Below are 144179 nucleotides of genomic sequence, written 5' to 3' on the forward strand. Positions count from 1 at the left end.
AGGAGTAGAGAAAAATATGCTGTAGCAAAATGGATGTGCTGTTTAGAAATATTCAAGGCTGGTGTTGAAGAGAAACTGCATGCTTTAAGCCTAACTCGCTAAGAGTTTGTTGAGGAAGAGCTGTTTGCTTTTTCTTGCATTTGTGGTTTTGGGGTTGGTTTCACAGGGGTGTGACTGACCAGTAAGCCCCTAAAATGGAACAAGGCTAAGAGGAGATGGGCAAGGGTGACATGCTTGTGAAGCTCAGGGAACGATGCAGGGCATGATGGACCACAGCTGTTGCAAAGAAGATGACTTTATCTCAACACAAAGGGGACCGGAGGGTGGCCTTTGTTTGAGATAAACGGCTATCAATAGTTGAGTGGACCAACTGATGGTGTAAATGTTTCTCCCCGAGTTCTTTGGAGAGAGTGAGGGTCTCCCTGAGCTGGCCAGACCAGCATGGGGAAAGTACATACGTACAGTATAAGCTCTAGACAACTGCCAAAAGAATTTCAAAGAACGAGAGCAACAGGCTTGAGCTGGCACCAACCCTCCTATTCATTCCCGGCAACTGGGGACACCCTGCATGGTGATGGCGAGGATATCATAGGGACCAGTAAGGGGAATCACACTGGTACTGTGTGACTGAACTGTGTATTGCAACTGCTGTATTTTGCAGTTTTAACTTACTTACCTTCGTGTTGTGTTTTCAGTATACTTTATATCACCCTAAGTCAGAAATGCCCTGTGACATCAACCATCCTCAAGTAAGTAAATTTGGTATTAAGCATGACATACTGCATCCATGAAATACCTCCAGGAACCTGGTCCAAGTGTTGGACTGTGACAAGAGTGACTGGGGGAGGGCATCTAGAAAGTCTGTCCTTTAAACAGCTCCTCCTGGTCCATGTCTTCCCTATCAAACTTAGTCCACAAGGCTGCTAAAGAATCCACGGGAAAATCAGACAGCCCAAGCAGCAGCTGCTGTTCCTCATCCCTCAACCTGGCATGCAGTGGCCCGGCTGCACAGCACCAGACAGAAAGCACTTGCGTGTCACTAGCACCTCTGACTCCCAGCTCTTCCAGCTACACCAGTTGCTGCAGACCTGTTATGCAACAAACAGGGTAAAGTGGTAAATCCCAAACTCCCTGTGCCCTGACAGGACAGAGGGAGCAGACAGTAGATTACCCTTGGCAGCAGCTATTATTAACGCAGGAAAATCCAAAGTGATTGCTGCCGAGACCAGGGAAATAAACACTGCCATTGCTGAAGCAGACAAATTCTCACCATTGTGAGCTTGCTTTTACCCCCATCAGTGCTTTGATGCCTCAATGCCATCCTCTGAAGATGGCAGGGCAGTTCCTTGGTTTTCTACTCAGTGGAAGGGCTCAGCCTCCTCATTACCCTGCTTCAAACACAGCTCCTCCGTAGACCCAATTTTGTTTCTTCCCAAGTTTGAGTTCTGCCATTACCAGACTCATCTTTAACTGTTCCTCCCAAAGTGTCATGCTCCTAGGACTGAATCTCTACTCAGTACTCACAACAGATGACAACTGTCCTGGCATCATGCTTCTAGGTGCTTTTTGTCCATCTCTCCCACACCAACATCATCTCTATTTTTAAGTGAACTACTATTTAATGTTGGTTTGTTGGGGTTCCTTCCTTTCCTCCCACTGATCAGACCTTTACCAGCCTATGGTCTTCTTTCACTAAAGTGGAAGCTTCATTGAAAAGGTTCCTAGGTGTTTACTTTTCCCACAACAGCTTCCAAGGTCCAGAGCCTTTGCTAGCGCCCAGAAAACCTCTGAAAACAGCATTCAATCCATAAGTAACAGAAATATAACCAAACCACTAACAAGCACAGAATTCCTGGCTTATAGTATGTCAACTTATTTTTTCTTTTGCTAGAAGACAATAAATCCATACCTTATTGCTGCTATTTTTACCTTTTTGCAAAGCTATCCTGCTAATTCAATTATATTATACAAAACTCAGTATCCTTCATTCAAATAGTAGCTACTGTACGAATCTAGACAGAGGAACCTCCATTGCTAAAAGCAGACAGCAGCTTATTGAGTCCTGTTAACTAGCTGTAAAACATTGTAGAGACAACAGAACACAGAATATGGATATTCAAACACTAGCTACCCCAAACAGGGAGAGCAAAAACTTTATTCAATTCATTAAGTGCTAGTTTGTCTCAAAGATAACGCTGCCATTAATTATGATACAGTATCTAAAGCTGCTCTGAAGATGCAGCTATCTGCAACATTTGTTGCATCACATCTTCAAAAAGGCATTTGTTTGCAGATAAATAAAACCCAGCTGAAGATTTAATGTATTTCAAATTAAATTCAAAGTAATAGAGCCAAAGTTTTAACAGTTGTTACTTCTTCCAAAAACTGAAGGTTTTCCCCCTCCAAGCACAAACTCTTCAATACTTGCCCAGCATATGTTACTGAAACAGAAAAACTCTAGTTCCATGCTTGTTATTCAGTGACTGAAATGTACTTCTTCTGCAAAGATAATCACGTTTCACATTCAATTGTTGATCCAGTGACAATGAGTCAGTGTTATATTACTTTCAACACTGAATATATACGTGTGTATACATCTGTTTTATGGGCTCAATTGCTTAATTTTCCTATTTATCAACTGAAGTTTTTTACCAGGGCTTTTTACTTTTGAGTCTTTTTAGTTATTCTTTAGTATTCTTATATTAAGCACAGACTTTCCTCTCCTCTTTTCCTTGAAGGCACTTTCATAGTAATATACTCTTGCCAATCCTATACCATGGTAATACATATGATTCAAGTGGACCACACAGTATCAACATTATCATATGTAAATGACAGTTGTGGAGAGAGGTGAATTCCTTTCTTTGCAAACTTACTGTGATTTACATTAATGTCAAACTCGAAGTTGACATGCAGTAGTTTTTCCTAGGCCACTCACTACAGTAATATTAACAGCAAAGTACCCTGTGGTAGTGCATTAAAGAGTAACATGACTAAGAGCTGCAACACAACTGAATCTCTTCCTAAGATGCATGCCATGTTTTACTAATATTTGTGTATATATTTGCACCTGCTACCACTTGCTTTACACGAAGGAGTAAAGCTAAACCAGGAATGACTGTTAGCAGCAGACATGTGCTTAACAGATACAGCTATTTTGGTACCTTAAATGAGACAAATGACTGAGATTTAATAAGTTCTCTTTTCACAGCTAGGCAAAGGAATTGCATCACTGTCACCACTTACAATTAATAATTTCTTCTCTATACTTAGATAGTATTATCTAGAGAAACTCTTAAGCCATATTCAAGTCTGACAGACTGAAAAAGAAAATTGTCACACCTAGCTGCTCTAAGACACTTTTGGTTTAATGAGCAGTAACCAGCTACACTAAATCTTATTCTCACAAAGTTTTGCATTGGGTGGTTTGTGGTTTTGAGGGGTTTTTTTGTTGTTTGTTTGGTTTGGTTTTTTTAATTAAACAGTCTTAAAACCAGGCCACTTTTTTTAAACAATCTGCTGACCAAATGCTGATTATACAGATACACTTTGACAAGTCCTTTAAAGCATTCCCCAAAGAACATACTTGTCATTCTGTTTTGAAAAACAGATCAAAGTTAGAGGAGTAAACAGTAACTTTGCAGCAGCAGGAACCAGACTGAAAAATAAAACAATCCTTTAAGCCTTCCCAGAGAACAGTCAGAACTGAACCAACTCAGCTGCATTACACCAGATTCAGCCCAGTAGCACAACAAGGTTTCAAATTTTTTAGTAGAAAAAGGAAGGGTTGCTTTTAAGTATTTCACTGCTTTCCTTAGCAAAAACAGGTGTTAGTAAAAGAAGAGCCTACACCTTCAAATCATGACAGAAAACAGAGGTGAACCTTGCAAAGAAGCTCTCTGCACCTATATATACATTTACCCCTGCAAGCAAAAACATAAATAAAAATTCAGACACATTCTTCCCTGTCCAATGGGATAAGGGGAAAATGATGGGATAAGGGGAACAGGAAGGGAAGAACAATACCCCCATAGACAAAATCACTTCTCTTCCACAGTCATGAAATTGCCATTCTTGGCAGAAACACCCAAACACCTATTAAAAGAGCAGCAGCAGTTAAACTGCAGTGATTTCAAGTAGTAGCTTGTTCCTACAAGGTGAAAGAGTCATCTACACGATTTCATCCAGTTCAATTACTCAAAAAGCAGCAGCATGGGTTCCTTTAACAGCAGCACTTCGTTTGCTTTTGCACATTCTTTCTACTACAGGTTGTCAGAGCATCTCTATGCCACTAAAATGAGATCCTTGTGGAATCCGAAATCTCATGTTATAGCAAATCATCATCCAAGTAATTTAACAATGTAAGAAAAGGCCTTTGGGCAGCACTGCTTTGCAGACCATCTGGTTGGAGCACATAGAAAAGAGTCAGTAGTTTTTCTAGAATTATTATATCCTACTTGTATAAAGCCTTACCACTGAGATAAGAGTTAATTTAAGTTTCTGAATACTCTTAGACCTTACTCCAAAGCAAAACAGTTTTTTTCTTCAAGTCTCATCCACTATTTGCTCTTAAAGGAGACTGCTTAGAAGTGATACAGAACAAAGTGAGGCAGACAGGAAGGAAAAAAAAAAAAGTTTACATTAATCTGCTTTCCCAGTAAATTGAAAGAATGAGTTCAAGTTGAGCAGGCATCTGAAGACTCCTTTCAGGCTGACAGCTGCTTCCAAAATGTCCAGTGTGGTTGTGCTCTCATTTCTTTCCCTCATCACTTCTAGCACCATTTCATTGTTTCTCTCAGATCCCCAAGAATGGCTTTGAGTGTCCCCTTTGACAGGGAACAAGTTAGGGTATCTGACTCAAGTAAGGAAGTATGTTAAAGCTGCAAGAAAAGGACATCCCACCTCATCCCCAATGTTACACAAACTTCTTGGTAAGGCATGAAACATTTTAGTTTGTAGCTATTCCTGCTAAAATTAAAAGCTTCCTTCACAGTTTAGTTCTGTCTTTAGGTCAAAATTCTTACTTTACTTCACTTTCAACATCTTCAAAGTAGATGCAGGTTATATCTTGTTACTGAAGCAAGACTTATGGTTAGCTATCAATTAAAAGCATCTGTGCTGCCTTAATTTTAAAGATCACTTTTGTTTAGAGAGATGCTCGCTGTTTTGGGTGAGTAAGGTCAGCTGTTTAGGGTTTGGGGTTTTTTTTCCTGACACATCCAAATAGCAAAAGCTTCAATCTGTTACTCTGACTTGTGAAAATAATACCTCAAACCCAAACCAATAAGCACTTTCTTTTATTTGCCAAACTCTGAAGAACTGCAGCTTGTGACTGTGTGAAATACACACTTCATTCAAAGAAACAGGGAAAGCGGCTTTCAAATGTACAGTGAAATAGAGTCCCAACTGCAGACCATATTGTACAGTTTACATTTCACCATGGTGTCATGGAGAACTTGATATAATCTCTATATACACATTTTTAAACACTGTACTCGTGAACTTCATTTGAAGCATTGTAGTGAAGTACTGCAAGCCTTCACACAGTTTTCACAAATGGAGGCAGACACTGGAACCTGTGACAAGGATCTCAGTCCACTGGTATCTCCAGAACCCAACTCCATTAGCAGAGGGCTGCAATCATTCCACATCAAACACCCAAACAGCTTTTCAAGTAGAAACCGACTTTCTTTATCCACACCAGCATAAAACTGGTCTCTTCACAGTTGCACCAAAGCTACTTTGAGATACCACCATTCATGATGGTTCTTCAAGCTAACGCTGGAAAATCCTCAGGATCATCAGGATTTGGAGCAACAAGCTGCACCTATCGAGTAAGAAAGGAAGCTTTATAAAAATGAATGCATTTCAAAAGCACCTGACAGCTATGTTTATGTATTTTACTCTGAAAAGTGTTCATTCTATTCAAGTTAAATGCTTTGTATCCATCACTATCACAGAAATGCTAAGCATTTATCTCAGAAGTTATGACTAGTATAATTTCTTCAGTGTCAGTGTATTTATAATGCTGACCTACTGCCTAGGGAGGACCAGAAGATCACAAGTTCTGCAGTACTGAAGTAAAGAAAAAAAGTAAAGCAATCTCACCCAAAATACTGTTTTTAGAAGCAGCATTATTATCGTTTTTCATTCTAAGGCTACTGCACTTATTGGATTGTAGTTTTAAACTCTATGCTCTGTTATTATAAAGAGCCTTTTTCATTCAGATGAAACATGCATCAAATCACTTCTGTATCACTCTACATTCCCAGCCTTAAAGTATTTTACTCATACTAGACAGAGGTAAACTGAGACCTTCAGTTAGTATATAGAATAAAGATGTCATTTTTCAGTGAGCTAATGCTTTTTAATGGTTATATTGAATAGTTGTATCATTCTGTAGGATTCTGTCTTCATATGTGGGATCCCAGATTTACTGATCTCACTCTCAGTAATCAAAGTACTATTACTGTACTACACTGAAATGTTTTGTAAGGGATACAAGCTTTTAGTCATTTAAATTACTGCCCAATTTATATAAAAACTCATTGCAGGAACAAATCTTCATTGCACCCTTTCCTCTAGTTACCATTACAGCAACTAGTAATCAGACCTTTTGAAATTTGTGTGTTAAGAGTTGTGAGCCTGAACCAGTATTTATTTTAAGGAACATCAACTCAAAATAACCAGGCCAACATACTATGAGGGAGAACTTAGAAATAAGACTATCACTACAGAAATCAGTAATTGTACGCAAAAGGGGGTGGGACACACACACCCCCCAACAACCAAAAAAAACCCAAACCCAAGCAAACAACAACAAAAACCATAAAAACCATTTACCACTACTTCTGGTCGAGGTCCTGCCCCCTCAGCTTGTCTGCCACGACCACGACCACCTCGTGCTCCTCTTGATCCACGGCCAGGGCGAGGAAGACTCCCAAAATTAATATCCAGCTGAGATGTTATGTCATTTACTGGTCTTCGAAAGACATGAAAATCATCTTCAAAGTCTTCTTTTTGCAACTAAAAAGAAGATCTGGTTAAAGCCTATAGCTTCCATGTACAGCCTTCTCCCCTCCCTGATACATATACACATGTACACTTGCATTACAGACTAAGCAGCAGATAAATCAAGATGACATCCAGAATAGAAGACAAGCCTTAACCTGCACAAGGTTTTAACAGAGGCGAGGCAATTGCCATTTCCCAGATGCCTGGGATAGTTCTTTGCTGGCTCAGAGAGTCCTGGCAACAAAATCTTCTGTACCAGCTCCGTAACACTGAAGACGTTTTTCAGAAATATCATCTACGAGGTTTTCTAAGTGACTTGAGAATCAGGCTTAAGCTACTTACTCCTACAATTCAAGTAATGGTTAAAAGGCCATAGTAAAGCACAGTATTTAGCTACTAACCAATCTATTATCTATTTGTCTGCAGCTATGGGATTACTGTTGTTTTAACTCTGTGTATTCCTAGTAGCTAGTGGATGTAAGACTATTTCCCATCACAATTTTAATGTGCACTGTAGTAATGATAACATATATGTAAACTCATCCCATACAGTGATGAATCACTTACTTTATTCAATGTCTAACACAGGGATTTGACTTGTCCATGTTATGCAGTTCCTGTACCTCCTATTCTATGTTCATTTTGACAAAGTCCCTTGATACTGCCAGCCAAGAAACTTTACAGGCAAAAAGAACAGAAACTTGCATGCACTCTTCACACACTTGCATACTCTCTTCAGAGCTTGTGAAAGATGTTCTCCTCACCCCTACCACCATCTCCCTCAGAAAAGGAAGAGGGGATAAAAGCAACTGTGACCACCAGAAGTCATACTAAAAAGGACGCAGGCCACTTCATTATTAGTGTCTGTCCCTGGAAGTGTTCAATGACCTAAAGTGATTAAGGCTTAAAAAGCTGCAAGTTTTGATGTTAATATTACAACTACACAAAGGATAATATGTGTATTCATACGTGCATGCAGACTTTAAGGATCAAAATTCCATCATGCTAGACTACGATTATATGCACATACTTCTGTGACCCCCACAATGTGAAATGTAAGTAAGCAAGAATCTGTGAAAGAAGCTTCACCTCTCTCCCCGCTGTATCAATAAACTAGAAGTTTTCCCTGAAGTGTCAATCCCAGTAATATCGTGGAATAAAAGTTAGGGAAAAGGGCGGGGCGGGGGGGAAGCACATTACTACAGAACAAGGTCTCCAGAGTTAATTCTAAGAAGCAGGACCCTAAAACTAAAAAAAAAAAAAAAAAAAAAAAATTTTTTTTTTTTTTCATATATTCCAAGTGCACAATGAAAGCTGGGATCCAGCACAGATGAGAAATAGGACACTTAGCATCCAGACTAACAGATGCCAAAACCCGAGTTTAATATATACATGCAAGTGTATACTGGCAAGTCAGCTAAACAGGATTCAAACCTAGGATAAGAAGTGTTTAGTAAACCAAGTTTCTCTAGCAGCATTACCAGAGATCTACATAGGCAGCAGCAGCTAGGACACGGTTTTATATTGCTAAGACTGAGCCATAAGGTAGAACAACTTGATATATTATGTATTTGCATACAAAATAGGGGTGATGATCTGAGAGAAGAAAATGAACAGATGGTAAGTTTAAAGCAAGTTTTGGGGCACGTATGTCATTACAGTAACAAAGCTTAGATACTGATTTCTAGTCTGTTCAGATTATACTAAAACTAGTAGAAAAAGAATAGAGACAGTTTCCTAACCCTGGCATAAAGCAGAGTTTACAGAATTCCTGAGGCAATGCTTACATCATCGCTATATTTTGACTTGTGAATCACCACTGCTTTGGAAGGAACAGTGGATTCTGGCTTCCGGATGTTGAATTCAGGCTTTGGTCGATTCTGTTGCTGAAGATTTTTCCACTCATCTAACGTCATTTCTTGAACTACTTCTTCCATTGGCTCTCCTTCAGCAACTCTAAAGGTTTATAGTTGTAAAGTAAAAACCATTAGCTTGCAACATGCCAGGATGAACAAGAACACTAATCTCTAAAGTAAGGATACTAAACAAAACATTTGGTATGTTTCTCACCAAATTACTACCCTCAATTTCACTTACTCCACAGTAACTTGATGTGCAAGTTTCACATTAATGTAAGTTGGAAAATATACTTATGGCCTGTTTGAAATTAGTTGTATGAACAAATGCTCTCTCCAGCCTCCTCTAATAAGTTCTGGTATTTATCCAGTCTCATTGTAAGTTCAAGCACTTCAGATTCTAGACAAAACCAGTCTGTCTTTTGATCTGGCATATATTCTCAACCCTACTGTTTAATAGTGGATCTACTCCTAGCAAATACAGCCATAGTAAAAAAAGCATACCAAGCAGTTTTAAAACACCCCAATCGCATGGTTTTATTGACTCATACTGCAGGATGACAATGTGAGATGGATTCATGTTTCAGTGCAGCTTTCAGTCATCAAAAAGACATGACGATCACACCATGAGATCTTCTAGGCAATTAACATTTCCTTTGTTAATTTCACAAGATGCTTCTTTGATTTCTTTTGTCAGATGTAGTAGCACGCAAGGAGACAATATTTATCACCTGGCAAAACCAGATTAAACCTAGTCCAGTTTTAATTTGTCACAAAGTGCAATAATTATGGTATGTTCAAGGAAAACATATGGAGTACATTGGAGTCTGCCTTGCATATTTTTGAACTGTAAAGACAGAAGTCCAAGGTTTTATGTCTGTATTCATAAGAGAAGATACACAAGACAAAACTGAAGATTTTTCTCCACTCATCACTGCTTGACTACTCCTCTGACTACTACTTTTCTGAGGCTGACCAAGACTGACTTGCCCAGGATCAGCTGCTATTAGGGTACACTACAGGTGTACCTTTTCCTGATATTTGCAGAAAGCTATTCCCTACTAAGCAGCATCACATGCAGGGAGCAAAACTCACTTCACCATAATTGTTTGCTCCAGAAACAAGTCAAATATCATGAACTACAGGAAAACCTGCACTGATTACTCCCAGACACTTGAGAAACCATTTCTCCCTTCTCTCACACAAAACTGTTATTGCAATAGCAGTCGAAGTTGGTCAAGTACTTCCTTAACATCCATTTTTCCAGAAAACCCTTTAATTAGGTCCCTTCTGGTGGGAGAACTATGGATTTGGTTTTCCTCACTCAACCGCAGTTGCAAGTCTTCTTCTACCAAAAGCTGATGATTTTTCCGATGTAAATATACAGTTGATTAGTTGCAAGTTGGAAATTTATTTTATCATGGAAAGCGGCAGAGTCAAATAATACTCAGTGAACTGTTCATTTTGGTTTTGAAGTTGTACAAGCACCCCGTGAGAACACACATATATGTTGGGAGTGTTCTGTACATTTAGAACTAGCCTATACAGGAACAGGCCTGCTCCCTCTTCCTACTTGATCTTGCAGAGAACCATTCTATTTCTTGCCAGTCAAAATTATACAATAATTTCCTGAAGCACCCAGCATATGACAGGTAGAAGCAGAACTGAACAGTAAGACAGCCCTTGATTTTGGTTCTAGGAGGAACACAGTTTTAAATGCACTTCACAGAAAAATAAAAATATGCAAGTCCTGTACTACATGCCTACCCTCTGACATGTCTTCATGCCCTGTTATTTTGAAAATTCCAGCTATATCAACCAAAATTTAGAGGTTAAAAGACTGGTAAGCAGCTTGTAATTCCATACTGATTAAGACGATCTGAAACTATATTAGAAGGACTGTTAAGAAAAAAAATTAACCAGTTTATTGAGTTAAATAAAAAGGATACTGGTGAAAGATGCAGCTGCTTCTGGAAAAACACCAACAGATACTGTTCCATGTGTAAGAACCAACTGCACCCCAAACATTTCAATTTGTTGTCCTCAAGAGTAAGTAGCCAGATAATTTTTGATCAATTATCTGAAGCTTCAGTTTTGGGAATAGGTGCTGGAAAAAGAAGGCTAGCTGCAAGCACCCAGAGGAAGGAAAAAAGAGGAAGTAAACTAATAAAAAGTGGCTCTATTAAATTGGTTTCATTTCTTCCTAAGCCACTACGTCAGGACAGAATCAGTAAATCGCATATCTGAACTTTAGGAAGTCTTTTGTCCTCCTCTCCCATTAAGTTTTCACCACATTAGGGAGACACTGTTTCAGTCCTTGGCAAGAGCTGTAGAAAGATACAGAACTGGTTGCAACAAGTACTTGGAAAGTAGCTACCAATTTTTGAATTTGCAAAAGAAAAACAAGTATGAGTGGACCTTTAAGGCCAGCTCTGTGCAGTTATCCAGTGTAATACATAATACATTTACTGCATTTTCTATGGCACAAAACTTGCAAAAGAAAAGGGCAATAGCGCAAGTGTTCAAGAATACTTAAGAGCTGACCAGTGGTATGAGATGCTAAAGAACCAAGTGACTGATTTGAAAACAAACAACCAAAACAACCACTCCCAGAAAGTCCAAAGGACAAGCAGAAATACATACTCTCAGGCAAAAGTATCAGCTACCCAAACACAGAAAGAACCACTAGCAAGGCAGAAGCTCTGATGGATGGATCCCAACCCCCCAAACCATGCAAGAGTATTGCAGGTAACCCAGTCAAGCTTAACTTTAAATCAACAGCATTTGTCCCTTCTGCAACAGCATACTACTACAAGGAGAGACAGCAACAGTTTTGTTTGGAACAGATGTCATTGCTGGTAGGGTGGAACAAGGTCTCAACTGAGTAATGTCTTCTACATGGGAACAGGAAGAAAGTCCAGAACAGAACTTCAAGACAGATACGAGGTCTAAAATACGTGACCTACATGGGAAGCCTTTAAAGAGATGCTGAGGAAGAAACATACGTAATGCTAAAAAAGAAAGAAAATTTTGCATATCCACGATCTTAAGGCAAGACACTCAGGATCAAAAAAAAAAACCCAAACCACAGCAGGTTCTATTTTCAAAGTATTGGAAAGACTATCAAGCAACACTGAAATCTCTATCAGTACAGGACATTAAAATCAACTAGACAGGTAGGAGAAGTGGCACAGTTATGGTTGGTCATGCCTTGGGTCAGCAAGGCCCCTTTCAGGTCTAAATTTCTATGATCATAAGACAACACAAGGACATTTCACTACACAGCAAATTGACCTCTCAGAAAAGCAAATCACAAGTATTGCTTTGAAAAGTACACATCTATCAAAAACAATTGCTTGCCTGTTCTACAGGAAATACTGGTAGATTTACACTGCAAATGTCTGTTTTTTTCAATGGCAAAGTACAGTTTGATTTTTACTCTGAAGGATGGTTTCAACTGGTAGGTTATTAGCAGTCCAAATTTGTTTTAGGATGCCTAGACTCTCAAGCGGAACACCTCCTATTAGTGAAGCACAGCAACAGGAACCTGCATATTACATTTTGGACAGAGACTCAATCGTAGCAGGTTATTTTGGGCACCAAGCCTGCATGGAAGAGCACTCTGTACATTACTTTCTACCTTCTAACCACACCCATTTTTAGTAACTGCTTGGTGAGCATTTTCATTAATCAAGATAATAAGCTCCTTGGCACACCACCAATCACACTTACAAAATAATGCCAGACACCTAAGCACAGCCTCTGGACATGAACAAACTGAATTGACAATGCAAGTACATACCAAAACACCAAATGGGAGCCTTCAGTAACAGTTTGTACTGCTTCAGTGTTTTCAATGCATGAGTATAACCTTCCCGCTATGCCTTGTTTACTGTGCATACCTTTCTTGCAGGAACTGCTCTACGTGAACATATTAATATGCAGGAGAAATGCAAATAGAAAAGAACGGCATTCAGCTCAGTTATTCAGGTGATTATTTTTGTATCATTAAAAATTATGATAGTGGGTCTTTTTCAGATCAGTTTTTGTATTATTCAGCTGCACAAAGCAAATTTTTATTTAGCTTTTATCAAGAAATCAATGACATGAATCTTTCCTATTAAACATAATTTACAGGAGCGTTACCACCAGTTATAGCAAAATTCAGAAAGTTAAACAAGGTAAGACCAAGCGACAACTGTACAAGTTAACTATAAAAGAAAAACACTGAACCAAATACTTATGAAGATCCGGCCTGGTCTATGGAAAGCTCTCTGTCGCTATTTAAAAAAAAAAAACAATACAAAAAAACCAACCAAACACCACAAGCCCAAACAAGAGAGGTAAATAGCTCAGCAAACATGAAGACAAATTTTGAAAGCTTCCTATTAAATGACCAGAAGAATACATAGCTCCACCAAAAAGGAATAAAGTCCTGTGTAAGGAAAAGGAAGAAAACCCCACAGAATAAATACTAACTCTGCAAATACCTTTGATAGGAACTGATGAGACTATGTGTCATACTGAATAAAAAGAAAAATCTATTCATTTGAATTACCAGTCAACACGAGTGTGTTACATTGTTCAGACTGCGAAGACAAGTTCAACAGAAAGCAGCTGTGAGGAAAGCTTATACTGCTGTAGTACTTGTGTATTTTATACTTACTACTTGCAGCAAAAAAAACCCCACTATTAGCATGCAGTTTGGGATGCTATAAAGAGAGACAGATATTGTTGATACACTCAAGGAAATCTGCAGACATGGAAAGAAATAACTTGTATCAAGACGTATCAAAGAAACTCTTGTCCTGCAATACTTCGCAAATGGAAGCTCAAGAACAGCAACGTGGACACAGTCCTGAAGGCAAGACCCCGTAGGTTACAGAAGCCTATAGAAGCCTTTCCAGAGTTGCATTGAAATTAGCCAGTACCACACCGGAAAGCTATACAGTATCTCCACGCAGACAGATTATTGCCAACTTCCAGGAATGCTTTTTTTTTTTTTCTTTTAAACAGAAACAGTAACAATAGGAAAGAGAACGAGAAGAAACAAACCCAAGTTTTCCAACTCTTCCTCAATACAAACACACAACTGCAATAAGGCAGTAGAAAAGAAATGGATTCCTTGGAGTTGCTGCAATTAAGGGTCAAAATGAGAACAACCCTAGCAGTAGCTTAAGCAAACACACCCCCCGACACCCTAAATATTGAGGCTGTAGTGAAAGCAGAAGGTAGCCTAGCTACAATCTTTTGGTGGTGTGTTACCTGCCAGAAGACAGCAATTCTGGAGAGCAGGGGCAACCTAAGCATAAAAGACCTTAAAATACATCCCGAAGCCTGAAAACCATACCCCACCAGCTTTTGCTTTTAAATATTAAAAGAACAACAAAAATAATTCCACCTTGCTAGGGTGTATGCCATACAGCCATCCCTAATTACCTAGGCACTATTCGCACAATGTCTCCTCTTCTGTTTTAAAACCCAGAGTCACCAAGCTGATACTACGCCCACAGGTAAGTGCAGTGAGGTATATGTAATTCATATTTTGTATACAGATATTATTGTCTTCCGGACAATATTTACTGCACTGAAAAGAGTATACGATGCAGAATTTTGTACTTGTAGGTTATTTGCTTTTTTGAATCTTACAGATTTCAGTGGACTATTCCTAAATTAAGCTTTTTTTAAAAACCACGAAGAGGAGTAAAATTTCCAGAAAGGCTCACAGTCTGACCAAATACCTAGTGATCTCTGAGAAAGGGAAAAGAATTAAAGACAACTGGCATATTCTGCCAGATGCCTTTTCTACTAGATATACTTCTCATGCCTTACCCTCTACAAGCAACTGATGTCGGGACACATTTAAAAAGAGCTTGAATTGGAGTAGAAACAAATACAAGTCTGAAACAAGTAAAGGTACTAGTGGTTGACAAAAAAAGCTGAATAACTGTTCTCTGTCAAAAACTGAATTTTTGACAGTTTATCTATACTACCCATTTGATTTAAGTTAGTCTAGAAACAGTTTTCTGGAAATCCAATCATAGTCATTCAATTTCAGAGACAGACTTCCCTATATATAGACACCTCTAGATATATACTAAAAGCTAGTTTAAAATTAAAAGAATCAAAGCTATATCAACTCAACTTCTTACAGGGTTATACAACCCAAACATATAAAACAGGTTTTGTAGTCTAGTCAGTTTTATAATTAAGAAATGAACCAATGCCACCAATAACTGGAGCTGCATCATTAGGTAAAAAAGACTTCAGAGCAACAGAAGAGAAGGCTGACATATTGCACTGACCCTCTTTCATTCATTAGAAGATTTCACCATATGCTATTTGATTATTCTTTAAAGTCTCTTACTTGCACAAGATTGTCCAGTTACTTTTTCTTAAGTAAGTGTTTATGCTGTGAAGTAAATTCTCACTGGAGACTGATCGGAATGAAAGCCAAAACACAAGGGGCAGATTTCTCTCTCAATTTCTCCACTTCTAAGGCTCACTGCAAGACCAATTCCAGCAAGTTTTTCAAGTTCTACAGAGGTCCTTCATGAAGAGATGACAACTGCATGGAATTAGTGATTGATGAATACTGACTTAGAGAATTTTATCTTAGTGTATTTTAATTGATCGCATAGGCACCTTGAATACCTTTTTCTCAGAGAACTTAAAAAAGCAGGGCAGCTTTTATAAATTAGACGAGTTAAAAAGGTAACAGACAATATGTAGTTTCTCCTTCAATTACCACCAAATCTTAGGAATGTAAGCATCACTGGGTAATTAAATGCAATCTGCAGCTGTATAAACCAAGCTTTAGTCAGAATTAGGGATGGATTTTCTTGACTCACAAATACAGACAAAGCTTTTCTATTTTTAAATATGTGCACTAGCAAAACTTCACAGTTCACATTTCAAGTGTACCTCCCAATACAAGTATACCAGTAACAGTCAATTGTTTTCTTTGCATTTGTAAAGAAAATATTTTAGTCAGACTATACTTGTTCCGAGGCTCTCCTTCAGATGCCCCTGGCTGCTCAGTTCTTTCTGCAGTCTCTTCCATAGGAGCAGTCTGTTCCATCCCACTAAAACAGTAAACAAAAAAACCACAAAGTCTTCATGGGTCACACTGGAAAAAAACCTTGCAGATCAATACATCACTTTTTTTCCAGAATTCCTTGGAACAGGAAAAAAATAGAGGGGAAAAACTCTACGATCTTAAGCAGAAACTAGATCTATTAAGTGACTAGTTGAGCAACTAACAAAATGAGAAGTGTTAGGAAAATCTGACTTCCAGATACTTTTAATCAAAAAAAGTGAAAAGCATTCAATTGTGAATACTAAATACCAGTAATTGATTACAGTATATCACTGATATTTGGGGTTGCCTTTTTGTTTCTTTTCAACTACTAAAATGGTAAAATTCATAGTCCAAGTTCATATTTTCTGTAACACAGACATTAGTTCACTGTTAAATGAGAGCAGTAGCATACTTACTTTCATTCCACTGGTAAGCATACATATTTAAAGTTACACCTTCTAGCTTCCATGCATCACTGAGACAATTAAGGCACAGACATGCTTTTAGAGTTTAGACAACTCCAATTCAATGTCACTTCCACCACACGCACCACATCACAAGAAAGCATTGGTATCTCGTGTTTATATCCTCAGATGCTACTGAACTAAAAAAAAATTAACTAGGGAGAATAAATATAAGGGATCTTAGGTTTCTTGTATTTTATGAAGTTCACACAACCTTCCCTGACATCCTACAGAAGCTAGTTTTGTGCCTTTGGTCAGCTAGTTTTGTGCTATCAGCTTAGAACTATGTTAACCTAGCTGATCCTTTGTTTTGAAAAAACAGAGTACCTGACTGTCATGGTTTAACCCCAGCCAGCAATTCAGGACCACACAGACACTCGCGCACTCCTCCCCCCACCCAGTGGGATGGGGAGGAAAATAGAAAAAAAAGTAAAACTCATGGGTTGAGATAAGAACGATTTAATAACTAAAGTAAAAGAACATATAATACTAACAACAATAATTAAAAATACAATAATAACAATAATAATAGTAATGAAAAGGAATATAAAAAAAAAAAAAAAGACAAGTGATGCACAATGTAATTGCTCACCACCTGCTGACCAATGCCTGAGCAGCGATCTGCCCCTCATGGACAACTCCCCCCAGTTTATATACTGGGCATGACATTCTATGGGATGGAATATCCCTTTGGCTAGTTCGGGTCAGCTGACCTGGCCATGTTCCCTCCCAACTTCTTGTGCACGTACCTGCTTGCTGGCAGAGCATGGCAAACTGAAAAATCCTTAAGTTAGGACAAGTGCTACATAGCAACAACTAAAACATCAGTGTGTTGTCAACATTACCCTCACACTAAATCCAAACACACTGTACCAGCTACTAAGAAGAAAATTAACTCTCTCCCAGCCAAAACCAGGACACTAACCAATCTTTTACTTTTAGTATGAAATGTTATAGAAGAGACAGTAGTTAGTACAACCTTTCAGAAGAATTTGGAATATCAAGTCCCAAAATTATTACCCATAAGGCTTTTAGCCAGATTGCCTGAATCCATGATCCAAGTTTTAAAAATAATTCACTTCTGTGAATTAATGTGTACATGGCCAAAGTTTGCTGTAAGTTCAAAGCGCTGCCTTTTCTCTGTCCTCTATCAGCCTGCAGTTAAAAGAGTTCTAGATGTATACGAGAACAAAAGCTACTGGAAAGTGTAGCATATTGCTAGGTGCAAAGAATGCACAAAAGCCAACAGTTCCAGTGAGCTTTTTGCAAATCTGAACAGAAAACAGTCAGAGAAATACAGAATTGAATTGAAAATTCCCAATTTTTTTTTTAATCTGACTATTCATAAGCCATCACATGCTGTTACTAATCCTCCTGTGCGCTTTAAAATGTATTTCAGTGGTAGAGTCTGCTAAATATTACCTCCAGAGCCACACTCAATTGTATCACAGCTTTGCAATTTAGAAATGATCCATTAAACTTGAGAAAGAGACTGGACTTTAAGCCCACTAACAGAGTTTCAATCTTTTAATCGGCATTTTGTAGCAATGCCATTAAATACCAGAGTCCCACTTACATGACTATTGAGAAAAGTCATAACTTATTTCAGTTAAAAAACAACTTGGCCCCAGTTAAAAGAGTTTGGCAGTCCTAATTGAAGAAACATCACCATGCCTTTGCTACAACTTAATCTCACCAGCATGAAGGAGACAAGTTCAGAAAACTGTAAAACTATGTTTGTCACAACAATTAATAGAAAGCAAGGCTTATAAGGCTTGAAATGGACATGAAACTGATGAACAGAAAATGGTGATCTAAGATGGGCCATGGAAAATGATGATTTATGGAGGGCACAAGTATGTGTTGTACCTGGTATCATCTTTAACTGTTCCCCAGTTGCGAGCTCCACCTCCACCCTTTTTATCATCTGCTTTCATTCTTCTAGAAGGAGAAACAGAGTTTTCTGAGATTAAGAGGTTTTTTTCATTAGGACCTCAAACTACAATCAGTATTGACTTTTTGCCAGCCAACTTGGATATAGAAGAAGGGAACAGAATACTTTAGAGATACCACTGCAGTGCTGACTATTGTTTACTTGTACACCAAGTAAGAAGCGGCACACAGAACACTTACGTTTTATCATTCCCACGTCTTTCAAATTCCTGTTTTCCTCTTTGATCAGAGCCATCAAAACTTCTATTTATTCCACCACCTCTTCCTCTACCTCGCATTCCACCTCTTCCTCCACCACGACCTCTTATTGGCCTTCCGCGGTCTAATCTTTCAGTTGGTCTAAAAAGAAGATTTCTAGTCAGATTTTTGTTCCTACAGAACAGTTAACAAGGAGAAAAGAAATTTGTAAGGTTGCGTTTGTGCAGCTGTGAGAGACATCAGTATGTGAGAGCTACTGTACAATTTTTAGACTTCATCTTTACACAGCATGCAGTACAGTTGTATTAGTTTTGTCATTAAAAATGGCCATAAACTAAACTCAGGGGGAATTATTACAGATAACAGGAATAGAAAGGTATAGAAAGTTCAGCTGTTTACTGACAACACTGAAAACATTAGGGAAGCTAAATAGGACATTATAAAACTGCCAAATCTTCAGCAACTTTATCAGGCAATAGCTGCACTGTCTAAACCCAGATTTAGATGCAACTACTAAAAATTTCAGGGAACTTGTTAAATACCGACTATTGCGATCTAAAGTAAGAACGGCCACTCTCAAGCATTAAAGGTTTAGGTGGAATTTTCTAGTACTTATAAAGAAAGCAAAATTGATATGTAGTAAATTATACGACAAAGGTTTATTTTCAATTCGAGCAGTAAAATTCATTCAACTTGGAACCTGCACATGTTCTGCAAAGCTTGCTACGCAAGCTCAGAAATGAACATCTATGTTGCAGACTAGGAGTTACATTTTCAGATCTTTACATTTTTCAGTTTTGCCTTACGTTTCTAACATTTAACAAAACTGCACCAAATCAATGTGCAAGGAAGCTGAAATTACAGCTCTGACGGGCATGAACTAAGTTGTCTGGCAACAAATCTACACACTAATAATGCAACCATGCCTTCAAGTCACATCTGGCTACTAGATCTGTTTTAAGAAGGTTAGGTCTTTCCCTTCCCACCCATGTGCAGACCCTCCATGAGGCACCTTACTTTTCCCTGTATGATACATACCTTTCCACTGTGAATTCCACTTGTCTTTCTGTTTCATAGGTACGGTACTCCCTGAAAGATGGTCTCCCTTCAGTTTTGTCTTGTTTCACCTCTAGTCGTCTGTTATTGAACCCTTGCTGTTCTCCTGCCTTGGGTGCTCGCTTCTGGCCTACACAAACACACACGCATAGATTACTAACACGTTAATAACAGCTGAATTGCAGTTACCAAACTACTGACTGAGTGGATTACACCTTACAGTCTTCTGCTTTACCCTCTCCCATCCCAAGTCCACCAAAATATTAAAAGCACTTAAAGTTAATGTTGCCAGACACTGTTTTAAAGACTTCTATTTACTTTCCCTTCTGTATTGATGAACATGCCACAGGCAAAAATACTATGGGTGTTGACACAGCTCAGCCATTTCCAGAAAAGACAGGATAAAGAAAAATCTTACTTTGCTCACATTAAGTCACTGAAGTGGAGAACAAACTGTTTGTCTCATGTTCTCTCAAAGATTTTTCTAGTGTACTACAGGACAAGGAAGAGAAGCTTCAATGGAAAATGTGAATTGCAAGACGGCTGCAAGAGCAATGAAGGTGGAGGAAAGCGAAGGACCATTAGAGATAGGCATTAGTTGTTGATCATGAGACAACACACTTCCTGCCACATGAGCTGAATTTAGAAGTCTGAGCCTGCACCTCTACTTAAAGCTCACAGCCATGGTATCCAACAACCAGAAGAGGGTCACCTCCTTCTATTACTGTTCTATGGAGGAGAGGACAATTCACCAACATTACAAGTCATTGAGTTTAAGTGGCAGAAACCCAAGCAGTAACTACAACGGCTCCAACGCTACTAAATGATTCTCAAATGTCAACATATTCCAAGATAAAATGCATTTAAGCTTTTTGGGGCTTTATTCAGCCATTGCGGGAGTTAAGGAGGAGCAGGTTGGGCAGGGTCAATGCAGAGAAATTGTGCATTATAAGAGAGAATAAATTGAGGTTATAAACTCAACCCATATACATCAGCATAAGACTGAAGTTCATTATGTGCTTCCTTCCTCATTTTCCCAAATTCTGTGCTCTATTTAAGACAAAGTTCCCTAGAAGCAAGCAAGCCTTCTGTCTGCTAGGCCCCTATACTTACACTATTGGCTAAAAAAGATGTTGGTTTAAGTCAATCAAGTGAGGAACTACAGAAACACTGGTCTCAGACCAACAAAACTGAGCTATCCTTTTCACAAGAAGCACCTGTGCAATGCTGAGCAAGTTACTGAACTCAGGTTAGTGGACAAGTGACAGTCCTGGCTAGTGTGCCTCTGTTCCTAGCACATAAAGAGAAATAAAGCCCATTCTATGTCAAAATATTAAGATACAAATTAATTCATAGCTCCATAGAAATGCCTGTATAAGATCTCCGAGCAAAGCTTAGGTGGCAAACATGAAGTCTGTAACATCATTTTTGAAAAGAAAACTTCAAAGAACTATCCACTTGGTGGTAGGAGAGTTGTAAATAAAGCTTTTTGTTATGCAGTAAGGACAGTCATATCTGTACAAAGATAGTTCTATCTGTGCTGCAGAAGCAACCCTAGCTTTGGTTTTCTTTAAACTACAAACCACTTGATATAATATATTCCAGTAATTCTCTCTTCTCAAGGTTTGGAGTATCTCAATCCTTAGAGCAGCAAGCATATTTGCATCCCCAAAATTATGACGTTATCTCTGGATAAAGGACAACTTTTGAAATCAGTTTCTGAGTAAGCTTTTCAAAACAGGATGCTTTAATAAAAAGCAAAATTATAAATAATACAGAATTGTACCTCCTGTTGTGAAACATGTCTGCTCTATGCACATCTCAACTACACCACCAACTACACAAGTGTTAATTCCAAATTGGAATCTTGCTGTGGAAAAAGTGACTACTCATTTCTGACCTCATTTTTACTCATTTTGTTTGAATCTGAATGCACAACTGCAATACAACAGTGCATTTTTATCTATTTTTGAGCCTCTCGCTGGCTATGAGAAACATCAGTTATTCTAAACAGATTAACTTTGCAAGAATGCAGTAGTCAGAGACCACCTTCTCTATGTACTTAGTATTAACCTCAATTTCACCTTTTAAGTACCACTTTAAAGTACTTTAAAACAAGTCTTCTTGCCAGATATGCCAGTGTATTACATGTCACTAGCACTGACCATGCTAGACAAAGCAGTCAGCTCTACTCTGACTTCAGTGCAAGGCTATTTCACTTTGATTCTAACAGGTGGCTATAATTACTGCAGATGGATTTTAAATACTAGAAAGATTATTTGTGGCACTTATTACCTGTATAAAAACATTTTTAACTGGTTTGACAGACATGCAGCCGTGGATTAAAATGGTATGCAGCAACTACACCTCTCTAATAAGCCGAGTCACCCTTAGGGCAGAAGCTTGTGACCTGCTTGTGAATCAGTTCAAATACCAGCAAAACTTTCAGCTCTGCATATAAAGGCAAACTAAACTGGAGCGTGGCAGCAGTGATAGCATAAGCTATCCAATCTTAATCCTCTGCCATATGTCTGTCCCAATGCAGACTCATTTTTATATAAGGAGCTGAAGGGCCACCTACCCTTCGGGAAAAAAAAAACCAAACAAACCAACAAACCAAAGCAAAACATGAGCAATCTTGTGTAGCGCTGGCATAATAGCTTTCACTTAAAAAGAACTGGACTATGCTTTGAATGCTTGTTAACTACACCTCCAAGTACACCCCAATTTTGTCTGCTTGTTTGCATATATAGACTGGTATGCAGGTTTTCTTCAAAACCACAAAAAAAAGCTCTGGAATTGTGTGGACCATCTACTTGAGGTCTTACGAACATCATGCCGAAAACTGAAGACTGCTCTTTCCTAGTTACCAAGTTTAGCCTCTTTTTAAGGTGTTTTTTCTGTCTTATAGTTACATCTGTCATCTGTATTCAGCTGAAGATGTTGCCCTCTGTTCCCCACCTCACCACCACTTCCCTGGAAGGTTATTGCAGCAGCGCAGTCTGTTGGCTGAGTTGCCTGTCACACTACTTTCTAAACTGAGGAATCAGTAAAGAAATCTGATGCTTAAACTGTTTCAACGGACCCAGCCTTTTTTTTTTTTTTCCCCAGAAACAGCAGCTGAGCTATTATTAGAAAGACATCTGTAAATACTAAAATTACCAGGTATTAGAACTAGACATTACTAAAGAAAAAAGCCCAGTTTTACGAGCCATTGTTAAAACCCTAAATCATACAGAGCTAATGTACTTAAGTAGTTTTCACTTTCCCCATAACAATACTTTACTATCAGTATTAGTTTCGTTTATACTGCAGCATTTAGATAGGCAGGCTTTCTAGAAAAGTGTTTTTCATAAGCATGTATCACAGAACTCACAACTGGGAAAGCAGAAATTGTATTTTTAAGATTGCCTGGTTTCCCAGACACTGGATATCTATGTATTAACAGATGGATTTAAAACAATGCTGCAAAATCTAGCTGCCTTTGCAGTGTTGTTCTCTAGTTTTCACCAAGTTTCCCTATCCATATCATCTGTCCTCAAACAAGTGGGACTTTTGCTTGGGAAGAGATAGTTTCCTACATTTTGTGGGCTCTTAACTGGCCCCCACTGAGACAGTGTGCTCTCAACTTTTTTTTTTTAATTTTTAGTTTTTGTGCAGCAAACCCTGGCTTTAGACAAACACCACAAGGAGCCCAGCTTGCAACTGCTATCAGTGACTACCAGGTAGACCAGAAATCTTGCTCTGTTTCCCCCATTCCCTTTTGTAAGGAGCATGGCAGGTGAGGGTGGCAGCTGGCATGCAATTCATGGGCTGAGGGAGGTTACTGCTGCAAAGAGCACCAAAACCTCGTATTCTGACCTAAAATCTTTTACCAACGACAGATTGTTGGATGAGCCCAATTTGAGCTCTCCACAGATGGCAACTGGACTGCACGCCCAGTAACTCTCCCCTTGAGCAGGGATGCCTCTAAATATAAAACCCAAGAAAAAGACAAGTGATACACAATGCAATTGCTTACCACCCGCTGATCAGTGCCTGAGCAGCAATCCACCCCTCCCGGCCAACTCCCCCCAGTTTATATACTGGGCATGACATTCTATGGAATGGAATATCCCTTTGGCTAGTTTGAGTCAGCTGTCCTGGCCGTGTTCCCTCCCAGCTTCTTGTGCACCTACCTGGCAGAGCATGGGAAACTGAAAAATCCTTAAGATAAGCACTACATAGCAACAACTAAAACATCAGTATGTTGTCAACATTATTCTCACACTAAATCTAAAACACACTGCACCAGCTACTAAGAAGAAAATTAACTCTCTCCAGCCAGAACCAGGACACCCAGTGAGACAATTCCATCAATACTTCCACTTCCACAAATCTGCATTTTGCCTAGGATGAAGAAGTGCCAAATGAAGAATTATTTCTATTTTGCCTAAGTAGCACACATGGGAACACAGCAAAGGCAAACTGACTGTAGTTTTGATTCAGTTAGGATGAACATTAGAGTAACCATAGTAGCCAGATGAAAGACTTGTATATCTTATCGCAGGTATTTGAAGAAAGAAAAAACCAAAATACTTTCCACCTGGCAATCTACCCTTAGAATCAAAGACTATAAGCATCGATTTATGGAGGATAGATCCACAGATGGGCTGCCATGTCTTTACCCAGACTGCTGTCCAATTAGATATATGCTTTGATACATCAACGCCACCCTACAGCAAGAAGGGCCACAGGTCAATTATAGTGTCTGTAGAAAAAGTGTTCTTTCTCCTTGTTTCACAAAGTCTGTCTGAAATTATCTCCCTTTATTTCTGTAAAAAAAGAAACAATAAATATTCTTTGCCTTCTTCAAGTCTCACCTGCAGTTCTATATACACTCCATTTGTATCCGCAGATACCTCCTCTCAAAACAAAACCCTTAATTTAAATTTCTCCCAATACATAAATCATTCTGTAAGTTTCATCATGCATGTCATTCTAGTGTGCTTTTTCTAGTCTTATCATCTTTGAGGTGACCAAAAGAGCAGACACACTTCAAGACATGGGAAGGAGAGATTCCTTCAAAGGCATAACAATTCCTTTTCTATTTTCTTTGCTACTGCTACCTCAGTAATTCCCAACACTGCTTCTCTCCTAGATAGCAACTGGAAATAGACCTGCTGTTCTACTCTTAACATTCCCAATGACTCCAAGCTCCCTCTCCTAAACTACAATACTTTGAATTAGAAAAATCTTTCACATTGCAGTATAGCTTGCAACGCTGCCCCCCACCTGGATCCATGTTCTCCCGTACGTATTACGTTAGACTTACTAATAGAGAATTTCCTCTGTCATTTTATAGCTCATTTACAGTATGTAATTTGTGTCATTGCCCTGCAACTCTTCTTCTACTGGGCTAAATAACCTTGTACCAGCAAATTTCAGTTATTTATCCCTCTCACGGCTCTTTTAGCAGACTTCCCACCCACCTACAAACACACAAAATAAGAAATTTAAACTGTGCTTCAAATTTTTCATTCCAGGCAAGTTTCAACTGCCTTGTAGATGTTAAAACAAAGCTAACAGTAGCACAATCACTGGTCCTAAATTCAAATCTCTCCACTTACTCCAAGAGACCCTTCTTTCCTCTGCTTTCAGCTTAACAGCTCATTTTTAAATGAAAAAAACTGAGCCTCAAGAAACAAGTTAATGGGAGTTCAGAGGAAATGAAGGCAGTACAAAAAACAAAGAGGAATACTGCTCTGGTTGGTCTGGAATGAGGGCAAGTGGAGAAATTGTGCTATAATTCAAGGATCTCTGTCATTAACTATGGCTGCATGCAAACACATTACTTCATTACCATCTCAGTAACACAGTAATACCTATAGATGGACAACTTATCTTCCTTTACAATAAAGCTGCATAACTGGAAATAGTAAAAGACAGTTCACACTCTCAGGGACTTATTTTGCTGCATTTCAGAGTGTAGCAAATTTAAGACTACACAAACAATCTTCCTTCCTCCCCTTTGCATGTGTGTGTCCATGTGATTTTAATTCCAAACTTCAAGCAATTAATTTTGTGAACTAAAGCATGGCTAATTACATGATTTGCAGAATAATACCACAGTATCCCAAAATACAAAAAAAGGCTTCAGCTATTGCATGCAACACACCAAAGACAGACATATGGAGTTAAGACTCTACTCTGTGGTATTTTGTTTTCATGTGTGCCAGTACTCAATTACAGAATTGCCTACTGCAGCTTTCCTCTGGACAATCCTTATAACTATGTAGCTGAAAGAATGATATCGGAATAAATTATTTTAAAATAAGAAAACTGCAGCAAGTATAAGATAAAATTCCCCAGAGACATTCTGTACCACATTAACTTAAAAACTGTAGCTTAAAAACTCATACATGTAGTATTCAGGAACTACATCTAAATGTTACACGAGTCATCAAATGTACATGAAAGAAGAAAACCTTTTAGAGATTTTAGTAACAAAGGTTTAGAGATTTCAACAGAACAGACCTTATTACTGCATGATCAACAAATTTAATTTGCCTGGACCAGCAAAGAATGCAAGCTCTGCAACTGGGCCTTTTGAATAAAGAGCTGGCCAATGCAGTTTGGCCACTGTGCTAAGAATGAACTGAGTTAACATTAAGTGGTGCAATTATAAGAGCTGTAATACCTACAAACAGCCTCTACCCAAATCCTAAGCATACAGTCTAAAAATCACAAAACAACGCAGTCAGTAAAAGAGAAAAAATACATCATTAAGGTCAAAAGTGTAGGTTTTGGCAGGCTATAAAATAGGAGTCCATTTTCTCCTTAAAGAAAGATTAAAAAATAGTCTCCTTAAAGTTGTGTCAATTCACAATAGTTTCGATCTGAAAGGTCATAGTACAGGATTATCCGGCAAAGTCCTCTTAGGAGGTTTGTTTCAAATTGAAAACATCTCCAGAAATTAAGTAAAAACTACTCTGGAAAAGACAGTGAAGAACTAAAAAAATGTTGACTTACAGAACTTTGTGAGTAAATCTTCCACTCTAACATCAAAACATAACACCAAAAGAAGTCTCTCAGACTACTGTAAAGCTTTTTATATATTGCAAGATCGAAGACTAGGCTTGCTTCAAGTCTTTCGATTTAATATGCTCAAGAAATAATACAATAATAAAACAAAAATCGTGAAACTTTTAACAAGACTTTTTGTAACCCAAACAAGCAAAATGCCACAGTAATTAGATAAAACAGTCTGGAGGGGGTCCAAAGGAGGGCCATGAAGATGGCCAAAGGGCTGCAGAGCCTGCCCTATGACTAAAGACTCAAGGAGGTAGGTCTCTTCTCCAGGGAGAAGAGAAGGCTCGGTGGGGGCCACATCACAGTAGTCCAGTACTTGAAGAGCAGCTACAAAGAGGATGGAGGGTCTCTCTTCACACAGAGCCACAGGGAAAAGACAAGGGGCAACAGGTACAAGCTGCACGAGGAGAGGTTTCATCTCAGTATCAGAAAGAAACTGGTAACAATCATTCACTGGAACAACCTCCCCAGGGACATTGTGGAGTCCCTGTCACTGGAGGTTTTCAAGATGTGATGGGACAGGGTGCTAGATGATCTCTTCTAGGCTGCCTTTCCCAGGAAAGGCTGGACCAGACAATCCATCAAGGTTCCTTCCAAGCTGGGCTGTTATGCGATGATTCTATGAACACTAGTACAATACAGACTGAACTTTGTCTTTCCAACCATAATGCCAGACTGATTCAGCTCTTCAGATGGGTCTAGATGCTTCTTTATGGTGTCTAATTCCTAATCAATGAAATTAAATTAAAGGGAGTTATGCCCAAATCGGGGGGGGGAATCACAAAGAAAAAGACTGGAAACAAGATCTTTTAAGTTTTATTTAAAAAAAAAAAAAGTTTAGACATTGGTTTCACAACATAGTAATTTTAACCAATATTATTTACTTCCCCAGAGGTACACTCTTCTAGCAATGCATCCATCGTTAGAAGCTTTATGCCAAATTGAGCTGGTATGAGGACCTTCCCACATGGTTACTCATCCTCAACCTCAACCTGACAGTCCTCTTAATCTTCTACTGTTGTATTGGCTTTGTGTGGCAAGGTTTTGGTAGCGGGGGGTGGGGGTTACAGGGGTGGCTTCTGTGAGAAGCTGCTGGAAGCCTCCCCTGTGTCTGACAGAGCCAATACCAACCACCTCTAAGACAGACTTGCCACCGGCCAGGGCTGAGCCCATCAGTGATAGTGGTAGTGCCTCTGTAATAACGTATTTAAGACGGAAAAAAAAGTTGCTGGGACAGACAGAAACGGCAGCCAGAGAGAAGAGTGAGAACATGTAAGAGAAACAACCCTGCAGCCACCAAGGTCAGTGAAGAAGGAGGGGGAGGAGGTGCTCCAGGTGCCAGAGCAGAGATTCTCCTGCAGCCTGTGGTGAAGACCATGGTGAGGCAGGCTGTCCCCCTGCAGCCCATGGAGGTCCACAGTGGAGCAGATATCCACCTGCAGCCCGTGGAGGACCCCACACCAGAGCAGGTGGGTGCCTGAAGGAGGCTGTGACCCTGTGGGAAGCCCGCGCTGGAGCAGGCTCCTGGCAGGACCTGTGGAGAGAGGAGCCCACGCTGGAGCAGGTTTTCTGGCAGGACTTGTGACCCCGTGCGGGACCCACGCTGGAGCAGTCTGTGCCTGAAGGACTGCATGCCGTGGAAGGGACCCGTGCTGGAGCAGTTCGTGAAGAACTGCAGCCCGTGGGAAGGACCCACGTTGCAGAAGTTCGTGGAAGACTGTCTCCTGTGGGAGGGACCCCATGCTGGAGCAGGGGAAGAGTGTGATGAGTCCTGCCCCTGAGGAGGATGAAGCAGCAGAAATAACGTGTGATGAACTGACCGTAAACCCCATTCCCCGTCCCCCTGCGCCGCTGGTGGGGGTAGGCAGAGAATCTGGCAGTGAAGTTGTGCCCGGGAAGAAGGGAGGAGTGGAGGGAAGGTGTTTTGAGATTTGGTTTTATTTCTCATTACTCTGCTCTGGTTGACTGTTAATAAATTGAGTTAATTTTCCCCAAGTTGAGTCTGTTTTGCCCGTGACGGTAATTGGTGAGTGATCTCTCCTGTCCTTATCTCGACCCACAAGCCCTTTGTTATACTTTTCTCTCCCCTGTCCAGCTGAGGAGGGGGGAGTGAGAGAAAGGCTTTGGTGGGCACCTGGCATTCAGCCAGGGTCAACCCACCACAACTGTTAAGCTGATAGTCCCCTTAATCTTTTACTGTATCTGGAAGTTTTCTGGTTGAATCCTGTATAGCAAATCAACTTTCTATGGCACAAATAAAAAGCTGCCCCCCCTTTTCCAGAAAAACCCTAGATTTTTTCCTCAACCCGCCACTTGCTTTATATTTGCCAGCTACACCATCACTGTATTTGCCCTAAGTCAGAGAGTGATCTCTGTCCTTCAGAGCAGCCTTGCTAAGACAGCACATCCAAAGGATGAACACGCAGACTGGACCAAGTTGCAACTCTCTGCCCTGGTTTAGCATCCTGAGCACTAGACATTTACAGTCCTTACATCACAAGCCCAAGACATAAACATACAGCACACACAAAATCCAGGATAGCCACTTTCTTCAAAGAAGAAGGTGCAGCATTTTTCAGAGCAAATAACTTTTCTTAAAATAGATGTTAATTCACTTTCACAAAGGCTACTATAAGCCAGCAGTCTTTTCTCCATTTTAGACTAGCAGGAAATTAAAACAAGGTGCACATGCCTGATGTCTCCATATGAGAAACTGCGTTTCTTAATATCACGGTAGCAGAAAACAGTCCAAAACGCTCCACAGGGTCACTGTGTATTATCACAGAGTTACACTCAGAACCTGCATGCTTAAGATACTTATAGACAAGTAGGAGGTAAAGGATGCTCTTCACATACTTCCACGCTCCTGGTAGGTTACTCATAACCACCAGCTCTTGTTCGAGAACTTTTTCATCAAAACTTGAGACTTTGCTGTTCACTGAACAGGCTCCTTCGGCTTCTGTTGATAACCACAACAAAGTATCCTTTAAATAAAATAAGCCTTTTACTAGTGTGAGTGTTGGTCTTACAGGCAGAGATTTCTGACAAACTCACATAACAACCACAGAGGAATCTCAAAAGATAAGTTTCATACAACTGTCCAAAGGGTCAGCGACAACTTGCTAAGATCATCCTCTACAAAGACGCTCATTAACTACGGCATATTTGGCATTGAAAGATTCTCTGCTCCACGGGGTCAAATAATTGCTGTTACAGCAGTGTAAGACTGTAAGTCTAAGCAACAGAATCGGTAGCACTGGCAATGACTTCATGGAGCAATAACCCCGATTCAAAGGCCACATCTTTTTCCTATGGCATTAAAACACGCAGTTCAGTCACCGTGAATTTAACAGCAGCTTTTACTACAGGAGAAAATTAGTATCCTCAGCATAGTTAATGTGGCAAGGTTCACTGCCCGCTGCAGGAGAATGGGAATTTACAACAACAACTCAAGAGCCTAGATCCAAAGATTCTCAATATTCGGAAACCATCAGTCAGCTCTCAGATACTTGAGATACTGAATCCAGCAACCTGAATACCTCAATACCAGGTAAGTAATAACAATCAGACTCGCAAAACTGCTTCCAAATGCAAGGAGCTATAGCCCAGCAAAGCCTTCAGCTTGGAAGAGGACTGTGCCAGACATTCTGATACAAAAGCCAACTGGCTCCCTATTCCCCCAAGCAACACCTAGCACCAAAACCTAGCAGCTGACAACCTAGACCATTCCTGAACATCGAGCTAGAGGTCACCCAGAAAATACGCGTTTTATTCAAAGGTTTGGGCATCAACACAAGCTTAAGGCAAACTAAGCGCAGGTCCCCGGGCATGTTATAACCCTGAAGAAGCTGAGTGCCAGAAGACTCACAAGGACCAAGAAAGCAAGCCTGGAAGCGTCAAACACCAAAGGAAAACGGCCAGGGTGACAAGCAATGGAATGCAGCAACAGGGACGCTAAACCAGCATGAAAACTAAAGATGCTGCAGTGGAAGAGTTAATGCTCTCCCAGTTGCCTCCTGCGACTATTTCCGAAGTTTTCATTTACGCGTCCGAAGGCCCGTTTCCCCGCTGAAGCCTCCCGCGCAGGCTGGCAGAGCTCCGCAAGACCGCGTCGGCAGCGTGCCCAACGCCGGCCACCCGCAGCAACGCTCCGCTTGTCACCGGTTTCTCCCCGGGGACTTTCGCGTAGGCATTCACAACGACATAAAAGGACAATAAACTGGGGTTTTCTCAGCCCCGCTTTGACCCTGCTCCCGACAAGCGCCTGCACGCCGCACCACGGCTGCCAGGAGGCACAGGGCAAGCCCGGAGCCGGCGCCGATCCGAGCCGCGCCGCGGGCCCCGGGCTGCCCGCACCGGCCCCGCACGCCTCAGGAGAGCCGGCTGGCCGGGCCGCCCGCCGCCAGCCGCCCCCGCCCGCCTCGCCTCGCCCCGCTGAGGAGGCGCCGCCGGCGTACCGGGCTGCGGCGGCCCCCCGGCGACCGAGGGGTTCCCGAGCTGCTTGCGCTCCTTCTGGGACTCTCTCTTGCCGCCGCCGCCGCCCGCCCTGCCGCCGGGACCGGCTCTCCTGGCGGCCGCCGCCTCGTCGCGCTTCCTGCGCTGCTGCTGGCGGCGCTCGGCCTCGCGCAGGATGTCGAAGGGGTCCGACTCGTCGTCCAGCAGCTGGTAGAAGCGGTTGGCGACGGCGCAGCCGAAGTTCTCCTGCATGACGGCAGCCACCCCGCTGTCCACCGGCCCCTTCATCGCCGCCGCGGACGACCGCCGCCGCGCCCCCGCCGCTGCGGCCCCGGGGCTGCCGCTGCCGCTGCGCATAGCCGGACCGACGCGCGCGGCGGGAGAGAGAGCGCGACAAGGAACGGCCGCCGCTCCGGCTCCGGCTGGACGCTAGGCAAACCGCCGCACCATTACTATTGCCGTTTCCGTTGCCGTTGCCCCGCCCCCCGCCGAGCCGCGGCAGCCAATCGGGCTTCGGAGCTCCCGGCCGCCCCGCAGCCACCACCTATCAACGCCGCCGGACCCACCCACCGCCGACGAGCGCTACCAATGCCAAATAACGGCAAGGGCCAGCAACCAATCCCGGCTTTAGGCTCCGTTCCGGCCCTGGTTTGCGGCTACGGCCAATCAGGCCGCAGGGCCAGCACGGCCAATTACGGACCATTGACCAATGCGGTGTGCCGCTCAGGCCTCCGGCCTGATTAATTATTCATGGCATGCATTATTCAAGAGCCGCTCCCGCCCACCGCCGGCTCGTGGCCGGTGGCGCGGGTCCCGGCAGGCACCGCCGGGCCAGCGCCGGGTCACCTGCGGCGCGGCGCGGCGCGCTGTGCTGTCCCGACGCCCCGTCTATCTGTACGCGCGTCTGGGTGGCCTGTGTAGTAAGAGTTTATAACCTGATGCCGTCACGCGACTGCGTCTTCTGCTACAACCCCCGTCCGCTAACGAGTGACTTTAACGAGCGACGGAGCGCACCGGACTGGGAGCTCCAAGGCAGCTCCGCTTTAGGCGGCCCGCACGCTTGCGTAAACTAGCCAGGTACTCCTGCAAAGTTGCTGAATTGCCCCTTTCCGCTCCAAACAGCGGCGGCGGCCGCTCCGTCGGCGGAGCCCCGCGCGCACGTGCAGTAAGGCTCCCACGGGTTACAAAGGCAGCGCTGCGGCCGGACGTACGGGTTCCCCAGCTCCACTTGGAGAGCCGCTTTGTTCAGCAAAACCAGTGAATGGAGCTCCCCGGCCGCCGCTAAGCCCCCGTGACGGGACACCGTACGTGCAGGCACCCCCGTGACTGTAGGGGCCGCGTCGGTCACGGCCAGCGACGCCTGGAGCGCGCTGCAAGCCCTCTTCGCTGCCTCTGAAGGTTATAGATAACGACCCGCGGCGCAAACACACCGGGAGACCCGGCAGGGTTCGTTCCCTGGGGACGGCGCAGACTAAACATCCCCACCCCTTCTTGCAGCCACAGTAACCCCAAACACACGCTGTAAAAATCTCAGCCCTTCAGACACGATCACCCCAAGAATGCCGACTGCGGCTGTGATTTTAGCCGGACCATTCATGGCAAGCTAACCCTTCGCCTGTTACAGTAACCTCACTGCACATCCCACCTCATCTTGAAACTAATCTTCTCCTCGGTACAGGACCTTAAACCAAAATCGGGCTCCCCGTGGTACTTCAAAAGGTGGGAGTTCGGACAGCACTGGCAGCCTCACAACCTCCTCCTCTCCCCACCGGGGAGCGCAGATAGGCCCGGGCACACCGTCGTAAGAGCCCTGACTATAATCACTGCTTCTCCCCCAGCTTTCACGCCAAACTCACCTATGCAGGGCACGCTTGCTACAGAATAAAACTGATTTCATGAGACAGTGCCCCTTCTAGCTTTATCCTCATCCAAGACATCATAAACAGTTTTGCATCAATGGAAATAATGACAGCAACTAAGTTAGGGCTGTTATCTGCTCACAGCCAACTTTGTAAAATCATGGTAGTCAAGTCGGATCTCTTAGGCTCTGACATGCTTCAAATTGAAGCATGAAATTCTAACTCAGTAAAGAGAATATATTATCATTACTTCTGCACAGTTCTTAAATTTTAAAAAATAGCTAGCCATAATTAACAAAATAAAAATATCTGAAGATATTTCCATGAATATGATACAGTAATAAAATACTGTGTAAGAAATGTTTATCTAGATCAACTGTGCTTGCCTCTGAATAGTTGCTTTATTTTGTAGAAAGATGAAACTACATGTATTTTCAGTGAAAAGAAAGAATTGGAAAGCTACTTTGTCCTGTTCTAGTCTGGAGAAACACATTAACACCACTGCATTACGGCTACACATCAACAACCCCTCCCCCCCCCCCCCAGATCTTTTGCAGGCCTTTGTGGAGCCTTTTGGTATCAATTGCAGCATCCACACTAGATTTCCCCACTGTATCCAGAAAGCTTTTTAGAAATTTTTGGAACACATTTATTTAAAACATTCTACAAGCTTGAATCAAAGCCCTTTGAAGTTATGCTGTGTATGAAAGATGGCAGACAAAATAGTGTCGTTACTGACTGTACAGACAATGCACTTGCAGGTTTAATAGGCATTTTGAAAGTCATCTTGTCTTTGGAGAGGGACATACGAGGAATTCAGAAATACTTCAGCAGTAAGATTAAAGATTTGGTGTTTTGTGTAATGTGCCTTTGTTTTCACGAAGTTTCAAAAGAGGAGAAAAAAAAAATCTTAACTTCTCCGAGAGATTCCACAATGACAGCCAAAAATAACACTAGTTATAAACACATCTTGTCTTTGTCTGTATAATTGTTTTCTAAAATGAATGTAAACTTTTACAAAAAGTTCTTAGTCTTCTGATGCTCTGAATTATCAATCAAAACAAAATTTCTGTAATACAGATGTCAAACCCCAAACTGATTAAGGGTCTTACATGGCAGATTAAAGTAATCTGTACTCTCTTCATTTGCAGCTTTTCACTATGTGCAATCAGTGTGTGATTGTCAAGTTACCTACCTACACAAACAACAGGAGATGGACAAAGAAAACCTGAATTTTACAGCTGGCATGAAACCAAATGTTCTGCCTGGATTTTTACACTGAATAAGTAAGAGTGATGGATTCGGTATGATTACATATTTGGACGCAGAGCCTGAATCTCACATTTGCAGTGCTGAGCATGGGTGCCTAACCCTTCTGACAACAGATTATTCATCTTACTTTAGTCAAGATGAGGGCTGCCTGCCAAAGTTGCTCCTCCATTCAGGTTCACTCTGCAGGTAGATTTTTCACATGCGCAGAAGAGTAGCCCTACACAGTCTTCCCAGGCAGGTATAGGTATGGAATACAGCATCTTTACCAAAAGGCCCCTTGTTTCTTTTTTTTCTAAAGGGCAAAGGTGCCTAATTACAGGAGCCAGAGAATTGCGAGTGGAGGCTGATGTTCCTCTGACCTTTTCAGCTAAGCATTTAATCACCAGTGAGGGCCATCCTGTCCTTGACCTTTCCTACAGCCACTCTCTCGTCTCCAGACATGAATCATTCTCTAGTGCCTAAATCTCCCCTGCCTGGAGTAGAAACATCCCAAACCCACCACAGGGCTCAAGGTCCCGAACAGGCAAAGAGGGTATTACTGTGTCACGTAGTGGGTCTAGCCAACGCGTACATTTTCCAGCAATGTAATTCTACTGAACTCAATTGACCCCGTGAAGTTTTAAGATGAGCAGTAAAGAGCTACATCACCAACAATGGACCTGCTTACGGTAACTACTGTTCTTCCATCACCTTCAAAGGAAGAGATGGGAATTGATCTTTGTTATAGGCATGCTTACCTCATTGTGTTTCCTTCCCTCTGGAACGTTCAGTAGCTGGCCTCAAGTGAGCTATTAACTATAAGCAATTTTATTGTCTTGATGTATTGATTTGATATAAAGAAGAAGTTGGAAAATATAATAATAATAAACACTTAGATAAAAGATATTATGACTATTGCTAAGTTATTATATAAATCCAAGATACAATAAAGTTACTTGCAGTGTAGTTAAGTATTTGCTATTACCTACGTAAAGGCCACCACTGCCTCAAATTTTTCTGGTTTGAACTTTGGAATATCACTAGAAATCGTTGAAGCATGCTTCAGAGACAAAAAGTACCTTTTCTCCTCTTCATTTATCACATATTTCTGTTCTGTTTCAGTTTAAGAAATACAGCATTTACCCACCTCAGAGAATTAGTTGTTCTACTTTTTATTTTTGAGTTTATTATCCTCAAACTCCTGAATAACGATGTCCTTCCCGAGTCTAACTAGCTGGATAGAACACGGGTACTTTTTCCTTGTTTTCTGTTGAATTTGTGCTCCCTATCCTTTCACTATTTCTGTATTATGTTTTAATAAAAGCTATGCTTTTTTGTAATAATAAGTAGGATTTGATCTGATTGTAGGTTTTGTAATGTTTGATCATCTTGGTCCTTTACCTCTCAGAGAGAACTTTATTCTTGTTTCTACACTAATACTAAAATATTAATGCTTTTATACATTAAGCTAGTAGCATAGCATCAAAGTACTATCAAGAGCAAACCCACATTGTTAAGATACTATAGCTCAGATGATTACTATAGAACAGTTTTTACATAATGTTCCATGAACTATTAGTTTAATACCTATGACTGTATGTACTGAAAAGCAGTGTGTTTTAAGCCCTTCAGGCCGCACGCATTCTGTGTGCATGTTTTCTCTTCCAGTAGCAGGATCTGGACTGAGAGGTCACTTCTTTCTTTTCATGCATGAAACACTATTGTTCAGAGCAGTTAAAATATCAGAAATGGCATCAGTTCACCTCTTCCTTCTTTTGTGCTGCCTGCATTAACAAAGATCTATTATTTGGCATTAGAAAAATTTACAAGCTCCATGTAAAGAAGTTAATCTGCTGTCAGGCCCTTGAGTGTCATTACAAAATTTAATGTGTTCATTGAGGTGGCATAGGATAAGTATGGAGATACTCAGTTACTTGCAACGCATGGCACCATTCACAATATCTACAATTTTATGTACCAAATCATAACATTAATTCCATCGGTCATGGGAGTTCCTCAGCAGCTACATGTGCTACTTGAAGCACCACTCGTGTCGTTTTGGAAAGTTATGAAGGAAGGATATTCACAGTTTGGGTTTGGGTTGCAATTATTTTAACACAAGTAATTTTTTTCCCTAATAGATTTTAACGTATCTTTCTGTATTACCACTCCTCTACATTGTTCTTTTACCAGAACTTTCTCCCACAGGTGGTTTTTTTTAGGGCTGAAGTTTTTTAAGTGGGACAGATCTAAGCATGTGGAAACCTGCTTGCTCATTTTAGAAACAAGAGTTACAGGCTGTACTGTTTGCTTTCTGGCCTGGCAAGTACAGCATGACCTGGCATAGTTGTGGTAGGACTTTTTGACATGTAACACTGAGAAGCTGGGGTGTCATTACTATGAACAAGAATTTAGCTAAGCAAAAATTAAGGTTCTTTTTAGTTAGTTTAAAAGGATAGTTGTGACAAACTGAACTGTAATTCATGATGAAAGGGCTGCCTGTCTCTGGATGGATACCTAATACTGCAGTCCAGTACTACAGTCTCGATGTTGGAAGAACTGCTAGGAATTTCCCATTATCCTGAGGGCAGTTAGTTAGCAGTCATACACTGCAAATTTGCTCTCCCCAGCACTTTCCTGTTCCTGTATGCAGTGATACAAAGATGTTTTTCTAAATACAGTGGCCTTGCTAATTTCTTTACCCAATTATTTGCTAACAGGTGGTAGATAAAAGTTCTCTATGTTGCAAAAGGTAGGAGAAATTGCTTTTGGACGGCCCTGCAGTTTCTGAAGAAGATTAGGACTTTAGCCCTCTCCGATAACTTAGCTTAGAAGTATCCATGTGGATTACATCAAACTATAAGCATAGATAATAAATAGAAGCACTATTGAGAACTCTTTAGGATAAGATGCATCAAACATGCAAAAGAGTGCACTGCGCAGAATCATCTGAGAAGGGTCAAGCAGCGGACAAGTGAGGAAGACTACTGAAGACCACCAGAGGACTCCTGAAGACCACCAGAGACCTCGAGTATGCCTGCATGAAGGACATTTACATATGATAACGAGTTCCCAGAAAACTAACGAATATGTAAAACTTTTCTCAGAAATCTGATTAATATGTATCTAGACCCTGTATATAAACTATGCAGTTAGCCTGACCAGGTGCACACAATAGGAGGAGAAATCCCTTGTGTTCCCAGCGCTGCAATAAAGGATACCTGCTTAATGGTCTTCTGACTGTTGAGTCCTGATTTCGGCTTTTCACAGCAGCAATTTGGCATCCCAGATGGGACCCGCTCTGCTCAGCTGCAGGACCTGCTGAGAACAGGACTCCCTAGGGTACCCCCGGGATTTTCCAAAGGGATTTCGCACCTCAGTCGGATCACCGCAGGAGCAGACAAGGACCATCTAAGGAGTAAAGGTATTTAAATTTTCTGAGTTTCTCTTCTGGAGACCGGTCGTTAGGGGGTACTCGTAAGCCATAGGAGATGTCCCATGTGGAGCACCGTATACCAGGCTACTAGGGCCTGAGGGTATACATCTGGTATTATTCGGTATTAGTACAGGGTTTATATAACTTGTGTAAGTGTTTGCACTTTGGTTTTGTGCACGCTCACTGTGAGTAGAGCACTCTGTTATTTAGTGCGTTGGTATAGGCACGGGTTAAGCCTTGTACTTCTGCAATAACTTACTTTCTGGTATTGGTACACTTATGAAACCCGCATAAATTTGGTAATTCTGGCAGCACAGACTTATGGGTATTGAACTCGGATATAGACATAAGGGATTGCTCATTGCGAACTGACTTGGATTTTATGTTTTATTTTTGTATGCATGACTAGAGCTAGCTCTTGTGTGTGAGAGGACTGAGTGACTGAGACGTGGCATAGCTGCGAGGGGAGTGTGGAAAACCTGGAGAAGTGTGTATTTCACCGTGGAAATGAATGTGAACCACTTTTTCTTGTAAACTGTTTTATCTGTGATCAACATATATGGGTAGTATTTGGATGGAATATCCAGTGTGAGAATTGTGGAACGTGGTCAGAGTGGGAAGAAAAAGAGTGACAAGTTGTGGTTATTAAAATAATTTGTGGGCAAATAAAGACAGTACAGAATCAATAAGGTAGAATGGGGGGACAGCAAAGCGGTGGTGGTGTAAAGAAAAGCACCCTAGAATGTATCCTAGCACATAGGAAAAATATAGGGGGACAGCCGGGTGGAAGTGTGAATAAGGAAACATTGATCAAATATTGTAACCAGTGGTGGCCCCTGTACAAACTAGAGGATGGTGAAAAATGGCCTTTTAACGGATCTTTGAATTATAACACTGTATTACAGTTAATGTTTTTTTCACAAAGAGAAGAAAAATGGGACGAAGTTATGTATGCAGACATGTTCTTTACTTTGAAGAATCATCTGGAATGGCAGAAGGATTGTGGTATTAATATCCCGCCACAAGATCCCCATGTCCTATCTTTAGAAAAGAAAAAGAAAAGTGAAAGGAAACAGGAGAAAATAAAAAGATGCTGTTCAGCGTATAACATTAAGCAGACGTGCTTAAAGCTAACAAACCCCAGAAAGAAGAGAGGAGGTAAAAGATCAGCCCAAAGAAATGGGATTATCCCCTTTATTACAGAACTTGCCTCCTCTGCATCCACCATTATCATTCGAAACAAATAGCAGCAATGAGGAAGAAGAAGCGGCAAATAATTTTACCCCAGTTACCACACGGACTCGGAACAAGACTCAGAAAGCTCCGCAACTCCTGGCCCCGTTGCGGGAGGCAATGGGGGTGGGAGATCCAGCCAGAGTAAAACTCCCCTTCTCTACTACCAATTTAGATGCTTGGAAAGAAGTAGCTAAGGGATATCGGGATGACCCCTCCTGAGTGGCGAAACAATTTAAATTAATAGTAAGAAATCAGGATCCTGATTGGACAGATGTAGATTTGATTTTGGGAGAAATGACTGAGACCGAAAACCAATTAGTATTAAAAACTGCACAAACTCATGTGCAGGCCCAAATTACTGGGGGAACCTTACAAGGGAGTGTAGATGATTACATTCCCCTGACTGACCCACACTGGGACCCCAATGATGGGCATTGTTATGGGTGGCGACGACAAATTATACGCCAGCCTGTGGACAGTCCAATCAAAATTTATTGAAGCAAGCAGCAAACAGGCAAAACAGCGCTGGGCGGCCGGGGAGTCTCTGCTCTACCAACGGGCACGCACCCAACCCCTTTAGAGTCCCCTTTTTATAGCCCTTGGTTGCCGCGCTGAAGCCCAGAGTCCCAGCCCGCGTGGCCTTGTCTAGTGTCTTCTGCGATTGCGCACCTGGTTGCTAAGGGGGTCGTGGGATGAAGGTTGTAGTCTTCTTCTGTGTTTCTTGTCGTTTAGAGCATGCGTACCTTAAAATATTTCCTTATTAGGCATTGAAAGCCGAGCTATCCCGTTCACTTAGCAGGACCTTATGGTTACAAAGTTTCCAACTGCACCTGTTTGCAGGAGCTAACACTGCCTTGCAAAAGCGAACATACTGTGCAAGGCTTACAAAACCGGTTTAATTAACAAATACATAAGATGAATTAATACATAAGATGAATTTATCACAGGCATGATTATAGATTGTTAAAAAGATATCAAGAATGGATAAAACTGGGATTAGAAAACGCTGTTCCTAAGGCTGTGAATTGGTCAGCACTATATGCTGTCAAATGGGCAGAGAGAGACTCCTACTGAATCTTTGGATCAGTTGAGAAATGCCATGAGAAAATACACTACCTTAGATCCCTCCTCGGATGTGGGACAGCAACAACTTGTCTCTCTATTTTTGGGACAGTCATCTACAGATATAAGGAGAAAGTTACAGAAGTTAAAAGGGCCTGATACAAGGGACTTAGAAAAGTTGCTTGAAGAGGTGTGGAGAGTTTTTAGAAATTCAGAGAATACAGATAAATGAAAATTAACAAAAGTAATGGCAACAGTGACGGTGGCAGCTTTGGAACAGAAAGGAATGGTAAATGGAGGAGGATTTAGAGGACGTGGGAGAGGAAGGCCCTTTGGGAATAGAAGAGGGATAGAATAGGTATTGGGAAAAAAAATCAGTGTGCGTATTGTCAGGAGGAAGGACATTAGAGAAATGAATCCCCAAAACGTAAGGGGGTACAACAGGCTGTGATAGTGGAAGCAGAGGCCGACTGACGAAGACCCGGGGCATCTACCCTAGCGGATCCACTGGTCAAAATTAAGCTAGGGAAATCTGAGAAAGAGGTAGAATTTTTGATAGATACGGGAGCCTCTTTCTCTGTTTTAAATCAAGAATTGATACCTGTAAGTAAAGACTTTGTAAATGTAAAAGGAGCTGCTGGCCAACAGGAAAAAGCATTCTTTTTAAAACCTCTCAAATTCAAGTTAGAGAAGCAAATTGGGATACGTCGATTTTTGTATTTGCCAAATTCTCCCAAAACACTATTAGGTCAGGATTTATTAGAACAGTTAGGAGTGGTGATAACTTTTAAACATGAGACTGTGGAATTAAAGGTAAAGGAAAATCAGTTAATTGAGATTTTATGTCTAGCCCTAATGTACCCTGGAAAGTCTGCCGCAACAACCCCCGAAACTGAAGAAATTATTAATCAGGTATATCCAGGAGTATGGGCCGCAGGGATTCCCGGGAGGGCGAAAAATGCCATTCCTGTAGTCATAGAGCTCAGGAAAGGAACCAGTCGGGTACGACAAAAGCAATATCCCTTGAAGTTAGAGGACTGAAAAGGGATAGAAGGATCAATTAATATTTTTTTACAGTATGAACTATTAGTAGAATGTGAATCAGAGTATAATACCCCCATATTACCGGTGAAAAAGCTGGATGGAACTTATCGGGTAGTACAAGATTTGAGAGGTAAATAAAATTGTTAAGGACCTACATCCTGTGGTAGCTAATCCTTATACTTTACTTGCTAAGCTATGAGATAATCAGGTATGGTTTACAGTATTAGATTTGAAAGATGCATTCTTCTGTTTGCCTTTAGCAAAAGAAAGTCAAAGTTTATTTGCATTTGAATGGGAAAGCCCTACCTCTAGTAGGAAAACGCAGCTTACTTGGACAGTGTTACCCCAAGGTTTTAAGAATAGTCCAACAATCTTTGGAAATCAACTAACACAAGAACTTGAAACATGGGATCTTCCTTCCAGAGATGGAATCCTTTTACAGTATGTAGACGACTTATTAATAGCACCTAAAACGAAACCTGACTGCATACGATAGACTATCAGCTTGTTAAATTTTTTGGGACTAAATGGGTATCGAGTCTCTCAACAGAAAGCTCAGATGATACGACAACAGAAAATCTACCTTTGATACAAACTTTCTGAAAGACAAAGAGAATTAGGAACAGAACAAAAAGAAGCCATCTGCAGGATTCCCCTCCCTCGGACGGTAAAAGAACTCAGGACCTTTTTGGGAATGACAGGTTGGTGCCGGTTGTGGATTTATAATTATGGAATAATAGTTAAACCTTTGTATGAAGTTTTGAAAAACAATCCTACTTGACTGATTTGGTCTAAAGAAGCTCAAAATGCATTTAAGACACTTAAGAAAGAACTAATGAAGGCCCTGGCCTTGGGCCTACCCGATGTGACTAAACCTTTCTGGCTATTTTCTCATGAGAGGCAAGGTATAGCTCTGGGAGTCCTAGCTCAATGGCTAGGACCTTATAAAAGAGCTGTGGCCTATTTTTCCAAACAGCTTGACAAAGTAAGCAAAGGATGGCCAGGATGTCTACGAGCTGTAGTGACTGTGGTCTTGAATATTCAAGAAGCCCGGAAATTTACCTTGGGCCAAAAGATCACGGTACTGGTTTCACATACAGTATCAGCTGTACTGGAACAAAAAGGGAATCACTGGCTTTCCCCATCCCAATTTCTACAACACCAGGCCATTCTTATTGAATCAGATGATGTTAGTATTGAAGTAACTAATGTTACGAACCCAGCTTCTTTCCTCAGTGAGATGACTTCTGAACCGTTGACACATGATTGCTTAGAAACCACAGAGACTGTGTATTCCAGCAAACTGGATCTGAAAGAAGAACCTCTGGGGGATGCACAGGATTCCTGGTTCACGGATGGAAGCAGCTTCATCTGACAAGGTATTCAAAGAGCTGGATATGCGGTGACAATGATAAATGAGGTAATTGAATCTCAGTCACTACCTGCTGGAACATCAGCTCAAAAACCTGAAATCATTACCCTGACTAGAGGCCTGGAATTGGCAAAAGGAAAAAGGATAAATATATGGACAGATTCCAAATATGCCTGTGGAGTTGTCCACACTCATGGAGCAATTTAGAAGAAACGAGGACTACTAACTGCACAAGGGAAGCAGATTAAGTATACCGAAGAAATTCTTCGCCTATTAGAAGCAGTCCAACTGCCAACCAAAGCTGCCGTCATGCACTGTCGAGGACACCTAAAAGGTAACACTGACCAGGAAAAAGGTAATAGATCAGCTGACTATAAAGCTAAACAGGCAGCGGAGAGAATGCAAAAAGTTTTAGCCTTAATTCCAGACAATAGAAGTAAGAGCCTAGATGATCAAGAACATATTGAATATTCTAAGGCTGATAAAGAATTGGTAGAAGAAATAGGAAGACAGATTCCCTCCAGAGGATGGGCCCACTCAAAAGATAGTAGAATTATAATTCTTGCTAAACAGATATGGGGAGTAGTTAAAGAAGAACACAATAAGACACACTAAGGAGCAGACTCCCTGTATAAATTTTAAAATTAGAAGTTAATAAGGAAAAATTTGTATACTACAATCCGACAGGTGACACAGCAGTGTGAGGTATGTTTGAGAAATAACCCCAACACAAGTAACAGGGTGCAATTAGGGAACATTGAGAAAGGAAACATACCAGGAGACCACTGGCAAATTGATTTTTCTGAACTTTCAAGAAAAGGGGGATACAGATACTTATTGGTACTTACAGACACCTTTTCTAGATAGCCAGAAGCATTTCCTTGCAGAACAAACAAAGCAAGAGAAATAACTAAGGTATTATTAAATGAGATAATACCCTGATTTGGAGTACCTATAGTCATCTTGTCAAATAAGAGTACTCATTTTTGTACGCAAGTAGTGCAACAGGTCAGCAAACTATTGGGAATTGATTGGCAGTTACATACACCCTACAGGCCACAAGCCAGTGGGCAGGTGGAAAAAATGAATTATATGGTAAAACAACAGATAGCCAAAATATGTCAAGAAACAAACCTATAGTGGTATCAGACACTACCTATTACACTGCTTAGGATACGTGTGAAACCTAGAACCAGAGAAAATCTGAGCCCTTTTGAAATATTATATGGGAGACCATACTAGGCTAAATATCAAGGGGAGGGTTTAAGTCAATTGGGAAATTCTTATTTACAGAATTATGTTATCTCTTTGAGAAAGCGATTAGAGAAAATTAATAGGAATGTTTCGGGAACCAGAGCTAAGGGGTTGGATCATCTGATTCACCCATTTAGCCCTGGAGATTGGATTTATGTTAAGAATTTTTCAGGTGATCCATTAGGAAAGAAGTGGAGTGGACCCTACCAGGTGTTGCTGACCACTTTTACTACAATCAAGGTTTGAGAACAACCGACTTGGATCCACTATTCAAGAATTAAGAAAGCAATTCCTGAATAGAAAGTAGAACAAAAAGCCCCACTAAAAATGAAGTTAACTAAAGGGGTTTGATCCATGGTTAGTATTTGTTGTGTAAAGAGAAATGTAGGAATTCTACCTTCTTGTGTATCTAAGTCAGGTGACAAAGAGAAGTCTAGGTTCCTGGGATGTAAATTTACATTTAAGATTGATTGGAGGAATTATAAGAATAACTAATCAATCAGATTGTTGGGTATGTACTCAGTTCCCTGAACACACTGACAAAAGTTTACCTTTAGTAGGAATACCCACCCCTTTCAATACTTCTTAGAACAACTTATGGGTGAAGCCAAAGTTTACCAAGGAAAATGAGACAAATCTCCAGATTTGAGATGTGTCAGACCCAAACACCTCCAAAGTCAAGTGTGTAACTACAGATAAAGACCAACAGAATCGGCAACGTTACAGTGGGACACTACCCTCGTTGTAATTGGAATACACAGATACAAAGGATTAGTCAATTAAGTAGATACTAGAATGTTCTGAAAGGGAGTGGTTGGTATTGGATATGTGAAAAGAAGGCCCGGAAGGCCTTACCTCCTAATTAGTCAGAAACATGTACCTTGGGGGTGATAGTTCCTAATATCACTGTAACCAGGAGCTTAAGAAATCAGAATGAGTGGGTGAGAACCTTTTTGAAATGATTTAAGAGAACACAGAATACTATTGCTGACTGTCCTACAGGATTTCACAGTTTTGTTCGGTGGTTCTTACCTTGGTTAGGGATAAGTAAATTAGAGAAAACACTAGCGAACATTTCAGCAGTCACAGAACAAATAGAGAACTACACTGTGGATACCATTCAGGCCTTACAACTTGAGATTACTAGTTTATCTAAAAAGGTTCTCCAAAATAGGATGGCATTGGATATACTTCTAGCAGCACAAGGAGAGGTTTGTACGGTCATAAATGTTAGTTGTTGTGTATATATAAATCAGGAGAGGAAGATTGCCACAGATCTGAATGAGATTTAGAAACAAACCCAACAGAAACATAAAGTAACTATGGATGATACATCTTGGAGATTTAGGGAAATTTGGAATAAATTGACTTCTTGGCTTCCCAATTTAGGACGGTTAAAACAATTATTTGTCAGGTTAATTACTTTAACGGTTCTAGAGATATTTGTTAGTATATTTCTCAAATGTTTTCTTTGGTGTTACCAGAGTTCAGCTGAAACGTATAGTGACTGAAAAAGAAATGAGATTAGACATCAAGTAGAAACAAGAAAATATTTTACTTGAACCCTTGAACGGAACAGACTATAAATTACATGAAAATGAGTTCTAGTGAATTTATATGTATTGAGGACTGTAGCAGATAAGCTACAAGTCCTCAAAAGAAAAGGAGGGATTGATGCAAAGATGTTTTTCTGAATACAACAGCTTTGCTATTTCTTTACCCAATTATTTGCTAACAGGTGGTAGATAAAAGTTCTCTATGTTGCAAAAGGTAGGAGAAATTGCTTTTGGACGGCCCTGCAGTTTCTGAAGAAGATTAGGACTTTAGCCCTCTCCGATAACTTAGCTTAGAAGTATCCATGTGGATTACATCAAACTATAAGCATAGATAATAAATAGAAGCACTATTGAGAACTCTTTAGGATAAGATGCATCAAACATGCAAAAGAGTGCACTGCGCAGAATCATCTGAGAAGGGTCAAGCAGCGGACAAGTGAGGAAGACTACTGAAGACCACCAGAGGACTCCTGAAGACCACCAGAGACCTCGAGTACGCCTGCATGAAGGACATTTACATATGATAACGAGTTCCCAGAAAACTAACGAATATGTAAAACTTTTCTCGGAAATCTGATTAATATGTATCTAGACCCTGTATATAAACTATGCAGTTAGCCTGACCAGGTGCACACAATAGGAGGAGAAATCCCTTGTGTTCCCAGCGCTGCAATAAAGGATACCTGCTTAATGGTCTTCTGACTGTTGAGTCCTGATTTCGGCTTTTCACGGCATCAGCAGTGATGGTTGCTAACTCTTACAAGGCAGCAGTCTATAGCATACTAACTGCAGTGAACAAAGCAGAACGGGGAAAAAACCCCTGTTTTTACAGCTTCATGGCTTCTCTGTGCTCTTCGTATTTGTCTCAAAACGTAGCTATTAACGTTAAGAAGTGTGAGTTACTTATTTTGCAACCTACAACCAGTTGGTAAAATTCACCGTGATGGTACAACAGCGAGGCAAAAGTAGGATGTTAATGTAACGCTACTAGTTAACTCCAGCATAAACGGCCAGCACCTAGTGCCAAGGAATGTGCTCCGGCTTTAGAACAGTGAGATCTAGTGCTTAAAAAATGCAGCAAACCAGCGTAAAATAAATGAAGTACTGCTGGATCCGATAAAGCTAAAGCCTTTTTAGTTTCAAGTAGCCAGATTTCCAAGGGATTTGGTAAACAAGGCGCAGTGGTTACTTGCAGATTTAAAAACTGAACACGTAACCCGTTTCGTGGCTTTATCAGCTAAAGCCAGATCAGTGTATGTCACAGTGTTGCCAAAGCATTCCTCGCTACCACCAAACCTTTCAGAGATCAGCCACACGCTCGCACAGAGGAGCCGAGGTTCTCCGCGGCCGTGGGAGCTTCGTGCCCATGCGGACCTGCGGGCTCCCGGCCCGCGGCAGCCTGTGCCCACAGGCTGCAGAACTAGACCGGGTCTTGGGTTCAAAGGACGTTCAAAGGCTAGAAATCCACATTTTCAGACACCGTTCTAGCGATCGTAGTATAAATACCTGAACGCCTACATTAGGTTGGGGGGGGCGGGGGGGGGGGGGAGAAAAAAAGCCCGGCCCTCAAACAGTAATAGACTAAAATCTGAAGCTTGCACAGACTTTGAATGCCACGTGCCTGAAAATCCTCCCGGAATTCCCCACTCGCGGCCCGGGGCAGCCCCCGCAGCCATTTGGCACATCCCCTACCCGCTCCTTACGCTCCCGGGGCCGGTGCCTGTTGCTCTACAGCAAGGCGGCGGCGGCGGCACCGGTCGGGCCGTCCGGACGGACGGCCCCGCGGGCTTGCAGGATCCCCGCCAGGCCGGGCTGCCGGTGGCTAGCAGCCGGCTGGCCGCGGGGGACCGCTGCTTAAGGACGGGGGGGGGGGGGGGGGGGTGTGTGCGGGGGTTTTCTCTCCGCACGCCAGGGCCCGGCGACCGCCAAAACGGCCGCGCCGCGAGGCGGCCCCTTTAAAACCGCGCACACGACGCGCCAAGGCCGCCGCGCCGATTGGCCCGTACCGCCCGACCGCCGTCGGCGCGCGCCAAGCCCGCCCGGGCGCCCCAGCCTCTCCCCCCGCCGCCTCCCTCTCCCCGCCCCGCCCCGCCGCGGCGGGCCAATCAGCGTCTCCTCCGAGGCAGGGAGCCGCGGCGGGGCGGGGCGGCCCCAGCGGCCCGCGAGCCCACTCAGTTTCGAATTCCGCCCGTGAGCCGAGTGCCTGTCCAATAGGGCGGCAGAAGCGAAGCCGCGTCCTGCTCGGGCCCCGCTCCCGGGGGCGGGGCCGTTAGCTTCCCCGCCTAGCGGTTGGTCGGCGGGAACGGCCGCTCCGTGACGCCCGCGCCGGTTTAGTTGATTGGTTACGCTCAGGCGCGAAATGTAACGCGGGAAAATCTGGGGCTTGGCCTGGGCTGTGGGCGCGGAGGGGTCGCAGCGGCGGCTCCGGCTCGTCCTCGGGCATCGCCGGGACCGGGGCTGCCAGCGGGGCCGGCGCCGCTTCGGAAAGGTGCGGGGAGGCTGCGGCTGCTTCACCCCGGTCGTTGCTATGGCCGGGGTCCGCCGCTGACTTTGCGGATCCGCTTGGGGCTGGCCGCGGAGGTGGGGGGGGGGAAGGCACCGAGACCCCGCCGGGAGCCGCCGTCCCCGGCGATGAGCGGCTGAGGTGGGCCCGGGCGGCGACAGGTGGCGGCGACCGCGGGACCTCCGTGCCGCTCCGCAACCCCCCCCACCCCGGGACGCGGGCTCGGACAGCGGGGCTGAGCCGCCGCGGAGCGTCCCCGCCGCCTCGCTCCCCGCTTCCCGCGCCGGTGCCCGCCAGGGGTCGGCGATGGCGGAGCGGCTGCCGCCGGCTCCCCCGGTGATTTTTTGCCAGGGCTCCCCGAAGCGCGTCCTGGTTTCCGTTATCAAAACCACCCCGATCAAGCCCTCCTCGCGGGGGGGCGGCGAGGAGCCGGTGGCCGCCCCGCCCGTCCCCACCAGCCCCGGCTTCAGCGACTTCATGGTCTACCCCTGGCGCTGGGGCGAGAACGCCCACAACGTGACCCTCAGCCCCGGCGGCACCGCCGCCCCCTCGGCCCTCCCGCCGCCCCGCGGGGGAGCGGGCAGAGCCCCCGCCGGGGACGAAGAGAAGGTGGGGAGCCCGGGCGGCAGCGGCGGCGGCAGGCACCGGCACCTGAAGGTGAGTGCGGGGCTGGCGGGCGGGCGGGACGGGCGGCGGAGTTAAAGGGTGACTCCGCGCAGCGCGCGCCTCCCCCGCCCGCGGGTTTCTTTTCGGGGGGGTGACGTCACGTCCGGCGGCGGCGCGCGCCCCCCGGTGCCATCCGGCGGGAGCGGGAGGGCGGCGGGACCGGCGGCGCGGCGGGACCGGCAGCCGGGAGCCGCCCGCAGGCGGAGGGGCGCCGCGCCGCGCCGGCGGGGCTCCTGCCCCGCCTCCCCCTCCGTTCAAAATTAAATTAAAAAAATAAAAAAGCGTGTCTTCTCTTCCGCCGGTTCGCTGCCCGTTTCCCTGCGCGCGCGTCGGAGCGCCGGCGGCGCCCGGCGTCTCCCCACCCGCACCTGCCGGCCGCGGGCTGGCTGCTGGCAGCGGGTGAGGTGAGGGCGTGGCACGCGGCCCTTCGGTTAACGGCTGAACCGCGAGCGCTGCTGCCGCCAGGGCACCGGCCGCCGGCGGTCACAGCCGTGGCTTTGGAGTCACTTCAGAGGCAAAGTTGGGGTTTCGGGCTGGACTGCAGGGGCGGGAGCGTGCGGGGTGTCAGTTCCGTAATTCTTCCAATGCAGGATGGGATAAGGCGCGGCCGGCCGAGGGCAGACACCGTCCGTGACCTGATCCATGAAGGAGAGCACTCTTCCAGCAGAATACGTTGCAATATCTGCAACAGGGTCTTTCCACGAGAGAAGTCGCTGCAGGCCCACAAACGAACTCATACCGGTGAGTAAAGGGAAGGTGTGAATAGCCGGCGTGAGCAGCTTGGGGAGCCAGCAGCGAAGGAATTAAAAAACAAAACAAAACAAAAAAAACCACCAAGAAAACCCCACCAAACCTGCAATTAAAAAAAAAAAAACACAAAAAAAAGAAAACCCGCAGAAAAACCCAACAAATTCGACCTGTTAATATTTTGCTGTAACTGTCAAATTAATCAGGCTCTTCTTCCAGTGCTCGTTAGTGCAATCAAAGTCTTTGTTACTGTGTTCGTCATGGAGAAGAGTAGCAGCAGTTTGGGCTGTAATAGAGTAGGCAAACAGTGTAAATATTTTATCTGCTGCCGTCACAGGCTTACTTTGCGAGAGGAAGAACTTTTCTAGATCGTGGTGCTCTGTACGTGGTAGCGCTGTTTATTCTGGCTGCCTCTTCTCTGTGATTTGCTTCCTTTTTGCTGGTGTATTTTTCACACAGCAATTGAAGTTTAGCTGTATGAGGAGACAGTAGCTTAAAAGGTGGATGATAACTTGGGCAGTGTAACACCCTACAAGTGTAGCTTAAACGTTGGGAAAAGAGTTCAAATGCTTAACGTCACCATCCAGTTGTCTCTCCCACCACCTAGAATTTGTGTTCTGGGGTGAAGCACTAATTTACTGAGCTGTACGTAGAAGGCAACTCGCAGTTAAGTTTAAATGTGGGATCAACTTACTCAATACCCAGCTGAGCTTGAACTGAACAGGAGATGATGCTGGTTTTTTAAACTAAGCAAATAGTGTTGGTTGGTTTTTTTATTCATGTTCCAACAGGACTCTGTATTTGCAATAAAGTGTGAACTAATGTAGCTCACAATAAGGACACGACCACCAATACTCCCCCCCCCCAAACACCCAAACCGACCAAACGAAACCCCAGAAAAACCTTGGCTCCCACAGTCTCTTGTTCTGATTCAAGTCACTAAGACTAATCTAAATACTAATATTAAACAGCAGTTTCCTCATGCGCTTTGGTCAAAATATGTTTTTATTTCACTTGACTGTATTAGGTGTTGAAGTTGTATGAACTGCTTAAGTGAGCAGAGCTTACCCTGGTGTTATTCCTCTTAGCAAGTCAGCATCACCCCCGTTTCGTCATCCCTCCTGAGTAGCAGTGGCATGGCATACCTTTGCAGAGTTGAATACAGTTAGATCCTCTTGAGGGAGGAGACACCTGCTGTCTCTGTTCTTCTCGTTGTGGTTTGCATGGGGGAAGTCTAACTTGATGACTGGCCTCAGAAAACTTTATTGGCTTAAGTCTGGAATAAGTTTCTCTGGGACCTCCATGTACCTGATACAACTTTTCTCAAATAGTCTTCCCTAATGAGATGTTTCTACAATTTCGTATGTTTCTATACTGTTGACCTCAGTTATTTTACCCTAGTTCAGGCTATGTTAAGGATAAAATTTATCTAGTTACAATGTGAATTTCATTACTTGTCCGTTTACTCATTTCACTTCATATATTTCTTGCTCTGTAGGTGTGTAGCTTCATGGGACAAAGCTTACGTAGAGCTGTGCAAGAGTCTTGAATCAGAAAATATGACAAGGAAAAATACAATTTTGGTCGTGTCATCCCCACCCCACCCCCTGCCCCCAGACGTAATTGTGTTACCCAGTAGTATTGAGGCATTGAGCATGTGCTCCAAAGTAAAGATCTGTTCGGGGTAAAAGTGGATCTCTGCTATTTGGTATGCCAGGGCTTTTTAGGTAGGTGCAAGCGTCCGAGTGGGTAAAAGGAGAGCTTGCTTCCTTAAGTCTCAAGCCAGGGACCACCACTGGATACTATGACTTCTTTTACATTCATCTTTCATAAATCTGTTCTGTTATTATTTTTAAGGTGAAAGGCCTTATTTGTGTGACTACCCAGATTGCGGGAAAGCCTTTGTTCAGAGTGGGCAGCTCAAAACTCACCAGCGTCTCCACACAGGGGAGAAACCTTTCGTCTGCTCCGAGAATGGTGAGCCATCAGAGAACAATTTGCAGCTTTCAGAACTAGGGTCAGTCTAGTACTAGAAATGTATGCACATTCACGCAGCAAAGATCCATAAAAGCTTTGGGTTTTAATTTTGGAGGAGCTTCTAGGGAAGGGAGGAGCCACACAGAATCTGTATAATCATGCAAATATATATCCAAGGATTGCCTATGTTATTATGTGAGTAGGTTATCAGTAATTCTGTGTTGCGATTTAGCCCCAGCCAGCAACTAAGCACCATGCAGCCACTCACTCGCTTCCCCCCCACCCAGTGGGATGCGGCAGGGAATCGGAAGAAAAAAAGTAAAACTCATGGGTTGAGATAAGAACAATTTAACAGAACAGAAAAGAAGAAACTAATAATGATAACACTAATAAAATGACAATAGCAATAATAAAAGGATTGGAATATACAAGTGATGCACAATGCAATTGCTCACCACCTGCGGACCGATACCCAGTTAGTCCCTGAGCAGCGATCCCCCTACCCCTACTCACCCCATGGCATCCCATGGTATGGAATATTCCTTTGGCCAGTTTGGGTCAGCTGCCCTGGCTGTATCCCCTCCCAACTTCTTGTGCCCCTCCAGCCTTCTTGCTGGCTGAGCATCATAAGCTGAAAAATCCTTGACTTAAGACTAGACTTTACTTAACACTGATGTTTTCAGTTGTTGCTATCAACATTCTTCTCACACCAAACTCAAAAACACAGCACTGTACCAGCTACTAGGAAGACAATTAACTCTATCCCAGCTGAAACCAGGACATTCTGTCAGTTGATAGTAGTGTATAAAATGATAGACCTTGTTATGAACCTTGCAACTAGAGCTTGCCGTTTTCAACCAGACCTCGGGTTCTGTGAATAAAGAAGGTTGGATTCAGCAGCATCTTCATCCCACAGATGTTATGCTGACTCGTTGGTTGGCTGCTTTCTGTAATGTGTTCTTCATTGTCACTTTGTGTTTTTTAAGGCTGTTTAAGCAGATTCACGCATGCAAACCGTCATTGCCCCAAACATCCATATGCCCGACTGAAGAGGGAAGAGCTCACAGACAGGCTGACTAAGAAGCAGACAGCTGACAATAAAGCTGTGGCTGAGTGGCTAGCAAAGTAAGTTTCCTCATGGTGTCATCTTTCTCTAAATACTTGTAAGGCTGGTCTGAGAGAGCATTTTATTCTTAGGGCGAAAAAAAACCCCAACAAACCAAAACCAGCTGTTACTCCAGTACAAATAAGCCCAGCCTTGCCTTTCCTTAAAGAAGTGTGAACTCCTGGTCAAGACAAAGTTCCTAATGAGATGTTTTATTATCTTTTTTTTTTTTCTTTGCTTAAATGCTTCACTTTACTTGATCAACACCGGCTCATACCTTGTTAGTTAGTGCTACAGTCTTGCTGAATTTGCATCTGCATGAGTGGCAACAACTGCATAGGCAAAGGGAGAAACCCCTGCTGGGAACACCATGTAGAAGTGAACAGATGTTCACTTGGGCCCTTTACACTTAAAATACTGAATAAAGGAGGTTTCTGACACCTTTAAATTCTACCATATAAGGGCTGAAAGATAAAGCCAAATGCAGTGCTTAGTCGGATGCAAGTGAGTACTTGGGAGGTTTTTGCCATCTTTGAATTGTTGGTGTGTGAGTCAGTTGTGTATATTTTAAAAGCGTTCCCCACATTTGATTTTGTAGATACTGGGAGACTAGAGAACAGCGTGCTCCTGCTTTGAAAACTAAAACAATCCAGAAGACGGATCAGGAACAGCAGGACCCGATGGAATATCTTCAGTCTGATGAAGAGGAGGATGAAGAGAAAAACAGCGCTCATTCAGCTGCCTGCCGCCGCCTCCAGGAACAGCGTGAGCGCATGCATGGTGCGCTGGCTCTCATTGAGCTTGCAAACCTAGCTGTGGCACCCATGTGACAATACATAGGAACAGAGTCTGCCTATACAAAGCGTACTTCCTGGTGGTACTTAACCAGTTAGATCCTGAGCATAAGCTAAGCACCTTATTTGCTTATCATAGGCTGCTATTCTGTAGAATTTATGAAGAATGTTGTTGCCCCATAACATGGGGTGAGAGAATTGCACTTTTTGTAAGGTAAAAGACAGATGTAAAGTTTCTAAGTATTTTGTAAATACGGGACTGCATAATGCAGGGTTGACAAATTTACGTGTTGTGGGGAGCTAGATTTTGCAAGGTTAACTCATTTATTTTGAAGCAGTTTTCACAGGAAGCACTTTCTGAACAAAGTGTTCGCAATTAGCAGAATGGTACACGTGGCCAAAGAAGGCTGGCAAAAAGAAAAGTATTTATCTGGCAGTTTAAGCAAATTTATATTAAGTGATAGGGCTGAAGTTATGGTTAAGCAGTAGTGAAACTTTTTCTAATGTCAGTATCACTGAGTTATCTCAGCTTATCTCAGATATCAGTTATCTAAGCTTAGTTATCTCAACCTGTAGAGGGGAAGAAACTGCTTCATGCAGGAAACTAAGATCTGACTGCTCAAGGTATGAGGCTTGACTTTGCTGTTTTAAGTTTTCTGATTTGATTTCAGCAGAATTTCTTGGTAGCACTTGTTGTTCCTAACATGTGACGTTAGGAACTTTTGCACATTTTTGGGTTTATCTGAAAATGATTAGTCTTGCAAAGTCTAGACAAAGGTAAACAATTGGTAGTATTTTTTTCAGATATTTTTGGACCCTGTAGTGATTTGGCACTTGATTTTCTTATTAAAGGGGATATTTACAGGGTGGTATGGATTTGTAGTAAACTATTCTAGATTTCCTATTAGCAAACACTAAGTTTTGAAGTATTGCTTTTATATGATTATTAGCAAATAGAAGCCTCCGTACTTTCTGTGCATAAAGCCACCTTATTGCTTTACTTCAGGATAACATGCCAATTTTGTCTTCACTAACTGTAGCACAGCTATCAATTAAACACTGCATAAGAGTATTCACTATACAACTAGAAAATAGGCTTCCAAAGATAGCTACAAGCGTGTTAACAGTGTGATTTCATGTATTTCCCAAATAAATGAAGTTACAGAATGCTGCGTAGTACTCAGATGCTGATATAAAATGTTTAGCAGTATATCTTGTCACTTCGTGAATGTTGTATACTTTCAAATAGCATTGTCTCATGGTGATATTTTTCTGTATTTTGCTTTGAAGGCAACCAGAGAGTCCTAATATGCTAATGAAACTTTGTTTTCAGATAGAACTTTTTGGTGTGGGTTTTTTTTTTTTGGGGGGGAGGGGGCAGGGCGTTGGTTGGTTTTTTGTTTGTTTGTTTGTTAAGCTACTGCTATAGGGGATATTAATAATTTGTATTTACTGACCTGCTTGCTTTAACTCCTTCCTCTCGTTGAAGGTTAAGAGATTCAGATAAGAAGGGAAGCCACTTTCCCTCTCGCTTAAACAAGAGGAAGAAATCATTTTATCAATCACTTGTTATAGACTGACCAGATGCATACAGCTATTCCAGAAAAGTAGTGTTATTTTATACCAGCAACTGCAACTGTTGGATTATGTTCTCTGATAATTGATAACCTGTTATGGTTGAAAATCTCATTAACCCAGTTTGTTTAAATTGAGTATCGATGCACTTAACTAAAGAGTAATTGAATAACTAAAAAAAAAAAAAAAAAAAAAAAATCACTTTCATGGAATGTAAATAATTTTGCATGAGTGATACAGTTTAACTTTTGCTTTCGGCTCCTAAACCGAGCTGCTATCAGTCTCATTTGTTTCTGTTTTAAGTCTTTTAGGCTTAAAAGTATGAAACTCTGTAGTCATTCTAGGCTTCCTAGCCTATGTAAAACTGGTAATTTGCCTGTGTTGGTTTGGAGTTTCTCAAATAAGTTGCATGCTTTTCACTGTTCAGTTGGCCTCATGCAAATAAGTGTCATTCCAGAATGAGCCCAGAGCTCACTGTTGTACTTCTGAGTCATCAGTCAGATTCACTCCTGAGTAGTATTTCACAGGGCACAAGACTGTGTAATTGCCAGCCAGTTGCAGGCTGGAGTCATAATCTTACTTCATTAGGATTGATTTTTTTTTTTAAGTTGTTTTTTTCCCAGTCAGCTGTAATGCTTCGGGCAATTTGCAGCATATTTCTTCAAGTATGATGAGTACACTGAATTGTACTTGGCTGTAGACAGAATTCAGACAGCTGAAGCAGTTTTGTGTTGTGACAAGTTTTGGGTAAAATACCAAGTAAAAAAAAAAAAAAAAATTGAGGTGTGGAAGACTGCTTTCTGTTTTATGAAGAAGTGATTACATACAAGAAATGCTGAAGTATTCAGTGCTTCAAACGATTGAAGTTGTAGTTTGGCATGACTTAACAGCAGAAGAGTGGATATGCTGTCATTTTAATAGATGCTTTGAATAAAAACGTGGTCCAGTTTTCAAGTTTAGTTGTGCCGTTTGGTAATTTTTAAGTACTTGGGCTCTTCCTCGTTTCTGTCATCCTGTCGGCCTGACTTGCCACAGAGGGCGAAGGTGTTCATTTTCCCTGCCTGTTGAAATCTGACACGAGTTAACCACCCAAAGCAGATTTTTTAGAGCTCTTCCACAGTCTTGACAGACTTGTGGGAGTTCCTCTGAAGCCAGGCCCAGGCCCGGTGTGCTGCGGCGACCCTCGGCCCGGCGGGGAGGGGGCCAGGGCCCGTGGAAGCCGCCGGCCTTCGGGAGCTTCGAAGCTCTCCCTTTCCCCGGGGGCGAGCGCTCGGAGACGCTGAACTCCTTTCCCACGAGGCCGGTTTAGGAAGCAGCAAGCCGGTGTCGGATGGTGGCAGGGGGCGACCGGTGAATCCGGGGCAGCCGCGCTGCGGGCATAGCCTCCCCGGAGGCGGCAGCACGTCGCGATGCATTTTTGTCCCCAGTACTTTCGGCCGAGCCCCGAAACGCCGCGGTGGCGGTGAGCTGCCGCTGCCGGAGACCCTGGCGGCGGCCCGGGCCGGGCAGGGCCGGTCCGGGGGGGGAGGCGCGGCGCGGCCCCCGCCGCCAAGGCCCCCACGCCCGGGCTCGGCACAGCGGCCCGTCCCGCCAGGGGGCGCCCCGCGGCCGCCGCCCGCCCCGCCGCTCGGGGCCGAGGCGGGCCGGGCCGGGCCGAGCCGGGCGGGGGAGGAGGGAGGGAAGCAGGGAGGGAGGGGGGGAGCGGCCCGGCCGGGCGGCCGCCCGCCCGCCCGCCGTGGGGCCCTGCCCGCCGCCGCTCCTCGCCGCCATGAGCGCCGGGCAGGCCGCGGGGGAGGCGGCGGCCGCCGCCGCTACCCCGGTGCTGCCCAGGGTGCTCTCCGCCCTCTTCTACGGGACGTGCTCCTTCCTCATCGTGCTGGTCAACAAGGCCCTGCTCAGCGCCTACAGGTGAGGGCAGGCGGCGCGGGCCGGGCCGCAGGCCGCGGCGGACCGGGCGGCGGGGCCTGCGCCGGCTCGCCTCGCCTCCGGCCCAGCCCTCCCGGGGGCCGGCCGCGGTGCCGCTCTCCTCTCGGCGAGGGCAGGTTGTACCCCGCTCCCGAAGTGAAGCGGAGCGGAGCGGGGCCGCGCCGCAGCGCCGGCCGGGGAAGCGTTTTCATCCCCGTTAGCCTAACCCAGGGGCGTCGGTGCAGCTCGGGTCCCGGGGCAACCGGCTGGCGCACCGGCACGGGCGCCTTAGGAGCAGAGATGTTAGGGAACGCGCTGAGGCCCGGGTCGGTTTCTGCCATTTGAGACCCCGTTTATGCCCAGTACGTGCCCCTTCTGCAACACCGCCCGACCGCTGAGCCGGTGGCAGGCGTGTTTTTGAAGCGTGCCAGCCTTTTCCTCGAAGGCCTTCCGTTATTCCCAGCGCCGATGCTGGCGTTTTGCAGGTCGCGCCAGCTCGGACCACCCTTCAGGAAAACAAACAGCGTTTCCCCTGACTGTTCCTGTCGAACGATCTCTTTGCCTTCCTGCAGGCATCTTTCTTTTCTGCGGTGGCCAGAAACGAAAGGTGAACTTTAGAAAATCTCTTAACCATAAAAACACTGAAGAACTACATCTGTGATTTGATGGGGTGTCCCATACGGAATTGTTGTCCTGTAGCTGTGGTCCTCTCAATGCTAATATTCTTTACTTAAAAGGTTTGCTCTGGTTTTGCTGTGTTTAAGTCATTATGAACTAAAAACAAAAAAGGAAAAAAGTCAACAAAACAAAAGGAAAAAAGTTAAAAACCAAAACTTGCCGTTATTTTCTAACATTGAGTGCTATTCAAACACATAACAGCTGTATATAACAACTCCCAGAAATGGTACATGAGGCACGTTGAGATTTTGCTTTATAGTGGTTTTCATAATACAATCTGCAGCTCCCTATAAGTCCCTGGCATATGTCTAACACATCTGTGAAAGATAGTCAAGGACAGCATGCCCTTCAATAAGCCCAAGTTTTGTATCAAGAGTTTACAGCATTGCTGGGAATGTTTAGGGCTATCTGCAAATCAAAAATGGCTGGAAAAATCTGTGTAGTACAGATGAGTGAAGACTCCGTATTTATATGGTGTAGCTAAAGTACAAACCACAGTTTAGGTGTCACATGATTACAAATGGAAGTTCTGTTTCTTTGGGGTTTTTTCCCTTTTTCCCCCCAATACCTCTATGTCCAGGATTCTCTTTTGCTGCTGGGCGCTCCTAACTCTTTATCTGTGTTATGATTCCAGTGTCCTTATGGCCTTCCTTCTGCAATTCAGGGCACTTCTTTCTTTTGCTAATACTGTGTTCCTGTCCCAGTGGTGCTTATTTGAGATGTATGTTTCTCAGCACACCATGCAGTAGTATAGTGTATATTCCTGGTGGCTTCTGTGATAAAGAGCCGCAACCTCAAGGAGCCTTGATAATGGAAGATTACAAAGCTTGTTGGGAACGTGGACCCTCCTCAGGCGTTTGTTAGTGCAGATGTGCACAGAGAATTAAATGGGGTTTATTTAGATTCCTTGAATGCAGGTTTGTGTGTGACCATCCCTGACGGTGCAGTCCAGCAAAATGCTGCATGACTCCTGGGATGCAGCAGGAGCTGTCACATTCAGGGAGTTCCTTGACACCTAAGGCTTCTGGGCAAAGAGGCTCCAGACACTGCTGGTTATGGCATAAAGCAGCCATCCATCGTAAATAACTTCTTCACGTATATTTCAGTATGCATACAGAGAATTAGCAGTTACTGCCACACCTTTATTGGTTTTAACTTTATGTAGAATTAGGGAAAAAAATGGAGCTGCTTATGGTCTTCAGGTGTCCTGCTAAAGTTTCTGCTTTCTTAACATTCAAGTACCCATGCTTTCAGCTAAAGCTAACTGAAGGGGTGTGGTAGGAATTTAGCTGTTTTAGCAGACAACAGATGTTTCTACAACATTTACCTAGGTACTTTCTTTTCACAAAAACATATTTTTAGTGTGTTTGGGCTGTGGAGGTAAGCTTCCAAGTTAGGGCAAGTGCAAGAGGTTTAACTTACTATACCATCTCAGGATGTATACTGTATATGTGAGGCCACTCAAAAAATTACACATTGTTAGAGTTCTCCAAGTGTGTTACCTTCACTTACAAATATCCCCAAAACAGTGAGCAAATTAGAATTGATCAACTGTGCCTATGCTATATTAGTTGGATGCAGCTTGCGTTTTGCTACAGAAATAAAATACTAGGACTCCAATAAGTGTAGCAGTTCCTGAGCTCTTCTGAAAGACAGGCCAGTCATCCACATGTCCAGTTGTTGACTTTGGTGCTAAAATTAAACTTTTTTTTTTCTTTTTTTTTTCCCCTTCTTTTTTTTTTCCTTTCTCAGTACTAAATATCTGTTTATGCTTTTCAGCTTCCCATCACCAATGTTTCTTGGAATTGGACAGGTATGTTCACAAGTAAATCATACTAAATTTACTCATTATTTTGTGCGTTAAACTAATGTTTCACAGAGATATATTTTAGGGGGGGAAATCTCTGCTACACTGCACTGCTTGTCTTCTGGATTAGATATGCTGTAAGGAAGAGTGATTTGTTTTAGTGAGATCAAGGAAGTTTCAGCTCAAGTCAAAACTATTGCCTGGGAAGGGTAAAGTAAAGGACTGGAAATGCCATTTATTTCCCCTTGTAGAGATCAGTAATTAAGAGATCTGGCCTTCAAAACTGTCAAGATTTGTTCTACCAAATGCATAGATCCTATGAGAGTTCTGGAGCATTTGTGGATTATATGCAGAGATATTGCCCCTATCTGTAAAAAAACTGTGTATTTCCTTATAAATATCTTCCCCCTTTCCCAGTAGTTTTACAGTAGGACTACCACACAATTTTGGTTCTTTGTTGCCTTATTTGCCTGTGGGCAATTTGGAGTACTGCAGCAGAAATAGGTTTTTGTTATTTTTGTTGTCAGTAGGCATCATAGTAAAAACAAACCTCAAACGTCTGTGTACGTGGTCCGTAAAGAATGTGTGACTCTGCAGAGGCATAGCTGGGAAAGATAGAGCCTTGAAACAAGTATGGTTTAGGCAAATTTAAAAGAGAGAATATACTTTCTGCCAAGGTTGCAAGCTAAGAGTTAGTAAGGAAGAGGTGAAAACAGGGTAATGCAAGTCTGACATCTCTGCTGTTTGGTGCTGAAGAGAGTAAAATGTCCTGTAAAGTCTTTGCTGTGCGAGAGGGGAAAGAGAGTTTCACACATCCAGACTGCTCAAGGAACCACACATCATGTTTCAGCGGAAGCCAAAGACTATGTTAAGGGCAATGATATGGCTTTGTTTCTTTGCAGAACCTAAGACTCAATGGCATTTCCATTTTTTGTTGACTGATCCTTCCAAGACTTCCCTGAACACTTTGTAAAGTGCATATAATATGGTATAATGCTTTAGTCTGCAGAACATGACTCCACCCCATTCTCTAGATAGCCAATTATTGTATTTTTGTATAAAGGAAATTTTAACTTTTTTTTTCCCTCTCTGGGGCCATCTTTAACTCTTATGATGTGGGGTTGCTCAGATATTCTCCTTCATTCTGTCTGTATCTTTATCATTTCTTCCTCATGTTGTCAACAGACTGATCAATGCACAACTCCTGTCTTGCAGTACCAAAAAAGCTGTAGGAATGATTCCGCAGACTAAAGAACACTCTGAGTGAAAATAACATCATTATTTTGGGATCCTGTCCTGTTTATTTTCTCAGCTCCTTCTCAGCATGCATTGTTTCACAGGGTGCCGCTAATTTTCTCAAGCTAGTAAAACATATGTCTATCTTGTAGTTTTAAATAAATAGCTGGCAAAATTGATAAGAATAAAGTTATTCCAGTTTATTAATTGTGTGCTGTGGTGTTCTTTGAAAGAAATATGTTATACCTAGCATTTGTCAAATGCATATAAAGATTTTTCTTTGAAGGGGTTCTTTCATTCATACATTACAGTTTTGCTCTTACATGACTTCTTTTTTCTTTTTTTTTAGATGGCAGCCACTATACTTATCTTGTATGTGTCAAAATTAAATAAGATTGTTCACTTCCCTGATTTTGACAAAAGTATACCTGTTAAGGTAAGGATTGTGTAGGTCCTGATATTAATAAGAAAATGTTAGCTCTTATAGTGGCATTCTTTCTTATGGAGACAAGATATAAAAGAAGAACAGAAAAAATTTTGCACTTGTTTGTGATTGTATCTTTGTTTCATTTAATATTGGATTTGATCATTTTAATTTCACTGCAGTATTCTGGCCTTTTTTTTGTAGAGAAATCTGGTGCCATTTTGTTACGCAGTAAATGGGAAAGGGTGCTGTACCTTCATACAGCTGGAGTAACTCTTTCAGATTCCTGAAGTATTTTTCTGGATGTATACAGCTCCCCGTGGGATCAATGGGACATCTGTATTTAAGAAAGAATTTTGATCACAGCATGAAGGGAGAAAGGGTCCTTGGAAATTTGAGTGGGACCTGTGATAAAACAATAGAAAAAGGATATGCAGTAGACCAAAAACCTGAACAACAGTTGACTCCAAGTGTAAGATTTATGTTCCGTAGGAAGGGCTAAAGTAGTGCCCACTGAAAACACTGTAGGTAGAGACTAGCTGCATCATACAGACCTTAAGTGTGTATGGTCTAAAGAGGCAGGACAGAGAAAATATGAGAGGATCTTTTATTATCTCAGATTGGGAACTAGGATCTGAAATGACTACAGCAATGATCCGTGTAGATTTTTGCATCCGTATGCAATGTTGCTGGAACTTTACTTTGATGCATAAGCCTCTGGATTTATATCTTGTTGCAGGGTATTGGTCAGTGTTTGGTCAGAGATGCAGGGAGTGTTAGCTCCCACCTCTGCTACAGGGCTCAGATATCATAGCTTTTCAGGCCAGCATCTTCATTGCAGAATCTTGTCTTACTATTGGTTATGAGGTTTCCTATGAACGTCTCGCAGGCATTGGTGAATGCTGTTTATTCTTAATGCATGTTGAAATCATTGGCATTTCTGCATGTGAAAATCTTGTAGGAATATCTATAGCATCGATTATAAAGTGGACAATCCTTGTTTTTTCCAAAATATTAAAGAAGAAGGTTTCCCAGTAGGTAGTTTTGAGTTCTGCGTATAAGCAACCTGTTGAGACCTTGAGGAGTTTCTTCCCTCCACCTCCCCCAGTCCCACTACTCTCCCTCTCTGCTGTTGCCTTCACTTTAACATCAGTACAAAGGCATTAAAAAAATACAGCACCCATTTTCTTTGTCTTAATAATATTTATCCTTTGGAAGACTTTCCTGGATATGCTGGGAGCAGTCAACGCTGCAGCATCCAGGACTTGCATATTGCTTGTAGTGCTGGATTTGACTAGGCTGGATTGCTCATTGTTGATTTCTTTACTTTTTAAAGCACCCTTAGACTGAGACTTTATCCTTTTGACAACGTTTGCTTTCATTGACACTAATATTGTCATTGCTTTTCACTCCCAGACTGGTTTATGTCCTCAGTGCTTTCAGCTAGAGTCTTAAGTAGTTATTTCAGTGACGAAGCTTTGGAGTTCTTGACCCTTTTTAAGTAAATGTTTCATTGATCTCTGATGTTGTGCTGGATTTTGTAATTTTGTCTTTACAGTAGACAAATTTCAGAGGAAAGAGAAGGTAATGTCAGCTCTGTTTTCATCCTATGAATGAAATAAAACAAATTTTTCTAAGTAAAAATTTGCAGGAGAGATAGTGCATTGCAAATTTTTTGCAAACTTATGTTGACAGGCTGAACATTTATTGTTACTTATACTCCTGTTTACTTTATAGTCCTATCTACTTTTACTGTTACTTTCACTTAAAAGTTAACTTTATTTAACTATCGTTAACTTCTGTGACACTTTTCTCCTCTATCCTCTTCGCTGTAAAAGAAATGCAGAATTTTTAACATAGATGAAATGCAGCCCACTCCTCCGTGTGCTTTTCCAGCACACAGTGCTTTGAGAGGGCGTAGCCTCCAACAAACAATGTCTCCCGAAACAAGTATAGGCACAAAAGCAGCAGCTATTACATGTGTTAGGATAGAGGATTTGTTTTGTCTTTTTGCCATTTCAGCTCCACTTGACTGATAGTGAATGGGACTAGATGTACACACCACCTTTGTCCCCTTTGATTACTTTGGTTGGTTTTAATCTTTTGCAACTTTTCTGTGGTGGGAGAATTAACAGCTTTGAGCTGCATCTGAATATTGTGTAGGGATCTCTGACTTCTTGTACATTTTCTTAAGGCTCTGAAGTTGTGTTACTGGTTCTCTGTATTGTGTTAGGGCCCGTATGTTTCTGTGTGAGTCAGTCTCATTAAGCTAGAAGCTGGAAAAGGTAAAGTTTAATTTACCACTAAATACTTACCTTTCCTTTCTAGTGTCTCGCATAGCATAATTTGTTGGGTAGATCTAAAATGGGGTATCTTCCAGGAATACTAATATATGTGGAGTACCTAGAGAAGCACAGCATACTTGAAGTTTATTCGTTCTTTTATTCCACCTGTTCTGTTGCTTATTTAGCTACTGTTATTAATATTACTTTTATACCTAAAATTCAAATATTAGGATGGGTATTAATCTGAGGGTTACAGTAATTAAAACTGATTAACATTTACTCTAAGTGGAGTCTGAGTCTCATTAGAGGTAGATTGTGACTCTTCTAATGAAATCAGTGAAGCTGTAGTGGTGAATGGTCACATGAACAAGAGCTGCAGATCAGTTTGCAGCATAGTTACATTTTTTTCCTTAAAAAAACCCTCTTTCTTGCTAAAAGTACATCTGATATTACAGTTATCAAATTCTGTCAAGTAAAGTTTCTTAACAGTGCTTCAAAACATAATAATCTGAGTTGTGCTTTTAATTTTATCACAGTTATTTCCTCTGCCTCTGATTTATGTTGGAAACCACATAAGTGGATTATCAAGTACCAGCAAACTCAGGTACAGTAAATGGAAGTTATAAGTAGACTGTTGATTTTACCCTTTCCTTTGTGGGGGTAAAATATAAACACTAACGAATAGCATTGCATAGGGACTGAAATGCATATTAAGTCTGTCTGTCTGTCTAAACTCCTGGTATTATTACAACATTCTTAACCAAACATTTGATCTGTTTACAAGTTATATGCTTCTTTTAAGCGGAGCTTAGCCAGGCCTGTACTGACAGAAAATCACAATACTCCCCTGTGACAATGAAAGTGCTTTCACTTTCCTGTCACACCAAAGCATCCAGCTTTTCCTGGGTGTCCTAACCAGAGAGTTTGAAAGCTATAAAAAAGATGTTTTTGAAGGAAGGAGAATAAGGGAAAGATTTGTACCATGATGTCGGTGCAGGTTATTTAGGAATCATGAAGAGATGGAAAAACTGCTGTGCAGTGGGGTGGTGGCGGTGGCCTAGCCCTGCTGAGCACCAAAAGCAGGTTTTGGGGAGATTGCTGAAGAGTTCCCAGGCACCTGTATGCCCATAAGCGTAGATCCATGAGAGTTGCTTCCATGCTAGTGCTAAAAAGGTATAAGTTATGTAGAGGACCTGCTGTAATAGATGGAACAACCACATTTTCTGTGGCAGAGGAGTGCAGAAGCATGAGGACTGCACCAGGACTGCAGGATACAGCACTACCATTGTGGTTGTTTCTTGTATGTTATTACAGGCTCCTGAGGATTTGGTAGTAAGCTAAACCAAAATGGAGATTTTTGCAGGTTTTCAGCATTTCATAACTTTAAGACAGATGCTGGGAGAGAAAATGTATGACTTTTAATTTGTTTACATTTCTTTTTATTTATAGAATTAATTTTCTCTGACTAGCAACATTAGTCACGTCATTATGCAAATCTTCATTGTACAAATTCAGAAGTTGTTCCACTGAAGTGACTGTTCAGGCAGACATAAGGACTTTGGCAGTACTGTCCTTAGTAGCACTTCAGCCATTGTGAATATGGAAGTAGTTTCAATTCTGTAAAAGTTTGATTCATGGGTTCATCTTTTCCATTTCCCTAACTGTAACTTTAAAAAGTTTAGTAGGTTATTTTAAACATTAAGTGCACCATGTCCTCCTCCTATGGCTGACATACCTCTTTTACATTTACTATTGGTAACTAATTTTTATAACAGAAAAATAAGAATGGCTGCAGTGTTTCTACAATTAACATTTTGTTACGTTGCGTTTTGTTATATTATGTGAGGTTTACATTATGGAATTTTCCACCTTATATGGGTTGTCTGTAAGGTGTAGATGATCTTATGCATAACTTCAAAATGTCTGTTGTAAAGTGATTAAACTCTGTGTTAGGATTTGTATAATCCATTAATGCAGTTGCTAATAGTTATCTAAACAGAGGATTAATTGGTCCATATGGCCATACTGTCAGATTTCCAAAGTGTCAGATGCAAGTGTTTTCTCAAATCAATAAGGTTTCCAACTGTATTACTTTGTGAAGACCAACAATATGTTGTTCAAAAGTAGCTGTTTGGTAGTTACAGCTGGTCCCACCTTTCATTTTTCTTGTACTTTCTCTGATTTTTTCTTAACAGGTTTATTTTATTTTTTTCAAAGTAGAGCATGTCTACTAAGCATGTTTGCTTTGTATTTTATTTCTGTTATATGTTTTCAGAGACAGGTTTATTGCATGTCCTCTAAGTTTACAACAGAAATCTTTTTTATTTACCCTGCCCATGAATTCTACAGAAAGAATTATTTCACAGGGGCTATGCTAGGTAGAAAATAGCTTCTATATTCCATTTTGCTGATGCAGTGGGACCTTTTAGAAGGTAGCCAATTGCATTGTTTTACAAATTGGCAAATCTTATTATTTTTCAGTGAGTTGATTATCTAATCTGCCCCTAGTGTCAGACTGACATTTTTTAATATATGCTACGTGGCTGGGAATTTGCTTTGATTGCTTACTGTTGGACTAATGGTTTCATCTTCTGGTTAGTAAAATCAGATAAGAATTACAACATAAAAATGCTGTTAATCTGATGCTATGCTTGGATTTTTTTTTTTTTTTTTTTTTTTTTTTGACAGTTTGCCGATGTTTACAGTGCTCAGGAAGTTTACCATTCCACTTACTTTACTGCTGGAAATCATCATACTTGGGTGATCCTTTTTTTTTTTTCATTTAAGATACCTTTATCTTGGATCGTATCAAATGGATTACTTGTGGCATCTCATCAGAATACTGAATGAGTGATTTTTACTGACAAATAGAGAAAAGCAAAGAAAGTGGTTTTATGTAGCTTTTTTTGAAGACATAGATACATATTAGTGAGTACAGGAGGAAAAAAATTCAGCTTGCTCTAATTTACACAGCTCATTCTCTTGACTGTTGCGGAATAATCGGGTAAGCAGAGGACAGCTCAGACACTTTTAGTGGTTATGGTTTGTGTGTCACCTCGGAGGCCCCTAAGCTGCAAACTGCTTCAAACAGACAGATCCTTATGTCTCAGAACAGTGATGATAGTATGGCAGTCTGCTTATGTAGCTTTCTGGTTCAAGTCTAAAAATGTACCCATTTAATGAAGCAAAGTGGTACCTACCAGTGTGCTGTTAGATCAGAAAACTCCTTAATTATGGATACCTCCTTTATTTTTAATGAGAAATCAAGAAGTGTATGCTATTGCAGCTTGGGATTACTAGTTTCAGTTGTACTGACTTGGAAGAACAGGAATATAAATACATCATACTTTGTCACCGTCATAGTTCTATCTATTGGTTAAGGTGAGGTCACAAGGGGAAAAGCAGCTTGCTGAAGCTGAACCCAGGCAACATGAGAGTGATGGTCAGGGGAAGGGCTTTTCAAAAAGCCCCCAAGTAGACTGTCATCTCCTTTTGGCTGAAGCAGCAGTTGATCAATGTGATTGATATTTGGGGATGCTCCAGGATTCTTTTCTAGTTGTAAGTTCTCACATGGAAAGCAGAACTTGCTGTCTTCTCCTGTTGGCCTGAGGACTCCCGCAAGCGAGGAAGGTGCGAGTCGGTGAGGTTGTCATCAGTTCTCAGCTGGACTACAGCAATGTGATGTATAAGTGCAAGCAACATCCTAACCTAAGGGAAGCTTAACAGCAGAACACTGTATTCATACAGACTGCTGCAGTGTATTTCCTCAGGGCTGAAAATGAGAGGACTCCAGAGAGTCCATGCTGGCTTAACTCAGGATTTGAAAAGCAGTCAAAGTTTGGGTTGTTACTGTCTAGAGTCATTATGATAAAAGCCTAATATATCTAGAGACTGCATACGGCTTTGTTGTTGGGACAGTGGTCCACAGCTGTGCTTCTTTGACACACAGATTTCTGCAAGAGCATTGTACGTTTTGTTTTGATGTATCTTTTCTCACAGGCCAGCTCAGAGATGGGGACTGGCCTGAGAGAATGACTAGCAGAATGTCTGTAAGGCACATTGCAGTATGTTGCAAAAATAAGTACTTAAGACATTTATAAATAAAGTAATACAGGTATAAGAAGCAGAATAGTTTTATGGTATGTTTTTCCCTACTCTGTGGCAGTGCTGATGTAGACATAGCGAAGAATATCATAAGCTTCTGTGCTTTCCCCTTCAAGTGAAAGGTTTCAGTATGACTTCAAAGTAAGTATCTATTTGAAAAATAGCTGAGCTAGTGTGCTGTACAGCATCTTCCCCAAGAAAGGTGGGATGAAAAACTCCATGAGATATGTGTAGTGATTTTCCTTTATTGGATTACTGGAAGACACTGAAAGATGTCCATTATGAATACCAATACACAGTAAATTACAGTTTGTTTCAGCGCTGTTACTTTAAACCTTTAATCTTTACTTTTAAAATTATCTAGTAGGAGAATGGTCACAATGCTTTTTCAGTCTCTGTTGTCAGGGTCAAAGTCTGACAGTGTGGCACATGGTCAATCACATTGCTTCTGTGAGGTTATCAAGACCTTGCCCTCCTGTTAAATGTTCTGTGATTACTAATCACTTTGAAACTTTTCAGGCCGACAGCCATTTAATCTCCACTTCAAATAATGAAAATGTGAACTGTCTAATTTTTGCCTACAGGAAACGATACCCACTGAGTATTATAGTCAGCGTATTTGCCATCATTCTTGGGGCTTTCATAGCAGCTGGGTAAGGTTTTCATTTGTTATACAAAGTCATGTTATGAGAGGAGGGACCACAGGAGGACTTTTTCCTTGTTAAGTGCCAAGTAAACCTAAGTTGAGATCAGTTACTCTGGATTAAGTTGATTTGGAAAATCTCTCTACTGACATCATTGGGAGGTGCAGGAATGCAAAGGGAAAAATTAAACTCCAGCTGGAAGTATTTGGGTGCTTCTTTCCCCCCTCTAGGTTTTCTGTGGTTGCAGGATCATAAATGAAGCAAATTAAAACTGTGAGGAATGCTGCTTTTATTTCATAGTAGCAGTGTATTTTAATACTCTTAGAAAAATATATTCTTGTTCTGGATAGAAAGACTGATTTTTTTGTTGTCAAATATTGTTTTCAGTTAGTCAGTATGTATTTTTTAAATCACTTTGAACAAGTTCAAATGTGCGATTAAGTTCACAAAGCACTCATCTGCTAGTCCCCTCTGTTTTCTTTCTGTTTGAATGTTCCTTTACTTAACGGGAACTGTAATGTTATTTTTTGTCTCTTGGATTTGCTATGTACAAAGGTAAATAATTTCCATGTGATGTGACTCAGATAGAGCCATGTCCTACTAAATGAGTTACCCTATATCCATGAGGTAACTAGTCAAAACAGAAAGGATGACAATATGTCTGGTCTGACTGTAAAAAACAAGTAGTTAGACTTTATTCCATAGTTACTTTTTGTGTTAAAAGAAATAGATAATTGGACAGTAATAATTGGACAGGTTGTCAGGATTGAGGCAGATGGAATTTTTCAAAGAATGAAAACTGAACATTTCCTGCCACTTCCGCACTAAATACTGGGAACTCTCTGATGACTCATTTATGATGGTCCTGTGACTGGAGAAGTGTAAAGTACTTTGATTTACAAAGAAGGATTAAAGCAAAACCAATGACTTGCTGGAATTCTCAGGATTTGTGTTTCCTCATTTATGGTATTTCTCTAGGTAAACAAGGTAATGCAATGCTTGTATATTGTTTGCTTATTTACAATATACTATTTCTTTCCCAGGTCTGATCTGTCTTTTAATCTAGAGGGCTACACCTTTGTATTGCTAAATGATATCTTCACAGCAGCCAATGGAGTTTACACAAAGCAGAAAATCGATCCAAAGGTAACTGTGGGTTGATTAGGTTGAATTTAACATTATGACAGTATGGTAACAGTGGGTTACTTATTATATGACTTTATGAACATACAGTTATGAACTAATAGTTTCATTTGTTTTCATATTTTAGTTGATATATACATCCTTAATTCAGAACAGCTGGGGAAAAACTTGTTATTAATATCTCAGGCCAGGCTTAGATAAACAGTGTTTTTGTTTTCTCCCAGTTCTTTTAGGCAGAGTTTGTAGTGGCTTTAAAACATTGCTTTTGACTAATAAAATAAAATCAAGCCAAGCCAAAAGCAAATTGTTTACCTGTAAACTTGATATATATGTATATATCTAAGGAAGGTGACTTTTTGACTAGAAGCACACTTTAAGTGAGGTTTTTATGTTACATAAACTTGTGGGTAAGAACAGAGACCTGTCCAGTTTGAGTCAATAACCACAACAACTGATATCTTTTTTGGCTATCTAAAAGCAAGTCTACACCAAACCCAGGTATGTGAAAGAATTAGGTGATACCTTGATACATTATACTTTATGTAAACATTGAGCAGGCTGCTCTTCAAATACAGTGCCATGACAACACACCAAGCTATAGCAAAGAGCAGTCTTGGAGATTCTGGATGGACGTTTTGTCACTGACTTTTGTGGTTTAGTCTGTACAGTGGAAATATATATGTTTTAATAATCTCAGGAGTCACATCAAATCCAGACTCTGTATTTTTCTTAATGAGCAGCACTTAACAGCCTCACAGTTTTCTACAAAATACAGGATTTAATTTATAAGCAAGAGATAAGCTTGAGAGATTTGCTAAGTAACATGGCCAAATCTGGAGGAAGGGAAGGGTCCTTTTTCATTCCCCTAATCTTCTGCTTTTGTGTCAGGCAAGGTAACCAACAGGATATATATCCCTCAAATTGCTTGAAGTTACATCATTTACCAGTGATTACAGATGCTCCATCTAGGAGTCAGACTTCATTAATTTTCCTGTTATGCTGGCCCCAGGGAGCCACTCTGCCATGTGCGTTCGTGGTTGATTTGCAGTAGATGGAATGGGTAATCCCTTGGCCAGGCAGAGACTTACGTGGAGTCTAACATAAAGCAGTTCTGGGCCAGTGCCTTGGGAAGTTTCTGACTAGCTGGTGTTGTACAGAAACTGTTCAGGGTATAGCAGAGTAGTAATATTCTGCTGAGCATACAAAGTGACTGAAGCGAAAACTCAGCTCAGTACCCAACTATCACAAGCTTGTATTTTAAGTTGGATTGTATTATGTTTTGTCTGTTCATTGACAATAATGTCAGAAGGATTGCCAGAGTAATATTTAGTATTTTGCTCCCAAATGGCTTGTAATTCCAAACACCATGTTTCATTTTTCACAGGAGTTGGGAAAATACGGTGTCCTTTTCTACAATGCTTGTTTCATGGTGGTTCCAACAGTTATTATTAGCTTTTCTACTGGAGACTTTCAGCAGGTAAGGAGCAATATTACATATCTCAGACTGATAATGGTATTTTGTTCATTTTTTTCAGTTGGGGGGTGGGTGCGGTTTTTTGTTTGTTTGTTTTTTAAAGAGGTAATCCTACCTCCATGTTAGTGACTAATATTTGAAATATGTGACTTGGACTTGCCCTTCACAGGTAAGAACTTGTAATTATTCATTCTAAGGAGAAGCTGAATTTGTGTGATAGCCCTTGTATGAGTCTTTGTTTGAGAATTAATGTATGACGGGACTCTCAGCTAGAGCAATTGGTTGGGAATCGAGCTGCACTGTGTGATTGCCACATGCTCTAAAATGAGATTGCAAATACCAGAATCAGACAATTTCCAGTCCTTCTCTCATTCCAATGCACAGAACAGATTCCTGTTTAGTCTCAGTCTAGTTTAGTAACCTACATTTTACATTCTTATAGAACGACAGCATGACTCTCCACAGCTAATCATAATACAGTATAATACTGTAGGCAGTATGTCCTGACATGTAAAGCATCAGACCAGGTTTGTGTTTTTCTGGCTCCCTCATGGACTTGCTGAGTTGCCTTTTTACTACCAGTAAAATGAGTCTAGACATTCATATTCCTTTTTGGAAATCTTTGAGATTTGCCACTGAAAATTGTTACAGAGCTTGGGGGTGTCATAAATCATTCCAGTGTCCATGATTTTATCAAGGTGTTCTTAGAAGGCTGCTTTAAGTGGAAAAATTGTCCTTCCCTGAAAATGATGGAATTAGGTCTGCTCTGAGTGTGAAATCTCTTCTTGTGACATCAGTCCAGCATGACCTTGTGCCAGTTTAGGAAAATGCAGCTAATGCCCTTCTTGGCAGATGTAGTGGGGACCAAGTTTGTATGGCTGTAAGGTTTCAACTACTTTCCCAGCAGACGGGACTGGAGGCATTTTGGGAGAACTGGACAGGGAAGTCTACCTTGTTGCTAGGTTTATTCCGTGGGACAAATAAAGAGTGTGTTGTGCCCACATGTTGAATTGGCACAAACAATTTAATGCTTAATTGCCTGAAAAGAATAAATATCAGAGAAATGCATAGTGCCTATTTTGCATACGCATTGGCTTGATTACTTAATATTAAAAGTCCCATTAAATGTTGTGCATAACTAGTGTCAATGTGATGCACAGAGATTAAATCACAGAAAAAAGGGAGGAAATGGAAAAATACTGACGAAAAGTCAACAAATCATTGTAGATAACACCTGTATTTAGCAGATTTTCAGGCAATAGAAGTTTGCTTGCTTTTACCCTAGCAGAGCTTTTTGCCTTGGTCCATCACAGACAATACACAGCATCTATCTTTTGCCAGTCAAAATATCAGTGCTGTGTCTATGTGACAGGGAGATTGCTTCTGCTCCTCTAGCTACTTCTGGAATGGTAGTTACAACATCTTGTAGAGGCTGTAGTTTGTGAGTGTCCCAGTTCTTCACTTGTCCTTCACCAGCTGGCTGACTAGGAGGACAGGAAAGCACGATACAATGGAAGAGAAAGGAAGCCCCAGAATGTCTCTCAGTAATACTTTGCAGTTTGTTGTTGCACACCAGCACAATTCTAGCAGGCCAGAGCTGCCCGAGATCCCTCTAATCTGTTACGTCAGGTGGTGCAGGCTCAGCTAGCCACAGCTCAGCATGGACCAACAGCCTTTATCCTGTTTCTCAGGGATGTGTTCAGCCTTTGCTGAGTTTTGTGCTGATAAGGGTGACTTTAAACTAACCAGATTAAAATGAGGCATATCCTGGAGTTACTAAGAATGGAAAAGAACCTGTGACATGTTTCTTAGTGACTGTTGTGTTGCACTGTTTGTTTGTTTGCTGCATGTCACTAAGGAGCAGACTTCAAAGTGATGATTTAGCCTTTTCATTGATCTTCATTGATGAGAGACCTTCGTAATGCTTATTGAATATGCTTTTGAGCTCAAAAATGCAGGCTTAGACCTTGAAAGCTGTTCATGAATTAATATATGGTATGAAATAGATTTCAAGGAGATTACTTATTTGCTTTTTCTCTCTGTCTCAAATCAACACTATTTATTATATAATACTAATCACAGTGTTTGTATCTGTATCAATAAATATAAAACCACAAATTCTCTGTATTGTATTTATTTTTATGGCTTGCAGTGTGCAGTTTTTTATCTGCACTGCTATACATGTTACAAGAATGTGTCTAGGTATCATGGGTGCTGTCATCCTGTTGTCTCTGAAGTTAAATGCATCAAAATGTTGCTAGTAGTAATATAAATGTTTCATAATTGCAATGTGAATCAAGTGTATTTTGTGATTTTGCACATTTTCATATTACCTACATTTTGTATGTGTTTACAGTTGATGATATAGCACATAATTCTTGCTTTCTCTTTTTTTTTTTTTTTTAATAGGCAACACATTTCCAGCACTGGACAAATTTTTTATTTGTCTTTCAATTTGTTCTTTCCTGCTTTTTGGGGTAAGGACACAGGGCAATCAAGTAAGGCGTTTTAATGACAGTGTTTCAAATTGCAAATCTCAAATGTAGGAGTCACTAATAAGTTATGTTAAACTTCAAAGAAAATATATTTTTCCCCCAGGCTTCTGTCTTGTCTTAATTATTTCTAATAGTGTAAATAACTGTTTTAGTACTACCTGTATTGTCGACCTCACAGGACAGTGGTCAACAACATGACATTTAGCTTTTTACTTACTGTACTCAGTGTCTCTCTGCTGGCCATCTCTTCTGATTATCTAACTTCTTTGCAGTTAATAGAACCTAAGCCCTTTAGTATAGGAACTGTTTCAGTTGTTTGTTCTTCAAAGTACCTGGAAAAGTGTGAGAGACTCAGAAGTAATGAAACAATGCTTTGTTCCTGTTGGAACTGCAGTCAGAGGAAGAACAGAAAAATGTGTTGGATCCTGTTCTCCTCTTTCACATGTCACCACCCAACGGGTCAAAGTAACTTCAAATACTGACATTTAAGAAGCACTGCTTCTTAATGAATGACTCTGCTAGTTGACTCTGCTAGAGCTCAAGCAGCACATTTTAACGTGTATTTTGAGTACTCTGTATATGTATATCGTTAACTTAAAATACAGATCCACAGAATCTTATTTTAGGGTTTGGAACAGGTGGGATTGAACATCCCAGCAAAATACTGATACAGAAAATGTTGAAGTTTTCAAACTGTTCCTAAACCTCTGAGCTCCCTGGGAGGAATTCGTAAAATTTTCTCCTTTACTTTATCTAGGTTTCTCTTGATGTATTCTACTGTCCTGTGCAGTCATTACAATTCTGCGCTTACAACGACAGTAGTTGGTGCCATCAAGGTGAGTTATGGAGCAGAAGAGGGAGATGAGAATGCTCAAATAGGCAGGGAAGAGGATTGACTCAGCAGTGATCCTGATAATGCTTTGAGCTGGAAACTCAAAATGAGAGCTAATATTGAGACACTGCTTGTGCCAAGCAAGGTCACACCACACAGTGACCTTGTTTTCTTTGATTGAAGCTCAGGTATTTCCTACAAGAGAATCTTGAACCACTTTAATTAAAAGATGTACACTTAACCACATTTCATCAGGTACTGTCACCTGCTTCAGTTCTTTATCAGGTTACTGTGAGTTAGTCAAGGTGGCCTGGTGCAAATCCACTGCAAACTGATACAGACTAACCCACTTTCACTTTGGGCTGAAATAATTTCCATTGCAGCTAATACATAGGGCATTCGTAGATAGAGAGTAATGGCTAAGCTGTAGTAAGGAGTGTATTGCTTGGTTAACTGCTTCAGCCTCTGTGTCAGAATTTGTGTTCTAGCTGAATGGACTTCTTAATCTTGGTTTGTATAAATTCTGGTCAATTTGATCAACACCAAAACATGCATGTCTTAAAAACTGAACTTCATGTCCTTACAGTCTGTTTTCTCTAACCCAGTTTAATTTAAAACCAGTGCAGCTTCCTCTGTGTTGATGAGGCCAGCATGTATGAGCTGGGAACACCACTGACTGCCCAAGCACCTTTTTGTAGGCCAGTTTGGAGGGAAGCACAGAGCTGTACGCTGGAAGAGTTTTAGCAAAAGATTAAACTTGTGCAGTTGTGGGCCAAACAACTATTTGAATCCAAACTAGCTTAGGCACAGGAATAACAGTCCTCAGGGTGCTCCCTTGCATGGGTGACTAAGGAAGACAATACCTCTACATAGCAAAATCCGCAAATGGAAGATGGTACTTCTCTTTCTACAGTTGGTTTTTTGGTTTTTTTTTTGAAAGCTAGCAAGATTAATCTAGTAGTTTTCATTCTGTGGCCCTGAAAGTGTTCTTTTAAATTTTATGTGTCTGCATTGAACCATTAAGATAGAGCAACAGTATTTCTATTTTCTGAGCAATAATAGTCTTTGAGACATTTTGAACAGCTTTAAAATTGAGAAGCGCTTTATGATGCAGTAGTCCCCAGTAAAAACAGGTAGAAATTATGTCACTGTCCAGGCTAGCTGCTAAAACATTTGAAACCAACAAAGTGTTGGTAAAATGGTCACACAGTTCTATAGCTTTCATTCTGTCTACAGGGGACAATTTTCCCAAAAATTGATGGGAGCGGGTTGAGAGGTAGCATCTTTAACTTTAAACTGTGCCTGCCTTGAACTTGAGCCAAGTGTTTTCAATGCACATTTAGTTGGCAAAGGAAGGAGGTAACCCTTTTAAAGCAATAATAAAGAGCTTTTATTGTAACTTTAAAGCATACTTTTTATGCTTGACAACCCAAAACCTGCTTTTAAGAAATGGGATTTGAAAGGAGCCTTCTAAAGATTAAAAAGAAGTACATTTTCAGAAGGTGGCCATAGCTCCATTTTGCCTAATATCAAATAGCTGATTTTCTTTTATTTATTCTCTTTCTTTTTTTCCCCCCAGAAAGTCATTCTCAGTGCATTGCATGCATTTAGAAAACATACTGATTTTATTATTTTATTTCGCTGTTACATTACCCATAAGGCTGACATCCCGTGAAACTAATTTAAATGCTGATTTTAGAGTGGCCAGCAACAGAGTATAGCAATTTCCTTAGAAAAGTAAATTAATTAATATTGTTTTTATTCTTGGAGATGAAAACTGACTTCAGTAAACACCTGGCTTTTGTTTCCTTTCAGAATATATCCATCGCTTACATTGGGATGTTGATTGGTGGAGATTACATATTCTCTATATTAAACTTTATAGGGCTAAATATTTGGTGAGTGGAACTTGAATAGCCTTTATTTGTTAAAGCTGAAAATTTCTCAGTGAGATATAGTTTTATGTTTTGTTTGATTTGGCCTACTTGGGTGATGCAGTTTTGCAACTACTGGCCTGAGGAAGAACTGCGTCAGGATGTAAAGTTCATTACAATTAGTTGTGTCTTTTCATGTCTGTTTTCAGATATTGAATCTTACTGTGGTAGGATCTTAACTATGGAAACATGCCTGCAGTTTTACTATGTGGGATTGAGTTCATTCTTTTTTTATGAGCAGCGGTTCTGAGCTGTGAGGCTTTCAAGTAAAATCCAAGTGGTGTGGGAAGTGAGTACACTGACTGAATGAGTCGTGCCCGTTGAATATGAGTTATAACTTGTGAGTTGTTACTCTTTGTGTTTGGATGAACTGTTACGTCTGTATGAATCCGTTGGAGCGACTGATAATTGATCTTTGTCTCCTTGGGTCTACTTTCTCAGATGGCTTACATGCTCTGAGGCACTCCTAATTTATGCTAGCTGGCATTCTTTAATCGTTTGGAAGGAAGGGTACATACCTATAAAATGGTATGTACAAAATCAGGTATCTCTGACACCTCTGTTTGTTCTCTTTTCTTTAGTATGGTGGGAGGACTGAGATACTCGTTTTTAACCTTAAGAGGAAACAGCAAGCCCACGCAATCTGGGGATGAAGAGAATGCACTTCCTGAGTCAAAGTGTTAGCCAAAATGCCTGCCTTGAAAGAGACTGAAGATACAAGTTTGTTTAGCATTGCTGAGAACTTAAATAAGTATATGCTGGAACATACTTGGAACAAGAAAAAAAAATCTACCTCAATTGCCACAGATGTGCACATAATTCATTGGTTCAAATATTCTCGTACACCATGTTTCTTACATGTGGACAAGTTTAATTTTAGCTTTTTTTAACACCACAAGCTAATTTATAGGAAGGAATGCCATGAGCAAATCTCAAGTTCTAAATTTCTTCATTTACCTGTATTTTGGTGCTATCTGTACTCAAAAAGATCTGTGAGTTCTGTTTCAGTGTCTGCCAGTACTCTCTGAGGCAAAACTCCCTGTAAAGATCATGAGGGTTGATTCACCATTGCCTTATACCATATGCAATCTTTGATACCAGTGAAGAGATGAAAGATGCTGGTGATTCAGAATGATTTCACGTATGCATTTGCTCACATGTAAGTCATGTAGAACATATGGGGCAAAGAGGAGATGTGGCTGCAGATTGTTCCCTGTGTAAGTGTTGACTAAAGAATTCAGGATATGGCCTAGTGCGTTCAGTATACATGAAATAGACGTTCTCTCTCAATCTTTTGCTCATTCTCAATAACATCACAGTGTTCTGCTGCAGTTGTCACTATTGTTATAAATGAACCCTCATAACTTTGCTGCAGGATCAAGGAGAGAAGGAAATCGAGAGAGGATTTTTTAATATTTAAAAAGATTTTTTTGTGTGTGAGCCTGTACCAAACAGGTGATTAGGAGAGATGACAAAGGTAAATCTATTTTTGTTTAGGTACGTTCATCTTTTTATATCACGGTCCTCTCATCTGATGTTTTGTCTATAACTACCTTTTAATGCTGCAGAGAAGTGATGCTACAGTGTACAAACTACAAGAGAGGAAACTGATTGATATATGGAAGGCTAACTTGTGTTTAAATGAGGAGAAAGGATCAGTGTCCTGTTGTGTCTTCAGTATGCAGTGAAAGCTTATCTGGTATGAGTTTATGCTTAAAATTCAGAGCAAGGAATCATAAAAAGCCCAGGGGGTTGCTACAGTGGGCAGGGCTGGTCCAGTGGTTAAAAAAAAAGGTCCAAAATGTGGCGATCTGGGTTGTCCTCTAGGACAATGATGGCACAGCTCTGTATCTCTATTTCCTTCTCTGAAAATACAGTTGATAATGCTTACCTGTGTCTCTGAGGTTGTAGCATTAATCTTTGAAAACACGGTAGAAGCATTGCAGTGCTGGAAGACAGCAGAGTAATTAATCTTGTTGAAGTTCTCAATTCCCTGCAAGCGTGAGCCAAGATTTTTTAGAATAATCAAATCAAAAAGATTTTGGAAGACCTTGACGTGTAACCAGGGTGGTCTAATGACTTGTTTGATCCCCGCTTGAATTAAAATACAGCTAAATCTGAAAAGCATTACTCTGTGTGTAACACGTGAATGACCAGACTGGGTTAGATCTAAGAAACCTGTGAGTAGCTCACAGCAGAAGCTTCAGGGAATGCCTGGGCTGCCCACTGCCTGCATGGATTTGAATGGCAAGAGGAGCAGTGACTGCAGATACTAGAAGTGGAATTTAAGGGCACAGTCAAAGCAGAAACAGAAGTCTGAGTTATCCCATTTCTCACAGCTGGCTAAGAGATGTGACTTTCATTTTCTACCTATTGAAGAGCCAAAGAGGGAAAGGGTTGCTGCAAATATTTTAGAGAGATCTTCTGTTTTTAAAGATCTCCTTTATACTTAAAAAGCCTTCAATATTTTTTAGTCTATTCTTTTGTAGGACTCCTCTTTCTCCAGATCATCTCTACCTCCAGAATCCTAAATATTGAACCTCAACTCTCTGCAGCGGGACAAGGCATTGGAAGGTTTTCATTAATTACAAAATTATTGTGAGAGCCATTTGATTGCAATAGTGATGGACACACAATGGCACCTGCTAAATAAGATGTAGTTCCCACAGAGGAACAGCTGCTGTATGCATTTAATTCATTAATATTTTGCTGTACCTTTTATAAATAAAGAGAAACAGATTACAGTTTTAACAAGTTTTTTGGTTTTTGTGTGGATGGACACGTACATAAAATGCATTCAAGCATGCATGCATAGCATGAATATTTGCCCTCTATGCAATCAACTGATATAGTATACTTGAAGTAGTTTCATTAGTTCATTCTGTACTATAGTGGAAGTTATTTTATTTAATTCATTGTTCATGTCATGTTTTTAAAGTGCTTCAAACTTAGACTTCTCACCTAAAATACAGACCTGATTCTCACAGTCTTTATGATAGTATTACTCAGAATAATTTAAAAAATAAATTTAGGAATAATGAAGAGTAGGTACTATCTAGAAGAACTTCCAAGTGCTTGCATCCTTTCACAAAGCAACTCAGCTTCAGTCACTTGCTGTTTCCTTCTGTATCTGCGGAGATAATGTTGATTCCAGTAAATTTGCTGGTTGAAACTCTGGGAAAAAGGGCTCAGCCAGGCACAACTGTCATGTTGGAATTTAGGCAATTAGGAAATGGCTATTTCATCCAGAACCTCAGTAATTGTGTCTTTTCAGTAAGGTAGTAACTTAAAACTCATTTCTCTTAGGACACATCTGTAGACAGTCCTTACTTTTCTATGGATTTCATATTAGCTTAATGAAATATTAAAACAGTTGTAAAACTAGATGACTCATGCTGTGTGAAGCTTCATTTTCTTTCTTTTGGAAAAATAGTAAAAATGGTTAGAGAAAACATTAGTCTTCAGAATACATATTTTAAAGGATCAGTAAGTGAGTTACTTTTAAGAAATACTAGATGGATTTCTGGAAGTCACATTCCCTCACAGAAGTGTCTTGCGGTTACGTGTTGCTAGCTACAAAACTTGATTTTCAGAAGTCAGTCCAATATTTTTAAAACTTTTTAAGTTCTACAGGTGGCAAGGTGTATTAACAAGGGAACATACAAAGAAACTTAAAAATGGTAACTGGACTGGAAAGGAATATTGTACTGTGCATCAATCTGTTCATACTCTTAATTTTGTAGGGATTGCTTAGCAGTGGGCTAGCTGTAATGGAGTGAGATTAAGAGAGAAAAAGTACAGTGGTCACCCGAAGAAGCTTTCTACCCATGCAATGTGTAAAGTTCTTGCAGTGATTCCTGTGAAAGTCAGAGAAGCAATAGCTCAGGAAAAAAACTTAGACTGGGTTGGATGAGCAATGCTTCACATTCATATTTTACCTCTCAGTATCTTGGCCTGATTTACAAATACTAGGCCCATCAAGTACTGTAGGCTTATCTCAGACTTGTTACCAGCCTCTGGAAAAGAAAATGGCAAGGGAGCATGGGCAGAGATGGAAGTGCAAAAAAGAAGACTGGCAGCTATGGAACTTTGTGTTTTGACTCCATCACCAAATAGAAGTGATTTATTTTTTTTCCCATTGAAAGGAGGTATTCAGCATCAGTGTTGCATATGAAAAACACAGTGCAACTTGTTAAAATTTAAAGTATTCCTTGAATAGTGAGTGATTCTTTGGGGAATTTGTGATTGCTTGTAGATATTTTTGGAAATGTAATATTCAGACCTTTTTTGATTTGACTGGCCTTACTTATGGGGTAAAACAAGGTGAAATTTTAAGAGAGCTTATGTGTGAGGAAACTGGGTTGTTGTTAAGCTAAGATGGTAATGATTTTTATATCTTCTTGTTCAAGATAAGTTAGTGTTACATTTCTTGTGATTTCAGACATCATGTTTCTCTGTAATGCATCTGCATATTTAGGGATGACTTGTCTTAAAAGTGGAAGAATATCATTAAAGTATATAGACAAATTTTATTTTACCTTATCCTAAGTGCATGTGTAAGCATCAGTGTTTCTCTCCTCCAGTTTAAACTGATCTTTGAAAAATGGATAATGTTTCAGATTGCCACTGCAAAGAAGAGTAAAGGTTGTTTCTGTGATTTCCCTGAGAAATTCTATATGTTAACTTTACAAAATTTTTTTAATCACTTGAAATCTGAATTTAATTGATTTCATCTCTGTCTTGCAGTGAGATACTGTTCTTGTAAGTATTTTTTTCCCCTTAAGGTTTTGATACATGTCCTCAACTTTAATAGTAGTTCAAACATACTTTGTTCAGAAAAGCTGAAAGTCCTATTCCCTTGTTAATAGACTACTGTACTGCTGTAGTTGCACCATTTGTAAAATGGGTGCAATATACTAACCTTTTTTCAGAAGCCTCTGAAAAGTTATATATAATATTGCTTTCTCTGTCTAGAATGAATTGGTGACTTTAGTAACCTTTTATTATTTTGTCTTCAAATTGGTAAATAAATCTGTTTTTCTGGTTTCAGTGTGAACTTGCCCTGGAAATGTCTGGGCTAGAGTTTAACTCTTCTCCGTAAGAGGTAGTGCTGATATGTGTTATCCCCAAGCTTTGGATTATTCTTATCCAGGGTTTTGGTTTAGACCTATCTTTAGTCTCTATCAATCCTAAACAATGACAATAATAATTTTTTTTTTCTTTTTGTTTTTGGGTAATTTCCAGAAATGGAGTGAAACCTTTCCTCTAAAGCACGCACCAGAAATCATTGTGTAGTTTGGATTTTTTCAGCAGTTTACAAATCTGGGGGTAATGTAGAGATGTTATTCTAATCTAAACCCTGGACATTCCTTGGAAAAAGAAAACCACGTGATTTGATTAGACTTCTCACTTCTCTGCCAGTGCACAGAGACTAGCAGTGTGCTGGAAAGAGGCATTTCCCAGGGTGAGAGCGACTGATTTGTATTAGCTCACTGCCTTCATTCACCATGGAAGTGTTCCAGCTACTCACTCTTACTGGGGGTGTTATCTGTTTCTGTACTCTGGTAAAATGCATCAGATTTATGAAATATATTTTCCCACATATCTGGAGTGCTTTGCCTCAGACTTTCTTTCGATCGCTGGGAGAATGGGCAGGTAAAGGAAACTTACCTTCTTATAACTGAGTGGTGGATTGTTACGTTACAAATCAGGAATGTTTTTTCTTGCATTTCCTTACGCTGTCCCTTCAGAACAAAACACAGTTTCCTCTAGGTGTGGTTTGCTTAATTTCTTTTTGTTTTCTCCTACTAACTTCCAGTTTATGAGCCTGAAGGTTTTGTGTACTTGGAGAGAATGGCAAAATAGTCAAACTGGTAACAGTTCACACACCTGGTGTGTAGGTGTGAATTCTCTCCCTTTTCCTACTTCAAGGTTTGTTCTCTGCTGCAAATGCATTAGTTTTAATAGCAGTGCCTATATCCTCAGTTTTCTGATATGTGAAGCAACTAGTTTATGTCTAGCATATGGTCTCTACTTTTCAAAGGAACTTTTCTTTGTTCCCAGTGATGTTGCTGCAGTGTGTTTTTTCTGAATGGGTCACCTATCCTTGACTGTATCATTAACAAGCCAAATCTACTCTAGCCTAAAAACTTCAAAGGCTGCGACTTGGAACTACTTTAAAAACAAAAATTACACATTCTTAGAAAATAACAGAAATGTTTAATAAACTCTTCTTCCTAGTGATCATTGATGTTTTTCTTAAGCTTGCTAGGTTATCAGTAGGAAGCAAGAATGAGCAGGTACTACAGTTTCTGAGTTCCTGGGCTACAGATGTCACTGACAGTGGCATCTTGTTAAGAAGTGACCCGGTATGCTTGTGCTTTGTTCCTTTCCCCCGCATTAGAGACTTGATGTGACTGGATTGGATAGATGTTTAATAAGTACATCTCACCATGGATCAATAAGAAATGAAATCCACCCCTGTACAGGAGACCTGCCTGAATACCAGCTGCTTCTGAAGCAATACATAGGTCTCATTTTGATTTAAGTGAGGCAAGGGCCTCCGTTCTGTGCATGAGGTGAGGAGCAGTGTGTGGAACTTTCTGTGTAAAAATCCTTGTTTCCACTGCAGGTTGGGAGACTTATTTCCTTTAATGGACATTTTATGCTCTGTCCTTTTTATAAACATAAAGTCTCCTGGGCCCAGTAAAATTCGTAAGGCTTGGATGATTTGCTGTATCACATGGCAAATGAGATCCTGAAAATCATGAAAATTAAAGTTGGCAGGTGGAAGCTTGTTTCCCAACAGACTCTTGCTTTTCATCTGCAGGTCTGCTAGAAGGCTAAAGATCCACTGCTGCTTCACTGAGGGGTCTCTTTTCTCTGTGAAATGAGAGAGTAATTACCCTTCTGTTGGCAAAACCCTAACCATTCAAAATCACCTTTTTTCCCCAGTGTTTCTTGCAGTTTAGAAGTCCTTAATCCACATTTTTTTTTATATTGACTCATTTTCCATTTGCTCTGAACTTAGCAGGTTTACCTTGGAATTGCTTTAGTGCTTTCCCACTTCATTTATTTCTTCTTCCTTTCTAAGGTGATAAGGATTTTATTTCTGTAGTTCCTTTTCGGTATTTGTTTGTGTAACACTTAAGGTTCAGAGTGCTTTACAAATGCCAAAGCTTGTTTACTTTCCCAGTAATACTAAATCCAAAGGTAAACTAAGTAGGACAGCTCTGAAAGAAGAGTGTTTTATAGATGGTGGTAAGTTTGCTGTGATGTTTCCTTATAGACAGATTTCATGTGTGAGAAAGTGTTATATCAGCTTTGGTGATCAGTTAGTCCTTATTTCCTACCATTCTTCCACCAGCATATAAGTGAAAAACATGCAACGCAGAACTTGTAAAATATGTATATGGAAGAAAATTCTGCCGCCTCTTAGGCAATTGACTTGTTGCTTGTTGTTGACTCCATTGAAAATGAGAATAAAGAGTCCCTACTGCATCAGATAGGTTACTGTGGGGACGGATTTGCTTTGAAGACAAAAAGTGCTAAATGAAGTAACAAAAAGTGCTAAATGAAGTAACAAAAAGATGAAAAGGTCACAAGGAAAAAATTTTTTAAAAAGATTGAGTCTGTGCTTCAGTAGAAACATTTAGGTTGCAGTGTTCAAGAAACGCAGACGGTGAAGATTAAAGAATTCGAGAAAGAACAAGCTAAAGAGCTCCAAATGTGATCCTTGTTCTTTTTACTTTCTCCAGTGGTCACAGGAGCAGGAGATGGGCTTGGAAAAGCGTATTCCTTTGAGGTAAGATAGATTACTTACCCTTAAGTTTATTTTAACAAAGTGGCAATTGCTACCCCTTCATCAGTCTCTGCAAGTTAGTAAAACTATTCTAGGATTCAAAGCCACTGTGACAAACATGGTGCTAATCCTTTGCCCCTGTATGTGCAGAATAGCATTAATCAAGTTCTGAAAGGAAGCTGGTGCTGCATTTCAGAGGAAAGTCATTGATGCCTCAGTGGTCTTATCAGACCAAGGAAATAAAATGAGTAATCCAAAAGATTTCACATTGCCTGTCCAGGGTAGGAAGTCTCCTAAATTGTCCTTTTTTCCCCAGTTTTGCAGCTAATCTGCTTTTTTACTTTCAGTGGGGTGGTCCAGCATTAACATACAAAATTTAATTTTCTAGCCTTTATACTTTCAAACATATTTTGAAAGATGTATCTGAAACAACAAATAAAGGAGAAATCTGTATAAGTTAATATAAACTACAAGTTACGGAAATTATCAGGAAACCTAATGGTTTAATTAAGAATCGGTAGCTCTAGGAGGCTGCAGGAGGAGAGAGGAGGTCTGTGCTGCCCCTGTAGCTGCTGCTGTGCAGTCCCTTTCTATTCACCTGTGCTAATCAACACTCAAGGCAGGGTGGCCTTGTACTGTCTTGTGCCAGCCTTGCTATTAGTGATAATGACTGAATGGTAGATTTTCTCTTTGGTGCCTTCATCCAAAACTGGCACCCTTTCTAGAAGCTAAACAGCAATGAAATATGAGTTGTTTCCATCAGAGCTCAGGCGACCATGTGAAAACTAGCAGCCTGTAATGTGCAAGAGTTCAGATGTGATGCCTTCTGCTCGTAAATTATAAAATCTGTCTAACAGGAAAGGAAAATGAGTTGGCTTTTGAATTAATTTACAGGATTTTTAAGCTAGTCTTTTCAAGTGTATGCATTGTTTAAGCACCTACCGCATGATTTTCAGTTCTGGGAATGGCAATACAATAATTACTTTTGAAAATGCATTGAATGTAGGAAGCACAAAGATGAATACCAGGTATTACAGTTTAACATTTGGCATAGTTCTGATGAAGATCACAAGCTCTCCTGTGGGAGAGAAGGGAAAATGTTGCCTTCTGTCTGCTCACTGAGTTGCTGCAGTGATGAGCAAATGGGAAGGGTCTGATGAATACATAGGTCAGAGGAGAATGGGATGGGGTCAAGACAGGGAGAGGAATCATCAGAAATTAAACATTTATTTAACACCACGCCTCTGGGTGTAGTCACCTGTACACACAGCTTGCTGAACTAACTTTCTGTGTGAGCATCTGGTGGTATTTTATCCATATGAAGGCTGCAGGAACCTGTGAATATCTAGATCAGAGCTTTTGTCATTGTTCTGCTTCCTTTGTGCTGTATGGGTTATGCAAGAGTAAAGCCCATTTAAAAGACTAGCTATAGCATGTGAATGGTTGCTTTATACCATGAGAAAAAATAAAACTACTGTATTTTTTTTAAAAAAACTTGGCTGAAACTGGCTAGATTTTGTGGAACATTTGCTCATTATTTTTGGCTTTTGTGGGATGACTGAGAGCCATCTTTATCCACACTGAGATGTACCTTCCTCCCCAGGTGGTCCCTTTGATTGAAGCTGCGCTCAGCTACTGCTCTGTGGGGCAGATCCCAGGGCCACACCACATGAGCTCAAAGCTTGGCACTTTATCTCTCTGGCTGAGGTCAAAACACACACTTGTGTGTGGCTTGTGGATAAATAAATCTGACCCTGCTGTTTTAATATCTCTGTGCCTTTGGAGTTTCTGGCTCAGTACTGCTGTCTTGCTGGTCTGGTGTCAGGATACAAAATTCTCTGATGTTCTTCTGGCATAGGTTGCTCTGGTGTTACGGGCTGATGTGAAGGCAAGCCTTGTTTGATGGCCACAGCATCTGTTCTTCTAGAGTTTGTGCTCCGACACCAAGTGATGAAATTCTTTCTGACATCCTGAGCTCAGGTGTGGGCTGATAATGATTCACAACTGATGTAAAGGCTCCACAGTTGTTGATAGTATATGGGACAGGGGACTAAGGAGAGCAGTTCTTGTGTTTTGGAAGGCTAGTGTGTTGTGCCTTTCTCTGTTTGGTGTTTTATGTGGAACTCCCAGTAGGTGGTTCATTGGGTCAAACCCAGCAGACTGAGGTCCAGGCAAAGATTATAATATTTACTGGTTCAGTACCCTTATTGCCAAGGCTTATGGCTAGATACAGGTCTCTGCAAAGTCTGTAATCTCAAGAGCTTGCTGGGGCTGTGTAAAGAGCCCGGTAGCTGTGAGGTTTCAGAACACTACTTTATTGATGCCAGGACACAGACTTTTCAGAGCAAATTATTGTCCCTATAGTTTCCTGAGCTTGTACTGAGAGGCAAGCACACACAGAACTTGAGTTTATACTCTTCTGCATGGAAGTCCAGGCTTCCACAAAGGCTCTGTCTCTATTTCTAGCACGTCAGGGTGATTTTGAAGGACTGGTCTTCTTGAGCATAAAGACCCCAACCTTTTAAATGACTGCTGTGATGTCAGACTACTGACATTTTGGATCTTGTTTTCTATACTTATTTCAAAAGCTAGGTTTCTGTTAGATCTTGTCCATTAGGTCTTGGGCTGATGGGGTTTAGACTCACCAGACTTGTAACAAGGAACAAAAACAAGTCAACTGCGATGGTGCTGCTAGGCTGTCACGTCTCTACTCAACTGTTAGCGTTTCAGGTACTGGTGCAGTCTTGTTTGTTCTGTTTATCTGATGTAATAACTACAGATGTGCTTTGACATCTGTTACTGACTTAGCACCTCAGACATACTGGGTTTGTGGGCGAGGTCATGCCATACTCAGAGATTTGTGGTTTAGCCTCTGCACACTTCTCATCTGATGTCAGGGCACAAGCAGGATGTTGGTGGCTTACATGGTCACCATTTTTGTTAATAGTTCATAACCCTCTTACAAGTCAGGCCAGTGCTTGTGTTTAATCAATGCTTTAGCAGACCATTTTGAGGCAGGCACTGCGGTCATTTGTTAATACAACAGTTTCTCAAATCTTAAACCTTTGTTTCATTTCCTGAAATCGTGAGTATAATATAAGCTAAATATGATATGAGTTTTCCTGCTCCAGTTGCAAACCTATTCTAATTTCTCCACTTGTTCTTGGATTTATTCCTGGAAATACTGCTCTTCTACTTGCATTGCACAGGTGCAAAGCTAGCAGAAAGCTTGCAGAATCCTTCTGCCCTGTCATCTCAGTCCTGGTCTGCTGCACCAAAAAGGGTTGAAAGATTTGAATCATAGAGACCCTACTGGTCTGAACACCAGGCAAGGAAAGAAAAGGGCTCAACCACTGAGGCCATATCAGCACAATCCTGGAGAAGAGAGAAGAATCTCTTTTGTAATACGTAGAAATTTACAGTAGGCAGCTACAGATTCCATAAAGCATTAGTAGGGATTTTAAATTATTACATCTAACGATCCATGTAGAGTATAACCAATTTTTCAGGGTAACTGTAGTAGCTACATGCATGGTTTGAATCTAAAACCTGTGTTTTGCCTTTCGTGAAGCTTTATTGTTTAAAAATTCACCTCGACTGAGCTGCAAAAACAGGCTAGAAAATACAGAGTGACTTTGTACTAATTTAATGTAGGTTTAAACTTTTTAACGATGAGTTTGCAAGATTCCAGAGTGCAGATCCTGCTTGATCCTACTTCATTATTAGCCCCATTTCTAAATGCCAAGTTGTCATAATTCGTTATGACGGGAGTCGGTGATGATCTTACATTTTGGCAGACTGAGGTTCAGGAGCAATTTAGTCCTTTGCCACTTGGAGTCAGGATTTCCTAACGCAAGCAGGTTCATGTTACACAGTGCTGGGAGCCAGTGCTTATTCTTAACTGTGAGGGGAAATACCATCCTCTAACGTTAAAGCCTTTGCATGTTCAGAAAATGCTTTGTGCTAAAGTCGTCTACCCTAAAAGTTACCTTTATTTGAAATGTGGTAGTGTTAAACCTGATTTAACCTTTCCCGTGCATAGCCAGGAAATTCTTTGCTAAATGTAGTTCTTTTTGTTTGTTGAGATTGCATTTAAATCTCACGGTAGTTGCAGTGTCCTACGAAACCTATTTCTGAAAAGGATGCACGTTTTCTATGTGGGTAAGGAAGCAAAAGAAGTGCTCAGGTGTGTAGCCTCTTTTGCCTTGAGAAATAGCTGCTGCAGCCTTATACTTCTGATTAGTCTGGTGTACAGCAGCAAGGGAGAGTCCTCTCACCCAATGGTTAATCATTTTATTAGGTTGCCACAAACATGTGCTTTTAGCTGAAATCCAATGCAATCTTAGCAGCATGAATAATTTTTTACTTAGGTTTTATGAGGGATTTTTTACCAAATGAAATACAGACACATAGCTGAGATGATACTGAGAAGCCCAGTGAAGCAGAACTTTGTTTTTGTCTTGTATATGACATGGTTGATATTTGGTCTTGGGTCTGAAGGCACAAAGTTAAAATAATTCCCATCCAAACACCCCCAAATGGCAGAAAGGAGCATGTGACCATTGAAACAGAGACCATGTCTCCGACTGGAAACAGCTTGAGTCAAGCTCATTGTGGACAAAGGGAAATCTGCCAATATGTATGCAATTAGAGTTCTCTTCCTGAGAACTTCAAATGGAGCCTTTAAAACAAGCTTTCAGAACTCCTGAGCATCTAAGTCTGTGCACCTGTTTTTGGAGCACTGGTCAATTACATTAGACGATCTCCAAAAGCACAGAATTGTGAGCATGGTCTTTGTGCTGAAAATGCAAGTGGTTGCAGCTGATGCATTTAATAGGTGGTCTGCCCCTTGTACTCTAGGTGTAGCAAATTTTTGAACACAGGTCCTTATTCCTTAACATTCTGTGCATTGTTTCAGAAGAGCCCAACAGGACAAACTGTTTCCCTCAAATAGGTTTAAGGAGAAAGCGTTGTGAGGAGTCAGCTATGGAAATGAATGGGTCTTTGGTGTGTGGCCTTTGCTGGTTAGTTTCTTCTTCTAAGCAAACCTGGTACTTTCAGGTGACATTGGCTTCATCTTTTGTGCTGACTAATTTAGCTCCCTTTCTCCTTGCTCTCACGGGCATTTTTCTAGTTTCAGCTTTATCTTTCTTTATGCACACAACTCTGTTCGGCTTCCACTTGTTAATAACTTAGTTTCAAAATCTGGAGCCATGTTTCTCTCTCAGGCTTTGCCTAAAACTCTTTAACTGATGGGAATGGGAGGCCTCAGGAAAACAGGAGAAAACCATTCTCTGTTTGTTCTGCATTTGTTCTGCATATGGTAATACCAAACTGACTATAAATGGACTGTTGTGTTAAATAGTGTTCACAGCTATAAACTTCAACTGTTGCCAGCATCTTTGTGAATGTACATTTCTGTACATTCTGTATGTACATACTGTATACATACATACTGTATTTTGAGTTTTGATGCAGGGACTTTACATTCGTTCCTTGGTTTCTTTTTTTTTTCTTTTTTTTTTTTGTTTTAGTTTGCATCTAATGGAAAAAAGTTAAAGTTTATACATCTGACCTGTGTCAGATTTTATTTCTATTTTTAAAATATGAATAAAGTCCAAAGTCCAAATCCTTTCAAACTCTTGAGCCTTCAATTCAATATGCTTAATCTACTTCCTCCAGATAAAAAATGTGAGGGTGGATGGTGATGTTGTAAAATGGCTGGGAAGTCATCAACATATTCGGCGTCCCAAATCCAAGTAGAAATAAAAATGTGTTTCTGGGAACTTTCATGTTGCTTTCATTCCCTGCAGACTTTCATTCATTTGAAATTGGCTCAGATTATTTATTTTTCTTCATATTATTGGGATTTGATTGTTGTCCAGCATATTTTTCTTGTAAGGGTCCAAGATTATACAGTGAAGTAGATGTTTTGGAAGACTGTTAGAAGACTGATTATTGTTTGGCCTGGTTTTAATATCTGTTGTCTACCCATTAGGCAGGTGACAGGTGAACAAAAGCAACTTAAAAAATCCATGATTGCTTTTATTGCAAAACTGGAAAAAATGGAAAGATTCTCGTCACCTTACTCTTTCCTAACAACTTTTATATTCCTCTCCTGTAGCTGGCAAAACGTGGATTAAATATAGTTATGATAAGCAGAACTCTTGAAAAACTGCAGAGAGTAGCCTCTGAAGTTGGTAAGTGTTTGCCTCAAATTTATCCTCCTGTTTAGCAGGCTGGCTTTACATGGATCTGATGGTCTCTTCCCTTGGTACGGTACCTATTACAGTAGGGCTCCAGATATTGCTACAGATATAGCCCTAGGTATTACTCCAATTTTTGCTATTACTGTGTTTCTTGAACCCTTCTAGTTAAGGATTGCTTTAAAAATATAAGCTATCATTCAAAAAGCATAATGGATTTAATAAAAAAAGTGAATGTGGGTACTTTACTGCTTCATCTGCCCTTAAAATCTGTAAATACAGGCAAAGAGGATGTAATACTAGAGTTGTTGGAGGGATCTATGAAACAGTTTATGCTTGGAAAAATAAGGTTACCTTTAGGCTAGTTGTTGGAACATGGCAAAGGAGGAGTAAAAATGATATCAAGGTACCTGGTTTGGATTTGGTTTGTTTGTTTGTTTAAGGTTTTCGAGTTACATTTGGCTTTTGATAAAGCAGTTAAAAATAATGTGTCTTTAGAATCAATGTTCCCTTTCTTTTCTTTAAAGGAAATTAGCCATTTACTCTGGGGAATGACTTGTTGCAATACATTAAGATCAACGGTTAGGATTTATTTAGGAGTCAAATTAGTTTATACCCTCCGTTAACTTTAAAGATTGATGTAATCAAGGTTATTCTTCCCACTGTCTCTTTTTCTATACATGGCTTCTATCCACCAGATTCCTTGATTCACAGATTCTTGTGTTAAGCACGTGTCACTCCAAGAGTACACCTCTGTCAGAAAGACTTGCCTTTAAGCAGGCTTAGCAGCTGACTCTGCAGAGTATGAGGTCCAGGATACTTACCTGCAGAGAGAGCAGTGCATCTCTTTGCAGATACGTGGCAGACTTGAAGTAGGTGAAAAAGTCTGTAACTTCTGAACCTGCAGCTGCCAAAATCAAAGATTGGACCCTGAAATTTTCTGTCCAATTTCCCTCCCTTTTTTTCCAGGGATAGGTTTATTTTCCCTTGGGAAGCAAGGGGTATCAGAGGAGGAAAGCACCGACTCCCTAAATAGTCCCTATAAGCAGTTGTATCTATGAGACCAATGTGACTGTGGCCCACACTAACCTCTCAAGTAAACAGCCATAAAAAAATTATTTCTGTGGGAATTAGGTCAGGTCTGGTGTCTTTGTTGCATTTCTTTGCAGCTAAATGTTAAAGAATTACAATAATAGAAACCTGAAGAAAAAAAGGCTAAAGAGTTTTTATAGTTTCTTTGCATTGTAAGTTACAATCAGAAGCAAAGAATGAAAACAGTAAGATTCCTGAAACTAACATAGCTAAGTAGAAAAAAAGTGGTGGAGGGCTGGAAAGATGACATACTGTCAATTCCTCTGCACTGTAATTTATTATAAGGCCATCCACTGGCCACCTTCCTAATTGAGGCCATACTGTGCTGAACTGCACAGCAGCATGTAATGAAGGACTTTCACGTCCTGGAAGGTACTGCTGAGATAGCCTACCTTGGAAACACTCCTACACCTTGTGCAAAAGTGACCTGTGACTTTTTGCATGTGAGGAAGCTTCCCTGACTGCAGCAGTGTTATCTATGTGATCCAAGGTGCTGAGAGGTGGATGGTGTGACCCCAGGAGCAAAGGCTACACTGATCAGGTTCCCGCGCTATGTTCAGCTGGGTTGTGGGCATAAAGAGTCTTCCCCAAAGTTTTCTGAAACTGGTGGCAAATCCCAGTGAGATCTTTCCATTGTTTTCAGTGGGTTTTGGCTGAAGCCCAGAGTGACTCTTCTGTTATCTATTGTGTCAGGTTGGAAATGAGTACGTAACAACAAGTAGATGGCACAAACAAAAGTAAGGAGAGGAAGATACAGTGATGAAGAGCATAGAGTATCTGACCTGGAGGCCACTGAAATCAGCAGGGAGCTCTGGATGTGGGCTTACCTTAAAGCTTTAGAAATGTTCCACTGATTCCAATTTTCAGACTCAGGCTTTACTGTAATTAAGCTAAGCAGTCATTGGGAAGGAAGAAAAGTTAAACTTACTGTGCTGTTATGTGAGTAAATAAACAACAGAAACCAAAAATGAAGCAGAAACTTAACCAGAATGATTGCACTATTTTCTAAATTTTCTAACCCTCACTGACTTTTTCTTTCTAAACTGCTTAAACAAGCAGTAGCTCGCTCCAAGCAGCTATCATTACTGTGAACTAACAGGCGAGGAGATTAAGGCATAGAGAGGGAGAGAAAAAAAGTTTCTTGTAGGCTTTGTAAATTTGTTGCAGGACTGGACACATTGCTCTTGTTTTGTTTTTTTTTAAGAGCTACACCATGTATCTTTTTGCAGTTACTTGGACACCATAATTAAAAGACTTGCCTCCCTTTTCAAACTGATGATATTGTTTGCCTAATCATACTGTCACATTCAGTTTGGATACCAAAAAAATAGAAATTAAAAGAGTCTAAGCTGTGGGTAATTTCAGAGACCTCAGTGTTTAGCTTTCCAAGTCCTGTGGGGCACAGGTGTGCGTGAGAACAGCTTTCAGAGCTGGAGCAGGCAGAAATCCACAGTAAGGAAAACATTTCTCTAAAGCAGCACTGGAATTGAAAACCAGATTTCCATCCACTCAGACTGCAAAGCTCTTTTAGAATGAGATAAAAGATAACAAAGTAAGTCCTGTGGAGGGTAGACAGAGAGGATCATTTATCCTGGTTTCGGCTGGGATAGAGTTACTTTTCTTCTGAGTAGCTGGTACAGTGTGTTTTGGATTTAGTGTGAGAATAATGTTGGTAATATGCTGATGTTTTAGTTGTTGCTAAGTAGCGCTTCTCCTAAGTTAAGGATTTTTCAGTTTCCCATGCTCTGCCAGCAAGCAGGTGCACAAGAAGTTGGGAGGGGACACAGCCAGGGCAGCTGACCCAAAGTGGCCAAAGGGATATTCCATCCCATAGAATGTCATGGCCAGTATATAAACTGGGGGGGAGTTGGCTGGAAGGAGTGGATCGCTGCTTGGGAACTGACTGGGCATTGGTCAGCGAGTAGTGAGCAATTGTGTTGTGCATCACTTGTTTTGTATATTCCAATCCTTTTATTATTATTATTGTTATTATTGTTATTATCATTATTACTTTCTTCCTTTCTGTCCTATTAAACTGTCCATATCTCAACCCACAAGTTTTACTTTTTTTTCCTCGATTCTCTCCCTCATCCCACTCGGTGGGGGGGAAATGAGTGAGTGGCTGTGTCCCCTCCCAACTTTTTGTGCCCCTCCAGCCTTCTTGCTGGCTGGGTATGAGAAGCTGAAAAATCCTTGACTTTGTATAAACACTATTTAGCAACAACTGAAAACATCAGTGTATTATCAACATTATTCTCATACTGAAGCCAAACATAGTACTATACCAGCTACTAGAACGAAAATTAACTCAATCCCAGCCAAAACCAGGACAATTATATTTTGTTATTATTATTGTTAGTATGATATTTTATTTTACTTTAGTTATTAAATTGTTCTTATCTCAACCCATGACTTTTTTTTTTCTGATTCTCCTCCCCATGCCACTGTGAGCAAGTGTCTCTGTGATGCCTAGTTGCTGGCTGGGCTTAAACCATGGCACCATTACAGCATCTGTACTGCTCATTTAACACATTTAGTACTGTGGTTGTGAAACATTGATCAAACCGTAATACCAGGAGATTAGAAATGATGAAATGCTATTAAATGCACTTCTTTTTTATTTCTTTTGCCTACATTTCCTGACAAGCTGTACAGGCAGAGCTACGTCCTAATTGAAAAGTTATACCTTAGAATCTACTTATATGACTGGGGTCTGTACTGTTTGGCTGTTAATGCAAAACAAACAAACAAAGCCATTTCTGTAAGACATAAAAATTATTGACAACAAGGGTGGTTGGGGTTTTTAGGGTTTTAGGGGGATTAGTGTTGGATTTGGGGGTTGTTTTTTTGTTGGTGGTGTTCGGTTTTGTGGTTTGTTTTTTTTTTATTGAGAAGAAATAAATCTGTATTTTAGGAAAGACAAGGTGTGTGATCCTCAGAAAGCAGTAGAAAATACAGCTGTACCAGTTAAACTAGCTGAGCATGCTAATGAATTTGGGTTAGGTGATGCAGGAAGTAGCTTATCCACCTCTCCCTCCTGAAATTACGCCTGTTAACATGAAACAAAGCAGTGAATAAAAAAATCATCCCACACAGTTGAGAACAAATTGTACCTTGCTCCCACTAAGACCTGTGAAGGTGCCAATTCATTTAGCTGTCCCACCTGCTACAGGTTCAGTTTCCAATCTGCTCTACTGGGCCCTCTACCTCTCGCCCTTCCTGAGCAAAGCAGGTAACAAGCTGAGATCACTGACTAGCATAAAACAACCCACTTGGCATATCCTTCCTTCGTTCTCAAGGCTGTTAAAAATGCCTGTTGTGTCTTGCTGATCCCCTGAGGTAAAGCATTATTGCTCAGGACTGTTTTCCCAATATGCACTACTACATAACAGAGCACTTGAGGGCCTTGACCAATTTTATGAGTGCTCTAGTAACTACTAGCAATTCCCATGGTTTTGGTTTTGTTTTGTTTTGTTTCACTGAGTTTGTGTTCTCTGGTATCTTCTGTCATCTTTTGCAGTTCTGCTTTTACCCTCACTCTTTTTGTTTCTTCTCTATTTTCCTGTTATTTCTGAAACTGAGTTATCTTGTATTTCTGAGGAGATACATTTCTCCAAGAGACTTTCAAAATGTAGCCAGAACTTGTGTTTTATAATCTAACAGAACTTTTTCCATTTCTCCCCAGTCTTAAATCTTTTTTTAACCTTTTTCTGTTGTTAAAATAACTTCTCATTCAGCTCTCCTCTCTGCAAATTTCCACTGAATATGAATGCCATCTTAGCCTGAGTGCTTCTCTCTTCATATTCAAATTTTGCTGTAGTACTTCAAAAGGGTCACCTCTTTCCACAAAGATCAGTTCTTGTGTCATCAGGCATTCAGTTTGCTACCTCAGGTTTTCAGAATATATTCATAACTCTCTAAATAGAAAGGGAGAGTTTCTGGCAGACTGCATGTCCTAACCAGCTTCATGCTTCATGCTGATTTATTCTCTTCTTGGTAAATTTCAAAAGGCAGCACATTATCCTATCTGACAAGTGGGATTCCCAAGTGGTCTGAGCTCAGAAGGAGTTAGGTGTATCATTCTTAATGATATATTTTATAACACATCAGTTTAAACAACTCAGTTTGAGTTTTTAATTTTTCTTAAATTATTTTTCTCTCCATTTTTAAAAAAAGACAATAACATGTCCTGGTGTTTGAAAACCTAGGCTTTTTGCTTCTGGCACACTTAGGACTTTTTAAAAGAGTTGGAATAGCTTGTGTCTTCAAAGACTCTCATAAATCTTTGTCACAGAGAGGGAGAGACATAAGAAACATTGAAAGTTATTTTTTGGCTCTCTCCTTTCCAGAATTGTTATTGTTTTCTGAAGAGCTATCCCTGGATAATTCATTTATCAGCATGATAGTTTTATTGTTTTTTAATACATTGTTTTATTCTCAAATGAGAGAGGAAAGCCACCTGGAGTACTTGTTTGTTGGCTGACAGTGCTGGTTGCAGCAGTACAGTTCTGTACAGTCAAGGGGTTGCGGAGAAAGACCAAATGGTTTGTTTGATACCCATTTTTACATTGCTCTAGTTTTGGCTGCCCTTCTGATTGCCCGCAAGAAAGATGGCCACGACATCACTACACTTTTTAAGACTGTCTCATTTTGTTTGTAGAGCTCTTCAGTCAGAAGGTCACTGTAGGTATCTGCTCCAGCTGTTGCTCTGTTCTTTCCCACTCACTGCATTTATACTCACAATGTCCTTTTCTTTATAGTTGTACCATTCCCCCAGCCTGGGACCACGAGGGGGTCATTTGCCACTAGAGTTGCTTTTATAGGTTGAAGGTTCAAAGGGTGTTTCATCCCTTTCATACACACAAACGCAGCTTGGAAAGAGGGCAAGAAAAAGGGCACCCCTTCCTCCTTTCTTCTGTCATGGAGACAGATGTCCTTTAAAATTGCACGTAAGACACAGCCTGCATTTCAGGTCTGGAGTCAGAGTGTTTGCTGTTTCCTCAGACTGCTTGCATTACTGGAATGGCGTAAGGTGGTTGAGACTTGCAGTGTATCGAGGGACAAGGAGGAACAACAGGAAGGGAGAAACTTTCTCTCATCCTCCAACTCAGGCACTGTTCTGTTGGAAACTGGCCTGCTGGACCCAAAGCCAGCTTTCTGCTAGCCTTGCTCTCCTGTGGGAGCTGGTGCAAGGCCTCTTCCTAAGCTCTGATGCACACCAAGGAATGAGGCAAGATTTCTGGGTAGAAATCAGTGAGTCTGATTCCTATTCAAGGCAATGCTCTCTGTCGCCTGTATGATAAAATCAGGCTCCAAACAAGCAGAGATGGTTTCCCAAACAGGACCCAAAGCAGGGTTTCTGCCAACCGCATTCATCTGAATTCCTGCCACTTGCACTGAGTCTGCAACTCAATTGTCTACTGACATTTCCAAGCTTCACCTATCACTTTTTCAGCAAACTTCATCTGGATTTCATGTTGCTCATAAAACTTGAAAGCAGGTTTAGTAGCAAGAATTTACAATGTGAACATCTAGTTAGAAGAGACCTTACTGGGCCCCTTTAATGGAGAATCTTGGTTTTAAAAATGAGTAAATAAGAGCCTTTACCTCTTTTCCTCATGAAAGTTCATTGAAAATATGAACAGCAATAAATCAACTGCTGAGAAAAATGGTAATGTACAGCTGGGCTCCACTCCTGCATAGCAATGACACTGGAAAAATCACACACATTTCCTTTTCCCTTCTGTGTAAATTGACCTTGTAAAATTTAAGCTATACGCACCCACCTCCCCCCCCACCTCCGAGCCTTTTAGTCCTGCAAAATCCTGGGGAAGGTTCAGTCTATGGGAGTGCAAGTGTCAAAACAGCAGAGGAATTGTTTGAAAATAATGCAGAAAATACTTCATCACATCCAGCCTTGTTTTCCACTCCTCCTATGTAAAAAGAAAAGTTCTGCTTATTAAAATGTTCACCTTATACATGAAAACACTTTTAAACCATTCTGCAAAACTGTGCTTATGTAGAGGATCTGGCACCCACATTCACTTGTCTAATGTATGCTGACAGTGTTCATTTATAAATATTATGATAACCAGGGTAGAAGTCCTGTGTTATTTATTTCTGTTTGTTTGTTTGGGGGGCTGTGTGTGTTGGGGGGGGGGGTTCTTACTGAATGACCAAATGGTGTTTAGATTTTGTGAGGGGACTTCATTTGATTTCAGGGCATAAATTCATCCTGTATTTGCCAGGTCATTTCCCTGAAAACAACCGGGTACATTGTGCATGTTTTGCTTGTGTTGTAATATTTCTTAAAGTAAGAAAGTTGAAACAATTGCTTACTGTACAGCCAGCATTACTAAATGAGACATCTGATTGTTTCTCTCATTACTTAATTACAGCTCCCCCTCTCTCTGGGTAGATATAAAGGGGTTTTCTAATTTTTTTTCTTAATTACAGAGCAGGCCACAGGTCAAAAGGTGAAGGTTATCCAAGCTGATTTCACTAAAAATTCGGTATATGAGAATATTGAAAAAAGTCTGCAAGGCTTGGATATTGGTGTTCTGGGTGAGTCATTAAGGTCTGTTAATTGAAGAGTATTTTATGGCTGCAGTGTATTAAACAGAGAATTGTATAAATGATGTGTCGTAATAACTTGTTAGCCAACAGTTAAAATCAAGCATATAGCTGCATAATGCATTTGAGCATTACTTATCATGAACAAGTTTTAAAAGTGAGTTAGGATTCTCCAAAAGCTTCCTGTTTCTCTGTGCAGTGGCTTCTGTACTGTGAAACCTCTTCTGCCACTTTATAAGCAGCATCCAGCTTGTGGGGTGACTTCTTCCCTATTTGGCATCAAGGAATTAATTTTCACTATTGTTTTTTTTTACAGCTACGTGCAATTCTTATATTCAATCTGAAAAGAGCCTGTGGCTAACACTAATTGGCACAAGCCATGCAGCAACAATGAAAACACGGGGGTTTTGGAAGTTGTTTGGGGTTTTTTTTGGGGGGGGGGCGGGAGAAAATCATCCTTTAATAGTGAAACAAAGGAAACAACAACAAAGCACAAACAAACAAACAAAACTCCAAACTGTAGCAACAGACTGTTTTTCTGTTCCCTGAAGTCAGCACTGATCAGTGTCAGTGACTTCAGTGAGAAGCTCCTGGTTCTCAAGGAGAAGCCATTTGTTTAACTGGTTGAACTATGTGCTTTGTCTAGATTTGGTTCTTATCATTATATTTCTTTTGATTAGTTAACAATGTTGGAATGCTTCATAATCCTCTTCCGTGCCGTTTCCTTAATGGACCAGACATAGATGAGGTAGGATTACTCTGTGGGTTTCTACTTCCAATACAACAATGAGGAATTGTAATTCTGTTTAACAAGGGACAGATTCTGCCTCTGCTACAATCAGTGTGTATTTAACTATTCAGTTGAGTGGGAAAAGAACTGGGCCTGAAGAAGCATATTTTGATTTGTTTTTAATGCTCAGAGGAGCTTGCAAGAGAAAAAGAACAGTAGATTTCAGCCCAGTGGCAGCAAGCACCCAGCGATAGAGGGGAGAGCGCAGCTGGCTGGCCTGGTTGTACCAGGGATCAGCAGCCACTCTGGCTCACTGCTCACCTGTATTGTAATGGGGTCCAGCCTGGTCACAGCCATAGCTGAAGTGTTGGGTTCTTGTTAGTATTATTAAAACTTACTTCCTTTGGAACACCATTGCTTAACTATGTGGAAAAAAAAAAAAAAAAGAAGAAAAAAAAAGAAAAAATAAACCTCATTTAAACACAGTTTACTTTGGGGGGGGGTTAATTTATACATGTATAATAATTTGACAGGATGGAGGATGTGATCAAGTTTTTCACTGCCTTATTGTTATTTACCTCTATAGTATTAGCCATGGAAAAAACCCCCAGAATTTCTAAATGAGAGTCTCCTGCTAGCAGGATCCTGTCTCAGGATCCATTCAGTCTATATATCATCATCTATCACAAATCAGAGATCCCTAAGCAGGCTGCTCCCTTCAGAGCTGCCGCCGTATGATGGCATCTCTGCTGCCGCTGCTACCACTTGTGTTTGGTTTCTGGTCTTGGGGGGCTATCTCTGCATGGCAGTGCTTTCACTGCACGGAGGGGCTACCTCTGTCACCGAGAGCCACTCGGTCTCTGCCTGGCACCTCTGCAGTCTGTTGTCTGTGTGCAGCCAGCTTGGTTTGCTGGTGCCGTCACTGCCTGGACACCGGGCTTCCAGCTCTCCCCGCGTGCAACGACGCGGCTGGGCAAAACGGAGGGCACGGAATCAAAGGGATGCAATGCAGATTTGAACAGCGTGTTTAAAATAAAATTCATCGGGACTTACTTGCCTTCGAGTGCCCCACATCGTAGGCACAGTCAGTGACAACTCGGGGCAACCTAAGCAGCTCTAAAAGCAACTGCCTTACTGCCTTGCTAGAAAGCTTTCCAGTTGGAATTGCTAGCTTTGTTTCCTAGATAAGCTACAAACTCTCTGAGTGTGTTAACTGTGAACTTAGTGTTTTCTTGGTTCCCGCAGAACCTTGTCAACTGCAACATTATTTCTGCTACAAAGGTATGTGACACACTCGCATCTATCTGCAATGTATTTTACTGGAAAAAAATTAGTGCCTCACGAGAATGACCAGCTAGCTTTCCTGTGTATTTTCATTTAATTTATCAGCAGATAGTAATTTTCAGCAGGATTGTCAGCATTATTTTAAGGACCCCATCTGTGTCTCCTGCCCATGAAATATTTTTATTAGAGCTGACTGAAAACATTTTAACACAGTTGCTTGGTTGAGACACATTGTTACACCGCAGCTGAAACATTTTGCAAAAACATGTTAGTTTTGGTAAACGGGGATTTGTTTCAGAATCAAAATCTTCAAGACAGGAAGATCTGCAGTTTGACTTTTTGCACTGTACTTGCATTTTTTGTCACAATTCTGTTCTGCAAAAATATTTTTGTAGCAGGGCAGGACAGAAACTGAAGGAGCTGACTCCTAATTCTGTATTGTTACCTCTCGGTGCTAATTTTCGTTGGCTACTTCCCTTACAAGAACAGTTATGTTCATGGTTTCCACCTCTGATTAAGATTTGTATTGCTCTGCTGTTTGCAAGCAGCATGGTAACATGAATAAGAGCAGAACAAAAGCTTTGTAGTTCATCTCAACCTTGGCTAATATCTTTCTAAACATGACATGAAAATTATCAACAGATGTTCATCTTTCTTTGGCTAGCAAACTTTACATCCAAAATTTGTCCTGCTGCTTAATGACTTCAGGTAGTAAATCATGTAATATCAGTCATTTGAAACAAATTCTTCCATAAAGTAGTTTGGTGAACTTCCTACTCCTAGGTTTTGTTCTATTTATACGTCAAAAGAACAGAAATACCTGCAATATCTGAGTGCTACATATATATGCCTCACAAAAAAACAGGCGAACATTTTGTACCCTCTCAGTCTGGATACAAAAGGTTTCTCCCTTTATCACTTCCCAGCTTACACATACCTGAGAATCAACCTCTTCTGCTTCACCAGGGCATGGGGATTCCTATCCCCCTCTGCTGCAGCCATGTCGTTTTCAGTCTTTCACGAACATTCATTCACCTTCCTCCAAAATACAAAGAATAAATCATGCTCCTAACAAGCATTCCTCATGGTTAGGTCCAAATCATCTTTATATCTGTTTGGGTATTTTTTCTCCCCTCTCTGCCTTGATTTCCTGTAGGATCCTGCTCACCACTTCTTGCAGCGGGATGCCCGAGCTCCAGCTATTCCCAGCTACACAGACGTTAGCAGGATTTTCAGCACTGCAAAAGCAGGACCTTTTCCCATGCTTTCCGCTTTATTTGGAAATTCCCCTTCACCCAAGCTGATGTGACCTAGCTGCATTGTTAACCTTTCTGAAAATGAAGCTTGTGAACCCCACCCTGCTCCTACTATGCTGTTGTGCACAATGACACTACTGAAAAAATAGGGAATTAACAAGGATTGAATTAAGCTGCATCATTCATTTGCACTATTTTTCATTACTGCCCTTTACAAGTTAGGTCACACTCTTATCCTGAGAAGATTCATACATTATGTGTGTTTTTATAAAAAGTCAATAGTATGAGTATGAATTCCCTAGGGACTTAAGGTAACTATGAATAATACTCTTCAAATACAACAAAGAGAAGCAGATTTCTTACCTAAAAATGGATTTAATTTCACTTTAAAAATCATAAGTGTGATTAAGTCTATTGCTAAAATAAGAATAGATGATTAAACAATGAGCATCAAAAAGATCCTAAAGCTCTTCTTGGTTGCAGAAAAAAACGTTGTCTTTTCATGATTTTCTGCTATTTCTGGTCCAGGTAGAGCCAGAAGTGAAAATACAAAAATGCTGTGAAGTTGAATTTCCCTTACAGTTATGATTCAGTATTGAAGAATGATGAAATTCAGATGCTGTTGAAAATCTTTGGATAAGCATAAGACTTTCACTGCTTGGAAGACTAACCTTTGGAATTTTTTAAAAATTCAGATGATTTGCAGGCCATTAGCATTTTGAAAATGTTTTCCAAAACTTTGAATCTGCCACATTTTAGCTATTTGAACATATGTATACATGTGTCTGGGGCTTGAGCAAGTGGAAAATCTTGTGAATAAAACAAGATCAGTTGAAAAATGCAATCAGAAAGAGGGAGAATAGATATAATTCTTAACATACTTGTCTTACAGATGACAAAAATAATTTTGAAACAAATGGAGACAAGGTAAAAATAATTTTTTCTAGAACTTTCAATAGCTTTTAGCTGCTAAGGCCAGTTTATTTGGTGGTAGCTATGCTTTTTCATTATTAACTTCTGCATTTTACACTATGTCAATCAGTAAGGTTTCTTCTGTTGCTGTTAGTGCTGTGTGAATGAATGATAGGATCTACCACAAATTGTCAGTCAACTGTAGAACAAGACAGAAAATATAAAATATACATCTGTGCGCAGTAAAAAACATGCAGGTGTTGCAGAAATAAAATGACATCTGATGGGTCTAATTAGGCAAGAAGCAGCATTTGAATATACTGTCATATTCTTCTAAGAGTGGTAGCTATGCTTGGAATAATACTTTTCAAGCTCTGGAAATACCTGTACTGTCCCAGAGAGATTAATTCAGCTATGCAATTAAGGATCCTTTTTCTCCTTTTAATACAATGTGTATTTTAGACATGGGGGTCCTCAAACCAGAAGTTAAGGTCTTCAGATGGAGTTTCTAGAAAACATTGTTAACTACTGCATTTTAGAGGCCAGTGCATGCTTTTTGTTTTGGCAACAAAATAAGCTCTTACTCTTTAATTGTTTTGTGGTTGTTTTTTTTTTTTTTTTCCTGGTTGTTGCTAAATGAATTGTTTTTAGTGATTTGTACAGGGAGTTGTGAATAGGGAAGCTAAAATAACAGATGCATGGAGCAGGAAAAAGAATGTGCTGGCTAATGAGCAAAGGGGACCTACCAATTACTTAGAAACATAAAATCTTTCCTCTGATGGCATTTTTTTCTCTGTTAAGATGTACAATAGCATGTGCAATGTTTCCATGGTTCTGATTGCACTAGGCATTTAAATTTCATTTATGACATTATTCCTAGCTGGTTTAGACTTAATTGCACCTAACTAAACTGTAAAAATTGGATCCTTTGAAAGTGTAGTGTACAGTATAATAGGAGAGGTATGCCTTCGGCGGGCAGGGGGAAGTTGTTTTCCACTTGTGCAGGCTTTAACTATAATACTGTCAAATGTAAACTGAATGTAACTGTTCAAATTAAATTTCAGACAGAAAGGTCTTATTCTGAATCTGTCCTCTGGTCTGGGTACTTTCCCTTGCCCATTATACACAATCTACTCAGCTTCTAAGGTAAGTCTTTCACATTGCTTTATAAAGAAATCCCCATCAAATGTTTACCAAAGTGTTTGTATCAGCAATGCAGGTCCAGGTTTTCAGGACATAAATCAGTGTTGCTCCACTGAAATAATGAAGTAATGTAAATTAGCACTAGCCGAGAACTAAGAATCAGTGAAGCTATGTAAATGAAATCTGGCTGAAGGTATATCTGATGATTGGAACATTTTTGCTTTTGATTAAATAGTATTATACCAGTGCTCACAACCTATCCTCATTCTGGGAAATGATGACTTTTACCAGGCTGGCTTAGCTAGTTTACTCAAAACTGTAGATGCAGTTTTGCTTATGGAACCAAGAATAAAATTCCTGGTAAGTGGGTGGTGCGTTGCCTGACTTCATAGATTTCACTTTGAAATTTTGCTCTGGATTAAAACCCCAGAGCTTATAAAAATGAGGAGTGAATGATTTTTACTGAAACTCCAGAAGCAATTTGCTCAGCTCAGGTTTGCTTCCGATGAAAAATTCTAACAATATTTGCTTGAACATGGCTAAAGTTCAGCTTGGTAAGAAAAAGCTAGTTATTCTTGGTAAGAAAGTCTAGTTTTCCATTTCCTCCTTCTCTTTTTAACATAAGTTTCTCATTACTCAGAACTTGAACTACATTCAAATCAGACAATTTTAGCTCCTTTAAAAAGTTTAGTCAACGTTTTTTCAAAGTGATATGGTACATTTGTTGGACTTCTTTCATTCTTGGCTATTTTTTACCTTTGTTTTTTTTTAATGGACTTTTTTTTGCAATGCCCTGAAAGGAAACTATTTTACATGTCAGCAGATTGATGTTTCATGTAATATCACAACACTATTGGTATTTAAATTGTAAGACGTGTCAAGTGATGGCTTCAAAACTGTCATTTTTTTCTCCTTAGTAGGAGTTTTATATTTCTAATTACAGAGGAATGATCTAACGTTGTCAAGTTTCTGAATATTTCTCAAAGTTCTAACTGCTAAAACCAGTCTTAGAAGAAACTCAACTTTTACACAAAGAAGTTAGTATATGCATACTCTTCATGGTGTGGAGAAAAACTAAGAAAGGTAAACCTTAAAGGTTGAAGCTGCAAACCCCCCTCCAAATTGCCAAATACCTGACTTTGAAAATCATATTTGTAGGCTATGCTAATAGGTATACACTGAAGTCATGAGTTGTATTTTGCTCCTCTTTTTATTGCAAGAGATACAGCAGTGTAAGTGTTGAACTGGGAGGGTAGATGTCAGCCAGAGATGAGAGCCACATGAAACAATAGCTAGAATAAATGGGACTCAGGTATTTATATCTCTGCATTTTCATAAGCGTGACAAAGCTTTCAGTCCAGTCTGCAGTAGTACTTGTTTTATGTCTGGCTTGGGCCAATGCCAGGCTCCATCTTTTCTGGTGCAGATAAAGAATCAATCTTGCCATTGCTCGTGTGCACCAGAAGAAAATGTGTCTTGAAAAGTTCATTTCTATGTTTTTCACCACTGCACTGTGCCTTAGGTTGTATGATGGCCATTTTTATTAAGCACCTGCTTACACATATTTGTGAGCATATGTGAAAGTACTTAGTTTCCTATGCTAATGTTATTTTGTTTTATCTTATCCTAGGCTTTTATAAGCACTTTCTCCAAAGCACTACAAGCAGAGTATAAGGCAAAGGGAATTATCATACAGGTGATGGTATATCTTGCTGTATTTGCCTTAATTTTAACAAATTCTTCAAGAATATCTCAGATGCCTAAATCTGTATAGTGTAGACAACCTTGGGGAAGTGTTGGGTGACACTGTCAAAGCTCTGTCTCCTCCCTGTGTGCAGCTTTTTTCCTTATTCCACCGTAGTACCATTACTTATCCCACATAGTGCCTTAATCCATTGCAAAGATGTGTTACAATTTGTCAGATGCTGTGGGATTCTGCAGAGTGAATGGCCTTATGTAAAAGTTAGATGACATTACACCATTATTATGATTTCTTATTTTAGGTAGTGGCTCCTTACAGTGTTTCTACTCCGATGACAATGTACCAAAAACCCGGGCTTATTACAAAGACAGCAGAAAAGTTTGTTAGTGAATCACTGGATTATGTCACCTTTGGAGATGAGATTTTTGGATGTTTAGCTCATGAAATGCTGGTAATTGAATTTGATACTGTGTAAATGGGTCCCAAAGGCTGAACCAAGGCTGTCTGGGCTCAGCAGCTGCTTTTCACTGATTTCAGAGACCTTAAGGTTGGACATCAAATGAGAAACAGTGAATAAGTTGTTAAGGCTAATATGGCACCAGTAAACTATGAAGGGAGGAATACACAAGTAAAGCATAGTGGTATCAGCACAGTGTGGCTTTCTCCAGTTTTGTGTCTTGAGCCGAGCTCAGTTTGATATCTGGTTAGTCTTTATCCTTTTTCTTGCTGCCTGCTTTCACGACCCTAGTAGGAGCATTTCTGAGACCCCTACTCCTTTATAAAAATGGGCCAGCAGATTTAAAAGTTATTAGTGGGGAAGGGGAAGGACATAAAACCAGACTGTGCTATCACATAAGCATCATTTCCTTAGGATATCAAGCTAACAGAATAAATATTTATACATGGCAGCTGTTAATGATGAACATTAAATGAAAGTATAGGGAAGAGAACAGATTTGCTGAAAACTGAGAGGAATTAACATTTCCCTCTAAGAGAAATGCATATACTGAAAGTATAAAGTAAAAGTTTTTGCATTTGCTGTTTTCTATGACCTTTCTGAATACTCAGTTAATTTCTTTCAAGACATTTCTATAACGCTTTGCCTTTGTATTGTTTTTGCTTGATTATTCCAAAGGCATGCGTCCTGCAGTTCGTCCCTTTATGGGTGTTCCACAGTGACAGAATTCAAGAAGCAGTCCTGCATGCGTTTACCAGTTATCTGAAGAAGAGGTGGAGGAACCCCTAACAGAGTAATTTTTTTTCAGAAGACGTGCAATGTGAAACCCCAGCAGGATGCATTTTACTATGTCTGTGTGTGTATGAATGTGGAAGGAATCAAATGAGTTTGAGCCATAGCTCCATCCAAATCACATATCAAGTGATAAATGATTTGGTCCAGTGAATCTCTTAAGTAAATTCCTTCCTGTCCCTTTCCAAAGACCATAAAATTTGCTAGAGCTGTTCCAGTGACTTCTGTAGGCTTCAGATAGGTTCTAGGAAATATATGATACTATTTTAACATAAGCTTGGAGGCCACAAATATTTACGCTTATTTGATGTTCACAAATAAAATAATTTGCTTTAATTCCAAACTTGTTCACAGTGTATTTTGATGCTTTCAGTGAGTGTTTTATGTCTTTGGTTTCTTCTGAAAAGGCAAAGAAATTTGGAAGAAGAAAAAAAGAAAGCTTTCAGAGTGTAAAGTACACATGGGACCTTTGGAATACTGCAACCTTAAAAAATGTATTTCTGTCCAGAGCCTGTGAATGACTTCATCCTCTGCAATATGTGATATGGGCTGGAGGAGGCAGGAGCACAAGCAAATATATGCAGTAATTCTACCTTCCTGGATGAATCCAGAAGGCAAAACTTTCATTGTAGATACCTATGAAGATCATACTGGGTGCTATTAAAAAGCATTTCAAGGACAATGCAATCATCATGCACAGTCAACATGGGTTCACAAAGGGAAAGTCCTGTTTAACTAATTTGATGTCCTTCTATGATAAGGGCATTCACCTAGTGGATGAAGGGGAGGCTGTGGATGTAGTTTTCCTTGATTTTAGTAAGGCTTTTGATACTGTCCCTCACAGCATCCTTCTGGACATATTGTCCTACTGTGAGATGAGCAGGTACATGGTGTGTTGGGTGAAGAACTGGCTGAAGGGTTGTCGTGAATGTGGCTGGTGACCGGTCACCAGTGGTGTTCCTCAAGGGTCAATTCTTGGGCCAGTTCTGTTCAACATGTTTATCAATGATCTGGATGCAGGAGTTGAATGCACCTTTAGCAAGCTTGCTGATGACACCAAACTGGGAGGTGCTGTTGAGTCTCTCGAGGAACAAGAAGCCTTGCAGAGGGATCTAGATAGGTTGGAGCATTGGACAGTCATCAGTGGGATAAAATTTAACAAGTCCAAATGCCAGATTCTGCACCTGGGATTCAGTAATACCAGACACAAGTATAAACTGGGAGAGGAGTGGCTGGAGAGCAGCCCTGCAGAAAGGGATCTGGGGCTGCTGGTGGACAGCAGGCTCGACGTGAGTCAGCAGTGTGCCCTGGCAGCCAGGAGGGCAAACCGCATCCTGGGGTGCATCAAACACAGCATGAACAGCCGGTCAAAGGAGGTGATTATCCCGCTGTATTTAGTGATGGTGAGACATCACCTCGAGTACTACCTGCAGTTCTGGGCCCCAGAGTTTAAGAAGGATGTTAAGGCCCTTGAACACATGCAGAGGAGGGGAACAAAGCTGGTGAAAGGGCTGAAAGGCATGTTCTGTGAGGAGCGGCTGAGGACCCTGGGTTTGTCTAGTTTGGAGAGAAGGTGGCTGAGGGGCGACCTCATTGCTCTCTGCAGCTTCCTGAGGAGGGGAAGTCGAGAGGGAGCTGCTGAGCTCTTCTCCCTGGTACCCAGCGACAGCATCCATGGGAATGGCTCAAAGCTGCACCAGGGGAGGTTTAGACTGGACATTAGGAAGCATTTCTTTACCGAGAGGGTGGTCAAACACTGGAACAGGCTTCCTAGAGAGGTGGTCGATGCCCCATGCCTGTCAGTGCCTTAAAAAGAGGCATTTGGGCAGTGCCCTTAATACCAGGCTTTAACTTTTCATCAGCTCTCAAGTGGTCAGGCAGTTGGACTGGATGATGGTTGCAGGTCCCTTCCAACTGAACCACTCCTATTCTATTCTATTCTATTCTATTCTATTCTATTTATTCTATTGAATCAGATATAATTATGTTTGTTAAAAATCAGGAATTTTAATGCATCTTCTCATTTTGCAGGTTTATTTTACTTCTGCATTTCAAAAAGCCTTTTTTAAAGCTGCATGAAGTTAGCAAAGACCTTATTAACAGAAGTAAGTATATGTTGGTGGTTTTTGGCCAAAAGTGAGGAAAAGTCTCTGTAATCTTTGCTACACAGGATGGAGAGGAATCACAAAATGTATCCTACTGGCTCCAGAGATTCCTGTCTGCTGCATTCAAGCTAGTGACATATATAGGCAGCAACACATAGACTTATAATACAGCACCATGGGGGCCCAGCTTTCCGCACATGCCTCCTATACTTGTTGCTGTAATTCTGAAAAAGAACAACTAAGGATTGCACTGAGATGTCTGAACTCAAATAATGAAAATTGTGATACATAAAATGAAATGTATCTTTCCTGCACTAAAATCAGACCTCATCTAGGTCTGCACTCATAAAAAAATAACCTTATTCACATGGGTTCCTAGGTCCTGCCATTGAATTCAGTGAAGCTGCTGATACACTTACATTCTTTCATACCAGAATTGGAGATGGAGAAGTAGCTCACTTAGAGATCAGTATTGCTAAACCCTAGTGTTAAAAAAGGCTTGGCTCACACCTAAAATGCTGACATTTTAATATACTGTAAGTATTCTCTATTTCTGGTTTGGATTTTTTTTGAACCTTTGAAATTCACATGTTCAATGCTTTTTCTGTGCACCCCTCGGAAAAAACCCTCAAACCCCACAAACATTTATTTTATATATAATTGGATAAGCTCCAATTCATACATAATGGCATGATTCTAGAATTTGGTGCTTTAAGGAAAACACAACCAAACATGGATCTTAATAAAATTATGTCAGTGTCAACATTATCATATCTCTCTGGAGATGGGATTTTAAATGAGTCTTTTGACTGTGCTGAAAATGAAATCCTGTCTTTGAATAAAAATAGTATCTGAGCCATACTCCTGAAGGACAGTAGAAAAAGTGTTGAGGTGTGGAAGCGCTGCAAAGTTGCAGCAGCAGTGTTTCCTTGGGAGGTTGTCCCTGTGTGGAACCTTTCTCCAGAATTCCCTGAGATGAAATAGCTGCAATTACATCTGTGGAGGATAAAGTTTAATAAATATCACCTCCGGCCCCCAGAAGAAAATTTGCCGACTAGTTTTAATGGTCTGTAAGTGGAAGTTTTAACTTCCACTTTGTGCACGTGGAAGTGTATATTTCAAGATAGGTTTGCTGGTTTTTAAGGAAGGAGCGAGGCAGACATTTCTTTTTGGTGCTCTTAATCATCATTAGAAATAAAAGCAGTGGAGAAAGTTTTTTTTTAAATCAATTCTGTGATTCAGGAGCAAAAGTATCACTGATTCTTAGAGCATGAAATTAGTTCAGTCTTTTCAAAATGTTTTCTAATTAATTCCTCTTAGGTTGTGTCTCATCATCGAATGATGGCTTTCTGTTCTTTGGAACAGGTAACCATTTCTTTCTATGACCTTAGAAACTTTTCAAAAACTCCTCTTGTACTATATGCCCATCACATCTCATAGCCTTTTTAATTAAATGGCTTGTATATTTCTCTATGGCCTCTTGTATTTCATGCCTTAATATAAAATAATTCTTCAAATAAAACTACTACTGAATATTACCTCCCAATGTAGAAAACATCTTGAAGTGAATATGAGACATCTGTGCTGGACATTTCAGCATTGCTGGCTTTGAAAAGCAAGAAATAGGAATGGTTCGTCATTACTCCATAAGGACTATGTTTTCAAGTGAATAAAGTATGTTCTTCTAAGCGTGATACTTGTGCAGCTGTGCAGAAAATGAGTATGGAATATCATATATGATACATATTACATGTAGGCCAAAAGCTGAAGTCTCTGGGGGAAATATGCATTCAATAGGAGGCCTGAGTGGGGAATGCAGAGTTTGTGTTTGCCATTGGTATAAGTGCTCATTTCTCCATGGATGTGTATCTTCAAGCAATACGTTCTCATATACAGCTGCCCATAGGAAGCTCTTTGCATGTTTGATTTACACGTGTGAGTAGTCCCAGCAGGGTAAGGCAACTGCTACAGAGCAGTGGCTGCTCCTGCTCTGCTCAAGTCAGTGGGGGTCACTTAGGGAATTCAGTGGCAGCAGCAGCAAACCTGAGAACTCCCTTGCCTGCAGCTTCTCGTGACACCACAAAATGTAGCTACAAATTCCCTTGTTTTCATTCTGATTTTCACATAAGTTACCTAACCCATGTTGAAGAACCTGCTTTCACTCTCCCCACAATGACAAAAGATCTCTGTGTTTGCCACTGGAGACAACATACCAGCTTATCTGGCATACAGGGACCCCAGTAACACTGAAGTAGCATTGGCACAGGCAGAGGTTAGTGAGCAATGGAGACTTGGTTTCCCAGGTTTACAAGTCCTGTAATCTATGACAAGTGACATTTCCATATTTCTTGTCTCATGTTTATTTATGGTTGTGCATGCTGCATGAGTCTTGCAGGCTGTTACTGAAGTTGAGCAATCAGCTCAACATAGATTTGTTTCTCCTGAGGAACAGGAGGATCTTGTTACTCACTGCTCTTGCCTGGTCACTCTGTTAAAGTAGCCATGTTTTGATCTTTTGGCTCATAAGTTGCACAATATTAGACTGGGATCTTGCTGACTTGCAATCTTCAGTATGCTGTCTTTGACAGTGCATTAATGTAAGGCTGCAGAAAGTGGGTTCTCCTCCTTCGGTCCTTCAGAGAAGTAGGTGGGTGGATCAGCCATCAGCACGTAAGCCTGGAGGAGAAGTGGTCATGCCTTCCTCTTCATTTTGTAGGCCACGTTTCTCCTCTGAGTGCTGAACAAAGAGCTCAAATGTTGTATCATCTGCTCTTGCTGCTAAACTTGGACCTGGCTGATGGGGAAACAGAAACAGAGGGGGGAAATGGCAGTTTTTCCCAGCGCTCTCTGGCTGGGGAAGAGTTGGAGGAGCAGACCAGCAGGTCGGGCCTTCTGCTTCCCCCCCAGCACCCATTGCATGGGGTTTCCTGTTTTGTGATAAAACATTGCTAATAACAATAAACACACTTACACACCTACACTCCATGGACTTTGCAGGACTCAGCGTTACCCCTGTTTTATGGACTGGGAAGGAGAGGTGCAGAGAGGTGAAGCACCCGCCCCAAGTCACCAAGGGAAAGGAGGATCACCTAGAGGCAAACACTGTCCACCTCTCCTCAGCCCCAGCTGCGTGCCTGGCCCTCCAGGGAGACCCAGGGCTGGGAAAGTTGAATATCATTGAATTAATTAACAAAAATAATGGCTAACCAACTAGACCCAAACCCTGCTGTGCTTATGTGCTTATACCCTGACTCCAGCTGGGAGTTTGAGAAAAAACTGCTCTCTGGGCCTTAAATACAGAGTTATGCCTACTTTCCCCAGTGTCACAGAATCACAGAATCACAGCATGGTTTGGGTTGGAAGGGACCTTCAGAGATCATCTAGGCCAACCCCCATGCCATGGGCAGGGACACCTTCCACTAGACCAGGTTGCTCAAAGCCCCATCCAACCTGACCTTGAACACTTCCAGGGATGGAGCATCCACAACCTCTTTGGGCAACCTGTCACAGTGCCTCACCATCCTCATAGTGAAGAATTTCTTCCTTATGGCTAGTCTGAATCCGCCCTCTTTTAGTTTAACACCTTGTCCTGTCACTACAAGCCCTGGGAAAAAGTCTCTCTCTGCCTTTCTTATAAGGCCCCTTTATATATTGAAAGGTTGCGGTAAGGTCTCCTCAGAGCCTTCTCTTCTCCAGGCTAAACAACCCCAACTCTCTCCGCCTTTCTTCATAGGAGAGGTGTTCCAGGCTTCTGATAATTTTTGTGGCCCTCCTCTAGACCTGCTCTAACAGGTCCTTCTTGTACTGGGGACACCAGAACTGGATGCAGTACTCCAGGTGAGGTCTCATGAGAGCAGAACAGAGGGGGAGGATCACCTCCCTTTACCTGCTGGGCATGTTTCTTTTGATGCAGCCCAGGATAGAATTGGTTTTCTGGGCTGCAAGTGCATGTTGCCAGCTCATATGTGATTTTTTTCATCTACTAGCATCCCCGAGTCCTTCTCTGCAGGACTGCTCTCAATCCATTCATGCCCCAGTCTGTACTGATATTGGAAATTGCCCTGACCCAGGTGCAGGACCTTGCACTTGGCCTTATTGAACTTTGTGAAGTTCAAATTGGCCCATCCCTCAATGCTGTCAAGATCCCTCTGGATGGCATCCCTTCCCTCAAGCCTATCAACTGCAGCACTCACCTTGGTGTCATCCACAAACGTGCTGAGGCTGCACGTAATCCCACTGTCTATGTCGTTGATGAAAATACCGAACAGTACTGATCCCAAGCGACAGGACACATCAACGTTTCACCGTCCCTTCAGCTGGAAGAAGAGCTCCATCTAGTGAGGGCCGCGCTCCCTGAGGCTGCTTCAGCAGCCGTCTATCCACCCTATGCCAATTTTGGCCCCAGCCAGGGTCCCGCGGTGGGAAAAATAACCCAAAACTGTCTGCAGACCCCCTTGCCATGGGGACAGGCAGCAGGGAAGGCCACGATTGGTTCCAGGTCCCCTCAGCTCTGGCACCTCCATGGCACAAGAGCCTTGGCCATGGCCACCTTCCTCATGGGCTGGGTGCCAGAGAGGTTGAGGAGCCCCCATTTTGTTTGGGGACGTGAGAAAAATCACCCAAATGATGGTGGTGCAGAAGCGTTAAGTGAAGGGCATGGGATGGCAGGCCCTTCAGGAGTGTGTTGCACCCACAGTTTTTCGCAAAAAGGGCTTATTTGGGGATTTTACTGCAGGGAACTGAACATCCCCTGTTTTTCTGAGCGATCAGTGAGCAGAAGGGAGCTAGAAAGAAAAGCGCTGGACCTATGGAAAGAAGCAAATGGGGTCTGAAAGTATAATGTAGCACACAAAGTAAAACATTTTAAGAATCTCATTTTCTTTCTTTCATATGCTCATGCTGATTACATTCCCCTGCTTTGCCCCTGTGTGTGTGCATGTGCATGGTGACCCAGGTGTAATGCAAATGTGTTAGCAGCTTGGGTTCACTTGAAGTTGGGTTCAATAAGGGCCCCGGTTTGCATAAAATCAGATCTTTTTGGACTTCAGGCTCCTTTTAGGTATCACAGTGCAAGTGTTCACTAAGGGTTTTGAAAGTGTAGGCCAGTATAGAGTTGTGGGCTATTTTTTTAAATTTTGAATCTTTCTTCTTTTTTTCCCCCCAAATCACTGCTTGTTCAGTAAAGAGGTTCCAAGCTAAAACAATTTACAGTTGTGGAATGCAAACACCAAATCTTTGACTCACACAGATTCCAGTTATTGAGCTAGTCCCATGTTCAGGCAAAGGAGACAATCACTCAAGAAAAAAATCTAGTTAGTCAGCAAAACTACTAGATTAAGGAAAATGGGAACTATGCAGTACAAGATTGCTTTTAACAATATGATGTACTCAATCAGTGGATTACATCAGTAACTGAGTCAAAGCCTTACTTTCACAAAGATTGGAGCTCCAAATCTGTCTAGACAAGCAATTTACAATGGAGGGGTGGAAATCTAAACCATTGAATCCTAATGTTGTAAACAGTCTCTTATCAAGACTGGTAATACAGACAGGGCCCTACTGTTCTCAAGGACCACCCGCAAGAGAAAGAATTTGATATGGCAGCTTGCCTGAAAGATTTATTTGCGATATACTAGTATGTGGTAACAGCATGAAAGAGCTGTAGGAGTGAGGAGTGCTTTGCTGAGGGAGCAGCTGATGGGATTCGCCTTGACGGTGACTGCAGTATGCGCTTCAGAAAATGTCGGTCCTCCTAAAACACGGCGGAAAGACAGAGAGGCTGCAAATGGTCTTCTTGGCTATTCTGCTGTGTCCTCTCATCTTCACATCATAATGGCATTTCAAGAATCATGAATTAATCATAACCTGTGTGTAAAGGGCCAATTGTCCTTTTTTTTTTTCCTTTTTCAAGAGTTTTCTTGGTTAAGAGCATACTTGCAGACTCTATGTATATTCTTTAAGCAATGGTAGCATATATCTTGGTACATTTGGGTTTCTGGAGGTGAAGGCAGAGTTCAACATTACAACTAAGAGTTTTCCAAAGTGAGACAGACTATCAGTCACTGTCTGTGGCTGCAGCAGAAGTATGGCAGACATCTGGTATAAACTGCCCCTTGACATCTCCCTGCATCTCCTGGGACAGCCGTGAGACAATGAGAGCTTTCTAAACCACACTTTCAGTCTTGGATATTAAAGCTAGGTACCTACATACACACTTACACACTTAGGTCCCAATTTTAGAACAGTATGTGTGATTTGCATTCAAATTGCTGGCCAGCTTACTCAGCAAGTTGAAAGAGTGATAGCAAAATACACTTCTAACCAAAGTCTTCTACATTGATTTTGGTGTATCTTAACCTTTCGGAAATTATTACAAACAAGAGTAACTGAAATGTTTATATAAAGCATGCTTCAAACTAAACTTCTCCTATGGTTCAAATCTAAGTGAATCTGGGCATTTGTCATGAAAAACTGTAGCAAATGCACCAAAAAATAAACAACCTGTAAAATGGTTCTGCCTCTCCAAAGCTTTTGGGGGTTTTTGTGTTTCGTGGGGTTTTTTTTGTTGGGGTTTTTTTTGTGGGGTTTTTTTGTTTGTTTGTTTGTTTTTGGTTTTGTTTTTAAATTTTATTCTTTATTTTTACTGCCAAGAAAGCAAGCTGAATGAAAAAAGTCTGGCTAGCATTACAGGCTACTTGCTCAGTGAAGAAAAACACAGGAAAGGCAGCTGGCCCAAGAGAGCTATTACATTCCTCTCTCCCCTTCTCTTCCCTCCGCCACTCTGCAGACTTCAGAGCTGAATGGTACAGAGAGAAGGAGTGGGGAGCAAGGTCAAACACAGCTTTACACACCAAAGTCCCAACTTGATAGCTTTGCTAGCACAAGGGGAGAGTGTAAAATCTGCTGGGGGTAGACCTACTGCAGTTTGTACCTCCCTGAAGTATTGAGGCAACTAAGATTGTTACTCCCTGTGAAGAGATTAATAATCTATTGGGCTTTCCCAGGGAACCTTTTGGAAATGTCAAGGATGGCAAAATTGTGTGTGGCCAAATAATTATATTTGCTACTGCTCAAGATGATAAAGGCCTATTTCAGTACAAAGAGCGACTTTGCTGAATTGCTGTGACCTAGAAGATGCACTCCTTTTGCAAGACCTGGCTCCATTGTGAGCACAGTGTGAGTTTGTGCTGGGGAAATGTCTTCAGTAAATATCTCAATGAAAATCAAGTAAGTGGAAGTCAAAGTTCTGCTCACTCTCTTCCAACAGACAGGTGATCTAGGATTTACAATATACGTAACTAGTGGAAAGAAATAATGGTAGAAACATCTTCATAAAAAAATACTTGGCAAAGGAAAGGAAGAAGTTAAAGGCAGTTTTGCTTTGACATAGACTAAAGCATACCTGGGGGTGGGGGGAGAGGGAGGGAGAAAAAGAGGGGGGTGACTCAGGTACCTAAGCTAGAGCAATAGAAGGGAAGTGGTCTAGGCTGAGGACTGATGCTGGTACAGACTCAGCAGGTGGTCAGAGGTGATCATTAAGGTCTTTGGGGCAAAGTGTCCCTCCACGGAGACAAGAACATTTATTGCACATCAGAGATACTAAGATGTGAAGCCATTTTCTTGGAAGACTTATTAACACAAATGTAGGGATGGCTGGTTAGCATTGCTGCTGTTTAATGTCTTAGAATATGTTAGCACTGCAAGTGCTGGAGAATTTAATTCTTTCCCTAAAGAATGTACAGCCTAAAATAACTTCTTGAAGAAAAAAGATGCAGCCTATAGTAGTATTGTAGTTGCTTGAATTCCCCTGAGCAGGCCAGGCCAACTTCTACAAGTGTCCTTTAGAAAGTACTGATCTATCGGCATAGAAAGCAAGGCAGGAGAAATTTCTGGTGACCTCAGTGGGCTTTGGCTCAATCCCTAGTGAGACAGAATGACTTTTTGCATAAAAACAGACATCTTCTGCTGAGAATGGGTACTGTATTTCAAGCAAAAGTATAGAGTTGTAATCCAGCTTGCTTAGCTACTCAGTGCTAATAGGGTATTTGAGGTAGCATGAATTTCTTGCAGGGGAGTGACTGATGGTGTTAATCAGGCCGACTGACTGTTGAACTGCTGTTACTGAAGCGAAGAGAGCAGAAGATCGGGTCTTAAAGGCTAATGTGGGCCAGGACCACGGACCCACTTTCTGGGAAGGAGGTGTAGGTTGGCCGCGCTCCTGGGACAGACCCAGGCACGGCCGGGATGCCCTCCGCGGGGGATGCTGAGCAGGGTGGGTGCTGGGGAAACGCCTTTGTGCCGCTGGCTCGAGGCATCTTCCTCCTCCTCCTCCTCCTCCTCCCGTACCGAACCGCGGTAACACCGCCCGGTGACCGGGAAGCGGCCGGTGCCGCGGCGGCCTCGCCGCTGAGGGGTGCTGCGGGAGCGTGGAAGCGGCAGCCGGGCGGCGTGGGGGGCGTGGGGTGGGTGGGGGTGTGGGGCCGCCTCCGCCGGGGGAAGGAATGAACACCCGCTGGCCTGTCACTAAAACCTGCAGAAACTGCTGAAGTTGTTCGGGAGCACGCCGACTTGCAGAGAAAAGCATAACAATTCCGGGTTAGGAGAACAAGTTAGATCTTTAGGGTTTATGTACACTGTTGTGTAAATAAATAAGCTTAAAAATCGGTGGGGAGCCAGGCAGCTGCCTGAGCATAGGCACTGCAGGGTGGGGGTGGGGGGGCACTATGATCAAAAAATAAAACCCTGCTAGATTTGCCTATTAGTTTATTTCCCTATTTTGCCTCTTCTAATGTCATTGTAAGATTCATACGTTCATTCAACTTCTCCCTCCAAGAGTACACACAGTCCTTTTTTTTTTTTAAAGGAAAAATCGAAAAACAAATCAAATGCTGATTTCAAGGGTGTTTTACCTTGAACCAGAACTCAGTGAAACGCAGGTAGAGACATCAGAGCTTGTGATCTTTATTTTGACCTCAGCCATATGCAGATCACAGCACATTTCAGCTCCATGCTGAGCTGGAAAGTCTGACAATCCAGCAGAAAGTCCTGCCTTTCATACACCTCTCAACAGCGTGCTGTCCACATTAATAACTTCCGAAAGAGCCAACTGGGCATGCTCACACCAAAAGCTCACTGATGTCAACACAATATTGAAGAAGGATCAACACTACAGGAGATCAGCCCATAAGGGCACACCTGGTTCTGGTTTATGTCTGCTCTGCTTGCAGACTTTGGTATAAATCCCCTGTGTTGTTCTGTTCCTACCCACGGGCTAACATATGGCTAGGAGTTGGATCATCTGACTGCTTTATGGGCTCTTATCTTTCACTGTGCTCCACACAAGCAGAAATACTTCGAGATCTTGCGCTGGTAGAGCAAACAATGGTATAAGTGACATTAGGTAAATAAAACATCTTTTTGCCTTTGAAGAACATGAAAGAATGTTGTATACCTTCTCACTGATCAAAGGTGGTTATATTGCCCTTTTTGTTACAGATACAGATTTACTGTTGTATTCGTCTAATACTTACAGCATGTAAGGCCGCTTTAATCTGTCACTCAAATTTCCTAGTTTGTCTGGCTTTGGTTTTATTTCTGCTTTGACCAATAAGGTTTAGTGTGGAAGTGTAACTGAGTATTTACGTTCCCTTTTTATTCTAGCCTGGGCTTTTACATGCATCTCCTTTCTAATCCACTCCACCCCCTACTCTCCAGCCTGTGTGTACCAGCTGAGCAGCACTGTGGATTTAGGATTACAGTAAACATTTCATTTCAAACAGAATGGAAATCTCTCATATGTGACCGGAATGGGCTTCTCCCTCACACGCAGGGGACTGGGGCAGGGGGATCTAAGTATGTACAGGAGAGTGGGAGAAAGAACAGTAGGCTGGAAAAGGAACTGAATTTCAGCATTAGCAGCAAGAGAGAGATTGGAGTTCCCTGGGCAGACTGGCAGCTCCAAGTTGCCTGGAGGCTTTTTGGGCACAGTTGGGGACCACAAAGGACATAGAGCAAGGCTTTGTGCTGCCCTCAGCAGCACAGCCAAACAGTCACACACAGACTTCTCAGCAGCATTTTTAAAGCATGCTTCAACCTAAGGGCTGACTTTCTAAAACTGTAAATAGAGTTCCGAGTCCATGTGAGAGTTACAAGACAAGCAAAGCTTGTAACTTGAGTCAATTCAAGTCATCTGAGGGTATAATATCTGTTTTAAACCTGTACATCCTGATTGCCTAATATTTTAGTGCAAAGAATCCAAGTCAGCTTAAACAACTGAAGGAGCTCATACCAGTGAGCTCCTCCAGGGTTTGCTGCAGCTTGGGCTATGCCTGCTTCTTTTCTTGTGTTTCCTTGATCTGAGGCACATGGGTAGATCATTCAGGGAAATGGCTTCTTGACTTCCTTAATTTGTTTTAGTCCTTGGATGGGACCAATAACGGGGAAAATTAAAGCAACTATAAGATGAAGATAAATGAAAACTTTTTTCCTAGCATGAGTCACATACTTTGTAACTTCAGTCAAGGGCCTGCCTTTACCTAGTTTCTCTCTTCTGTCCTGTGTTTTCCAGTGGAAAAATGTCTGGGTCACCTGGAAAGAGAGCCTTTTACTGAAGAAAGGCATGCGTGTGTCATGGTTTAACCCCAGCCAGCAACTAAGAACCACGCGGCCACTCACTCACCTCCCTCACAGTGGGGTGGGGGAGAGAATCAGAAGGGTAAAAGTAAGAAAACTCGTGGGTTGAGATAAAGACAGTTTAACAGGTAAAGCAAAAGCCGTGCACACAAGCAAAGCAAAACAAGGAATTCATTCACCACTTCCCATCAGCAGGCAGGTGTTCAGCCATCTCCAGGAAAGCAGGGCTCCATTTCATGTAATGGTTACTTGGGAAGACAAAAAACCATAACTCCAAATGCCCTCCCTTTCCTTCTTCTTCCCCCAGATTTGTACGTTGACCGTGCTGTCATATGGTCTGGAAAATTCCTTTGGTCAGTTGGGGTCAGCTGTCCCGGCTGTGACCCCTCCCAACTTCTTGTGCACTCCCAGCCTACTCGCTGCTGGGGTGGGGTGAGAGGCCAAAAAGACCCTGACTCTGTTGTAAGCCCTGTTCAGCAGTAACTAAAAAATCCCTGTGTTAACAACACTGTTTTCAGCACAAATCCAAAACATAACACTATACCAGCTACTAGAAAGAAAATTAACTCTACCCCAGCTGAAACCAGGCCAGCGTGATAGGAAGGCATCTAGTGGAGATGAAGGGTATCTGGAGGCAAGAGGTGGCTAGCAAAAGGGATGAGAGACTTACAGGAGAAGAAGTGGACCTGTTGCAAAAGAGGCTTGGAGAGGGGCCTGGAAGATGTGAGTTCTGGACATAACCTCCAGTGGGATAACCTGAGGATGAGGGCTGCAGACAGAAGGATGAGGAATGCATCACAGTTGAGGGACTAGAACAAGGACCTAGGAGGGCAAAAGAAATAGACATGAAGATAGAACTCAGCTTGTGAGGCAAATGCCTAATGCCCAAGGGCAAGTGGATGGAGTTTCTGTAGAGGGTAAATTGAAAAAGCAGCAACAGGTAAGATCATTTGTTTCTGGCTCCTGTGCTTTAAGGGCAATCAAAATCTATAAACATTTCAGTTATTACTGTCTGTCCCATTGCTTCTCCACAAGGCTGCAGGCTTATGGAGTTGCTCTAGCAGCTCAGTCCTGGCCTCCTTTATTCCTAAGGGTCCTGAAACTCCTCCCTGCCACATGGCTTGAAGTATGTGCCCATCAGTGGCGAAAACCCAGGCCCGTCCCATTTCTTCTTTCTCCTTCTTTGCAATTTTGGTGTATGTTGCAAACATGACTTCAGTCACACAACAGGAAAGAGTTGGAGGTTACATGGCCCTTCCTGCTCTCTGCAACGAGCTGTGGGACTGGCCCCCTCAGCAGGTTCTCCCATGTTGTAGTTCTGCATTTTTGGGACATACTGCTTTGAGTTGTCAATCACTGAAATGCGCTGTTTGAGTCTACAGCTGTGATAGCATTAGGGCAATTTCATGTTTAGGTCTGTCTCCTAATTTTGATAGTTTACAGTAACTCCACCTGAGTTCTAAACGTATTTCTTCCAATCACTCTTCTGGGGCTGTTTTCCTGCAAGACAATGTAGTATGGCCCACAGACCACAGTTTTAATTAAAGCTTGAAATTTTTTGGTAAGGAAGTTCTCCAGACTAAAAGCTTCTGAAGATGTTTTATGTGTATCACATTTAACCACCTGCACCCAAATACAATATGTGAGTTGCTCAGAATGGATAAACAAAGCACATTCTGCTTTATTTCCAGAGCAGCACAATTTTGAAAAGGAGGATGTTTAATGACATATTCTGTACAAAAAAACCCAGCAGAAGCTCTTGGTGTCTGACACAAATGTTCGCAGAACAGTGTCTAACTATCCTCCCATGCTGTTTTTATAGATTCAGGCTTTAAAAGGCAGTTTTCTTCCTCCCAAAGCTCCACCCACATCATAAATCAATAAATAGATTAATAAATAAAGTAACAAAATGTCTCTGCTGATGATGCACAGTAGATGCCAGTTTCTCTTCCTGTTTCGTTTGGCAGATCCCCCTGAATGGCACAGAGTGGGTGGCCTGTACATTGATAATCACCTTGATTTCCAGAGCTGCGTCTGTTATTAAGCCATGCCACTGATCCCATCTGGATTACAGAAATGCATCTTACTGATGAAATCACAGAGGATTTCAGTAAAAGTTGGATAATCTTTCAATATTGAATAACTGTGTGTGGACCTGGCAGTGCTTGCAACATAGGCATATGGCAAGCACATGAACAACATGTTGTACTCTGAATCTATTGTTTTAGTTTGTTTCCAGCAGTTTCAGTCCAGACAAATCCATTGCTAATAAATGAATTGTGATGGTTTGTTGGGAGAGAAAGATGTTATAGCAGAGGAACATCCTCCCCTCCTCCCCTCCCTCCCAGCTTGCCTTTTGGGATAGTAGTAAAGCAATGTTAAATAAATGTTGTACACAAACAACTTTTTTTTAAGTATAAGGAAGTCTGGCAGAAAGAAAGAAAACTGCATAGTGTAATAAGAATGAGGCGAAGTTTGTCAGGAGAGATAATGTCCTTTATTAGATTGACTGCTATACTTGGAAAAAACAGGCAATCTTACATGCACATATGCCCTTCTTCATGTCCTAATGTAGTAAAAGATGCTGCTTCTCCTGACAAACCTTGACTGCTTTTATCCTTGTACCATCACAGCTACATCAACACAACTGTTAGTATAATGAATTCATATGGTTGTGGACAATAGGCACAGACATTCATTTGCTAGTTGAAAATTTCAGATGCTGCTTTTGGTGTTTCTAAGGATACACTCAGCCACCTCTTACTTTTATTTTCATTCTGCAATGTTACAGCCTTCACAGTAAAAATGAAAATCAATGTATTTTCAATTTTTTTTTTTTTTTTAAATTTTTAGACTTTTGGATATTCTCCAGTGTAGATGCAGACCTCTGCTTAATGTCAGCAACAGGTTTGCTTTTCTTAACGGCTTCTTAATGACTCTATAGAGACAGCCTCTGGCTCTCCCAGCTGCTGTGTAGTTCTTGCAGTGGGCATATTCTTAATCCCATTTAAATGCAAAGTAATTTACTACCTTTTCTCCAAAAGAAGGGCCACCCAGCACTGTCTGATACCGTGGGGGTGCTCACAAACACAGCAAGATGGTGATAACTGCTTATTCAGTGCATTTTCACACCTTTCAGTAACTGTAGACATCCAGCTGGTGCATCCATGCCAATGCTGAAGGTGGCTGAGTCCTGCTTTAAAGCTGGTCCTGTACATGGATTTGGCCTTCTCCTTTTTCTTCATCAACCACCTTCTTACAAAACTTTCATTTCTGTTGTGGGATGTCTCTTCCCTCCCCAAAGAAGCAGTGCAAAGAGCAGGTACAGCCTCTCACAGGATCTGAGGTGCTGCTCTCCTGGTCTGGGCACCGTTGCCTGCCTCCATCCTGCACCGGGAGCTGGCAACAACTGCCCGGGACGTCCTCCTCTTTATCACAAGACTACTCTTGGTCCCTGCTGCTCAGAAACTGTGCTGCTGACCCTACCCCTGAGCAATCTGAAACTGTGTCATTAATTCAATGTAAGGCAACGGGCCACCCCCTCTGGGAACGAGGTGTTCTCCCTAGCTCCAGCCCTGACCAAGCTATCATGGATGGGCCTGGTCAGAGAGAGAGACACAGCCAGTGTATGCAAAAGTGGAATTCAGCTTGTTTTGCCTTCAGAAATGACTTTGTTGAATGTGTCAATATAATTCAGCAGAAAGGCAGAGTTCTTCTAGGCACTGGTGAGCTGCTTTCACCCAGCTGGGGTGACTGTCCTGATGGGTCCAGCAGCACCACGCGTAGCATTGATGTAGGGAAAGCTACACCTCAGCTTGGAGGTCAGTGTAACACCTGTCTAAGCCCAAGCAGTCTTAGGACCATTTAAGTCCTTTTCCACTTCTGGGGGGACTAGACCTTCTAGCATTCACAGGAATAAAGTATGTGTGAAACATATGTAATATCTCTCCCCTCCTGCCACATGCATGACATGAATGTTCTGAGACTGTCAGGTTATTTATAATGTTGTTTGGTTTTTATTACCAAGTTGACACAAAATTATTCACATACACATCTTGCATATTCACAAATTATTTTCAGCTGTTATAAAGTAATAAATACGCTCATGCACCTGGCCGTAATGGTGCTGCAATTCTTACATATCCCATTTGCCTTTCTCCCATCATCTCCTTTAAAAGTGCAGTATTGATCCATGAGGTTTCAGAAGTGTGACAATTATTTTACTCTGAGAGAAGAAAATAAAGAGGTCTTGCTGGGTAAAATACTTTCTTATCAACTATGTCTTGAGCTCAGAGATAACTACTAAAGAAATAGTTGGGCTGATAATATTTGGAATTCAGCTCTTTGCTGTTGCTGCTGTAATCGTACCTTTGATTTGAGGTCCCAAGCTGCAGGGACCATATACGTCTCATATTTGTGGCACCATTCACATTCCTGGCACTCTGTAAGTTGTAAAACTCATACCCACTCTTAGAGGCTGTCACAGCACAGACTGTGTAACAGGAGAAAGTATCTTAAACTAAATTTCTGACAAGAACGAAGGCATAAGTGACCCAAATAAGGCAGCTTCCCCCCAGGTACAAAAGTGAGATGACGCAACGGCAGCCCCAAGTTGTCTTGCTTGAAGCGTGTGGCACTTGTGCTGCTGTCCCCCAAGGAAGAGCCTCTTCCCTTCCAGACCACACAGTGAGTACAGTAACCACGGCAGCACTTATCAAATGCAGAACTGAAAATGACTCAAGCTGCAGCTGCAGATCTGGTGCAAGTATAAAGGGAAGCTGTAGCTGCCACCACTCTCCGTGCAGCGGTATTAGGGAGCCTCCCCACATAGCACAGTGCCAGGGAATTACAGGTGGGTTTCTCTGAGGTTTCCACTCTGCTGGTAGAGCACACAGCTTCAAATGCCAGGAAAAGGAAATAAGCTCATGGCTTTTTCAAGTATTTTCCGTGGGGCTACTCTAAATATGTGTGATTTGCAAAAAAAAAGAGAGTGCCAGAGGACCTGCCATTTCACTGTTCAGTCAAGACAAGATTCTCTGTGGTGCTTCACCAACAAAATGACAGCTGCCCTCCCCCCCACAGTTGGCTCTGTGGTGCACTGACATCAATTTGTAGTTGGGGGAGTTCACTACCACATAGGGAGCAATTGTTGCCTTTCAAGATGCAGCTTTTTTCTTTTGAGACCATTAGGCTTTCCTATCAAGTCCAAACACTGGAAAAAATGGGGAGACTAAATCCTACAATGATGCAATTTACAAAGCAAGAAGATTTAGGATATTAAAATATCTTGAAAAGGGTCTTCACTTCGTTAGGCTCACTCATGTCCTCTGCGCTTTGACCATGGCTTATTCCAATTAACATAAAGTTTTCTTGAGTCTGGGAGCGGGGGGAGGAACAGAGTGAAGCATAAAGGACATATGATCAGGGAAATGTCTCCAGTATCAGGGAAGAAGAACAGCACTAAGAAAAATAAGTCCCATTGGAACATGATAGTTCAGAATATTTTTATGCTTGTACAAGCATAAACATCTTTTGGCCTCCATTTAGATATATTTTGAAAGTATAATAAAAAGTTACACTTTAGTTTCTCATCAGATAGTGTCCTGGGTGTGTCCTAACACAGAACAGCATTTTAGAAATGGCATTTAAAATCTAATATGAGATGAAACATAATTCTTCAGGTTCATGAGTACGGGTTGTAAAGACCATGAGTGATAGTCTGGCAGAAAGGTCCTGGCAAGGAGGATTACAGTGGATTTTAATAAGACTTTGGAATGTAATGAGGGTACTTTTGATGTCTACATATTTTGGTATCTGTTTCTCCTTCCATGTGCTCCAGGGCTAATGCTGCAGCATTAGAAATGCTGTATGAGTGTTACTATGCACATGATACTGCGCTATTTTAACTGCTGGATTGCCCCCTGGGGACAAGCCACTGAAGAAAGCCCTGCCACGGAGTATAACCTCCTTGCAGCAATAGGATGAGTCAAGAGAACCCACATGCACCCGGAGTATATTTCATAGTGTGTTTTGTTAGCCCAAGTCTTCTCACTTTTTTGCATCTGGCGAAAGGTCCTTTGCCTCTGGATCATTGAATGCCATGCAGAACAAGACCCCATGTAGCATGGTAGTCATTAATTGCCCCTTCTGCCCCGCCGCTGGAATGACTCTGTGATGAAGAGAAACTTGAAGCCTTTCTTGCTGACAAATGTCCTGGCCAACAGGGAGGGGATTCCTGATAATGTAACTATTAGCCAGGGGAGATACCCTGGTAACCACCAGCAGCTCTTCTAAAACCCATCACAACTTTAATAATTATGCTGGCAATTCTTCTTCCTCTTTTTAGGTGGGTGGGACTGATTGATGGGGGGCTTGCACTGCTAAACCCAGGCTATGCCTTTTGTTTCTTCCAGTAGGTGAAAGATGAGAAAGCTTCTTAGAACACAGCTTAATCTGTGGAGAAATGGGGAACTCAGCTCACCCACTCCATAAAGAAACCTCGAAGGAAACTTTCCATGTTAAAATTCCTCTTGTTAAAAAGCTGTGAAGTCATAAAATTTTACAGAACAATGGTTTTCCATACAAAAGGTGTCTTCAGTCAATAGTTCCTCTCTAAGCTGTTCCAAATCACCCTGGCTTCAATAAGCTCAGATCCTTAAACAATCAGTGCAGGAAACAGGTTGACTTCTATAGGTTTAGCAGCTGTTCAACGTGCTCTGTTGTGGGTCCGTCTATCTGTGTGCGATTTTGTCATGTTTTTCACAGACTTACATTATTGTGTCTATCAGAGAGGACACAGAATAGATCAATTTTTAAAATAGCTTGTAGGGGGAGGCATTGCCTGTATCTTTTTTTTTTTTCATCGGGATGTAGATGGGAGTCCCACTTATTAAGGCTGTACATGGTTCACAGTAGGGTGGCAATTTAAAAGAGGACTATCTGTGCTTCCTGAAGCAGACAAATGGTTTGCCGTCCCATATGATGATTAATCTCAGTATTATTTCTTGTCTACTGAACACTATGATGAATTAAAAAAATACAGCCCAGGACTTTCTATAGAAGTTGGAGCTCTTGTGTTTGTTTCAACACAAAAGAAAAAGAATATAAATGTTTATAGTCTCAACCCTGTTCTCCTTTATCTAAGGGTCAGTAAATTAGAAATACAGTGGAGTGAAATGGATTTCCACTTCATACAGTCTAAGCTCATCTGTTGCCTTGCTTTCTCGAATTGAAAGGACATGTGCAGTGGATTGGGTACCACGCATTCTTGTCATCTCTTGCCGAGAGTGCAATCAGAGGTTCATTGGCATGCTGCTGTGCATACAGTCATTGCTACTGCTGTGCTCTGGCAGGATGTGTTCCTGAGAACAAATTTCAGATTTCATTAAAAAACTGCATCTTCCTATAGTCCATCTGGAGGATCAGTTGGGTTTTCAATCACAGGCAAACCAGGAGGGTGGAAAAGCATTGTTGAAGAGAATGGATGAGGCATTTTGTTTAACCCCAAAATGTGGAGTTTCATTCAGAGATTTTTCTCTCTTGTAAAGTAAAGCTGGATAAATTTCTAAACAGAATGTAACTTCAAAATGCCAAAGCAAACTTCTCAAATTTTTATTTAGTATGTCTAATAGAACTTTTGCTTTTCTCTGTGTGGCTAAGACAAGTCAACAAGTTCACTGTGACTTCCAACTTACTTGTTATAAAGTAAACATCAGCAAAAAATAACTTCACTGAAAATGTGGTTCATCTCTCTCTGACTGCACTTATTTCAAGATTTATTTGGATTTCATGGACTTTAAGGTCATGGGAGACTGTTATTATCATTTAGTTTGACCTTCTATGTAACTGAGGCAATATAATTCCCTGGAAAATTTCCTGTATCACTTACAATACTCTGGTCCTCCATTTGGAGAATTTTCATATGTGTAGGAATTGCTCTGAGAATTGTAGTGAAGCTAATGATGCCCAATGAGCCTCTGCCAAAAACTTGCAATCCAGAATGGTAAAATCAGTATGTGTGGCAGGTCTCTTAGCAGAAAACAGCTGGTTTCTCTTCTGGCAGATAGCTGGGGTGGATGGACTGTATCTCTGATTGTGAGAGTCTGAATTTGATAATACTGTAAATGCATAATAGAGATATTGGTAATACAGCACTGTGGTAATCTCAGAGGGTTCAGATTTAATGTAACCAAATTTCAGATTACCCAGATGTCAGGCATATCCTTCAGTTCTAAAACTCACAGGGTATTTGAATTTATTTGAGATCATGACTCTTGGATTGTCCTGGAGCTTCTTGGACAATTGGTATTTATCTGCATTCCACATAGATTTCAGCAGACTTTCCACCACATTAAACTCTTCAGAATGACAGCTGACAGGTCATTTTTACAATCATATATTCACATGCTTGAGTAGCATTTTGTATATTAATATGATGTTGCTTCATTTTGTTCTAAATATTTTAGGATTAAGGTATTAAGGGTATTCTTATTACATGGGAGAGCTCTTCATCATCTATGTCTGTATCTACTCTACTGTTTTGCAGTCAGATTTTCCACTTTAGCTTGAAAACAAGTGATGTGGTTTAGATAATGTGGGCTGTATGCTGCCTCACAAATTCAAGAAGCACAGCAGTCAAAACACTGTCTACAGAAGTCCACTGGTACAGCTGCACCAAGAAGCATGCAGGGATACTTTGGAGACAAACGCTTGTTCCCAAAACATACTTTCCATAAAGCTCTGTCACTCCCAGCTGGTATGAGCAGAAGGCAACAATTTATTGAAGGACAAAAAGCTTTCAAGTGCCAGTTGCCCACCTCCTTCCTCCTTAAGCACAGGTGTTGATAAAGGGTTCATACTCTTGACACAACTAAAATGTGTGCCACGGGCAGTACTAGCTTAGAGTTTTGTCATTCGCTTGAGGCTTGTGAACAAACAGGATTCCTACTGCTTCTCATGTGATCACTTTCAAATGGGCCAAAATTTGTCAGTTAAAACATATGCTTAAAGCATGAATTGTTCAGATTCAGTCATTACTTGTCAGATAATACAAGTGTCTTCTCCCTCAGGTAGAGTGCAGTAGGAATGTCTGTTCAAAAATCTGGACTAGCCTTTTCTTCTCACTTGCCCAGGGACAGTCTGATGCTCCAATTAAAATTATACATGTGCTATGGTTTATTAATGAAACATAGAAGCATGTATTTACTGTAGTTCAAACATCTGACCTTTAAGACTGTCTGCATGGTGTAATGTTCAGGGCAAATGTTTTCAGAGACCCAAAGCAAGTTTTCAATGTTTATAAATGACCATTGCCTTTTTTAAGAGACCATTTAGCAGTAGCTCCATGCTTCAGTGATGCTATGTGAGACTCAGTAGCCACAGAGCATCCATTACAGCAAATACCAGCTGAAGAGACACAAACTGGAGTAGCAGTACATGACTCACAATGCTCTATTAGTAGAGTTTTAATCTCTCAGTACATAGGCCTATACCCTATGTGCAGGGAGGGATGCAGGGTTACAGCTCTCAGGCAGTTATGCGTATGATCAGCATGGAGACTACAGAATGGGAAAGTCGATTAATGGTAAAACCAGGCACCAGTTGTCAACTCTAGGACAGGTAACAATCTAGGAAATGGTGTTCAGTGACATGGTCAACAGAGATTAGTGGCATGGCCAAGAGAGATTTTGCCTGCTGATATATCTCAGTTTTGACAAAAGAGGCAGGCTATCTTTACGGTCTACATGGAATGGAAGGATGCTGTCTATTTTGAGACCTCTTCTGGAAGAGCCAGATGCAAGAAATAGAGTACTTTTTGATCAACTTCATTCAGCCAATAGACTTCTGTGAATGTGTAGTTATTCTGAGTGTGTATGTATGTATTTGTATACCTTTAACATTTATAGTGGACTAGTCCACAGAGGTGTCAGAGTAGCTGTGTCTTCTTTATGCCATGGCTCCCTATGGAGAAGGGAGTCCTCACAGCACCTGGAAGGGATCCATATGAATTCATCTCCTTCTCCTTGACACAGTGAAACAGTAGAAGTGAACTGCTGTCAGACAGACAGCAATATCTATGAAGTAGATAGGTATGTTTTACAAATAATCATATACTTCTGTGATTTCATGGCCTGGTCAGAGTGCAGAGGATCAGCTCTGTCTGTTCCCAGTTCTGGAGCTCAGCTTTTCCATTTATTCAAATAGTTCAATTTATTTCATTTAGAGTTGTGGTTCTCACATGTAAAGAAACAGGTTCACAACTGCAGGTGTACATAGGTGCACAGAAATCCGGCCTTCTTTCTTCCAAATGCATCATTCTCTGTAGTTTAGGATCCCCCTGTTAAAACTGTATTACATGAATAATCTGTGAAGCTTGCTGCAGATGTACCAAGTATTTACTAGCTTGCTGCAGTGTTTCGTGGGAAAAACAGGGACAGAAGTGCCCTTCTCAGAGAAGGCTGGTGAGCTGTGCTCTGATGCCACTTCAGAACTTGCTTTCACTGGTCCCCTAATAACATGGGGGGCAAGCGGGTGCTGCTGCTTCTGTTCTAGTAGATTTCAAAACTGCCAAAGAATGTGTACTTTGAGAATGAGCTTTAGTTTGTCCACTTCTCACAAGAATAAGGAACAGAAGGGGATGTCTGCACATGGTTTTGTATAATGCCAAGGCTGACCAGACAAAAGTGGATGAGGTAAACTGTGTCTTAGGGTAGTAAAGTCCAGATCCAGAAAGCTATATAGGTGCTGTGTAGGCATAAGACAGCTAACCACTGCTGTTGATCCCAACCTAAGAGTTGTGGATAAAAAGAACACAGTGTTAGTAAGCAGTCATAAAGAATAATATGCACCACAGAAAGGTATTTTAGTTAAAAGAGAATGGTAAAAAAATAATTTTTATGTGATCCACTGTCTGATACTTATCTATTTAAGTTTATTTAGATAATTGAGTTTCAGATGCATACGACTATTTGCTGACACTTTCTTTAATCAATGAATAGAAAAGGGTACTTCTGGGGCATGGGTCCTCTAATCCCAAGGCAGATGTCTAGATAGGTCACAAAAATTCCTCCCATTGACTGCTGATGAAGTCCAGTCTAATAGTTCATTTCAACTAATGTCTACATGAAGCAATATTAAGTGATAAGTACTCATCAATTAGATAATAAATATTGATATCTAAACTTTAGGCACCTGAACTTAGATGAAATTAATTTCATTCCCTGTGACTGAGGAAATGAGTGTCTCAAGTGCTGCTGAAACTGAGTTGAAGTTGGTACTTCATTACCAGTACCCAAGCAGTTAAAAAATCCCTCTACCAGAGCTGCTGAGTTGGTGTTTAGAAGACCCAGGACTAAACTTCTAGATTCCCTGGTCCTCTTTCAAGGGTGCATCAGGCTTGTGACAGGACTCAGAGGAAATGACTTACTCTTTTGCAAGCTTTTTCCATGATCAGGGTTCATGAGAATATTTTGGAGTGGATATTGAGGAGTTTATGCCATCCATCAGGCATCCTTAATGAGAAACTGGTCTCATCACTCTCTTTTAACCATAGCATCTGGGGCACCTCTGACGGTCACAGCTAGCAGAAGGAGAAAATCAAGTAGGAAAGTCCAAAGCCATTTAGGGCTTTGTAGGTCAAAGTCAACACCTTTGCTTCAATCTGGAAAAGCAGCAGGCGAGCAGCAGAGATCACAGAGCACTGGTGTCACATGTTGCCATGCTGAGGAGCTGTCAGCAGAAATCCAATTCAAGGATTGCTAGAAAAACAACAGATAGCAAAAGGTTTGTTTTGCTTCATTTCAGCTGGGTTCTGAGGTTACCAGCCTTTACAGAACGACCACGACAATGTAAGTTTTTATAGTCCAGCAGAGTTCAGAGCCCTGGTAAGAAAGCAAAGCACTGTTTGGTCAGCTCCACACAGGCACAACAGTTCAAGGGTTCGTGTTTATTCCCCTCTCAGCGAAGCTGTTTTCCCAAGAACCTCTTTGTTACTTTATGCCATAAAACAAAAGGTCAGGTTTGATGTTGCTCCTAGAAATGTTCTTGTTGTTCTGTTTGTTTATATAACCCCCTTCTCCTTCCATCTGATGGAGTATGAGCTCTGCTGCTTAATGCCAGCTGCACACAGGATGGTGAGAAGAATGACAGCCCCCAAAAGGGGGCCAGGGGAGGGGGACACGAGGGGTGAAGGAAATAAAGAGAAAATAAGTAGAGTTTTGCCTCTGGCCATTTGCAAACAGCTTGTGAGATCCTCACATCACACACATTGCTGGGTAGCCTGTGACGTTTCTGAACACACAAGCTGTCATTTCCTCACAAGGAGTCAGCACCACTAAACCCTTTCAGGCGACGTGGGTGGGCGCTTTAGAAGACATACTGTCTCATCCCATTCAGGAACTGCCCTCTGTCACTGCTCTCCTGGCATGTTGGATGTTTGTTATTTAAGTAAATAAACTGGCTGGTGTCTCAGGGTAGCTGTGAATGCTGTGTCCTCCCACTACCACCCTTTCCTGGCCACTCCAGGGAACAGGAGGGGAAAAAAAAAAAAAAAAAAAAAAAAAGAAGAAGAAGAAAACAGCCAAAAGCAACAACAAGATGAAAAAGTTCACAGAGAGCTCCGATGCCACCCACTAAGCCCCAACCTACAAATAATCAGTGACCAAATGGTGTCATTAGAGGCCCCAGCACCCTGTCAGCACTCGGCCTTCTGATGGGAAGTCCATGGTGGAGGTGATTTTGAGACCATCTTTCCTGTCTCTTTCAAAAAAAAAAGAATCTGGGAAATGGCTGTCACAGGATACTTTGGTTTTTCTTGTTTCTTCCAAATGAACCTTTCATGTTCCGAGTCAGTAGGTAGCTTCAGCAAAACTGAAGGAATGTTGTTTGAAGCACTGTTGTTGGCTTGCCTCCTTTCTAGGCTAGGGCATGTAGTTGGTGTAGAGGGGAGATGCAAGACCATGATTCTGCACCTGTTTCATCAAGGGTGCACAAGCAAGACTGCAAACAGGTTTAGTTTGTGTTTTACTGCATCCGCACTGCCTCTTTTTTCTATCTCAATGTTAAGCTACAACAGGGAAAACAGATGTCTGCTACAATACAGATTGTGTCCAGAGTTAATAGGAACTTTTCATATTGGCTGGCACAGCATACAATTTTTCATATGCTTCTGTTGGTGAATCCCTGGGTATTCATGTCACCCAAATGTAGAAACCTCTTCAACTAAATCAGCTGGCTAGCCATCCTTGACTCTATGTAGTCAGTGAGAATGAATCAGGGCAAATCAGAATAATTCCAGTAGCTCCTCTTTGAAATCACCATCTGCATTATTTTCTCCCTCTCTCCCTGTCTCTTCCCTTCCCCCTGTCCACCGCTGGATCTACAGTGATTTAATAAATTAAATGACTTCTTCGCACATTAGTCTTTGTGCCTATCTGCTACCTGGGAACAGAGTTTCTCACTGAAACACTGCTTCTGGAGAAATTGCTTGTCTATTCATTGTGCAAACAAAATTAATTAAGGGGAAAATACTGAAAGGTGAAACATCACAAGGGTTTCCTCTATTGGTTCTGCTTTCCTCCTCAAACATGTTCACCTGTTTTGAGAGTGGATTGATGAACATCAACCGCAATAGGAGGTAAGGCATAGATGAACTCTGTCATTAGATGCATCCTGCAAATGCAGGAATGCTAAACTGAATGTTTTTCTAGGGTGCCTAGCAAAACTGGCTTCCAGGAGTGCTGGATTCAGTGAAGACATCATAAATCATGAGCTAGCCACAGTGAGCTGTGGTGATGGTTCATTGATTTCCCTAGTCTCTCAATACAATTGTTCATAAATAATCTGAAAAAGACACTTCTCACAGTTATCACCACCTCTCAATTAGACAAGCAGGGCAACAAGGCTAAGCCCACAGGCTGGGAGGGCTCAGCCCCTGGAATTTGTCAAGAGAGGCAGCAGTGAGCACAAACGGGTTACTGGAAATCTGCTCTCTGAACCCCAGGCCCACACAAATCACACTGTGTCTCATCATACCACTTGCATCTCCTATTCCCAAAAGGACCAAGATTCAAAACTTAGAGGCAGATTCTTAGATCTGAGTTTCTCCTGAGTTCAGTAGCGTTTGCCACCATATGAACTCCATCAGTTTGCATCTGAAACTCATACAAAAGGCAAAAATCCCACCCCCAAACCCTGAACCCCCAACCCTTAGAAGTATGACTCATTTCTATCCTTCCATTCAACTTCTTTACTTTCCCACAATCCTCAACAGGGGGTCTTGTCACCACGGAGGTATTTTTCACTTCTACAAATAGGCAATGTAAAATCAGTTTAATGTCAAATTTAGGCACATAGTGGGCAAGCACAGAAAGTGATGAGAGAATCATGAGTGCTTGATAGCAGCATCTTTAGCAGTTCCTGGGGGCCTGCTTTCAACTTTGCAAAATCCTAGCTGTATATTTCATTATGAAACCAAAGCACATCCTGCATTTGTCAAAGATTTCAGCAAATTTTAGGCAAGCTTTGAAATGACAGGAAGGAAAGACCTATTGCTCCCAGGGAAAAATAAAGTGGTTTCTTGCATTCACATTTCTCCTTCCTCCTTCCCTTCAAATCAAGCAAAGTTTAATATTTCAGTTGCATTTACTTTGACTGAAGCAAAAAATCAAAGCAAAAAGGGATCCACAAAGAAGAAAAAAAAATCATTTAACACAGAACTTCAAAACTCTAACAAAAGGCACAAAGAAAATCTTGCTCTCAAGTTCCCTCATGCAGAAAAAATTCTCAGGTGGTAGGTTAAGCCACTACTGGCATAATTAAAGTAGTGTAAATAAGTGAAAGCATACCAAATAACATGGCCCAAAGCATTATAAAGTCTTTTGGAATCATATCGGCTATGGGAGTCAGGCTTCCACTGCTGTGATTACAAATAGCTGGATTCAACATCCCTCCCAGTGCAACAGGCAATGAGTTGGTTTAGTTTCAAGGCAGCCACTATCCTTCCTTTCAAGAAGACATCCATATATGTTATAAACCAAACGCTGAATGCTCAGTGTTTTTAGCAAGAGACGATATGTACATAAATGTGTCCATAAGAGGTTGAGCAAAATGTCATTTCAGAGCAGGCATGTCATGTTTTGCAGCCAGTTCTGCTTCTGTATTTTGTACTAAGCTTCATCTAACGGTCAGCCTGGGAAAGGCAGGGTACAGCTGCTCATTCACACCCATTCCTCAGCCCGTTCAGAGTGGGGAGACACTGCTGTTCCCAGTGGCCAGGTCCTTACTATGGAAATGGCGAGTGCTTTTTGTCCCTGTTCTCAGCCAAGTTCATCTCTTGGTGGCACTGGCACCTTCCTCTCCTGGTCAAGCATGGGAACACCTCTTCCCTTCTCCACCTCATTTGAAGACTCAGCAAGAGGCAGAAGCCCTTATCCCTTCCCAGAGGCCAGATCCTGCACCATCTCCCAGCTCCTCCTGGCTTTAGGGTGCAATCAGACCTGTAGAGTGACCTAGCTGGTCCATAGCTTTAGTGATAAGCAGGACAGTGGCTCTGGAGCCAGCCTTTCTAGCCTGATGTGTGAGCCCTGGCTTTTGCTCTGAACATTTCAGAGCAGTACAAGTCCCATGACTTTATATAGCCCTCCTCACAGCTGAACCAGACATGAATGGCATTATAAACACAGCAGTGCTAGCCATCTCATAGCATATATAAATGTCATCTTTCTCCCTACTTGAGCAATATATTTCTTTATTATTTTTTCAGTAAATATAGGGCTTTTTTATCATGTTCAGGTCTGCTTTGGAGAATGAATTTAAAAAGGAAATGTGTTTATTGTGTGTCTCACAGATTGACTTCAAATGTGCTGTGTATATCCCTTGGCTTTGCAAACACAGACTGGTAGCAGAGCACCAGGCAAAAAGTCTGTTCTGTGTGTCTATCAATGAACTAACTTGATATAGATTGATTTAGAAATATAGAGCCTGTTCAATGCTGTGTTCACACAGGCACTTTACAGGGCAGAGCTGCAAGTGAAGGCTGTAGTGGTGATGTTGAATACTAATGAGATAACATGTAATTTAATCCCAGTTGAAATTTCAAGCCGTTATTCATAGGAATCATACATTAATTTTGCTAAACCCCAAGTTTACTGACAATGTAACTATCCTATTTTACTCTTTGTACAATTCCTGGTGAAAAAGCAAAGCTAAAGTATGGTTATATGAGAACTATAATAATATTCTGGACTATGAATTGTCTTTTCTTGATTTGCACCATGCGTGCAGAGAAGGCTGGAGTGTTAAGTAACTGTGCTTAAATCGCCACACGCACACACAAAAGGAACCTCTCTCCTCTTTCCCTCCTTTTCCTGAAACAAAGTTTTACAGAAAAACAAACCAGCACAGAAACTATGCCTGTGAATCCATTTCAATTTAATTAACACTATGCTAGTTACAAATGCAAACAGGTTCCCAAGCACGCACTTTGGCTGCCACTCTGCTCTGTGGATTCTGGTTTGACTCCTTGCTTTGTTCTAACAGAACAAAGAGAGCAAAGAACAATGTGACCCTGACCCTTCTTTACCCCTTCACACACAAATGATCCCTTTTAATATTCAGGCGAGCTGTGACATGAAGAGGTCCTATGAGAACAAACACCTGCCATTTCTCTGGACAGCACTTTGACCAGACATTGCCTATCTAGTTTTTGAACAACTTTTACATTCCTGCAGCTGTTTTGTAAAGAAGATGCCAACACTTGTGTTCTCCGGACACAGTCTGTATTTCTATGCAGAAGTGCACAATGCACAGCTCCTTCCCACCATACCACACAAACACACTCCACCTGCAACCTCACAGCAATTTCCTTGCCTGGAGGACCAATGAGGTAGCCTTGGAGGCAGGGATAGTCTAATATCCCAGCTGCAAACTTTCTTTGAACATGTGTGCGTACATGCGTTTGGACTGAGATAGGCATCCCCAGGCTCTCCACACATCTCTTCAGAGGAAGTCCAGACCCAGCAGGGGAGAAGGGTGTTAGGAAGGTGTGGAGTCTGTCTAGACTGAAGGTGCCTTTTTGTTCCTTAAATGTACATATGTGCATTAATGATAACACAGGGGGCATTGCTGGGGCTCACCCCGGTGAGAGCTGTGGCAGTGGCACTGCAGACACGTGTGGGCAGTGCGGGAGGTGGATCCCTGTGTCCTTGGCACAAACTGCGGCAGTCTGGCTTCTGTGTCTGCTCTGGCAGCTCTGGGAGCTGGGCTTTGGTGATGCTGGGAGTTGGCATGAGGCTGACAGGATTTGTTGTCTGGTGATTAGAGGACACTCTTCCTCCCCCCAAGCCCTAGTCCTTCCCTGCCTAGCTGTACAGAGTAAAGGAGATTTTTACTTGGCTTACTTCTGAAAAGGTCAGTAATAGGCAGAGAAGTCTGGCAAGACTCAAATATTTCACAGAATTATGTTATTCCTGCCTGACATTTGCCAAACCCATTCTTAAAACCCTTCAGCACAGGGAAGTCCCCACCTCCCCTGACAATCCCTGCCAGTGCTTCACCAGCCCTTCCATTAGAAATGCCTTCTTAAAATCAGGTATGAATCTCTCTTGCTATGATTGGTACCCAGTTGTGTCCTATCTATTACAGACACTGAGATAAGATTATTTAGAAGAAAGATGTCACACTGGATGGGAACCTTGCCCAGCTAAATGCTGTGGCACTGTGTCTGCTCTGTAACTGTTGCATCCAGTGATCACTGAGATTTTTTTTTTTGCCACTCTGGAGTTCAGAATAATAGTTGGCTTTATGTTCAGACTTTCTTCCAAAAAAGGAGCTGTGCTGCTGTATCTTTTACTGACAGAAGGCATGCAAAACAGGGTCAAAGACAAAGGGAAGAAAGGAAAGCCTAAATCAGTCAGTAGTGGGCTTTGAGCTTGATGTGGTCTGGAGAAGATGGTTTCCTCCATATTTCTCATCCATCTGATGGAAAGCAACGCTCCAGGCTGAGCAGGGCAGGTCAACAGAGGCACGTGGGCTGCTGTTTGCCCTGGAAAGCAATGGGAACTAGGCACTGACATATCATTGAGACGTTAGTCGGTCTCGGCTCTGGATTTTAACTAACAGTTGCAGGAACACTCCCAGTCCTTACTGGGGGGCAGCAGCAAAAAAGCCAAACCAAAGTGCTTATGTGAAAACAGTTTTTGATGCCTCATATTCTGTTGAAGGCTCAGGCTACAAGAAAGATAGACCAGCTCGTCAAAAAAATCAAGAGTCTGATTCCCACAGGAAGCAGTCATGTCATTGAAATCAATGGGAGTTTAGTACTAAGCACTTATGAGTAGCTGAGCACCAGTTAATATTCTTGCCAGCCACAATCTGTGAGAAGGTTTTCACTTTGTTTTCCTACTTGAAACAATGAATTTTTTAAATTTTTCCCATTGCCTTGGTTCCCAGCAAGACATGCACACATTTTCAGGTTAGGTAATGTGACAACCAAACATTTATCACATTGCGTAAACCGAGTCAGAGCTTTTCTTTTCAAGTAAACGAATGCATTTTCAGAATATTTAGACACAGCTCACTGCTTGCCCTCACATCAGAAATGAGCTCTCGCCCACGATCTAACACTGAAAAAGATTGCTTTTGTGGTTTAAAGTGACAGCCTCATTGTTTTTCCCACCCTTAATGAGCAAGTTCCCAGCATCTCATGGACTGGCTGGCGCTCCTTATCGGCGTGAGATGTCCAGCCACATCTGAGAGCAGGGGTGATCAAACATCCATCCAAGCGCTGTACCTGCGACTGCATAGGAAATGTGTGGGCAAGGCTGTTTACTCAGGGGTGACAGTGACCGCTCTTGACCAACTTCCTTCTATACTGGCACCCAGAGTCAAATATTTTGTGATGTTCGACGTGCATGTGGCATGTGGCATACTCATATGTCTCCAGTGAGGGTGAGTGCCCCTCTGACAAGGGGATTCCTGCAGAGAACAATCACATTTACAAATCAAAATGTGTCATTTGTCTATACTTGTTGCTCCAATCAGGTTTTCACACATTCTCCAGAATATTTACTGCAAGTCATTATGAACATGCCACCGATTGTTTTTACATTCAGAAGAAGGGTAGCACTTCTGCTGATTTTTACTACAGTTCTGTTTGTGCTTCATATTTTCTGCTTCCAGGGAAATTGGAAACCACACAAAAGAATACTTATGCTTCAACCAAGTTCCCTAGGCCTCAGCACAGATACCAGTAACATTAAAGAGTTTTAAAGCTGTGCCTTGTATTAGTGTTGCTGTGTAATTCATAGGCCTATATGAATGGGAGTTAATAGAACCCCTTTTTCTGTTTGGCAGATCAGAGAACTGAGAGGAGGAAAAATGGGTGGCACGGGCGGTTGTGTCTGCAAGGGTTGAGCTTCTGAGACTGAGAAGATGTGTGCACCTCCGGCTATGCAGAGATGTGCAAAACCATGATGTGAAAAAAAACAGCTCCCTAGCTGGCTTCTGGTGTGATGCTTGACCATCAAATGTCACAAAGTGAAGCATGCAGCTAAAATAGCTGTGAGAGAGGCTAAGTTGGAATTAGGAGTCTCTGGTTCTCATTCTTCCTCACTCAGAAGATTCAGATTAAGACTTTTCCTGAGCTTTGAACAAAGGTTGAGACCTGGCAGTCTTCCTCTCTTTGAAGGGAGATGGTGCTCTAAGCAGGCATCAAGGAGCTTGGGACTGAAAAGACACCACAGATACTCTTGGCCTGTGTTTTCAAATGTCCACTACAATATGGCTGAACAACATTTGATGTTCCTGGGGATAATGGGCAACAGATTCTGGGTGGCAGTAAGAGCAATATATACATTCCATCAGAAATTTAAAACATGTAAACAGACAGAAATTGTCAGGGAGATGTGAGAAACTTGTAAATTAACAGCAAATGCAGGGAGAGGAAGTCCAGAACAAATACACTGATGTTTTTCACAACCATGGAGGAGTTTAATCCACTGGTTTAAAAAACATATGGTACACTAAACATTAGATGGGTAACAGGCTGAGAGATACTTGGCACTGGCCCATGGAAATATAAACACAAGGCATTTGTTTCATTGTGTTTCTTTTCCTTTAAATATTTACTTTTTGTGTTCTTCCAGGGTACAGTTTTTCATCCCATATGCGTAACAAGTTACCTTTCCAAAAGCAGACTTGGGAGGCATCACACTCAGGATCACTGGTTTAGTTCCAGTGGCTCTTTGTTGGGATTTAGCCTATTTCATGAAGGAGAAATAGCAGTACCCAACTTCCCTTCCTCATCCCCAAGCCCCCCATGCCCCACCACCATATTTGATAGCCTTTTTGGCAAAGACTGTCAAGAATAAGGATTGAACGGGTTTAGAAAACAGCAGCTGCTTGCTTCTCCCCTTTTGCCTGGGCTGGAGCATCTAGAAAGCAGGTAGGCTTAAACTCCATGGCTGCGTGGAGTGGGAAAGTAGGTAAGTGTCCTTTTCTCACTTCACTGTAATACTGTCCCTTAGGCCTTGGAGGCAGCTTGGATGGTGCTCAGTCCTGTGAAATTTCATGGCAGGGGATGGAACTGAGAAATTGGAAAAGGTACCTTCACCAGCATATTCATTTCCAGTCTTGGCACACACTGTAGTTTCTAAGTCCTGCTCTGTGGATTTTCAGTGCCCTGCAGGAAGACTGGATTGATGTCTGTGTGTTTGCAAGGATGTCATTCATGATTCTGGATACATCAGGAAGCATGGGTTTTGGAGGCCAAGTGAGGGAACTGTAACATGTGGCAGTGCTACCTAGAAGATCAGGAATCCACACAAGGTCCTCCTTTGTAGTCATGAACCTCCATAGCTTCTGTTACCCCTTCACTTTCCTGAAATGCTTCATGCTTGGACGAATTCACCACTTGGTGTTTGAGTGCCACCCCTACCTTTTGGCCCCCACGCAGAAATCTCAAGCAGCCATAGGAGTGTTTACTTTTAGGATGTTCTTACATTGAGGGGAATTGCTATGAGAGAGAATTAAGGCAAGAGTAAGTCAGAATTAAGGCAAGGGACAGAACTAAGGACAGACAAGGAGAAGTTATTTTGCTGTGCTTCCTGTGGGGTTTTGTGAAGGTCTTCATCTTCTCTCTACCCCAAAAAAGTGTCCTGTGACTGCACTGATATACCCGTGTGTACCCCAGCAGAGAGACTCTCTGTATGGCCTTGGAAGGAGGCATTTCTGACAGACAACAGACCAGAAATGTTTGGGAGGGGAGGTTCAGAGGGACTGTGGACAGGCTGCTTTTTGTAAAAATTTATCCGTTTTACAGTCCTTGCATTTTCTTTGAGATTGATTTGTGCTATAATGAGAAAAAATAGTTGAACATTGTGAGACACACCTGAGTCAGGTTTAGAGTAGCTAGCTCTGGTAGTGCTGACGGTGTCACACCACCAGAACCATGTTTAGTTGTGCTGAACTGTTTCAGCAGAAAACTTGTAGCTGCCTGGCACAAGGACCGGGTCCTTGCCTGCATTTCCGTAGCCTTCCATGGAGCAACGTAAATGTGCCTCTGGCAATTCCGGACCCGCCTGCAAAAGCATCAAATTTGAGATATGCTGTGAATGTCTGTGAACATAATGAAGAATTTAATGACATTTCTAAAGATTCCTTAATATAACAGAGAGGTAAATCTGGGGCAAGAGTAGGTGTTGGGAATGGTGAAAGGAAGAACATTCATTTTGTCTGTGAAATGATTCCCTACATATCAGCAAATCTTCTTTGATTAGAACATTCTTTCGCAGGGCTAGTTGACATTTTTCAGTGCAACAGAAACTTCCTTTGTATACATATTTTCTTTTGTTTTTTACTTTTAGGGAGATTCAAACACTTAACAAATGTAGATATTACTCAGTTAGTTGAGCAATAGAACACTGCTTGTGCCGAGACTGGAAAATAAGTGAACGACAAATAAACACAGGAGAAGTACATTTGTTAATATTTATTCCAGCATTCTTCATCCATCTCACATCTTGCAGAGGGAAAAAAAAAATAGTTAAAAGAAAGGACTACAAACATGTTTAACTCCACAGGAGGTATTTCTTCTTCCCCATTCTCCATTTCATCTGCATCTCATAAAAGTTGCAAGATAATCTAGTCCTTTCTTCTATTAAGTTTATGGACAATTGCAGAAGGCATAGCAAAAGTGGTTTAGCTGATGGAAAGCTAAACGCTGTAATGTTCAGAGGCAGAGAGAAGAAGCAGGCGGAAATGTTCCCCAGCAACACCCATGAATACTCATTTACCAGCACTTCAATAACTCACTCCATTTTTTTTGACTCATCCTCCTTTTGGATCCTTTCTTGATTTGCAAAGCATGTCTTCCATCATAAAAAATGTCTGTGGCAGGAGGAACAAAATGACATTGTAACATTTTGCTCTTAAAATTGCATTTGAGATAATAAAATATTCTGACATTGAACAAAACAGTTTTAATACAAAGAATGACAAGGAAAAGCAGGTATGTCTATTATTTATATGTTGCTATTATCTTGCTTCTCACCAGGATACCTACCGTATTATAAATTTTAGGCATGCTGTAAGAATATGTCTAATTATAGCTTGAACTTCTGTGTCTACATTTTTACTAGTAAGGTCCTCAAAACTTTATATACATTCTAACCTATCCTAAAATATTATTATTTCAATATAAAATATTTTTAAAATATTATTTTAATATTTTTTAAATAGCATGAGAATCTTTAACCACAACTGTGCAGATGAATGCTCTAAAGGTTGTCTCTTTCACTAGTAACACATATGATGATTTTGACGTAGGATCTGATCCTAGTACCATTTATATGTGTGACATGGGTGTCTTCCAGCAAAATTGCAAAGGAGAATGGCTGGTTTAGTGCAATTTCAAGTTTAGATCTTCTCAAATGCTTTTTCCCTGAGGTTCAGAGGGTAATTTTACCCAGAGGCAGCAGGAAGCGGTGTGCTGCCTCTGTTTCCACCAGACCACTTGCCCATTGTATGCAATGTTCAGAGCAGAGATGTGTGAAGCTGAGGTCAGGCTTCCCAAAGACATTAGGAGAAAGGCTAGAGCCATGAAAGAGACCTCACTGGTTTGGGATCTTAGCAAGGTCTGGGCAAAACTGCTGTTTGATCCAGATGCAGATCAGCATTTACTGTTTAATCAGAGATATGGCAAACTGCCTGTTTTCTGCCAGCCCTTCTTGGTGATATGTTGTGCCACTGTAAACTCTGGCTGGCAGGATCTGCTGCCACCCCAAATGGACACCCCAACAGTGTGGTGGAGCACACTGAATGTGCAGAGGAGTAAGTGACTCTCTCATCTCTCACCATGCCTTCAGAGCAGGGCCAAGGCATTCTGGTTGCTGATGTGGGTTATTGGGCTACCAACCAAATTCACAGGCTGATCACTTACTGAAATGTTTCAGTGTCTAGGCCCACCATACATTGCCATGCTGTCAAATAACACATTTTTTTCTTTCATTATACAAATGTCACCAGATCTACAACCTAATAAGATATGCAATATGTTGAAGAAAAAAATTGAAATATAGGTTAAAATTTGGCTGTCACTTGGGAAGGACACTAAATAAATAATTCTAAATTCTCTATTCTTAAAAAAGTGTGAACTCTACTCAGAGCTTATTTTGAGCTACATGCTGAGTATACATTAAAACATGTCTACAGGACTAATTGAATCATTACTCATGTACCTATGAAAGTTGGAACTGTAAATCCAAACCAAAACTCAGTTTTATTTTGTGTGCAAATGATGCAACTTTCAGCGTAAATTGAATGCTATTTTTTCTTTGTTGCTGAGATGTATTTGGACCATATGCAGGGAGCCTACTGCATCCTAAATATAAACCCTGTAAGACACTGAAAAGAGGAAGGATTGAAGAATGTGCCAATAGGCATGAGAAGAATAATCACTGTCAGAAGGACCTGGAATAACAGAAAAGTTTACAGAACCAGCCTCATTTAGTTTTTCCCATAATAAATTGAGTCAGTCTCCCAGGCTGCCATCCACTTCTTCCATCTTCCTCCATGGGAAATTGTCTCTGGGAAAAAGGATTTTTCTTAAAGCAAGTTATAAAAGCCATCAAGAAAATAATTTCGCTCTTAGCCATCACTGACTGGCAGTTGCTTTTCTGGGGGCTGCTCATGGGGCATTTGTACATGTTGTTTGCATGCTGGTGTTGCCAAACCATCTGCATTCTGATACAGGCAGCTTGTGAATGTCAAGCTAATTAGCCAAGGCTAATGTCTGGTTTCCTGTAGAGAGCTTTTGTGGAGTAATTACCTTCCTCGAGGTCAAACTGCTGTAATTACAGGTCTTTAACTAATCGAGATAAACAGCCTTTGAATTCTTGCAGTGAGTCAGCCAATCACTCTAATGGACTTTTATCTTAACCTACAACAATATAGGGTATTATGACAGGTGATAGCAATGCTTTTTGTTTGTATGTGATCTAAACAATAACAGCTTTCACTAAAGCCATATAAATTATTAACGTCTATTAAAGTCTCTGCCTAGGCTTATGAGCAAAGTCATTGTTACATGCTTTTCAGGGTAGACATTAATATTTAAATAAACCAGAAGGTAGGTATTTTCACAGAAGTAGATGACACATGTGTAAGAGCAAGAAGAAACTATTTTCACCCTAATTTCTCACTCTTAGCATGTTTTTATACCCTTCTTTTAATATTAACACTGAATTGTTCTTTGAAGCATCCTATTGAGGCCATTTTAAAATAACAACCTTCCAAACAGCCTGTTTCCTCTGCTTGTGTGTTTTCCTTCCTCTGTGTCCCCTTTGCTCCTCACACCTCTCCTTGAGGCTCAGATATTTTGGTCTGCTATAGGAACGTTGGCAAATGTTTCTCCACCTAACTTCATTATTTCTAAGGTTGATTCTCTGTAGAATTTCCTCTTCAGAAACTATTTGCCCCACCCCCTTTCCTCCTGCAATTCAGTGAATAAAAACTCTAATATAACATCCCCTTTTATAACAAAAACCCACTCTACTTCTAGTATACTGAAGGCCTACGCTGATGAAGAAAATGAAATTGAGTGCAAAAGGAAATTAATGGAGGTTTGACCCCTATCATATGCTGTAGGCTTCAGCTTAGCTTTGCAGTGCATAACAAGTTTAGGTAACATATTTCCCTGATTTAAGCAATCGCTGTACTACTACCTTACTAGAAACACATGTAAGTTTAGTTTGGATTTCTGCCACAGATCAAAAACAATATTTGGGAACAACCTTCAGAGCAATCCAACCTACTAGCCAACTGCCCAACAAATGTATGTAAAGTGACAAGAATCAGTGCTTCAGTTTTACTAATTTTACATACATGACACTCAGTGTGAATCTGCTCTTCTTGCTTTTTGTGACCCTTGACTCACACTGGATCCATGTGTTACCATGCAGTGCTAACATTGTGCCGCCTCCCTGAGGTAATGACACTAATAAGAACTAGTAAGGAATAAATGAGCTCTTATTAATAAAGTACCAACATATTTACAACCCTTTTTCCAAACTGACAACAAAAATATGACTTTCCATCTACATATCTGTACATATATATGTGTACGTGTGTATGTACTTTACAAAATATTTTTCTCATTCAACGTCTGCCACTGGAGTATCTGTTCATGAAGACCTATGGAAAGGCCACAGAGCCCAGTTCAAAGACCTCAAGCAATACAAATACTATTTGCCATGCTGGCATCAAAGACTCTCCCTATGAAAAGACTCAGGGAGGTTAAGGGGTATATGAAGCAACACTGGAAGGTGTCCTTGCAGTGCTGAGTTATTTTGGGTGGGATTTTATCTGTCTGACTAGAGTCAGGTAAAGTTTACAATGTAGACATATGCCTATGAGTTAGTCACTCCAGAGTCTTTCTATAGTCAGTAGCTATCAA

The 144179-nt window shown here is 41.4% G+C and overlaps 4 protein-coding genes across 11 annotated transcripts; 3 read left to right on the plus strand and 1 right to left on the minus strand.

The window, feature by feature from the left end:
• Positions 1-5284: 5284 nt before the first annotated feature.
• HABP4 (hyaluronan binding protein 4) lies at positions 5285-31623 on the minus strand. 4 transcript variants are annotated; one of them, XM_030003293.2, is made up of 8 exons: positions 31151-31623; positions 19605-19752; positions 18549-18707; positions 18285-18356; positions 15872-15955; positions 8802-8970; positions 6844-7026; positions 5285-5827 (listed from the first exon to the last, which is right to left on the minus strand). In XM_030003293.2, exons 1-8 carry the CDS (start codon positions 31503-31505, stop codon positions 5771-5773), a joined length of 1227 nt encoding a protein of 408 aa, XP_029859153.1. In that variant the 5' UTR covers positions 31506-31623; the 3' UTR covers positions 5285-5770. The 4 variants fall into 4 exon arrangements, with proteins under 4 accessions (XP_029859153.1, XP_029859152.1, XP_029859155.1 ...); XM_030003292.2 differs by having other exon boundaries at positions 18549-18740; XM_030003295.2 differs by lacking the exon at positions 18285-18356.
• A 16286-nt stretch (positions 31624-47909) lies between these two features.
• On the plus strand, positions 47910-55539 carry ZNF367 (zinc finger protein 367). The gene is made up of 5 exons (XM_030005588.2): positions 47910-48378; positions 48978-49128; positions 50992-51111; positions 52098-52236; positions 52815-55539. The coding sequence occupies exons 1-5, from the start codon at positions 48028-48030 to the stop codon at positions 53044-53046; spliced, it is 993 nt and encodes a 330-aa protein (XP_029861448.1). The 5' UTR covers positions 47910-48027; the 3' UTR covers positions 53047-55539.
• Positions 55540-56304: 765 nt separating this feature from the next.
• Positions 56305-78297, plus strand: SLC35D2 (solute carrier family 35 member D2). 5 transcript variants are annotated; one of them, XM_030004175.1, is made up of 13 exons: positions 56305-56493; positions 58948-58981; positions 60561-60647; positions 63457-63524; positions 65609-65680; positions 67609-67677; positions 68712-68814; positions 70196-70288; positions 72695-72762; positions 73538-73616; positions 75428-75510; positions 76128-76206; positions 76287-78297. In XM_030004175.1, exons 1-13 carry the CDS (start codon positions 56354-56356, stop codon positions 76434-76436), a joined length of 1125 nt encoding a protein of 374 aa, XP_029860035.1. In that variant the 5' UTR covers positions 56305-56353; the 3' UTR covers positions 76437-78297. The 5 variants fall into 5 exon arrangements, with proteins under 5 accessions (XP_029860035.1, XP_040976655.1, XP_029860033.1 ...); XM_041120721.1 differs by lacking the exon at positions 76287-78297 and adding an exon at positions 75788-75835 and having other exon boundaries at positions 76128-76215; XM_030004173.1 differs by having other exon boundaries at positions 76128-78297.
• A 112-nt stretch (positions 78298-78409) lies between these two features.
• HSD17B3 (hydroxysteroid 17-beta dehydrogenase 3) lies at positions 78410-105837 on the plus strand. Its single transcript, XM_030004176.1, has 11 exons — positions 78410-81201; positions 83304-83350; positions 89472-89547; positions 97102-97209; positions 97899-97966; positions 99194-99229; positions 101381-101415; positions 102465-102546; positions 104174-104239; positions 104547-104696; positions 105381-105837. The coding sequence occupies exons 1-11, from the start codon at positions 81054-81056 to the stop codon at positions 105489-105491; spliced, it is 927 nt and encodes a 308-aa protein (XP_029860036.1). The 5' UTR covers positions 78410-81053; the 3' UTR covers positions 105492-105837.
• The last annotated feature ends 38342 nt before the right edge of the window (positions 105838-144179 follow it).

The sequence above is a fragment of the Aquila chrysaetos genome, chromosome Z (assembly GCF_900496995.4).
Source record: "Aquila chrysaetos chrysaetos chromosome Z, bAquChr1.4, whole genome shotgun sequence".
In the NCBI taxonomy this organism is placed as follows: Eukaryota; Metazoa; Chordata; class Aves; order Accipitriformes; family Accipitridae; genus Aquila; species Aquila chrysaetos.

Coding starts and splice junctions, on each gene's coding strand:
- HSD17B3 (XM_030004176.1), top strand. CDS start 81,054: ATGGAAGTGTTCCAGCTACTCACTCTTACTGGGGGTGTTATCTGTTTC. Junction 97,210..97,898: donor CTTGGATATTGGTGTTCTGG/GTGAGTCATTAA, acceptor TCTTTTGATTAG/TTAACAATGTTGGAATGCTT. Junction 104,697..105,380: donor GTTTAGCTCATGAAATGCTG/GTAATTGAATTT, acceptor ATTATTCCAAAG/GCATGCGTCCTGCAGTTCGT.
- ZNF367 (XM_030005588.2), top strand. CDS start 48,028: ATGGCGGAGCGGCTGCCGCCGGCTCCCCCGGTGATTTTTTGCCAGGGC. Junction 51,112..52,097: donor TTTCGTCTGCTCCGAGAATG/GTGAGCCATCAG, acceptor GTGTTTTTTAAG/GCTGTTTAAGCAGATTCACG. Junction 52,237..52,814: donor GTGGCTGAGTGGCTAGCAAA/GTAAGTTTCCTC, acceptor TTGATTTTGTAG/ATACTGGGAGACTAGAGAAC.
- HABP4 (XM_030003292.2), bottom strand. CDS start 31,505: ATGCGCAGCGGCAGCGGCAGCCCCGGGGCCGCAGCGGCGGGGGCGCGG. Junction 18,357..18,548: donor AGACGTGGGAATGATAAAAC/GTAAGTGTTCTG, acceptor TTCTCCTTCTAG/AAGAATGAAAGCAGATGATA. Junction 15,956..18,284: donor ACAGTTAAAGATGATACCAG/GTACAACACATA, acceptor TTACTGTTTTAG/TGGGATGGAACAGACTGCTC.
- SLC35D2 (XM_030004175.1), top strand. CDS start 56,354: ATGAGCGCCGGGCAGGCCGCGGGGGAGGCGGCGGCCGCCGCCGCTACC. Junction 60,648..63,456: donor ACAAAAGTATACCTGTTAAG/GTAAGGATTGTG, acceptor ATTTTATCACAG/TTATTTCCTCTGCCTCTGAT. Junction 76,207..76,286: donor AATCTGGGGATGAAGAGAAT/GCACTTCCTGAG, acceptor AGCATTGCTGAG/AACTTAAATAAGTATATGCT.